At 51.0% G+C, this 143,262-nt stretch overlaps 1 protein-coding gene across 1 annotated transcript; it reads left to right on the top strand.

Annotated features, from left to right (window-relative positions):
- The first annotated feature begins 23,208 nt into the window (after nucleotides 1-23,208).
- Nucleotides 23,209-142,762, top strand: GALNT9 (polypeptide N-acetylgalactosaminyltransferase 9). The gene is made up of 11 exons (XM_061140867.1): nucleotides 23,209-23,449; nucleotides 56,078-56,258; nucleotides 74,261-74,427; nucleotides 76,652-76,826; nucleotides 81,290-81,487; nucleotides 94,836-94,953; nucleotides 130,786-130,971; nucleotides 132,877-133,014; nucleotides 134,511-134,606; nucleotides 140,562-140,729; nucleotides 141,868-142,762. The coding sequence occupies exons 1-11, from the start codon at nucleotides 23,209-23,211 to the stop codon at nucleotides 142,012-142,014; spliced, it is 1,815 nt and encodes a 604-aa protein (XP_060996850.1). The 3' UTR covers nucleotides 142,015-142,762.
- The last annotated feature ends 500 nt before the right edge of the window (nucleotides 142,763-143,262 follow it).

Raw genomic sequence — 143,262 nt, 5'->3', positions numbered from 1 at the left:
GTGATGGTGGTGATGATGATGGTGGGGGTGATGGTGGTGGTGATGATGGTGATGGTGGTGATGATGATGGTGATGGTGGTGATGATGATGGTGGGGGTGATGGTGATGGTGGTGATGATGATGGTGGGGGTGATGGTGGTGGTGGTGATGATGATGGTGAAGGTGGTGGTGATGGTGGTGATGATGATGGTGATGGTGGTGATGATGATGCTGAAGGTGGTGGTGATGGTGCTGCTGATGGTGGTGGTGGTGGTGATGTTGGTGATGATGATGGTGATGGTGGTGATGGTGATGGTGGTGATGATAATGGTGATGGTGGTGGTGATGATGGTGAAGGTGGTGGTGATGGTGGTGATGATGATGGTGATGGTGGTGGCAATGATGGTGAAGGTGGTGGTGATGGTGGTGGTGATGATGGTGATGGTGGTGGTGATGATGGTGAAAGTGGTGGTGATGGTGGTGATGATGATGGTGATGGTAGTGATGGTGGTGATGATGATGGTGGTGGTCATGGTGGTAATGGTGATGGTGGTGGCAACAATTTTGCTCTTGGTATAACAGATTTGAAGAGGGGTAAATGTTCTATAAAGGTGATCCAAAACTTAAAAGGTAAAGTAACAGACTTCCCTGGTGGTGCAGTGGATAAGAATCCTCCTGTCATATGGCAGTTCTATTTCCAGTTTTTTAAGAAATCTCCACACTGTTTTCCATAGTGGCTGTACTAGTTTGCATTCCCACCAACAGTGTAAGAGGGTTCCCTTTTCTCCACACCCTCTCCAGCATTTATTGCTTGCAGACTTTTGGATAGCAGCCAATATACAGGGGACATGGAGGTTCAAACCCTTCTCTGGGAAGATTCCACATGCCTCAGAGCAACTAAGCCTGTGCACCACAACTACTGAAGCCCATGAACCTAGAGCTTATGCTCCACAGCAGAAGAAGCCACCACAATGAGAAGCCCGTGCACCGCAGTGAAGATTAGCCCCTGCTCTGTGCAGCTAGAAAAAGCGCGCACAAAGCAGTGAAGAACCATTGCAACCAAAAAAAACAAAAACAAAACAAAAAAAAAAACCAAAACACAGGTAAACTAACTGACTGAAGTGGGCCAGATGGGAATTGTGGCGAACTGGACTTTGCACATTCTTCTAAAAGGAGCAGTCCTTTCTCAGGCCCATCTACTTTCTCCATGAGGAAATAGGAGCCCTATGTGGCGATGTCTTTCAGTACTTCTAGAGACACCAGAAATCCTGATTAATGTGAAATACTCTGATTTGCAAATATTGGCAAAATAATTCAAATTCTTGAAGAAATGTTAGTGGACAAGAGAAAACAGATCTGCTGAGAACACTTGTAAGCACTCTTTGAAATGAAGCTGTAGTGATGGAGGCAGAGTAATATCAGCAGGGCTTTGGGGGCAAGAAGACCCTTAACCTCTACTGCCCCAGTCCGGGGAGGTGGGGCAAGGTCCTTTCCAGGGCTCCAGCCTCCAGGGACTCCATGTTCCCCCGAGTCCATCTCCCCCTCATTTCCAAGGCCTGGGAGTCTAGACCCCAGGGTCCCCAGGGCACCCTCTTCTCCCTGGCTCTGTGGGAATCAGGGCAGTATGCTGTGTGGAGAATCTGGTGTTCACCCTGAAATGGAGCATGTTTGGGAAAACTTAGTTCCACAGAAGCCTGTAATTGGAGCCGGTAGGAACACTCACACTTATGGAGCAATAACGGAAAGCTCTCTTGCTGTTTTCGGGAGAAATTTTGGGAGTTTCACTACAGAGCTCTCTGAGAGCACCCGGTCCCCATTTCAGCCCCTTGAGAGAATAAGGAGGACATAGAGCCCTAAGAGAGGCTTCCCAGGTAGCCCAGTGGTAAAGAATCTGCCTGCCAAAGTAGGAGACACAAGAGATATGGGTTCAATCCCTGGGTCAGGGAGATTCCCTGGAAGAGGAAAGGGCAACCCACTCCAGTATTCTTGCCTGGTGAATCCCATGGACAGTGGACCCTGGTGGGCTACAGTCCATAGGGCTGCAAAGAGTTGGACACAACTGAGTGACTTAGCACACACCCACAGAGCCCTAAAAGGTGAGCTTCGCTGGGCTGGGCTGAGAGGAATGCCCCTTCCCTGGGCCATGGCCAATAAAAAAAGGAACTCTGGGTCAGGGAGATGGCAACAGATGAGCTGGAGTTTATCTGGAGGTGGCAGATAAAACAGGCCGGGAGCTGGGGGCTCCATTTTCATCCGGATTAGTAATCAGTGATGGCTGATGTATTAATATTAACACACTGGGTTCCTCCAAAGGGCCCGGCCCTGTTATTTACCTTTTACACTCATTCATTCTTTTTTTTTTTTTTTGCAGCCCCAGACTTTAATTAGGGGAGGAAGGATCTACTAGAATAAGAAAAGTTACACTGATAGTGGGAGCAGAGAAGCCTTAGCAGGTGGGAGGCCTTGGCTGGGGCATTCTGGAGGACTCACCTGTCCACCCCTAGCGCGGGTACTGCACTGACAGACAAGGAGAAACAGTGGCCACTCTCTGCTCACATCGTCATGAAGCACATGCTGCCGCTGTTGCTAAGTCGCTTCAGTCGTGTCCGATTCTGTGCGACCCCATAGACGGCGGCCCACCAGGCTCCTCCGTCGCTGGGATTCTCCAGGCAAGAACACTGGAGTGGGTTGCCATTTCCTTCTCCAATCATGAAGCACATGAACTTGTGGCATAAAATCTTCTCCACCTCATCAGCCTGTTCCACAGCAATGCTGACCCAGGTGGAGCTGATGGAGCCCTCAGTCAGAACGTTTCCTTCTTCCAATGGTCATGGGTGATAGCAGGAGCTCTTGGCTACTCCTGACTTCTGCTTCCGGCTTGCTGTGTCCTTCCGTGACTTGGGAGGAGCGATTCCCCAGGGAGAGGGCAGCCTGCAGTGTGGCCCACACGACCCTCAACTATGAGTGGAGAGTGTCGGTCTTTGCAGGTGCTGGCTAGGCTGAAAGCCTACATGTGTTCAAATCTCACAACCTGGGCTTCCCTGGTGGTCCAGTGGATAAGAATTGGCCTGCCAGGTTAGATCCCTAATCCAGGAAGATTCCACATGCCCCAGAGCAACTAAGCCCGTGGGCAACAACTACTGAAACCCTAGAGTCCGTGCTCTGCAACAAGAGAAGCCACTGCAATAAGAAGCTCATGCACCACAGTCAGTAGTAGCCCCTATTCACCGCAACTAGAGAAAGCCCGTGCAGAGCAACAAAGACCTAGCTTGACCAAAAACAAGTAAATAAATAAAAATGCATTGTTTCTTTTCTATTAAAAAAAACCTCACATTGTTAGGTAGAAAGCAAGCTCCATTTCTCAGTCCCAGAAAGGGAGTCAAGAGAGCTGAAATGCTCTGCTCAAGTCCATGAGCTCCTCATTGGCTATCGGGGGTCACACTGTGTGTGTACCTATGAGTGCTAAGTCCCTTAAGTCGTGTCTGACTCTGTGAGACCCTACGGACTGTAGCCTGTCAGGCTCCTCTATCCACGGGATTCTCCAGGCAAGAGTACTGGAGTGGGCTGCCATGCCCTCCTCCAGGGGATCTTTCCAACCAGGGATTGAATCCATGTCTCTTATGTCTCCTATATTGGCAGGCAGGTTCTTTACCACTAGAACCACCTGGGAAGCCTGCATCATACCTGTATTCCCCCCCAAAGTGCACACATTGACAGCCCAAAACCCAGTGGCTCAGAATGTGACCCCACTAGGAAATAGGGTCCTTGCGATGTAATTAGTCAGGTTAAGATGAGGTCATACTGGAGCGGGGTGGGCCCTAGTCCACGGGACTGGTGTCTAAAGAAAAGGGAGAGGTTTGGACACAGACATGCATCAGGGAGAGGGCCACATGAAGACAGGTGCAGAGGAGGTGAGGCGCCAAGCCAAGGACACCAAGGACTGCCAGCAGCCCCTGGGGGAGACTCAGAGAACCAGCCCTGAGACTCTGGATCCAGGAAGCTACCTCCTCCAGTGTGGGGGCCGTGGGCCATTCCGTCAGCAAGCTCTGAGCACTGGCTGTTCCCCAAAGCTGCGTGGGTCTCCGAGTTGTGGGGATGACGGTTTCCACATGCAGAGCAAGTCCCAGTGAGCAATTTCCTTTGATAAAGTCGTTAAGAAAATTATATGTAGTACTGAAATTATATAACTGTTATTACAGCTTGTTTAAAAATTATTTGGATTTAATTGATCAATTAGATTAAATTATATAGTAGTGAAAGCTGGCAAAGCCCCAGGCCGGAGCTCGCAGAATCGAGAAGCCCACGCTCCTGGCTCTGGAAGCCTTGAAGCAGCACAGATTTTTTTTTGTCCTAATGAGATTGTTACAGGTTATTTTAGATGGCTTGTGTAGAATGACATGCAGGGGGCATTCCTGCTTCTGAATGGCCTCAGGACGTCCGGGTGGGGGTGGTCATATGACGAGGCTCACGATAATGTGTGCACACTGTAACCACAGCGTTGGCGGTCACTGTATGATGCACACCCAGCAGAAGGCGTCCAGGGACAACCCCCCCTGTTTTTCTGTCTTCCTATTTTCCCACTTTCTCAGGACACCCTTGCAGATGGCTGAGCCCTTAGAGATCCAGAGACCACAGTGGGGAACACTGGATGGTCAGCTTTCGGACAACAGGTAACTTTGTATACAGGTGGCCCCAGTCGCCCCCACCGCTGTGATCTCCTTCAGCAAAGTCTCAGACCTGGGGCTCACATTGCCGGTTCCAGTGACCATTGCCTCGAGCATCATGGGTGAGCCCGTGGGGGACACATATGTGCAGGTGTGTGGGGCCATGTCTGCAGCTGCTGCTGTGGGCAGAGGACAAGTGAGGTCTGGGAGTGCCCTCTTGTCCATCTGCTGCCCTCCTAGGTACCTCTTTGGCCAAATATGATCCCATTGGGTGGGCGATGGGAAGAACTGCACAACTGTTTTCTTTTCCAGAGCAAGAAAGCATTGATTGACCCTAAAAATTAACTCATAGAGCAATGACAATGTGGGAAGCCTGGTGTCCTTCAAGGCTTGGAACAATTCAGCCACCCACACTCTCTGCTGTCTGCTCCAGCGCCCCCTTCTCTGTTAACTCAGTGAGTAATTGAGGGTTTGGTTAGAGCTCACTGCCAGTTCGCCTTCAGCAGCATCCCAAGCTGGCCCCTTCCCCTCCTTTCTGGATCTGTATTTGCAAACACCCCGAAACTCCAGCAGGGCGACTTCTCATGAGTAAGCCCCCTGCCTCAGGACTAGGTCCCTACTCTGACAGGAGCTTGTTAGGGTCCCCTAGAGACCCTCGGATCCTCAGCAGGGGTGCTGGTCCGGGGTCAGTTCTACACTGGCCACCCCGCATGTGTGTGTCCGCTGGCTTCTCTGAGGAACTGTGCAGTTCACCTCTCCTCTGTCCCAGGAGACAAGTGCCAGGCACTGTCCCCACCCTCAGGAAGCCCAGAGTCTGAGCTGGAGGCAAAGCCCAGACACACACCCAGGACCCCTGAGATCCTTCTTCTCTGTGACAAGAACAGTGAAAGACAGTGAGAGAGACAGACTGTGGGGGCTCAGATGGGAGGTCAGGGCATGCTTGGGGTTGATGACACTGGAGTTGGGGCCGACAGGAGAGTCAGACAAACACTGTGCCCAGTGGTCAGCAGATCAAGGACACCTGGAGCTAGGACTCTGAGACAAACAAGACAAATAGCTTATGGGGATGTGGCTGCCCACTCAAATGTTCTTCCTCCCTTTATGCGCCACAGAGGGTGCACTGACACCCACCTCTGCACTTTGGAAGTGTTCTCCCCATCCATCGGTTCTTGGGACTGTTCCTGTTGGCGCGAAGAAAGCCAGAAGCAGGGCAGTGAAACTGACAGCATCTTCCCAGAGCCGGCCCGGAAGGCTCTCAGAGATGTCTGATTTATGAGCAATGCATTCATGCACTTGGGACTAGGTCACTCCTTCACACTAAATGAAATGAAAGGCAGTGGCTGGGGCACTGTGTCCAAGAGCACACACATGGACAGATGACTGTCGTAAATCCTCCAGCTGGTGGCTCTGTTCTGTGGCCTATCTTAGGGAAAACAGAGTTGGGGAGACTGCCCGGAGGGGAGAGGAAAGGCAGAGCTTGCAGGGGAGCCCACTTCCTCCCCTGACTCCCACTGCATGGCTTCTCAATGTCACCAAAAGTGCTGAGCCTTCCTGCCACCAGCTTGGACAAAGTGCTTGGAAAGTAAAGGTCCTTTTGTGATTCCTAGGGAGACTCTCTCTTAGAACTAAGAAATCACCTCTTGGAACCACAATACAGCTGGGTTTGTATAAGAAAAATTTTGTTAACAAGTCCCAGTCCCAGTCCAACAAACTTAATCAAAACAGGAAAGGTACTGATTTATATAACCAGGGGTTGTATGATGGAACCAGGGCTTCAGGAATAGCTGGATCCAGGGGCTTAAGTGATGTTGTTACAATTTACACGTGTGTGTGTGTGTGTGTGTGTGTGTGTGTGTGTGTAGTCTATTATCAGTATACTCAGTAGTTATATTCTATAAAGTCACTGCAAATACTGAATTAGTAGATACTGAACTATTGTTCTTAGGGGTAAAACAGAGTTAGTTTCCTGTGAACTTCTGGTCATAGCATTTTCATCAACTAATCAACATATAACCTTACTTATGTATGTTTCTGTTTGTGCACTAAGTCACTTCAGTTGTGTCCAACTCTTTGTGACGCTATGGTCTGTAGCCCACCAGGCTCCTCTGTCCATGGGATTCTCCAGGCAAGAACACTGGAGTGGGTTGCCCTGCCCTCCTCCAGGGGATCTTCCCAACCCAGGGATCTTTTACATCTGCATCTCTTACATCTCCTGCATTGGCAGGCAGCTTCTTTACCACCGTGTTGTTTATTTGGGAACATGGGCCTGGTGCCCACAGGCTGTAATCACTCCAGAGCAAAATCCATCTAATATGCATTTTCTCAGTGGCACATCACAGCCTTTTTATCCTTAAGACACCAGATGACACTTCGACTCTGTGCTTGGGGCTGTTTTAAACAGTGAACTCACCCACAAAAATGGAAAAAACATGGCCATAAAGACACAAAATAGCTGCGTCACCTGGGTTCACCCCTGCCAGGAACATGCATGTCGGGGCCAGTCACATCTCTCCTGCTCTGTCACGTTCTGAGTGACCAGCAAGAACCATGAGTATTGATTGTGGATTGATAGATGGTATTGATAGATGGATTCTACTGGGCAGGCACATTTGCAAGTACAGAATCCTTCAACTGTGGAGAGTGAATGCATGCATGTGGATGAAGGCATGATACATGGATTACCTACACTCTGTGTTGTTTGTTTGTGTTTATTTCCCTCCTCCTCCCCCTCCCTCTAGCCCTCCATTCTGCTGCCCTGGGTGCTGACTATATTCTCAGGCAGGCTCCCTTCTGGAATTGCTGGCAGGACCTCCAGATGGACATCTCATCATCTTAGTGACCCCAGGAGAGACAGAAAGTGCAGGCATCCTGCCGCACCCCAGACAGAGAGTGAGTCAGCCCGTGTGACCTGGGTTCTGGTTTCTGGGCCCACAGATTAGAGGTGGGGAGACTCTGACATTAGCCTACCTTCCTGTGGTCATTACATGGAAAAGGGTCCTGTTTGTAGGGAAGAAAGGGCCATGCTGGCCACAGTGGGGAGGGCATCTGGGGCCTGAATGCCGGTGTGATGGGAAGCAAGGCGTTAACAAGGGGCCAGGGTTGTGGGGTTGAGGTATCGGGGCAGCTGGATCCGTGGCCTCTGCCAGTGTCTGTGGTGTGAAAACTCCCGCCATGACCAGTTTCAAGCCCCCCATTGTGATGTCAACCAGCTCCCAGAGTCCTGAGAACTGAGCAATTGGCTCCTGGCCTGACTGTGTTCCCACTTACTGGGCAGCCGCTCCGGGTGAAGAGCAGGCATGAGCCTCGTGGGGTCTCCGGAGAAGCTGCCATGGGTGTCTCAGACACAATGTCAACCCCCAGCATTTAAACACATGCTGCTTCTTCCTGACACTAAACATTGAGAAATTCCACATGGAATTTGAAACTTCTGGTTTTCTTGAAAACTTTGGAAGCTCTGACAATATTGGGGCCACAATTGACCAGCCATGAGATTTGTGAATCCCTGGCACCAGCGAGGACCATATAAACACCAAGTGAGGGATTTTCCTGGTGGTATAGTGGATGAGAATCCACTCGCCAGTGCAGGGGATATGAGTTCGATCCCTGCTCTGGGAGGATTCGATGTGCTCTGGAGCAATTAAGCCCCTGTGCCACAGCTACTAAAGCCCGAGTGCCTAGAGCCTGTGCTCTGCAACTAGAGAAGCCACTGCAATAAGCCCGCACAGCATAACTAGAGAGCAGCTCCTGCTTGCTACAAGTAGAGAAAGCCCTCATGCAGCAAGGAAGACCCAGCACAACAACAACAACAACAACAACAAAAAATCAAATGAAATAGTCACTCCCCTCCTCCCACCCCTGAAGACATTCCCTGTCTAATCTCATGATGGCAGGGACCACCATAGCCTATACAGGAAAACAAGACTTCCTTCATTTATTCTGATGTCAATTGTTACTGTTTATATTAGAAGCTTGTTTTAAAGTCTGCATATGTGTTTCCTGAGGGCTGAAAACCACCGGAGTTTATCCTCTCATCTTCAAAGCCAGAAGCCCGAGACCTGGGTGTCAGAAGACTGGTTCCTTCTGGGGCTCTGAGTGTTTCTGGAGTGGAGGTGGTCCCGGGTCTGTGCACCACGCACTCCAGTCTCTGCTCTGGACTCTCCTGGCCTCCCTCCTGTGGGCCCCTGCTCACTTTCTCTCCTCTCTTAGTGAGCTGCCGCAGCTGCAAAGTTCACCCTAAGCCAAGATGATTCATCTCAAGATCCTCACTCCATGGAGAAGGAAATGGCAACCCACTCCAGTATTCTTGTCTGGAAAAGTCCATGGACAGAGGAGCCTGGCGGGCTGCAGTCCATGGGTTTACATGACTGAGCATGTGTGCCCGAGGGTGGAGGGAGATGGGTTGGTAGCAATAAACTGGTAGAACTAAAAAAAAAAAAAAAAAGATCCTCACTCCAATTCCATCTGCAAAGACCCCATCTCCAAAAGTTGTCACCACAGGTCCCTGGGGTTGGCACATGGACATGTTTTTGGGGGGCTGCCATTCAACCCACGGCAGTCAGAGGCCACTGGGCCTCAGGCTGCCCCCCACCCTGTTCTCCTGCTTCAGGGAGGCCCCTGGAAGGCAGTGCAGAGGCTTCAGAGGAGAAGCCATGTCTGTCCCCTACCCCTGCTCCTGGTCTAGGCTTGGGGTCACCCGAATCCCCAGGAGAACAACAAGGCCCCCCTCCACCCCTTCTTCCTGGACATCACTGTGCACCTCTTCCGGGGAGAAGCCTGAAGAACAACCTCCCCGCAGTTCCTGCCACCAAACCCCAACCCTGCCCTTGCCTCCTTTCTCTATTGGGGAGCCCCCCCCCCAGTGTCCCCCACTGGGGAGCCTCCTCCTGGCTTCGGAAGCCGTACCCTCTGGCAGCACCTCCTTAGCTCTCTCAGCTCTCCTGCAAGTCCAACCTCTCTGTGGAACACTCCCCAGCCACACAGAAAACGCCCAGGTTTCTCCTCCTTTGATGAGCTCTCACTCTGCTCCCCACCCCCTGGACTACCTGCCACACCGCAGAAAGCCTGACCTTTTCTAATACAGTGTGAGGATGCCCTCCGTGATTAGAACGTGGCCCTCCCATCCGGGACACATTCAAACCCTGCCATGGGCCACACACATCTGGCTTCCCGGCCTCATCCCGTACACCCCTTACCCCTTTCTTGCGGGTACCAGAAGGTTCCCTGACCCCACATAGAGCCCGTCCTCACTGAGCCCTCTTGGGATGACCCTTACCTTCTTCACCTGTCAGGGCCCCCTGTTCTGCCTCTTCCTCCAAGGAGCTGGGGGCCCCCGCCATCTACTCAGATCCCCTCTGCTGTGCACAGTCGGAGGCTCTTCCCTCCGTGCGGGATCCGATGTTCTGTATGAGTGAGGCTGGGTCTCCAGCTTCTGAGGGTCAAGCAGTGGCGGGGGTGGGGGGATGGGGAGTCAGTGTCTGGTTCAGTGAAGGGTCTGGGCCCCCTCTGCTGGTGCTGGGGGCCCCCTGTCTCCTCAGGCAGGGCTAGGGCTTCTGCACCCAGATGGCCTGTGTGGGGGACGGTCACAGCCACCCTGGGATAGACGTAGACTGCAGGATGGTAGCATAGGGAGAGTGGGGTGGGCAGATGCTCGTGTCAAGGGGCCCTTGAGAGGCGCTGGGCAGCCTGAGCCCAGGATTATGGAGACGTGAGCAATGCGCCTGAACACAGGCTGCCTGAGAGGTGAGTCCACTTTCAGACCAGGCTTCACGTCTCCACGGCCTGACGACTCTTCCAGGCTGTCAAGGTCGGACCCTGGCTCCCGCTCTCCAGCTGTACCTACTCAGGGCATGGGAGGCTTTAGATGCGGTCACTTCCACACAGCCCAGGCATGGCGCCCATCCTTTGTGCTCAGAAGAACCCAGATCCACCCAAACATCAGGCTTTCATCCCGAGATGGTGTACTGGGGCCTCATGGCCTCTGACTCTGGCCTTCGTTTCTGCAAAGCAGACCTGGTAAGCTGTGCAAACCAGCATTTCCCCTGCCCGCCTGGCAGCGCTGCCCACTCCTGCTGAATCAGTCAGACCCTCACCATGAGAGGGAGGCACACAGGAATGCGCGTGCACAATCACACACACCACATGAATGTGCGAGCACATACAACACACCTCCACCCGCAATACGCCCCCTACATACACACACCGCCCACTCAAACACATATACACATATCTGATAAAAAAGGGGTCCCCACCCCATCCTGAAACAACACTACAATCTCCTTGCCTACCTGTCTCTGTTCATGTTTTGGAAGGACAAATTGCTAGGCACAGTTTTACTGTCAAAGGTGAGATGTAATTGGAGGGACCTGGGTCGGCGTTGCTAAGTCACCCCCAGAAAGTGCCCACTTACTCTCCCTGCAGGGGAGACGCAGTTCCCACCCCGCACCCTTCCCACCACCTAACGCTGTTCTTTTAGCCCCAGTCAGATTAGTGGTTGCAGAGATATTTTATGGATATTTTATTTTGGATTTCTTTGCCAGCGAGGCTGACTGTATCCCCATAAATGTGTTGGCCATTTGTCCTTCTTCCTTTGTGCACTCTAGGATGGGTGCAGACCTTCCTGTAGGATACAGGGCAATGCTGACTCAAGGACACAGTCAGCTTGGCTGAGACTTTCCAGCTACACCGCAGACAGGGCTCCTCGACCCTGGGGCTCCTTCCTCCGTTGTCCCGCAGGTGCCAGCCTGGTCTGAAGGCATCCCTGCCCACTTTGGCTTTCTCCCTCCCTCCCTCTGCAGGTACTTCTTCCAGTAGATTTGCTCTACCTGTCATCTTGGCACTGAACTGTTCTTAGTCTCATACTGGCTTCAGGTATAGATTGATCCAGGTGCTCAATTACTGCCTCAGGGTCTTAGCTCTTCCCAACCCAAGGTTCTGGTTTCCCTGGAGCTTGGCTGCCTTGTCCTTTAGGTTATTTCCCTGCAATGGCACGGTTTGCTCCAGGGTCACAGCTCACAGCCCCCCAGATCTGTCTTTCCTGGTCACTCAAGCAGAAGTCTCGGGTTAGCTCTGATCAGATCTGACAGCTCAGCCAGTGTCCATCTGTGAGTTGACCATAGTTGCCAGCACAGTGTACCATCTGATCCACCCACCTGATGCCTGCCTGGTACAAGGGTTGACCCAAGACTTCTTGCATTATGCAGTCATGCAAGTCCCTGGATGAGGCTGAATGAGGGGAGATCCTCTCAAACAGACACCATTTCCAGGAGAAGGGGTGATAGGTGAGTAGTGAAATCAATGAGTCTCCAGAAATCACTCTCCAATCAATCTCCAGTTGCCCCCATCAAAGCTGCCTTGCTGAGCATCCAGGGGGCCTTTTAAGATAGTTTCTGTTTTCACATGTAGTTTAAAAAGAAGACTGTGTTAAGAAAATGTGTAGCGTGGGTGCGTGTGCGTGCAAGTACAAAGGAATATGATTCAGCCTTAAAAAAGGAAATCCTGCCATTTACAACATCAGTTCAGTTCAGTTCAGTCATGTCTGACACTTTGCGACCCCATGGACTTCAGCACGCAAGGATTCCCTGTCCATCCCCAACTCCCGGATCTTGCTCAAACTCATGTCCATCGAGTTGGTGATGCCATCCAACTATCTCATCCTGTCAACAACATGGACAGACTTCAGTAGCTAAGCTAGATCCAAAAGGACAAACACTGTAAGATCTCGCTTACAGGTGGAATCTGTAAAAAGCTGAAAACATACAAGCCAAGAGTTGGACGATTGTTGTCAGGGGCTTAGGTGGGGGAAATGGGGAGATGCTGGTCACAGTTTCAGCTGCAAGATGGGATCTGATGTACAGCATGGGGACTACGGTTAACAATACTGTATTGTGTACTTGGGAGAAGGCAATGGCACCCCACTCCAGTACTCTTGCCTGGGAAATCCCATGGACGGAGGAGCCTGGTAGGCTACAGTCCATGGGGTCACTAAGAGTCGGACACGACTGAGTGACTTCACTTTCACTCTTCACTTTCATGCACTGGAGAAGGAAATGGCAACCCACTCCAGTGTTCTTGCCTGGAGAATCCCAGGGATGGGAGCCTGGTGGGCTGCCATCTATGGGGTCGCACAGAGTCAGACACGACTGACATGACTTAGCAGCAGTAGCAGCAGCATTATGTACTTGAAATTTGCTCAAAGTAAATATTAATTATTCTCATGGCACGTGCAGAATGATACCGACGTGGGGTGATGGATATGCTAATTAGCTTAACTGTGGGGATTGGTTCATAGTGCTTACGCATATCAAATTACCATACTGCATACCTTAAGTGTCTACAATTTATATTTGTCAATTATATCCCAATAAGCTGCAAAAGGAGCTTCCCCAGAGGCTCAGTGGTGAAGAATCCACCTGCCAATGCAGGAGGTACAAGAGACATGGGTTCAGTCCCTGGGTTGGGAAGATCCCCTGGAGGAGTGCATGGCAACCCTCCTCCACTCCAGTATTCTTGCCTGGGAAATCCCATGGAGAGAGGAGCCTGGCGGGCTTCAGTCCACAGGGGTTGCAAAGAGTCAGACATTACTGAAGCGACTGAGCATGCACAGCACGCAAGCTGGGAAAAAACCTTAGCTTATTGTGTGAGTGTTCTGTTTCTATGTCCTTCAACTCTGCCCTGATGTTGGAGCTGCAGGGCATGCCCCCAGGAGAGGGACCCTTTCCCGCAGGCCTGCTGTTCACTCCCGTGCCACTGTGTGCTCTTGAGCTTTCAGGCCATGAATGTCCAGGCTGAACAATACCAGCCTCTCAGGGCTGTGGGTGGTGTGAGGCTACTGTCACTCACCCACCTGAGCCCCGTGGTGCTCTGGGAGCCTCGGCCCATGACGGCCGGCCTTGGCAACTGCATGGGTAACATACTGAGGCCATCAGTGACCAACTGGTTTGCACTGGGGTGGCCCCCACAAAGGCTTTTCGCCTCCCTCTGCTTGGACAGGACCTCACAAAGGCTGGGTAGTGAAGCCATTGGGAGCCGTGGGTCCCTGCAAACCAAGAAGTGTATTTTCAAGTCAGCCTGGGTTATTAGAACCTTTCGAAGAACCCAGTAAGGGTGGGCTGGCCAGCTTACAGGTCTACTCCAGGCCTGAAAGTCAATGAGAATGAAAACCGTTTGATGAATATTTCTTCCTCTAACACAAAGAACAGCATCCAGTAACAGCCTTTTCCAGCTGAAATGTTCTCTGTAAGCTTTGAGCTAATTCTACCTATAGCAGGAGGGAAATCAAAGATCTCCCTCTGGGGACGACGGTAATTTCATGTTCCTAATGCAAAGATGTCTGGTTCTCTTTGATGATGCGCAGACCCAGGTCACAGCACTTCCCAGCATGACAGCAGCAGGAACCCAGGACAAAGACCCTTTGTCGTGGTCCTCCCTGGGCCGGAGGGACTGGCTGGAGCCCCCACCTCCTTTATCCTGTCCTGGCAGAAGAGCAGCACCTCAAAATGTGCCCTCCAGGTAAGGGGGAGGTGGCAACCCTGGGTCTGCATAACCAAAACCCCTCACTCAAGATGTCTTGAGATTCAAGTTTGCTTCCAATGAGGCAGAGCCTGCTGGTGGGGGTGCAGACGTTGGTACACATATAACTGGGGGTATAACTGTCCTCATGCCAATCTTGGCTGTGTGGCTCCCCCATCGTGTGGCCTGGCTGATCATTTCATGTCTCTGAGCTTCAGTTTCCTTGTTTGCAAATTGAGAGTGACAACACCCTTGCCAGCCTGGTTCCCAGGAGTTCCTGGGAAAGGACAGTTGAGCTGGAGCATGGGGGCACAGGGCAGGGTGTTGAGGAAATGGTGCCACTTTCCTTCTTATTGAAGGCGGTGATGGGGAGAAGCAAGAGGATGCTGGGAACGTAGAGGAGGGCAAGTGTGCAGAAGGCCTGGGGCTGGGGGCAGACTGTATCCTGGAGGCACTAGGGAGCCATGGAGGTGTGTGAGGAAGAGAGGCACCCTGGATGGAACTGTGCTTTAGAGGGAATTCTCATGCCACTACTGCTGATGGATGGCAGGAGGGACTGGGGTCAAGGGAACCGACTTGAAAAGGTGATGGAGACCTGTGCTGTGTGGTCTGGTTGGGAAGGAAAGCAGGGTGTGGTGGGAATAAGGAATGACAAAGTGGGGACCCCCGAACCACAGGGAGGACGGAGACTGGGATGGACCACTTGCCTGGATGGACACAGGAAGCTGGGCATCTCCATCTTGCAGAGGTCTCGTCTCTTCTGGTTTTGTATCTGCAGGCCTCTCTCCTAAGCTCCACAATATGGGAAGAAGATGCTATCTTGGGACATTCGGACAGAAATGGAAGTGAGTGTGGATACGGTGGGTGGAGGGTGTTGAAGAAAGATCTGAAAACAAGGCCAGACAGGTGCAACCTTGCAGAGCAGAGCAGAGAGACCAGTCCCCAGAGGAGACGGGGAAGGTGGGGCCATGGGGGACGGGAGGGAATGCAAGGAAGGTTGGTTCTCCAGCCGGAGAAGAGAGCTGCCGAGAAAGGCGAGCACCCTGGTGTCGGTGCTGCCGAGATGGGCCGGGCCAGAGTGGCTCTGACCAGCGCACCAGCCAGGCTGGACATTTCCCCAGCTATATGTGCAGTGGCGTCACATGGCCAGCTTGAAACCAGCCATGATGGGAGAATTGACAGCGTGGAAACTGGCAAACCCTGCACTTGGTCCTCCCCTCTATGAGGACCCTCAGATCCCTGAGTCTGGTGAGTCTCTTCGAGAAAGGCCTTCTGGTGGAAACGTGGGGGCACCACCAAAGGGAGAGCCAAGGATGTGCATCCAAGCAGGAAGTGAAGGCAGCCGCACCAAGAAGCTCAGCTGCAGAGGGCAGAAGAGAGGGACAGGGATGCAGGAGGCCCTGGGGTCTCTACTTCGCAGGGGCAAGACTCCAGGTCAGCATGGACCACGGGGCGGGGGGGTCCCGGCAGACAGAAGCAGGTGTGGGCAGAGCCAGGCCCAGGCAAGGTGGGCATAGGTAGGAGGGGGGTGGTGCCTTGTGGGCCCTGGCAGAGCCTGAAGCAGTGTTCCCACCTAAGTGAAGTTTACCCTCCTCACCCAACAGGACACTCAACTTGCTCCGAGGGCAAGGCCAACCAAGTTTATGGGGAGCTCCCTTGCTGCCTCTCTCACAACAAGGGCACCAAGTTGCCTGCAGCTTCTGGCCTTGGACTGCTCTGGGTATCCTGGGCAAAGTGAAGATGCTGGCTGCATGTAGCTCTGGGCAGAGGCCATGAGTGTTCAGGGCAGATCCAGGTCAGAAGTGTTGGGTTTGCAAGTGACAGTCACTAAAAGCTCCTTGCTCACAAGAATGGGAAGATGCATCACCCTTGTTCTCCAGTGAGGATGATAGATGCTCATGGGGGTTAATGAGTCAGGCAACCACAGAAGCTGTGCTTGTGGTGGATGATTGAGTGGTTCAGCCGGCCCCAAACTGTGAAGCAGCTTGTTAGGTATGTCAACTAGGAATGTGGGGCGGAAAGCCTGGCTAATAGTGGCTCAAGTCACAGCAGTTCATTTGTCTCACATAATAAGATTCCACAGACAAGCAGCCCAGGTCTGGGGAGTTGCTTGGTGATGCTGTCCAGGACTGTCCTCCTTCATTTTTTCTGTTCTGCCTTCTTTAATGGGTGTTGACCTTCATCCATATGCTTGTAGATTCATGGTCACCAAATGGCTGCTGTTCCTCCAGGCATCACATTTGAGCTCCAGAAAGGATAGCAGAAGGGGCAAGGGGAATATTGGTCAGATCAGTAGAATCAGTGCCTTTTAACTGAGAAGGAAATACTTTCTACAAGCCACAGCCTGCAGACTTCTGTCTACACTCTTGGCCACAATTGGCTAATATGACCACCTGTCTTAGTGCATTCTTTCTATAACAAGATATCATCGACTGAGTAGCTTATAAGCAGCAGACTCTTATTTCTTATAGTTCTGGGGACTGGAGGTCTAAGATCGAGGCACTAGCATGGCTGGGTGAGGGACCTCTCATGGGCCACAGACTGCTGACTTCTGGCTGTGCCCTCACCTGGTGGAAGGGGCAAGAGAACTGTCTGGGGCCTCTTTAATAAGGGCACTAACCTCAACCATGAGGGCTCCATCCTCATGACCTAAGCACCTCCCAAAGGCCAAATCTAATAATACTGTGATCTTTATGGGTTAGGATTTCAACACATGAACTTTTTGGGAGACACAAGCATTCAGACCACAGCACCATCACAGACCTATCAAGGGTTGGTTTCAAGTAATCAAGATTTACTTCTTGATCTGAAATAGATGCTTGTGGCCAAGAGGCATTTGCTGTTGCTCTTACATCAGGGAAGGAAAGGAGGTTGGGTAGCAACTGACAGCATCTGCCCCGCTGAGACACCAGCCCAGGGTTTATGATGTTAGACTCACCTACTCAGGTGGTATAGTTCCTAAAACCTAAAAGCAATCAAGAATCGTTCCCATTCAAATGAGACTCTTGGCCCCACCAGAGGTCAGTCCGCCAAGCAGCTGACCTTGAGCCACATCCTCCCAACAACGGGGAGGTGTGCAGCAAGAGACATTTCATCAGACTGGTTAGGGAAAGGCCCCCTCCAGATGTCTACAAAGAAATATTGTCTGTGTCCCCCCCCTTGAACCTGGGTGGCAGAGGCAACACAATGTGACTTCTGAGGCTAGTTCACAAAGACGGTGTCTTAAAAGTATTGGTCAATGTTGTGAGGAAGCCCAGGCCAGACAGAGGGGCCATTGTGAGAGGAGGGGCCAGCATGGGCGCTTAGGCAGTCCAGCCCAGATCCAGCCAACCACTGGCCACAACTACAGACACCTGAGCAAGTGAACCTTCAGATGATCCCATTCCACTGCTTGATCCCCAGTAGGGGTCTCAGAGATGAGCCTGTCCTGAGAGTCCTGCCTTGGTTGTAGACACACCTGCGGAGAGACTGAATGCTGTTGATTTAAGTTGATGTTTGGTGGTGCTTTGAATACCCTGATGGAGTAATGATTCAACAGCCCAAGCCTCTGTGACGAAGGGACATCATGAAGTTAGCATCATGGGCCAGTAGGAAACAGGAGAGATCAACCTTCAATATGGCAAAAGAAAGAATATATTTTAGGGTACTTTACAGGCAGAAGAGGCACCTGAGCATAGAGTTTAAAAGTTGAAGCCAGATGGCCTGGGTTGAATCCCACCTCCATCTCTAATATTTATGTGACTTTAGGCAGTTATGAAACCTCTCTGTGCCTCTATTTCCACATCTACAAAATGGGCATAATTGCACCTTCCTTTGAGGGTTGCTATGAGAGTTAAGTGAGTGCCTTTTGTACAGTACTTGGACCAGCATCTGGCATGTGGTCAAACACTCTTTACGTGTTTGGTAAATATATTGAGAGTCAGATACTGAACGTCTCCCAGATGAGGTTTTTATTCTGTGTGAGACCAGCGAGGAATAGACATTTGAACCTGCTGACAATTACTGTTGGGAAACAGACAATGCTCTTGTGCCAGAGCAGTTGTGAAGCTGGGTCAGCTTCGGGACCCAAGAGATAGAGGTGATTCAGCTGTGAGGACACTCACAAATTCTATCACTCTTTTAGAATGTCTTGGGGAGAAAAGGTAGCAGAAAACAGTACCCAACATCTTTCATTCGGATTAACGCTTCCTTGTTCCCCATCTCCCAGCAAAATCTTTCTCCACCTCCTTCCCTCTCTTTCTCTCCCTCTCCATCTCTCTGATACATCCCTCTGACCTCTCTCCCTTCCCGTTACATGCACCTTCCTGTCATCCTGTGCTTCTTTCTTCTCTTAACCCAGTGAAACGTGGCCATTCTGCCCAGAGAAGGCAGGTGCTGGCCTGGCCTGCAGATCTCAAATCTCCCTGCCTCTCCTGCCCACTGGGAGCCTGTATCACCTGCCCGAGGACTGATGTGTCCATCTGTGTAGCTAATGGGCTGTGGGCCTACCAGCTGTCATGGGGAGGGCATCCAAGACGGGATCTGTGCTAATGAACAGACTGCCAACATCTCTGTTGATTTTTTTTTTTTAAGATTTTTTTGATGCAGACCATTTAAAAAAATAACTTTATTTATTTATAGCTGTGCTGGGTCTTTGTTGCTGCACAGGTTACTCTCTAGTGGCAGTGCGCTGGCTTCTCAGTGCGGTGGCTTCTCTCTTTGCAGAGCATGGGCTCTGGGGCACACAGGCTTCAGTAGTTGCGGCACACGAGCTCAGTAGTGGCTCCCAGGCTCCAGAGCACAGGCTCAGCAGTTGTGGTGCGCAGGCTTAGCTGCCCATGGCACGTGGGATCTTCTTGGATCAGGGATCGAATCCATGTCTCTTGCATTAGCAGGTGGATTCTTTACCACTGAGCCCCCTGGGAAGCCTTCTGCTGACTCTTTTAAGCTTCCTAGAGTCAAATCTAGTCAAGTCTCAGTCGGGAAGGCAGGACTGGAGTTGGAATCCTGGGGTGTCATTAGCTCCCCACTTCATCTCTGGGCATGAACTGGAGCTGTCAGGGTGTTTCTGCAGCTCAGAGTTTGGAGGTCAATCACTCAGGGAGAATTTAGCCCGCACAACCTCTGCCCCCACCTCAGGCCACTGCCAGCTGAGAATCTCCACTGGGAGGAGCCACGATGATTCAGAAGCTCAAATTTCAATTCTCAGAGGATCTTGGCTCAGGAGCAGATGCCTGAGATCCAACCTCATCCATGAATCTGGTCTTAACCAAAATTCACCACATATTTTTTTTTTCATCTTCATCTTCTCTTCTATAAAATGGTTGCTTTAAATTTTAATTTGACAACAGTCATGCATTGCTACCCTGGGGAGCCTGGTGATTGGGAGTGTGGCTGAGGGGCAGTTTGGAATAAAATCCCGATTTTTTGGAAGGTTGCTCTGTGGATCGTGAGCGCCCTTCACCCAAATATTTCCAGACTGCCCTCTTCCAAGTGCACAGTAGAATTTCACTTCTATCCCAGCTGTTGGTGCTGGGTGGTCCACATGATGCTTTCTGGATGACACATTTTGAGTGGAAATAGCAGGCGTCACTTTTAGACTGGGTGTTTAATGACCTCGTGAGGCCCTCCTGAGCCATCTTCTCCCCTCCGTACAGCCGTGGCCAACACTCAAGGCGGCTACTTTCTGAAGACTGGGTCCTGAAGTGAGTGATTAGAAGAACTCCCCTGTTGATACCCATTAATGTAGAGTAAGTTTGAGAAATAGCCCTCCATTGTATGAGCTGTTGAGATTTGGGCATTTGTTTCTACATCACCCAGCCTCTCCTGACTGATACCTTTAGATAATAAAACACAGCATGCCATATACTCAGGCTGAATCCTGAATAGGACCTGTCCTCTCCATGAGCCAGGAAAGAATCATCAGTGAGTATCGACTTTCAGTTAGTGGTCCATGAAGGGGCAAGACCCAACTCACAGTGAATTCTGTTCAGAGCCTAGTGTCATCTCAAGGTGGACCTTGCAATGGAGGGTGACTTCAATGACATTAGAGGACCCACCACAACCCTCTGGGGGTTTCCATGTTTCCACCCTCTCGTGGTCTGCACCAGCACGACGTCCACGCTCCTCAACGTCGCGACCACAAAACTCTCTTAGTCCCACGCATACCTTCCAACGTGGTATCTGAATACCAGTGAGGGTTTTCCCAGGCCAGCAAACCAGCACTCAGGCCTTGCAGCTTCTGAAGGGCTGGCATCTGAGGGAACCCCAGGAGGCCAGAGCTTTGTCTGAGGGAAGACAGTGGTGGTGGAAAGGGGGTGGGGTGCTTCTCCTTCCATGGTCCTGCCTCAGATCCACATTATTGGTAGCACAGCTCATAGTTAAAATATATTCAGTATATTTTACAAAATCAAGTGAATACCAGCTTGCTAGCCTACTAGATGCATTCCCCTCCCTGCAAAGCGGCCCCCCCAACTTTCCCAAGTCAGTGTGGTTATATTTCAAATGAAATGTCACCAAATATTAATGCATATTGGATGCATCATATCCTACTAAACCTTAGAATGCAGAACGTACTTACATGGACAAAATTCCTCCAGCAAAACCACTTTAACATTGCATTCAATAGACATGCAATGAAAAGTGCTTGATTTTTTTTTTTTTTTTCTTGAGTGACAGTAGCTAATAAATTTGATTCTGGAGTCCAAATGTCTGGCCTTGAAGCCCGGATCCATGCTTTGCCCTTGATGTGACCTTGAGCAAGGCATTTGCCCTCTCAATGCCTCAGTTTCCTCATAGTTTAATTAGATCATGCCAGCTTGTACTGTAGTGCTATTGGTCTTAATCAGTTAATGGCCATAAAGGACCTAGAACAGGGCCTGACAAAATCTTACCACTGCAGAAATGTTATCTGTTTGTATTATTATTCCAAAAGTCATCCTTGTGAAATAGGGAAGCATCCTAGATCTTGGCATTTTATAAACAGGAAAAATGCAATATTTCTTAAGGAGAGACAGGGGAATGGCTATTTATCAAAAACAGACCAGTGTTTATCTAACTTGCTGCATTGTGAGACTCTCCTGGAATGATGATGAAAACAGAATCCAGCTTCCTCTCAAAGGAAGTGATTTATCTGGAGAGCACCCTGTGGACAGCTGGCCTCAAGTCCCAGTGGCTATGTCCTTCCTGGTGATGGTCCTCTGAATTTCTTGGACAGATGTCCTGAGAAAGAAAAGAGGGTTTTGATGAGGGAGAGGAGCAAGGAATCTTTCAGCTCTCAAGAGAATCTACCCAGAGGCACAAAACCTCCAAGCTGGATAGACCGGTATGACTGAAGTCTAGAAATGCATGTTTGCAGAAAGAACACTGAACTAAGAGCCGGAAGACCCCTAAAGTCCCCCTATACACTCATACATGGACACACACACACACGGACACACACAGAGACACATGCCCATGGACATACACACAAATGCATACGCAGACACACACATAAATGCACACACAGACAAATACACACATGTACACATATGGATGCACACAAATGCAGTAATGAACACATAAATGTACATCTTGGACACACACAGGAGCACACACTCAAGTGCACACACAGAGACACACATACATACATGTATACACACATGTGCACATGCACACACTTGCACGCACAACATGAGCTCCCTGAAGCCCAAAGGTCCTTATTCATCTCTTTGTAGTGAGCGACCAACACAAATCAGCTTTTAATGAATGTTCCTGCATTTATTCACTGAACAAATATTTACTGAGCACCAAGCATCAAGCACTGGGGAGAAAATGTGAAGTAGATAGAGCCTCCTGCCTTCTCGGGGCTCAGGGTCCAAAGCTGGGTCTTGACTCTCTTGAACCCCGGCTGTCTCACCTATAGAACGCGGGTTTGAGGCTGTATTAGAGATTGACGTGGAGGCGGGGTCAGCCAGGTTTGCTCCTCCCTGAGGTCTGAGGACCACGTCCTGCAGCACCCGACGCCCAAGAGCCTGCGCGTCCCCCGTCCCCCCGGTGGGTTTTGCGGTTCTGCCTGGGTGTCCCTGGGTACCACGGACTCTCAAGCCCGGTGCACCAGTCCTTGGACTCAGCTTTTCCCAGCCCTCTGCCCTGCAGAGAGGGAAGGGGAGGGAGGCCGGGGGTTGATTCAATTTGAATGAGGGGAGGGAGAGACAAACCACCAAGGAGGCTTTGACCCTACTGTCCCCCTTCCTTCTCACAAAGACCCTCCCCTCCCACCCCTGCTCATCCACGCAGACTACACCGCTTTGACCAGACACTCACTCCCCAAGATCCTGCTTCCGGAGGTCAAGTTTGGGGAGGGGGCGTGTGGAGAAATTGTTCGCCCGCTCCGCCCCGCCGCACCCGCCGGGACGCCCTTGGTCTGGGTCCCCGGAACGCGAGGCCCCGCCCCGCCCCACCCTGTTCGGGCGCCAAGAGCGCGCGCCAGACCTTGCACCCCACCAGGTGGGGTGGGGTGGGGTGGGGGTGGTCCCCGAGGGGGCGGTCCCGAAGGGGCGGGCCTGCGGGGGCGGGCACGGGGCCCCGCGTGCATGCTGATGAGCTGGGCGGCCGCGTCACTCCGCACCGGCGCCGTGACTGCGGGGTGGGCAGGAGCCGCACACCAGCCGAGCGCCTGCCGGCCCGCGCCTCCCTCTCTTCTCCGGGCCCCGAGGCCCTCCCCGCCGCCCCTGAGAGGGGGCCGCGCCCTTCTGAGGAGGATGCCGAGTGCCCCCTGCGCCCACGGCCCCGGGCAGCCCCTGCGCGTGGGGAACCCGGGAGGCAGAGGGGCGCGCTGAGAGGGCGCGGGTGGTGCTGAAGGGACAGCTCCCGGGCACGGGCGGCAGAGCGCGCAGCCCTCCCGCAGCATCCGCCTGCAGCCCCTGCCAGCGGCTCCCGGCCCGCAGTCCCGCTCCTTCAGCACCCCCAGCCCGCAGCCCGCGGTGAGCTGGGCTGGCTCATGGTCCCCGAAGCAGCGGGCCAGGCGGAGGCTCCTGTGGCCACCGGGCCCACGGGGATGCCCCGCGGGTGAGGCAGCCCCCAGCTTCCAACCGCGTTCATGGCGGTGGCCAGGAAGATCAAAACTTTGCTGACGGTCAACATCCTGGTGTTCGTGGGCATCATCCTCTTCTCCGTGTACTGCCGCCTGCAGGACCGCTCAGAGGGGCTGGTGCAGATCGTTCGCAGCGCCGACCGCCGGGTGCGCAGCCGGCACGCCAAGGTGGGCGCGCTGGCGGAGCGCGAAGCCATCCTGCAGCGCCTCGACCACCTGGAGGAGGTAGTCTACAACCAGCTGAATGGTGAGCTGAGCCAGCGCCCCGCTCGGGACAAAGAGGCTGGGCAGAGTGGGTTGTGGAAAAATTGTTCCCGGGTTTGGGACGCTTAACTGTGTCCCTGGCGCTACAACCTGTGAGGACCCCAGGGATCTGGTGGCCAACCAGGGCTAGGATCGATTTCCTGTTACTTGGGGAGTGAGTCAGGTAGAAGGCAGATGGGAATACAGGCTCTGTGTAGCTGAGGGTGCTGGCCTGAGTGACTACACAGACACTTAGGTGCCCAGAGGACACTTGAGTACCCCAACCCACCAGTACGCATGAAGGGACTCCACCTTGTTCCCCGAGGAACTGAGGGAACTTCTAGAGACTGTAGGACCTGTGTTAAGAGCAGGCAGTGCTCAGATCCAAAAGCAAGGGAGTCTGCCGTGCTGCTTCAGGAGCTGTGGGCACCAGGACTGAGCCCAGACTCACTCCCCTCTCTTAGGGAAGAAGTGGAGAGAGGCAGAATGGCCATGCTGCCTTTCAGAGGTGTTCTTTAGATGTTGCTGGAGAAAAGTGGGCTTCCCTGGTAGCTCAGACAGTAAAGAATCTGCCTGCAGTGTAGGAGACCTGGGTTCAATCCCTGGGTCAGGAAGATCCCCTGGAGAAGGGAATGGCAACCCACTCCAGTATTCTTGCCAAGAGAACGCCATGGACAGAGGAGCCTGGTGGGCTACAATCCACGGGGGTTGCAAAGAGTTATGCCCCAACCACTGGAGCTGTTCAGTTCCCTATCCTGGGGATGCTCAGGACTCAATCAACCAAGTGCTATGGGCTGAGTATGAGGCTGTGAACCTGTGACTCATGGACAAATAGAGTCTAGGTCCTGGCAGGGGCTTGGTAGATATTAATTACCTAAATGGGCCCTGGGCCGTGGTGCCTGGGAACCTGGAGTCCTTGGAAGCTTCTACAGGAAATGGCTCCTGGAGGTGGGTTCCTTGTTTCATCCCAAGCGGGTGTGAGTCACCCTGAGGGTCAGTGTGGGAGTCAAGGAGGGTCAGGGCCAATGTGGAGCCAGGTGGAGGGGGAGGAGGGGTACTTTTCCACGTTGGGTTGCAGCAGAGCAAAGAAAAGCAACTGCTGCTCCCTGGGCTTACTCTGTGCCAGTGTGCAAGGAGGAAAGAGGAAAGTTTATGTTTACCTCATTAGTAGGCTTTCCCCTTCTGTCCTGTGCTATTCTGGTTTCTGCATCAGCAGCCCCTGGCAATGCTCTTTAGGAAGCGTCAGTAACAGGCTCCAGCAGGAGCTGTCTGGGAGCCACCTTGCATAGACGGGGCCTGTTCCACACGTCACTCAGTCCGATGTGAAGGTCCTCTTGGGATTTCCTTCTGGATGCCCAGCCGGCCTTGGAACAGCAGCTCTGAACCCAAGGCTTGGTGATGCCCAGGATATGGGAGCTGTCTGCAGCCATGCCCGCCCTCTAGCACATCCTCTGACTTCCCAATTGCCTTCTCGCCACCCCTAAACTCCTGGATATTTGTCTGGAGGTAGTTCTGGTGGGCTGCTCAGCTTTTCTGATCTTCCCTATTCAGCTGAAACCAAGAGGGGAGAAAAGTTTAGTTCAGCTGTCACTTGACCATTCCGGTGGTGATTCATCTCCAGGAAGGCGGTGTGCCCCGGTAATAGCACACAGCTTTATTGAAGTGTGTTTGCCAGGGTGTTATGGTCTGTTTTATGGGGAGAAGTAGAGGATTATATAAAAACATTGGCAGCACGTCGGGTTGTGTAACATCCTGACGGCCAGCTCAGCGCTGAGAGCCATTCTCCCCCCTCCCGCACATCAAGGTGAGAAGGAGCTGGGATTCTTGGAGGCAGAAAAAGCCAGTACCTTTGACCGACTTTCTCGACCCTGATGGGAGATGATGAAGTGTTTCGGGAAAGTGTCATTCCCAGGCCCACCCCAGCCTCTCTCCTTCCCTTCTCCTGGCTTCTTTCTCCTCCCTCCCCCCTTCTCTCTTCCTACTCCTCTTCCCACCCCTTTCTCCTTTTAAAAATATTTTTTCCCTCATCCCTTTACCAAATCTCTTCCTCCTATCAATATTGCTCTCTTCTATCTTTACCCTCCCTTACCCCAACTGTTCTGTCTCTTTCCAATCTCTGTTCTGTCTCTCCCGCCACTCCCACTCTTTATCTTGCATCCCCATCTCAGACCATGTGCCCAGCATAGCGTCTTACCCAGGGGTCATTCACTATTTGTTTCTGGATATGACAAGAGAGCCCCAATCTAGCACTCAGCCCAGGTCGGTCCCTAAGGAGAGGACAATGTAGGAATGGGGTTGACCTTTGTTCACAAGAAGCCCTTTGAGGCCAGTGCTCACCCTTCAAACTGGCACAGATTCCTCTGTTAAAGGATTTTGAAGAACATCAAGGACAGTGCTTCCCGGAGGAGGCAAGCAAGCCACAGCCCTTTACATTAGTGTCTGTTGTGTTTTAGATCCAAGAAATAGGATATGGATTCCTAGGAGCTTCTATTCAATACTAATTCAGCTGAGTTTAGAAAGGAGAGGGAGAAACCCCAACAAAATTGATTTAATGCTTATATTGATTTATTCCTTTGCCTTGACTGCTTCCTAGAAACACTTCTCCTGGCTTGAAGGAGCTGGTGGGGAGGAAAGATTGTCCCTGGGGAGCAGGGCCTAGAAGCAGAGCATCCTCCTCAACACCCCACACAGCCTCTCTTTAGCTGGTCCAGTGCCCTTTACTTGAAATGTCTTGTTGACTCAGCAAAGACTTATTAATGGTGTGTGTAGATTCAAATTCACAGGACCTGGCTGGGGGTGGGGGTCAGATTTTCTTTAAGGAAATGCAGTGTAGTCATATGTTGTAGGTACATGAGAGTTTGCTTCTAAGTTTAGTGCTCAAGGCAAGAAAAAATGTTTATAGGCAAAAATCATCCTTCCAAATATCCTAAACTGGATATCAAGTACAGCATCCCTGGTGTCATGTGTGCAACTGGCACAGACAGTCTTATGAAGGTGGAATTGGAGAGCCTCTAAGCTCAGTGAGCTTCCCCGGTGGCCCAGGCAGCAAAGAGTCTGCTTGCAATACAGAAGGCCTGGATTCAATCCCTGGGTTGAGAAGATCCCTGGAAAAAGGAATGGCTACCCACTCCAGTATTCTTGCCTGGAGAATTCTATGGACAGTGGAGCCTGGTGGGCTACAGTCCATGGGGTGGCAAAGAGTCAGACAGGACTGAGCAACCAACTTTCAATTTCACTTTAAGCTCAGTGAGGAGGGAGAGGGAATCCCATTCAGTTGGTCATATGTTCAAACCCTTCTGCCTTCTATGATCCCTTAGGAGCAGAGGCTGAATTCGAACTGGGGATGGGAGGGGGAGGTTTCCATTTGGGTTGGTTGGCTGCTTTTTAAAATTCAGACACATGTGTGTTAATTCCCCCTAACTTGACCCGCTAACCAGCCCAACTCTCTCACAATCAGAGGTCAAAGCCATGTGTCCATTGTACAGATGGAAAAGCTGAGGGCCAGTGAGACAGCAGGGCTTACTCAAGGTTGTTTAGGAAGTTAGTTGTGGAAGCTGCTAGAAGCATACTTGCTTTAGAATGATCTACACTTCTGCACTTATCAAAAGTTCAAGTTAAAAGAACAGAAGGTCCAGTTGTGGTCTATTGGGTGATGGCCTTGTACCTCTCGGGTGTGGACTGCCTCCCACCAGCTCTGCCAGCACCACTTCCCCTCCACTGGGAAGAGGTACTTGCTGGCCCTGCTCTCTCAAACTGAAGAAATTCACATAAGACTGGTACCAGGTTTTGCCATAATTGTGCACCACACCTGTTCCATTGTTCATCTGAGGGTGGGGATTTTTGTCTGTTTTATTCACAGTTCTAATGCCAAGGGTCTTGGGTGGTACCTTGCACACAGCTCATGCTCCAGAAATATTTTTTGGATGAGAGAGTGAGTGGATCTTTCTCTAAACGATTGATTGTTTTTGTTTAGAATAAATTTATTTTAAAAGACATTTGCAAATCACCACCGTACCCGTAAGCAGGAGGGGACTAGGTGAATGAATGTAATGAAAACAAAATCATGCTCTTTAATTCCAGTGTGATAGGGCTGTCAGCAGAGGCTTTGAGCCAGAAACCTGCCCTCTCTTTGTTAAAAGGGAGATTCTCAAGTGTGGGGGATATATTGGCATGAAACCAAGACTTTCTCCTTGAAGAAATCAGGGGATTGAGACAGCCTTTAAGAGGGGATAAGTCTTACAGTGTGAGTCAATGTTATTTAAGGCTGTGTTTGTTTTCTGCCAACAATCCTGTCCCCCTCCCAGGATTTTGACTGTACACTTTGGGAAGCCCAGGTCTGTAGCAGAGTATTGCTTAAGGGGATGTGATCGGGGGATGAATTGGGTGGGAAGAGTGGTGAAGTGGCTGTCAGGTTGCTAAGGGGCACTTGTCCCTGAGGCTGCATCCACTGCAGGGAGCCCAGATCAGGAAGCTGAAATCCTAATAATAGTCTGAGCACCATGAGTGGTTATTGGTTTTTTTTTTTAAGTCTTCATTGAATTTGTTACAATATTGCTTCTGTTTTACCTTCTGCTTTTTTGGCCATGAGGAGTGGAGGGGGGTGTTTGACTTGAATCTCTTTTTCTGTTCTCCTCCATTGGATCTCAGCTCCCTGGCCAGGGATTGAACCCACACCCCCTGCATTGGAAGGCAAAGTCTTCACTACTGAACTGACAGGGAAGTCCCCACCCTGAGTTTTAGTAATCGAAGAATTTTGGAGTTGAGACCAGGAGGTGCCTGGGGAGGGGCGAGAAGGAGGATGGAGAGAATGCCAGGTGGTCACCCTGTGTTTGCCTTGGCCCCTCGGGCTGCAGGGGGAACAAACCCCTCTGTGTGGAGCTGTCTTTTCTGCACTGTGGTGCTTGCTTTGGCGGTGGGCAGGTGTCACAGCTGGGAAGCTGAATTTGGGGAGGTGTCCAAACAGTCCCCACCTGGTGTGGGAATTCAAATATCACATGAGAGCCCAAGCCACGTGAGGACAGCAAGTGCCTCAAACCCTGGCATGGGGTGGATGCCCGATCAGTGCCCTTCAAGTGACCAAAGGATGAATGCCGCAGGTCGGTGGAGCCTGAAGGAGAGTGTGGTGGAGGAGGGGCGGGCATGGGTGTCTGAGAGGGGCCTGGAAGGTTCCTGGGGACACCGAGGGGCTGGTTGCCCCTCTGGACCACTCCTCACCTCTATGGTATGCCTGGCCCAGTCCGTACACTCCTGAGAGCCTGTGTGCGTAGAAGGTGCTGACTTCTCAAGAGGGGTTTTCAAGCCCTTCTTATTCACAAGCAGCTCCATTTTGAAGATGCCTAAGATATTCCGCTTGCAGGGCATGTGTGTTTCATCAGAAAGATTTCCCTAGTCATTGTGAATTTTAATTCTAGAAGTAGCTCCCCGCTGGTTCCCGGGCCCTTCCAGCTCGAGTTCATCAATCTCCTCCATCTTCCTCGAATCTGCTTTATGAGTTAAAACGTCCTGCATTGCTGATCCCAGCAGTCAAAGCCACCGTGGCCAGAGAAATAGTTGCCATTCGTTCAGGATTTAATCACGGGTCCTGGCAGGTCTTGCTTCAGAATGGCAGCAATTAATTGGTTGGCCATTTCTGCCCCCACCCCCGCCCCAGCCCAAGGTCATTAATTGGCTGGCCTCTCCCCCTGCATCTGTCTCACATCCCCCACTGTTGTTGATTTACTACAGAAAGTGAAAACATAGTTGGTGCTCCCAACCAGAGCTCAGGTTTTTACACAACCACGGGCAGCGGGGGGAGCTTTTGACATGAATGGCTTTTCCCGTTCTCCTACATGGGAGCTGCCTGCAATTACATTTCACTCACCCTGAGAAGATTAACAGCATGTTGGTTTTGCTTTTTTCCCCCTTCTTTGCCAGTGCTACTCTGCCTGCTGGTCTAGCTGTGACCCCATCCAACTACCAACCACCCATGTCAGAACACCCGAAGCCACTTCCGGTCACCGAGGTTAGCGCTGTGCAGTCCTGGGCTTTGGCATCTTGGGTGATGAAAGGCAGGAGTGCTTCACCCTGAGATAAACACCCCTCATGCAATTCCCTTGGGAGGAGCAGACCTCATTCTGGAAGGGCTGGCTCTATCCAAAGACTCTGTAGATCCAGCAGGGGCCCCCGCTTCTAGGAATAACTCAGGCCGACCGTGGCCCCCACCTTGGGAGCCTGCTGGGGCTGAGTGATTGCATTTACAATTCAGCTCAGCAATTTGCATATTTCAGAGGTGCGGCACTATTTTCTAAAAAGACAGTTTATCCTTCGTTGACTGGTAACTCGACAAAAATAAGTCTCTAATCACTTCCATATCCCATGTCCCACTGGGGACATTCCCACCTGGGATCCAGCTCTTGGAACAGCTTTTCTGCTCTTTGGTCAGCTTTTCTATTCTGCACTCATAAAGCACAGGTACTCTCGAAGGGAGGATAGCCAGCTGTCATAGGAGGGATGGGGAGAGGCCGATTCATGGTGAGATGGGTCCTTGGAAACTGCGCTGCAGGCTGAAGCTCTCTTGTTCTCTGGAATGAAGGCAGTATCTCCTTATCCTTATCATTCACTCCTCATGTGTTCCTGATGCTGAGTCAGGGTGCGGGAGCAAAGGAGATGCAGGTCCCTGCCTCTCAGGGCTGATGTCCTAGGAGGGAGGCAGGTGAGCAACGAGTGGTGTGAACAGGGCAACTCCAGACAGAAAGAAAGGCCACCAAGAGAAAGAGTGATGGAGAGTGGGTGGGTGGGACGGGGTCCCACTTTAGATAGGGTGTGGCTTGAATAGCATTTCCCCAGATTCATGTCCTCCAGGAATCTCAGAATGTAACCCTGTTTGCAGATATATGTAGATGAGGTTGTACTGGAGTAGGGTGGGCCCTGGTCCAGTGATTTAGAAGAACAATAATGTCCTTCTGAGATGAAGAGGGACACAGATGTAGAACATAGAAGGCAGAGGTAGAGACTGGGGTGATGCGTCTATAAGCCAAGGACTCCGAGGATGCCAGCAACTCCGGAGGCTGGAATAGGCAGGAGGGACCCTTTCCTGGAGCCTCCAGAGGGAGTGTAACCATGATGCCCTGAGTTCTGACCACCAGAGGACTACAGTGGCCATGTGTGCTGGGACCCTGACACCGAGGGTGGGTGGGGAGCTTCTCTATGATGATTGAACTCAGATGTGAGTGAGCTGTGAGGGGATCGGGGAAGGGCATCTGGGCAGGGGCCAGCCCCACGTGATTGATTCTGTGCTTAATCGCTCAGTCTGACTCTCTGTGAACCCATGGACTGTAGCCCGCCAGGCTCCTCTGTCCATGGGGCTTCTCCAGGCAAGGATACTGGAGTGGGTTGCCATGCCCTCCTCCAGGGGATCTTCCCAACCTACGTGAGTGGAGAGTGCCATGAAGGAGGAGAGTGGTGTGTGACCATCAGGGAGGACATGGGACCGTGCTCTTAGGAAGGTATGCTCACACACCATAAATGTCCTGTGTGCCAGGAAGGCTTGGACTTCATCTGCGACCATGGACGTCTGTGCCTCCATCTAGCTGGTTGGATTTTTAAAGCACATTTATGATCTCACTCAGATCTCTGGGACCGAAATGAGACCCACAGGGGGTGACAGCACATGATCTCTCCAGCCACCCGAGGGTTGGGACAGTCTTGATTCTATGCCTGCTCAGCCTGTGACCTGCCTTGGGGTCCCCAGTCAGGGCTTCTCAACATATTGCTGTTGACATCTGGGCCAGGTAATCTTTGCACATGGTGATAGGGTGCTGGTAAGCTGTTGAGCAGCATCTCTGGCCTCCACCCACTAGATACAAGTAGTCCTCTCCACTCCCACCTGCAGCTGCGGCACAAGAAATGTCCAGGCATTGTCTAGTGTCCCCTGGGGTTAGGAAAACTCCCATGGAGATCCCTGCCTTCTGTATAGAACATAGGGGTTGACTGGCTGGGTTCATACCTGGCTCCACTTCTCAGGAAAGTCAGTCACCCCCTCTCGTCTCAATTTCGTTATCTATAAGGTGGGGATGATGGAAACACCAACCTCTGTAGAACCTTGTAGAGGCAAAAAGAGTTGGCTTGAGTGAAAGGGGTCATCCCTGTGTCCAGTGTGATGCTAAGCCCACACTGCTGAAAGCTCAGGATCCTGCTGGGCACAGGAAGAGTGCCATCCTGAGGGCCATCCCCCATCCATCCTCTGTTGACCTTGCTGACTGTACCAAGACAGTCTCAATTTAGTGGCAACATGCCTCTTGCATGCTCTGAACTTGCCTATATACCTTTAGACTCACCCTCAGGCTCAGCATCCTTGGCTGGCTGTGTATCCAGCTAGACTTTATTAGCCAAATGCTGTTTCATTTTCTATCGATTAACATTTTGGGCAAAGGATAGAGGTTTCCTATCTTGCGTATCAATACATCACTTATTTAAGAAGCAAATTCACTTAATTCAAACGTGCATCAGTTTAAAGGAAGCTATTAAGCAACATGAATTGAGTGGTCTACAGAGACATGGATACTGCAGGCAGGTTGGAGGAAAGACCAGTGTGGGGTTGCTGTCATGGATGATCCTTAAGACTCCGGGCTATAGCACCTGGTCTTGGAAAGTGGCCTCCCCTGGGGTTGTGGATTGATGGCCTCAGAACTGATGAAGGGAGATGCTAGACTCTGGATCCATGCTCTTGCCAAGGCTTTCCGAAGCTCTGAGTCTGATAAAACATAAATAAAAATAAAATAACCCACTTGTGCAGATGTGGCCCTGACTCCTGGGTCCTGAGAAGGAGGCAGCAGCATTGGCCACACCCCCAGGCCACTCCCCAGAACTCCCCACCCTTCCTCGCTTCACGGGGGTGATCCACCTTGGCAGGCAATCCTGCCATTCATGTCTGTCCTGGCTCAAGGCAGCGACCCTCTGGTCCTGCAGAGGGGCGTCCTGCTCAGAAACCTCAGCTGTTGGGTTTTATTTTTAAGTAAATGAGCCCAAGTACAATGGCTCTTAATATGCCACCCCAGGCCTGGCAGTGTGCCAGGGAGATAAGATCTACAGGTGCCCGGCCTGTGATGGATCCCGGCCCTGGTAGCCACTCCAGTAGCCTCCTGGCTGGCCCAGAGTAAACCCCTTCCTCCTCCTTGAATTTTCCACCCTGATTAGAAGTGAGGCTTGACTTCAAGGCTAGAGGGGCAGCGTGTGCCCAGAGCCAGACACAGGGCTGGTACGGGGGGAATAATGGCTGGGGAGAGGGGAGGTCCTGATGGTCCCACTTGTGTGTGGACTGATTTGCCAGATGGGACCTCCTGGAGGTTGAGAGGCTCAGGCCACAGTTGGTTCATGAGCTTCTAAGTATATTTCTTAAAAAATGGAAGAAATTTCAACAGGAAGTTACCAAAATAGTTATATATTTTAGACATTTATATGTAACGAGTTAATGCTTTTGATACTGGAGTGCAATGTGGTTGTACTGTTTACAGGAAGATCATGGAATTTGTAGGAGCGCTGGTTCTTGCAGACGTCCTGGTCCGAGAACATGGCATGTTTAGAGGTGTGTGCTGAATGCCTTCTTCTCAGGCTCCTGCAGGTCAAAGGCTGACATGGGTCTCCTGGGGAGGGTACCCTATGGAGGCTCTGAGAGAAGTCTTTTCTTGACTGTGTTCTTGCCTTTCCTGGGGGTTCAGCACCCATATCCTGCACCCGCATCTGGCCTCCATCTCTGAATCCAGTGGCGTTTCGCCTCTTTGTGCCATTCTCCCAAAGTCACATCCCAACCCCCACTCTCCTCTTCATCTCCCTCTTCCACCTTTAAGGGTCCTTATGATCACAGAGGCCCACCGGATAATCCAGTTCAAACTCAGCTGATGAACACATTTAATTCTCTCTGCCATGTAACCTAACATATTCCCAGGTTCTGGGGGCTGGGATGTGAACACCTTTGGGGTCCGTGATTCTGCCGATTGCAGTGAGCAAACTGAACAGACTACTGAACATGGAGACATGCTAGGGGGCAAAATAAGGCAGGAGGATAAAGTGTCAGGGGAGAGACACTGGCATCCATGAGGTGTCCAGAGAAGGCCTCAGGAAGGGAGTAACTCACAGTGGGAGCTGTATGAGTCTGCTCCGGCTGCTGTAACAAAGTACCACACCCAGAGGGCTTAAACCACAGAAATTTGTTGTCTCACAGTTCTGAAGGCTGGAAAACCAAGATCGAGGTGCTGGTATGGCTGGTTTCTGATGAGGCCTCCCTCCTGGCTTGTGGATGACTTCTCCTGTGTGCACGAGCATTTCTGGTGTCTATCCCTCTGTAAGGCCACAGTCCTATTGGTTTAGGGTCCCCCAGTGACCTCATTTAATCTTAATTACTCCCCTAAGGCCCCTCTCCAGGTACAGTCACATTGAAGTTAGGTCTTCAACATACAACTTTTTTTTTAAAAAAAAGTATTTATTTATTCGACTGCATGGGGTCTTAAATGTGGCATGCAGGATCTTTTTGTTGCAGTGCATGGACTCCCCAGACCAGGGAGTGAGTGCAGGGGAAGACATAGGTTGGCTGAGCTGGGACACTCCCAGGAGATGAGGAGTAGCCAGAAGAGAGGTGGACAGGCCAGCGTCTGATCCCGGGAGTCAAAGGGACAGCACTGCTGAGTGCTTTGATGGGTCACACTCCACGAGCCCTGAGGGCTGACTGCTGCTCCAAGGGTGGGGGTGACCTGGACAAAGTCAGCTTAGATGCAGGTTGGGGGTGAAGTTGGAAGTGGCAGACATGGGGCCCTTCTGCAAAACACTGTGGATGTTGGGGCTGGATGACTGTTGGCGGTGGGACCCCCATGCAATGTGAGACATGGAGAAGTACTGTCAAATTTCCCCTGGGGGCATCTCCTCCCCCAACTGAGAACCAGTCCTGTGAAGGAGGATGAGATGAGGGTTGGTCCTGGAGAGGGAGATGGGGCTGACAGAGGGTGTTATTTCCAAGATAAGAATTAGGTGAGAGAGAAGGAAGGGGTCCTGGAGCCCATCCTGGAGCCTGTGAGAGGGTGGCACCCCAGCTCAGGAGCTGGGGCCTGGCCAGCACCTCAGACAGCTCCTCTGCTCCTCCTTCTGAGGTAGAAGGGCAGTAGGTGAGCTAGCAGTGTGGGGTGGAAGCTGGGGTGTTCTCTTTTCTTCCTTTTCTCAGAGAGGCAGCAAATTAAGTTATCAGTTGAGGTTTCGATCCCTGGGTTGGGAAGATCCCCTGGAGAAGGGCAGGGCAACCCACTCCAGTATTCTTGCCTGGAGAATCCCATGGACAAAAGAGCCTGGCACACTATGATCCACAGGGTCGCAAAGAGTTGGACATGACTGGAGTGACTTAGCACGCAGGTACTATTAAATGGGTTTTTAAAAGAAAATATGTGTCTGGTTATGTATTATCTACATCCTATTTTAGAATAGGGGCCACTACAGATGTGTGTTGTGAACAGGAACACTGAGTCGGTGGGGTTGAGAACACCTCACAGGGCAGGTAGGAGCCTGGGAGAGGCCACTAAAGGCCTGGGGGCTGCAAGGGCCTGGGCAGAGAGGGGCCTTGTCACCTCCCAGCCAAGAGGGGAGCTGATCTCCTCCCCCCTGTTCCCCTCATGGGTGGTTCATCCCCAGGCCTTTTCTGGGGAGCAGGGGGAAAGTTTGGGAAAGATCCATCTGGCTCCAAGGGTGAGTGGGCACTGGCGGGGGGCTGCCCGGCCAGCTGTACCTCCTCTGGGATTCTCATCTTGGACACCCCTTCCTCTCTGGCACTGTCATCCCCACCATCCTTTGCCTCCACCCTGAAGATGTTGCCACCTCTTGGAGAGCATTCTCGGGTGAAGGGGTGTTCTCCTTCCCACACCCTGAAACCCCATTCCAAGGCTTCATGTTTCTGGGGGAGACCCCAGGACAGAGGTTGCTCACAGCTCTGGTGTTGAGTCCTAGCCACCGGTTGGCATCGTTCTGAGATGCTTTGCACTCACCTGGTGGTAACAATAACCAAGGTGGATGCACCATGCTGTGGGTTCGAGGTCTGTGACCATGCTTGGTACTCACAGCAGCCTGTGCAGGAGATAATTTCTCTCTGTCTTCAATTCGCTGATGAGACCATGGCCAAGCAAGGTCAGCCCCCACTGGCAGCAGAGGGACTGGGACCCAGGCACACTGGTGCCAAGGTCCCTGCCCTGCACCGTCTCCCCGACGATGACCTGGGAAGACATCAACTTAGCGAGCTCAGTGGTGAGGACTAATACCTCCTGCTCAAGCAAAAAGGACTACTTTTACTTTTAACAGAATAGTTAAGTCAAATCGGTTCTATGTGCAGCCCTCATCTGAAACCCAGCAAGCTTCAATTTTATTCCAGAGAAAGACAATAACAGAAAGTGCCTGGGACTATTTTCACACTATTTGAGCATATTGTGGAAAATGTATTAATATTCTGTGTGCTTGAGCACTTTGCAGTGGACACAGGGAAGCAAACAAGCTTATATCTTCCTTGATGGGGGCAGAGCCTTGCAGCCACAATGTGACTGCGGAGTCAAAACACCCAGGTGAGCAGCCCTGCTCCTTGCAGTCTTGTGCAGCTTCCTTCACAGCCTTGCTCCTCAGTTTCCTCACCTGTAAAATGGGATGAAGTAGTAATTATCTCTTGGTTTTATTGTGAGAAGTAAGTGGAGGAAGCAGGTAAGCTTGTGGGGGTAATGCCCGGCATGTGGTTCTGGCTCAGCACCAGCTCTGGTTTCTGCTTGTCCACAGTTTCTCTGACCTCCCCTCACCCAACTCCACCAGCCCTGTGGTTCTCTTTCTTATGCAGCCCCACCCCTGCAGAAAAACACAAGGCCCCATGATGTCCACGGGGAGTTGAAGAGGTGGGATCAGGGAGATGGCTTAATCCAATTAACACTTTATTCACAGAACATGATCTGTTGTGCAGAGCATAGGAGGGGGTGCCCAAAGCTTGGAGGTTGGGTGCCTTCCTCTGAGCATTTACAATGAGGTTGGAAAGAGGTAGCCAAGTGGCATTCTCTGGCCTCTAAGGCATTGAGTATCAGCAACAAAAGGGAGCACTGTGTTGATGGGTTGTGTTGAAGGTCAGGAGGGCTTCATGGATGAAGAGGAGTTGGGAGCTGCACATTGGAGTTGGATGGACCTGGGTCCAAACCTCAACTGGATAACCATGTCAGGCCAGTTCTCCTTGCTGAGCTGTGCTTTTCCCATCTGTGAAATGGGAAACATGATCACCCTTCCATAATAGGATTTTGAGGAGATTAGACAAGGCGATGCATGTGAAAGTGCCTGACACGTAGGAACTCCTCAGAAATGTCAGCAAAGACAATGGAAGGAAAAGAATTGAAATGGGGCAGAGTTTGAACAGATGGGGTAGCATGATGCCTGATACATAACATTTTCTCAATAAATATTTGTTCCCCGGATGGGTGAGTGAATTTATGGATGGGTGGAAGGAGGGAGGAAGGAAGGATGCTTGAATGGATGAGTGGATGAGTGGGGAGGTGGATGGATGATGGATGATGGACAGGTGGATCTTCATAAACCCACTTGACAGTGGGCCTATGACTTTCACATCTTGTTGGCTATTGGGATGGAGTGAGTGTATTTTCCATGAGAGAAGGATGTGACTTTGCAGAGCTGGGGTGAAATGTAATGGACTGAATGTCTGTGTCCCCCAAATTCTTATATTGGAACCCTAACCCCAGTGGGGCCTCTGGGATGTGATTAGGGTTAGATGAGGTCATGAGGGCAGCCCCCGTGGTGGGATCACTGGCCTCCTAAGAAGAGGAGGATGGGAATCTCATGCTCTGTGCATGCACACACCAAGGAAGGACCCTGAGGACGCAGCAGGAAGGCCGCCCTCTGCAAGCCAAGGAGAGGGTTCTCATAAGGAACCAAACTACTGCCTTGATCTGGACTTCTCACCTCCAGAGCCATGAGAAAGAAATGTCTGCTGTTTGGCTCCCTGTCGGTGGTTATGCAGCTTAAGCTGACTGAGTTGGGGGGCCACACTGGGAGGGGGGGCACTCTGCATTTTGAGGTCAACATAAGCTCCATGCTTATCCATTATTCTTTGTCTGGAAGGTCACTGTCTCCAGGACAGAGCTCGGGGCCAGTACTCCTGGTTCCCATTCTGTTTTCTTCCTTTGGGGGCCTGTGGTGGCCCATTTATTCATGCATTCATTCCTTCATTCATTCGTAAGCACCTGCTATGCACAAGGTCCTGGGGCTCCGGCCTGAGCATGGCAGGCAGCCCTGGAGGGCAGCAGGCAGACCAGGGCGGGGCCAGGACCTGGTCCCCAGTGGGGCTGGGGGCACTGAGTCAGCCTCACTCTCTGGGCCACCCAGGGTCTCGGCTCCCTAAAGACCCGAGTGTGGGCTCCGAGGTTTCCTTCTACCTGTGACCCTCAGAGCTGGGCTGGCTCAAGGGACAAGCATTTCCTGGGAGATTCTGCCATCAGGACTGGAGTCTGATGCCATGGGCATGGGGGCATCAGGCCCTGGCCACCCTGACGGTCTCGGGAAGCTTATACTCAGAGCCAGGTCACCTTGAAGTGACAGGACACCCAAACATCCCCCATCCCTGCTCCCCAGTAGCAACCAGACTCAAATTCGGGGACATATTCCTGCACAGAGCTGACAGAGGGACGTTCCATGGCCCCACGTGCTTAACAAAGTGAAAGAACCAGGAAATCCATTTTGCCAGATATTTCCAGTCATTCCTTATCTCCCTTGCTTTGGTCCCATAAATACTCATATTAGTTGAACACAAGTACTATGTGTGAAGATTTATCAAATACTATATTAGTCTCAGTGAGAATATATTTTACAGGTACTGCTGTGTCCTGCGAAATCTTCATGGCTTCATAGTTTCAGAAGGGCAGTCAGTCTTCCCGCTATTGACAATATGTTATTGGTTTGGGTCCCCAGGGAATCTTAAAAGACCTGTCTGTAATGAAATTACCCGTTGTGTTTGGAGAGAGTGGATAAAACGGAAGCTGGGAGGGACGTTATCTTCAAAGGCAAACCAGGGGCTCTTGCTTTTATCTCCGCTTTGTAATCATTAAAATTAATAGCCAAGCACGTAAAATCGGCCTAAATTCTCACCGGGGAAGAGAGAGGGAAGCTGGGGCAGTGGGATGTTTGGCTTGCCATCGTTGCCACCCCTCAACCCCCAAACCTATGCTCCGTGAAGTCACTGGTCAAGGTCATGGGCACGTGGAGGACTATCAGGAGCCTGGTGGGTGATGAGTGGGTCATGGGGGGTAGGGTGTGTTTCCCCACTGCAAACTGTGGAGTCCAACTTTCTGGGTGATGCTAGGAGAGGAGACTGATGGCATCTTTGTTTTGTTCTGGCTGCACTGGGTCTTTGCAACGTGTGGGCTTCTCTAGCTGTTGTGTGTGGGTTTAGTCACTCCACAGCATGGGGGATCTTAGTTCCCCAGCCAGGGATTTAATCTGCGTCCCCTGCAGAGGAAGGCTGATTCTTAACCGCTGGACCACCAGAGAAATCCCCTGATACCTCTTTGATCCCAGGGGAGTGTAAGGACCCACCATCCAGCACCACCCAACTGGAGTCTGTCTGTTCTCCTTGAGCGTCCCGGTATGGTTGCTGTGTGCTGATCACCTTCAGAAAACATAGATTTATGGTCTCATTGGAGGCCTGGAAGGGCAAGTTTTGCATCTCCTCCTCCAGGTTCATTGGGGGTGGGGGGCTGGGAGGAGGAAGCTCTACTGAAGTAGAGCCCCTCCCTCCCACACCTGTTCAAGGCCTGTGGGTCCCCAGGCCTCCCAGAGGCTATGTGCTCCACACACGGGTCCCTCTGGCCCTCTGACTTCCTCCCCTCTGCTTCCCTAAGTTCCCAGTGTTCAGAGCACCCTCAGGGAAAAAAGCAAGTCCTGGACTCAGTCACCTCTCAGATCCCTTCTGTTCTTCAGGTTTGTCCTAGTAATTTCTTCCCATCTTGTCAGATACTTACGGCTTTTTCACAATTGATGTTGCTACTTTGTTTTAAATCTAACATTCTTAGGTGGTTTTAGGGGGCAAGTTGGCCTGATTGGCCTGGCCTATCTCTATGGGTCCCCTACTGATGGAGTCCCCTTATCTGGGCTGCCAGCTGCTGTGTGTCCCCAGAGATGTCCTGCCTGACCTTCTGGTAAGGACAGCCTCTGGCTTCCTGAAGGTGTCTCCATCCTACCTCTTCCTCTCAGATTATCTTGTGACCAGCAGCCTCTTCATTTGGGCGGCTTCCTCTCTCAGAATATTGGCTTAAGTCGCCGTGACAGATGGAAATCAGTGACTCAAAGACAAGCTGGAAGCTTGAAAGCCACGCTTCCTTCCAAGTTGAAAAATCACAGCCACCCACATAGCCCAGGTTTCTGTGCTGGAAGGAGTGGGTTGGCCAAGTGTGAAATGACTTTGCTGGGGGAGAGGAAGTTTGGAGGCACTCCTCTGGAGCTGGTGGCTTCGTCTGCGTACGTGGAAGGCTCTTGGCCCGGGATGGGCAGCCAAGTCCTTCTTGGGTGGGAGTCCACTGGGGAAGGTGGCCTGGTCTTTCTTGTTGTGGTGTCCTCTTATTCCTAACATGGACCCCCTTACTTCTCTGGGAGAAGAATTCAGAGTTCTGACAAAACCCTGATTGATATGATGTAACTGCACTATGCTTTGTTTTTCTTATGGAACATGAAATCCAGAGGATGGTAGAGATCCTCAAGAGCCCAATCCCATCTAAGTTCCAGCCCCCACCTTCCTCTTGTGTGACAGTCCACCTCATGGTCACACAATGGCTGCTTGGACCCCAGGCATTGACTCCTCGTTCCAGGTAGGAGAAAGGGGGAAAGAATGTAGATAAAAGGCAAAAAACAAAAGCAAACCCCACATATACTAGCTGAGTCTGTGCTGTTTAGACACGTTTCCCAGAAATTCCACCCTGAAAATTCCATTTAAATCTTATTGACCAGATCTTGGGCACATGCCACTTCTAGCTGCAAGGTCAGCCCAGGGAGGCGAGCGCTTTAGCATTTTTTTTCCTATCCAAAACAAATTGTGGTTCTACTAATAAAAAGGATGGAGAGAGTAGATGCTAGCTGAGCAACCATGGGGTCTGCCGCTGGCCTTTTTCTTACAATTCCCCCCTCCTCCCCCTCCCCCTTCCCTCTTGTTTGAGTTTCCTGGGGCTGCTACATAACAAATGAGCACAAACAGGGTAGCTGTAAACATCCAGAATTTATCCTTTCCCTGTCCTAGAGGCCAGAAGTCTGAAATCAAAGTGTTGGCAGGTTGAATCCTCCTGGAGGCGCTGAGGCAGAGTCTGTTCCAGGCCTCTCTCCAGCTTATCTCGGCTCCTGGCAGTCCTGGCTCCCTGGCGATCCTTGGCTTGTGGGCACTTCACTCAGATCTCTGGCTCCCTCCTCATGTGGCTTCTCCCTCTGTAAGTGTCTCTCTGAACTGTAAGGACGCTCTTCATTGGATTTAGGACCCACCTCATCCAGATGACCTCACCCAAAGTTCTTACCTTAGTTTCATCTGCAAAAACCCTGTTTCTGTATTAGGCCACGGTCACAGGTTCCCTCTGGATAGGGCTTTGGGGCCACCATTCAACCCACCACCCATATCCATCCACCTAAACTGAGGCCACAGGCTCTTGACCCTCCAGGGCACTGAGCAGAACCTGCAGCGAGGGTGGGGCCGCGGCCCTGCCTATGTCCAGGTGGGGCCCTCGGCTGCAGCCTGTGAAGAAGCAGACCTATGCAGCTATCCTGCCAGATCCTTCCAAAGGAGCGGGAGTCAGGCTTCCCACAAGACCTGCTTGCACTGATTTCTACGAACACCATGTGGGGACTTGGCGTGCCTCTGGGACTTGATCCCCATGCCGGTCCCCCTGGTTCTTCCTGTTGGCTGCTTCCCTGCCGGCTCTGGGCCGTCTGCTGAGGGTTAGTGCCCGAGTTTCCTGAGGTGCATCCAGCCTCTGGGCACCCCAGAACCCAGGCTCCTGCATTCTAGCTGGCTACCCTGAGTTCTGAGGTGCCCAGTGGCTGGAGCATCCCTCTGGACTCCAGGGTCAGGATACCCGGGACAGCTGGACTCTAGGCCTGGCCCTGCCTCCACCTGGCTCCTGTGGCTTTTCAGCAGATGCCTTCCCCCTCAACTCCCCGAACTTCTACATCTGACAGTCTGTGCCCCCACCATCCCTAGGGGGCTGTGGTTCACATGTGCTGACTGTAGACAAAAGCTGTTGGACTGTCCAGCCCAGGGCTCCTGGGAAGGACTGGTAAGAGCTGACCATCCCAAGATCCCAGTTCTGGGGGCCTCCCCACCCCCATGAGACTGCACTTTGGCAGGCAGGTCTCCACCCAGCTCTCTGCTTGGTCCCTTTCCCCATCTTGAGGATGTCAGGATGTCAGGCCTGGGGCAGAGGAGCAAGGAAGGGGCCACCCAGGATATGAATGCCTTTAGCTGTTACAGCAGCTTCTTCTGTCATATGCATTTTTCCACTGCTGCTGTGACAACTCATGGGCTGGGGGTTGCTTAAAACCACACAGATTTTTTTCTCTCACAGTTACAGAGATTGGGAGCCTAAGACGGGTTTCCCTGGGCTAAAATCGGGGAGTGGGCAGGGCCACACTCTCTGAAGGCTCCAGTGGGATACTTCCTGCCTCTCCCAGCTTCTTGGGGGCCCCCATGTCCCTTCCTTTGTGCCTTCGCTGATGGCTACGGCTCCATGCCACAGGCCTCCTCTCTGTGTCAGATTCCCCTCACCCTCTTCATTCAAGGACACTTGTGATGGCATTTGGGGCCCTCCTGGGTAACCCATCTATCTCTCATCTCAAGGGTCATAACTTAATCCCACCTGCATAGTCCCATATAAGGCAATGCATTCACACATTCTGGGGATTAGAACCTGATACCATTTAGGAGACTTTACTCAGCTCACCACACCTGTCCCAGCTAACTAACAGACATAGACCCTATTTGTTAACTTAATGTGATTTTTTCCAAAATATGAATGAGTTGCTGATATTTAGAGATACGAATATGTACTGCTGCCTTCTCTCGGAAGTCTAAAAGATCTAGTGTTTTTGGACCCATTAGATCTGGAACAGTGGCTGCTGCACGTGGGGTGTATGCACCCATTCACCCCATCCCCACCACTCCCTTTCGCCCCCTGACTCATGCCAAGTGACAGTCCTGTTTATCATTAACAGCCATTGTCACTTTTCTCAGGGCACAAGAGAAAGCATCTGGGAAACGGGATCCAAACTCCTCCCAGCCGCTCCCCCCTTCCCACCCCCACCCCCACTATCCTGCCTCCAGACCCAAGTCAGTACCCCCTCCCCCCACACTGCATGAATAGCATCTCACACCCATGCTCTGATAGAGCCGTCTCCTCCTCCCCGTGGTGTCTTCCAAATTATCTCTTCTAATTAGAAAAGTGCATTCCCTCAGGTCACGGGAAAGGAACTTCCAATGATTATTCCATAAAAGTAGAATTGCTGTGGGCCTTCGGCAGCCTTTCACATCCGTGGGCGATCTCTGCCAATTACAGCTGTGATGATGAATTTGAGAGGGGAGGGCCCTCTGGTCACCCCAGTCCTCAAACGGAAGCCACTTTTTCTCTGGAAAGTCCAATCTCTGCCTCAGAAACCAAATGCATTTTGCCAGAAGTGTCACCTCGGGCCTTGGACAAGAGCATCAGAGCAGAGAGAGTTCTGGACGGACACTCCATCTGCAGGGGCGCGGTGGGACTTTGGATTTGAAAAGGGCCCACGAGTTGTGCCTGCCCCCTCAGAGCCCAACCTTGACGACTTGCTTCCTTCAGCCCTGGGCCCACCTCTGTTCCCTGCACCTGGGCTCCCAGCCATCTGGGCTCCTAGGAGAGTCACCCACCCACCAGGCCTCTGTGTTGGGGCCTCAGGCACCTGTTTTGCCTTGGTGAGTCCAGCTTCTATCTACCTGGGCTGAGCTGGAGCACACCTGAGCAGGTTACCCACCTGGGTTAGAGCACAACTGAGTGGGCCACCTCCCTTTGTGTAGACAAAGATGGCCAGCACCCGGCACGGCTCTTGATATTTGAGACACATCATATATTTTTGATGAACGGATAAAGAAATAAATGGTACAACCACAAGATGAGATTTTATGTTTGCAGCCATATAAAGTTACACTTAGGTAGAATTTTTAGTGACATAAGAAAATGCTTAAGATGTAGTGATAAGAACAGAACATGGACTTATATATACATCACATGTATTTATTAAACTTGTTTGAAATTATTATACATAAACTTATAAAAATAATATAGGGCACTAAAATACTGATACTGGTTTTCCCGGTAGAGTGACATCCTGGGTGATCCTGTGTGTATATGTTTTCAGAATTTTCCATAATAAGTCTTTATGACCTTTTCAATCAGAAGAAATGCACCTTCTAATGAGAAAAGTAAAAACAGACATTGCTGGCCACAGTATAAAGCAAATCTAACCCTTCTGGAAAGTAATTTGGCACCAAGATCCAAAAAATATTTTATCCTTGACCCAGTGGTTCAATTTCTGAAATAAGAACATGATCCTAAATATGTAAAATAAGTATATGTATAAGCATAGAGGAACTGTTAAGTAAATGTTTGGCTATCATGGTGGTTTAAAAGATGGTTATTAATTATAATTATTATCGACTCACATATAACAGTGTGGGAGACACTGACAGTAACTTTATTCTTTTTCATATTTATTCATTCATGGGGTCTTAGTTGCGTTAATATGAGACCTTTCACGGTGGTGCACAGACTCTTCAGTTGTAGCACAAGTGCTCCAGAGTTCTCAGACTTCAGTAATTGCGGCATGTGGGCTTTGTTGCTCGAAGGCAACTAAGTTGCCTTGTGGGATCTTAGCTCCTGGACCAGGGATCCAACTCACGTCCCCTGCATTAGCAGACCGATTCTTAACCAGTGGACCAACAGGGAAGTCCTGACAGTAACTTGAAGTGGCAGCAAAAGCGGGATGCAGCTTTGCCCCTTGTGCTCCCCTGACCCCTGTGCTCCCCTGACCCCTCTGCAGGGGTCGTGCAGAAGCTGGGAGCCAGTGGGTGCCCGGGAAGCCTTGTTCATCCTGGCGTTCCCGCTGAGCTGGAGAAGCTTCCTGATGGCCGGCTGGCAGCTCATTTTCTGAGATGTGATGCCCTACTGGGCGTGCAGAGAGCTTCTGCAGATCCCCTGACCAGGCTTGTATTCAATCTAGATGCTGAGACATGGCCACACTGGTTATCCACCGTCCCTTAGTTAGTCCTCAAGCTATGCTAACTGTGAGTGTTCCCACCACCATCCTTACCTCTAACCCCAACTGAGAGGGGAAAGAGCTGGCATCCACCCCATGGAGGGAGCCCTTTACCCTCCTGGGGTGGAATTACGCAGCCAGGAGCACCATGGACCAGCAGGTGCCCTTGAAGCCTTGTGTCACTCATCTGTAGTGAGGGCCTGGTGTTCACCCCCATGCTGTCCACCAGCCTGGGCCATGGGACAGCCAGAGGCCCTCCACTAGTATACTGTCATGAGGGTGAATTCTTCCTGCCCAGGGTGTAGTGTAGCCCCTTCTTTCTTGAGACAGTAGTGATAGTTGTTCCTTCGTTCAGTTGGGTCTGACTCTTTGAGACCCCATGGCCTGCAGCACATCAGGCTTCCCTGTCCTTCACCATCTCCCTGAGTTTGCTCAATTTCGTGTCCATTGAGTCGGTGATGCTATCCACCCATCGCGTCCTCTGTCGCTTCCTTCTCCTCCTGCCTTCAATCTTCCCCAGGATCAGGATCTTTTCTAGTGAGTCAGCTCTTTGCATCAGATGGCCAAAGTACTGGAGCTTCAGTTTCAACATCAGTCCTTCCAATGAATATTCAGGGTTGATTTCCTTTAGGATTGACTGGTTTGATCTCCTTGCAGTCTAAGGGACTCTCAAGAGTTTTCTCTAACACTACAGTTCAAAAGCATCAATTCTTCGGCGCTCGGCCTTCCTTATGGTCCAACTGTTACATCTATACATGACTACTGGAAAAACCACGGCTTTGACTATATGGACCTTTGTCGGCAAAGTAACATCTCTACTTTTTAATACGTTGTCTAGGTTTGTCATAGCTTTTCGTCCAAGGAGCAAGTGTCTTTTATTCTCATGGCTTCAGTCACCATCCGCAGTGATTTTGGAATAGTAATAATTGTAGTTAAAATGTCCCTGGTGTCAAAATGAAAAGCGGATGATCTTTATGAGTCCTCTCTAAGATGCTTCTTTGAGATACTCAGAAGTTTAGAGCATGTGGCTAAGAGGCTGGGTGGCCAGGGAGAGCCTTGGGGCGCTCTATGAACCAGGCAGAATGAAAGCATTCGGCACAGAAGGACCCATGGCGGGTAAAGGAGACAGATGTGGGCCACACCTGTCAAGGCCCAGCCACCGAAGCGACCTCCAGTCCCAGAAATGCGAAGATGATGGTGGTTGTTGTTTGTCCCCTTTGTCAGATTGTCTGAGAAGTTGTCCGACAGAAGTTTCAAAGGCTGAGCTAATGAATGCAAATTTCCCATTGTTCTCAAAAATCACATCTATTCAAGGATGAAATGAGAAGCTTGGGTCACCCTCCCCTGGAGGAGGAAGTAGAGGATTTCAAACAGGAAAAACCACCCCTCCGCTCTTGTTAAGGAAGCCCAGCGCCTCTGAATCTGCACCTGCATCATCGGCTGAGATCATCCAGACAACAGGCTGAGCGCCTGTGGGATGTGACTGTTGCTTCACCCCCGCACACCCAGTTCTTGGGATCCATGTCCCAGCGGGTGGGGTGAGGTTGCATCTGTGTGTAGGTTTCCTGGTGCCACTCTGACAAAGTGCTACAAACCTGATGGCTGAAGCAACCGACATTGCCCTCTCACGGTCCAGGAGGTCAGATATCTAAAACCAAGGTGTCAGCAGGGCTGAGACCCCTCTGAGCCTCTAGGGACAGATCTGCTGCAGAAAGGGGGACCCCGTCCGTGGCCTGAGAGTGGGCTTTTGTCTAACACTCGGATATGAATTGTCCAAGGAGACACATGTACTGGCAAAGCAAGAGACTTTATTGGGAAGGGGCGCTGGGGCAGAGAGCAGGAGGGTCAGGGAACCCAAGAGTACTGCTCTGCCATGTGGCTCCCTGTCTCGAGTTTTGTGGTGATGGGATTAGTTTTCAGGTTGTCTTTGGCCAATTATTCTGACTTAAGGTCTTTCCTGGTGGTGCACATGTCACTCAGCCAAGATAGATGTCAGTGAGAAGGCTCCTGGGAGGTGGTAGGACACGTGGTGTCCCCTTTTGACCTTTCCTGAACTCTTCTGATTCAGTACAGTTCAGTTCAGTTCAGTTCACTTCAGTCTCTCAGTTGTGTCCGACTCTTTGTGACCCCATGGACTGCAGCACGCCAGGCTTCCCTGTCCTTTGCCATCTCCCAGAGCTTGCTCGAACTCATGTCCATCGAGTCGGTGATGCCATCCAATCATCTCATCCTCTGTCATCTCCTTCTCCTCCTGCCTTCAATCTTTCCCTGCATCAGAGTCTTTCCCAATGAGTCAGCTCTGGTTGGTGGAGGCTTATTAGTTCCATGTTCCGTACCAGGACCTCCTGTCATAAGATAACTCACGCCAATGGTTGCTGTGATGCCTGGCCAGCATGGGCAGTTTCAGCCAGTGTTTCCCCTAACAGATCCTTCCTGCCTCTTTCAGCTCCTGGTGGTCCCAGGTGTCCTGGGCTCGTGGCCACATCACTGCTGTCACCACTTCTGCTGTCACATGGCCATAGTCTCTGTGTGTGTCCAAAATTCCATCTTATATAAGGGTCCTAGTCATTGGGGCCCCATTCAGGATGACCTCATTGTAACTACATCTGCAAAACACCCTCTATCCAAATAAGGTCTCACCTATGGGTCTGCAGGGTCAGGACCTCAGCGTATCTTTGAGGGCGGGGCGGGGGGGTGGGGGTGGGCACAGTTCAACCCACAGCTGTTTGCAGAATCTGGTCTTTTGCTTTTTCAGGAGCCTTTGAACCAAGGACAACTAACTGGAACAGGACCCCCAGAGGCAGGGCGGGAAGGAGGGCACCTGGCTGTCCTCCCACCCCCACCCCTATCCCCTGTGATGGTTACCTGGTGGAACTGGGAGTTGACAGATGTGAGGGCGGAAACCCGGTGCAGGGTGACTCCAGAAGGCCTTGGCAGGCCCTACCTGACCATAGGTTCAGGGAAATGTGGGCCTCAGATCCCGCAGTAACGGCCGAGCCATCTTTAATCATTACAATTTCCCTGTCTCTCCGTTTGCCCTCATTTCCTGGGGGGATCAATCAATCCTGCCTCTTTAGAAGGAATTCTTTGTGAGAAAAGATGTGAGTCAACCCTGGGATGTGAGAAAAAAGGGGAGATGAGAGCTCCGGGAGCCCTGCAGGGAAGCACCGATGTGCGTGACTTTCCTTCAAAGCGAAATCGGATCCGTGGGTTTTCAATCAGGGGAGCTGTGACAGATGTCTCCTGCTCCAGAGAACTGTGATGAGGACTATCAGAGACCAGAGGCTAGCGGGGCCTGCCTCCCTGAGGGGGTTCAGGGGTGCTCTGGAGGGCCAGCTTCTCAGAGCCCCTGAAGGCTCCCCCTGGGTCAGCCATCAGCAGGGCCAAGAGGGCCCAGGACAAAGCCCAGAAGTTACCCACCGAGGACCCTGCCCTGGCTCTCAGCCCCTCTAGAGCCCAGAAGCAGTGTCTGTACATTGTTTCCGTCAGCAATGCATCATGTACCCTTGAAAAGGTGAAAGGCCATGAGCCCCTGTTCCACGCGCGGCAGAGGTCCTCCATGTGGGGTCCCCAGCCAGCAGCATCAGCATCCCCTGGGGGCTTCTCAGAGATGCCAGCTCTCTGGCCCACCTGGATCTGCAGAGTCAGATACTTTGGGTAGATCCCTGCAGCCTGTGTCCTCCAGGGGGCGCTGCTCTAGATTGATAACCACTATTCTAAGGGCAACTGTTCCTCCCTCCCCCAGGGCTCAGTCTCAGGGGTGTGCACACACGGAGCTGGCTTGCTGGTTTGCTGCCCACCCTATCTGCCGGGCTCATTCATTCCTTCTCCATTCACTCTACCAGCTCATGTCCCCTCCAGGCTCCGTGGCTGTTGGGAGATGAGCAAAGAAGAACGCAAGCAAGGCTCCTGGGGCTCTGGTTCCAACCGTGACCATGTCCAGCTGGTCCGATCAGCATGCCCACAGTGGAGGCTAAAATATTGTCAACTAGAAAAAAATGCACAACATGAGAGTTGCGAATTAAGTTTTATTTGGGGACAAAATGAGGACTGCAGCCTGGGAGACAGCACCACTGATAGCTGTGAGAAAACTGTTCCAAAGGTAGGGGAGAAAGACTGTCTTTATATATAAAGACAGTATATATTAGAAAAGGCAGAGGAATCAGAGATCAAATCGCCAACATCCACTGGATCATCGAAAAAGCAAGAGAGTTCCAGAAAAACATCTATTTCTGCTTTATTGACTATGCCAAAGCCTTTGACTGTGTGGATCCAATAAACTGCAGAAAATTCTGAAAGACATGGGAATACCAGACCACCTGACCTGCCTTTTGAGAAACCTGTATGCAGGTCAGGAAGCAACAGTTAGAACTAGACATGGAAAAACACACTGGTTCCAAATAGGAAAAGGAATACGTCAAGGCTATATATTGTTACCCTGCTTATTTAACTTATATGCAGAGTACATCATGAGAAACGCTGGGCTGGAAGAAGCACAAGCTGGAATCAAGATTGCCAGGAGAAATGTCAATAACCTCATATATGCAGATGACACTACCCTTATGGCAGAACATGAAGAACTAAAGAGCCTCTTGATGAAAGTGAAAGAGGAGAGTGAAAAAGTTGGCTTAAAAGCTTAACATTCAGAAAACTAAGATCATGGCATCCAGTCCCATCACTTCATGGGAAATAGATGGGGAAACAGTGGAAACAGTGGCTGACTTTATTTTTTTGGGCTCCAAAACCACTGCAGATGGTGACTGCAGCCATGAAATTAAAAGACGCTTACTCCTTGGAAGGAAAGTTATGAGCAACCTAGATAGCATATTAAAAAGCAGAGACATTACTTTGTCAACAAAGGTTTGTCTAGTCAAGGCTATGGTTTTTCCAGTGGTCATGTATGGATGTGAGAGTTGGACTATAAAGAAAGCTGAGCACTGAAGAATGATGCATTTGAACTGTGGTGTTGGAGAAGACTCTTGAGAGTTCCTTGGTTTGCAAGGAGATCCAACCAGTCCATCCTAAGGGAGATCAGTCCAGGGTGTTCATTGGAGGGACTGATGCTGAAGCTGAAACTCCAATACTTTGGCCACCTGATGCAACGAGCTGACTCATTTGAAAAGACCCTGGTGCTGGGAAAGATTGAAGGTAGGAGGAGAAGGGGACGACAGAGGATGAGATGGTTGGATGGCATCACCGACTCAATGGACAAGAGTTTGGGTAAACTCCAGGGGTTGGTGATGGACAGGGAGACCTGCGTGCTGTGGTTCATGGGGTCACAAAGAATCGGACACAACCGAGCGACTGAATTGAAACTGAAATATATATATGATTTTGGTGAAGGGGGAATACATTCTATCAAGCACATATTTTTCCAAAAGGTTTCTGCTGGTCTCATGAAGCTTCTACTGGTCATGAGAAACAGTCACCATGAATGCTTTTCTAGATATGAGGAGATACAAGAATTTGGCTCATAAAATCAGCTTCTGAGAATATCTAAGTATCTGAAGACCTGTCCTCCCCGGTCTCCCCTCACTCAAGCACAGAGTGCCTCATCTCTGCTCTCCACCCTGAACTCCTTTCAGGGGTGTTGAAGGTCAGCAGCTGCAGCAGCACATGACTTAATCCTTGTAGAGGTAGCTGGCAAGTGCCCATGGCAAGTGCCAACTTGTAGCTGACAATATCAAAGGGCAGCCCTGCCCTGATATTCACAGATTCTGCATTTGTGAACCCACTTGCTAAGTAAACTTTATTTACCCCCAGATCAACATGCATGGTGCTTTTGTGGTCATTTGTGGATGTGGGCACCTGGCAGATGGCTGATTCAGGGAGTAAAGACGTGGAGGGTTTTCTGAGAAGGGGGACCCTCACAGCAGGGATTTCCTTGAATCCTGCACCCCAAGCACCTTGGTCTAGTCCCAGCCCTGCTGTGAGGAGAATCTGTGAGAGGAACCTGGACCCCATGCCATAGGCAGGGTTTCGGAAGCTCTTGAGAGGCAGCAGCACATGGCAGCAAACACCTTCCTATGGTGCCACATTGCCTGCCTGCAGATGCGGGTTCTGGTGGTTGCAAACTGTGTGACCTTGAGCGGGTCACTTGACCTCTCTGTGCCTCAGTTAACTTATCTGCAAAATGGGGTGAATTATAACCCTACCTCACAGGGGTGTTGTGGGAAATGAATGTGCTCGTATCTAAAAGATACATGCTACCTGACTGTTACTGTTATCGTCCTTAGGTTTGTTGTTGTTTAGTCACTAAACCATGTCCGACTCTTTTGCAGTCCCATGAACTGTAGCCCACCAGCCTCTTCTGTCTATGGGATTTCCCAAGCAAGAATATTGGACAAGTGTATGTTAGTTGCTCAGTCGTGTCCGACTCTTTGCAACCCCACAGACTGTAGCTCACTAGGCTCTTCTGTCCGTGGGATTCTCCAGGGAAGTTACTGGAGTGGGTTGCCATTCCCTTCTCCAGGGGATCTTCCCAACCCAGAGATCAAACTTGGGTGTTTTGCATAGCAGGCAGATTCTCTACCAACTGAGCCACCAGGGAAGCCCAAGAATATTGGAACGGGTTGCCATTTCCTTCTACTTTCACCCTATAATGCTGTACAGAAAGACAAGATGCAGGGACTTCCCTGGAGGACCAGCGGTTAAGACTCCAGCTTCCAATGCCAGTGACGTGGGTTCAATCTCTGGGCGGGGAACTAACATCCCAAGTGCCTTGTGGCAACTAAGCCCCTGCACCATGACTAGAGAGAAGCCCTCTAGATGAAATGAAAGATCCCATGTGCCACAACAAAGACACTGACACAGCCAAATAAACAAATATTCTTTTAAAAACGAAGTCAAGATGCAAACCAAAAAAAAAAAAAAAAAAAAAGATGCAAACCAAAATATGCATACTTGGGGGAAATTAACAGAATGTCAGAAAAAGCTATCAATATCATCTTGACATTTGATAATTCTTCACTAGCCACGAGGTGCACGGGTGCAGTTAGTGATAGAATTTCACTTTGGTCCTCATGGACCCACATTGCCTGGCTCCACAGAGAATAGTATTTACATCATCACCATGTGGCAAATGTGGCCTCTTCTCTCATTTTAGAATCAACACATGGACCAATCTGCGGAAAGCTTGATCGTAGTTACAGAGCAAAATGTAGATGTTACAAATGGTCTTTTTAAAAAAATATATTTATTTATTTGGCTGCACTGGGTCTTGGTTGCTGCATGGGGGATCTAGTTCCCTGACCAGGGACCAAACCCAGGCCCCCAGCATTGGAAGTGCGGAGTCTTAGCCACTGGGGCCACCAGGGAAGCCCTCAAATGATCTTTGACACCATAAAATTGATGGCAAAGCTAAATGGAAGATGCAGAGAGAAGTCTGTTAAGGTCTTTTCTGTTTTTTGCAATTCAACATTTAATGTTTTTATTTTTACTGTGGCCAGAACATCGAACATGAGATCTGCCTTCTTAACACATGAAAAACAATTTTTGTTAAGTGGAGTGTGGTTGAATACAAAGCTGTGTTGGTTTCAGGGGTAGAGCCAAGTGAATCACTAACACATTTTTAAGTGCACAATGCAGTATTGCTAACTAGGTACAGTGCTCTTCAGTAGACCTCCAAGTTTGTTCAGATATATGTGTGTGTGTGTGTATACATATATATATAGATCCCTGAAACAAATATATATACCGAAACTTCATACCATTGAACAGCAGCCCTGGGAGTATGCTAATTTCTCATCTAACCTGGTAGGGAGTCCATAGACAGCAGCTGAAGTTGATATTTCCTGAAATAGATCCTTAAGTGTTCCTTTTAAGGTCACAAAAGTAACCGTGAGAATAACTAAAAATAATAATATAGCTAAGAAAAATCAAGGGAGGGAGGAAGGGGGACAGGGTTGTAGGTGGTAGGACTAAATCCTCATCTTTCATGCCAGAAAGTCAAGGGAAATTGTCTCAGGCTGACAAAGCAAGCACTAGACCCATAAAATTATTATGTGTGTCTGCAGTGGACAAAATGAGAAAGCCTAAAATCAGAAGAAAATCATTTCCTTTGAAGAGAGGGAGACAGCACAGGAAACGTTAAGTCCTTGTTTTATAACTTTCTGGATGGTTTGAATTTTTCAGTGTGAGCTTTCTGCTTTTGTAAGCGGAAACTGGTGTGAGGGAGTCTGGTTGCCGCTGTCAGGGCCTGACTACAGCGGGTCAGGGTCAGCGGGGCCAGGCCCCACCCTGACCCCCCTACACACAATCTCTGGCACCCATGAGCCGTGAGACTTTCTCTTTAGGTCTGGAAGTACATGTGCCTGTGGGAGACATCTATTTACAGACCTTTCAAAGAAAATTGCAAGTACAGTACAGACATTTAAAAACAGCATGATTATATATATTTTGCAGTATTAAAATAACTGGAAGTGATTTGCGTCATGTGATTTTTCAGTTTTACATCCAACGAGTATCCTTCAGTTCAACATAGATACCAATGCTACACTTGTCATTTAAAATGGAATATTCTATATCATGGGAGGTCCCTGGAGCCTGTGGCCATGGCTCTGGTGAGCACAGGAGCCCCTTGGGTGTATGGAGGAGGGAGGTCAGCCCCCCACATTCCTGCCCTCGCTGGGAAGTGTTAAAAGATAAACTGAAGCAGATTACAAATCTTAAGATTATATTTGGGCTGGGAATTCCCTGTTGGTCCAGTGGTTAGGGCTCCATGCTTCCATTGCAAAGGGTGCCAGTTTGGTCCCTGGTTGGGGAACTAAGATCCTAAGTGCCACTGGATTGACTGGAATGGGGCAACCTCCAACAGGAAGCGGTAGAGTGCCCCACCCCCAGGAGCTGGAGAAAGTATAGAGAAAAAGTGTGAAACAAAGGAGGTTGTTGATTGGTGGGGCTTAAAGCCCCTAACCTTGACGCATTCACAGGCTTAGGTTTGGGTTTACTTGCATAGGCACCATGCATTAGACCCCCCAGCCAAGTGGACTTCTCACTTAATTAATTTAAAACCTTGAGGAGGGAGTGGGTATCACAAGGGAATAGCCTGATATTCAGTGTGGAGCAGCATATGACATCAGTGTTAGATATTTCTCAGAGCTTGTACTTCTAGTGGCCTGAACTAAGACCAGAAACTTCTCTGTGAAAGCTAATAAATGCATTTCCAGGATGGGAGTTCACTTCAACTCTTTCTGTCTTAAGCTTCTGCTCCCTGGACCTTACTCTTAAAGCCAAGATGCCCCATAGTCGTCCATCCCAGAGAGAGCAAGGTGTGTGGTCCTTGCCTGGTGGGCACTGCTCTGGTCCCTGATTCCCCCTGGATTGATGACTCCTCTCCTGGCACAAGAGACCAAATGGAACATTCCAGAAGACCACTCCCTGGCTTGTCCTTCTCAGGCACTCACAGGTCCTTGGCTCTGGTAAGCAGAGGAGACCCTCGGGCATGTGGAAGACGGAGGTCAGCCCTCTCCCAATCCCTGCCCTGGTCACCCCAGGAGGGTTCCTTTTCAGCAAGTGCCACCCTTATCCCAGAGGTCTCCTGGTGTCACCATAGAGAAGCTTCATCTGTTTTTGAACTTCTGTAATGTCAACTTTAAAAAAATGCACAGCATGAGAATTGCAAGTCAGGTTTTTATTTGAGGCAGAATGAGGACTGCGACCCAGATAGAGCACCTCAGATACTTCTGAGAAACTTCTCCAAGGAGGTAGTGGGGGGAGACAGTATATATGTGATTTTGGTGAAGGGGGAGTACAGGCAATCAAACATTTATTTTGTAGGAAGTTTCTGCTTATCTCATGAAGTTTCTGCTAGTCCCAAGAAACAGTCGCCACCATGAAGGATTCTAGTGCTTTTCTAGGTATGAGGAGATATAAGAGATCAGCTCCTGAGAATATCTAACTATCTGAAGACCTGTCCTGCCGGTTTTCCCAGAGCCCAGAGTGTTGAGGTGGTTTAAACACAGATTGGAAAAGAAATTCCAGACACAGAGCATTTCAGAAGGGAGTGAGTTTATTAAGAATAAAGAGCAGAGATAATGTGGGCACTGTGAGTGTAGTGGGCCAACCTCCTGACAGATCTGGGAGAGTCGACAGCTTTCATGAGTTAATAGCCAATTTTTATAGCCTCAAGACAAAGAAAATGCCTGCTGGAAGGTTGGCATCAGGTGATTGGCTAGGGTGCTGTAGGGTGGGTAACAGGATGGGCACTTTAGCCTAATTTGGAGTCAGGAAGCCTGCTGGTGTGATCAGAGGGGTTTTGGGCAAATTACAAAGAGAGTTCAGGCAGTTCCAGAGAGGACCTTGTTTCTGGGCTTTGCTTATATGGTCTTGGGGCAGGACTCAAAAGAGTGCCTTGTTTCTGCTCTCCACTCTGAACTCCTTCAGGGGGTGTGGAAGGTCAGCAGCTACAGCAGCACATGACTTAATCCTTGTAGAGGTAGATGGCAAGTGCCCATGGCAAGTGCCAACCTGTAGTTGATGGTAAACAGAATTGTATTTACCTTTTCCTCTGTGCCTTGGGAGGCTTCTTGCTCAACAATACTTTTGACACTCATCCAGGTTGTTGCATATTTGGTAGTTCCTTCCTTTCCATCCCAAAGTAGCGTTGCATTGTGTGGATGTACAATTAGTTGGAAGTACGAAGATCAACAGTATTAAGGATTGGGAGCAGCTGCTTTACATTTTTAAAGTTCACTTATTTTTATTTGACATTTAAAAAAAAAACAGTGGAGGAAAGCAAAAATAAATAAATAAATAAATAAATAAAAATAAAACCTAGATGGAAAGCAAAAAAAAAAAAACAAAAAAAAAAACCAGTGGAGTTTGCTTCTTCGAACAGTTTTGGGTTTGCAGAAACACTGAGTAGAGAGTACAGAGAGCTCCTGTGTAGCCCCTCCCCTGACCCCGTTTACCCTGTTATTCACACCTTGCATTAATGTGGTACATTCGTTATAATTAATGAAGCTACATTGACTCATCCTAATTGCTCAAAGTCCATAATTTACATGAGGGTTCACTCTTGGTGTCCCACTTGCTCTGGGTTTGAACAAATGTATGTTAACATGTATCCATCATCATAGAAAGTTTCACTGCCCTAAAAATTCTCTGTGCTCTGTCTGTTCATTACTACCCTGAAACCTTGGCACTGGTCCTTACACTGTTCCCATAGCTTTGCCTTCCTGCAATGTCTTATAGTTGGAATTCTGCAATATGTGAGGAATTGGCTGTGTTTGCCTCTGAAAGAAAGGGGCTGTCAGGGCGAGGCTGGGAGGATGGTAGGGGAGGGACACCACGGTAGGGCCTGGGACCTGCCTGACCCCCTCTTTTCTCCCACCAGGTCTTGCCAAGCCCATTGGTCTGGTGGAGGGGCCAGGAGGCCTGGGCCAGGGTGGCATGGCGGCCACCCTGCGGGATGACAGCCAGGAGACGGAAGGCAAATTCGAGGAATACGGGTACAACGCACAGCTCAGCGACCGCATCTCCCTGGACCGTACCATCCCGGACTACAGGCCCAAAAAGTGAGTAGGTGCCCCCCTCCCACAGGCACCTCCAGGCAGCACCCCCTCAGGCCCAGGCTCCTGGCACCCAGACACTCACAGGGCAGAGCGGAGGGAAGGGCGCCCAGGCCGGCAGGGCCCTCCCCATCTGCCTTCTGTGGGTTCTCTGCCCCTCGGCATCCTGCCCCCTGTGCCCGGGGTGTCCTCTGCAGGTGCCCACCACAGGACTGAGTCTGGACCTGCCCAGGGAGCAGGGCCTCACCAGCTGATGCTCCAGGGGCCACCTTAGATGACACAAGTGACAAGTGACACAAGCTTGAAGCGTCAGACTCTGCCAAGTGTATTTGTCCTCCCTGCTTTTGGTCCAGGAACTGTGATGGTGGGTGGAGAGTCTGCCTGAAATGAGCCTTGCCTGTGTCTAAAAGATATTCCCATGACTGTCAGTTGCCTCTAAACCCCAGGCCCACTGATCCCCAAAGTCACAGCAGTTGAGTCAGAAAAGTCAGACCCACGGATGGCTGTGGCCTTGCCTTCCGGCCCCTTGACTGATTCCTGGTCTCAGACCCCTGCATCCTGTACTGAAGCTCACTAGGGCCTTTGGCAGAGGCGGGATTGGAACAAAATGCCATACTGAGTGGACCTCACTGCTTTAATAAATCAGCCAAGCATGGTGCCTGCGCACTGGGCATGAATGAAGACTTTGGCCAGACTCCTTGCTGTGGCTCCAGCCACAGCTGGGAGCCTAGAACAAGCAAAACACTTTCAGCCACACCTTTCCAGCAGAGAACAGAGTTTAGGCCTAGGCTGGGCTGAGCAGCCGTGTAGTCATAGTTGATACTCCGGGTCCTGAGTTGGTGACAGGCGGTGCCTTGGCCTCTGAAGCAGTCTTTCAGGAAAGGCGGATGGGGGGTGGGAGTGTGTTTACTTTTAGCTCCTGTCTTGGTTTACCCCTCTTCCTGCTGTGGCCTCTGAGACAGGACACTGGTTTGTAAAGTGGTCCCAGAAGCTCTTTCCAGATGGCTCAGTGGTAAAGAGTCTGCCTGCTAATGACGGAAATGCAGGAGACATGAGTTTTATCTCTGGGTCAGGAAGATCCCCTGGAGAAGGAAATGACAATCCACTCCAGTATTCTTGCCTGGGAAATCCGATGGACAGAGGAGCCTAGCAGGCAACATTCCACCGGTTTGCAGAGTCTGATGACTTAGCAACTGAGCACAAAACCACACCCAGAAGCCCTGGGAGGGAATGGGAAGGCTGACACAGAAGGGCTGGACCCTGAGAGAGTGCATCATTGTTGTGGGTTCAGGTGGACGGTGGCAGATCCACTGGGGATGGGGGCAGCTATGGAGTTGGCCTCGGGGCTACCCCAGCCCAGGGAGGACCGGGGAGCAGTTCTCACAGACTCCTCATTCATCCAAACTTGAGGGCTTGCTGTAGGGGCAGTGAGGTGAGATGCCCAGAGACCAGTTTCCGGGGTGCGTGGAGCAGGGCTGGTGTGAGCACACAGCTGCAACAGGGAGTGCTGGGGCCTAGGACGTGGTAACCAGCCTGTCTGCCCCATTCTGATTCCATGTACTCGCCCCACCCTGTCCCTTAGATGTGCTGGTGTGTTCCCTGGACAGCTTGGAGCCACAGGGTGGGAGGTTAGGCTTCCTTGTGACTCCATCCCTAAGAAATTACCCTTCTGTCCCCGTTACAGTCAGAGAGCCTAGAGCGGGCAGCTGCCACCTGCTCCACCACGTGCTGCAGGTGGCGGTGCTATTTTATTTTCATCACATTTATTTTCATGGTTACTACTGAAATAGCACAAGTAGTGCCTCTTTCCATTTGCAGGGATGACATAAAGGTCCTCTTTTGAATAAAAAGTGCATTTAGGTGTAAAAAGACCAATTTGGAGAAACATCCTAAGTAAGTAATAAGGCAGGGGGTGCCGAGATTGACAGCAGACAGGCATGGACCTGAAGGAGTCAGGTTTGGGAAGCGCCAGTCTGTGCTCTGAGGGTGCGTGAGCGCGCGCATGTGCACGCGCAAGAACGTGTGTGAGTGCGCATGTGTTCCAGTGTGCGTCGATTTCTGAAAGCCACCCCCTCTCCGCCCTTCAACTGTGTCCTGACTTTTGGAGAATGACCCCAGTTATTCAGTCAGCAGAGTCAGCACAGCTGCTGGAATTTAGCACCATTCTTGGCCAGACTCCCTCCTGTGACCTCACCCCGTGCACGTGGTCCTAGTGGGGACACCTCAGCTGACTTGGCTCAGAGGTGGCGCCATGCTCCACCTCCCTGCGTCACATGGCACATCGGGTCACAGGACCCCGTCCCTGTGACTCCAGGGGACTTGCAGCCACTGGACGTGGGTCAGAGACAGTAGGAAAGTGTTCCTTCTCCTGCTGCATCTCTTACTTTAAATCATAGCATTCATTGTCATGACTGAAGAAAGCCCTTTCTTACCCTGTTTCCCAGTTACCACATCCTTCCTGTGGTTCTGTGGAACCTTCTAGAACCCTTCCACGCTGCCTTCCACGATGCCAATAGGCATCGGGCTTGTGTCCAGTCACAAAGAATTGACGGCGGTACTGAAGCCTCTGTGATCCCCGATTCCCCCAGGGCCTGCTTTCCAAGGGGTCCCCAGCCCTCAGGGCTCAGGGTGACTGGACCTCTGGCGTTCCAGACCCCCCAGCCCTGGGCCAAGGGCAGGGGTCTCCCAGTGGTCTTGCCACCTCTCCAAACACCAGAGCAGGGGCAGCTATAGAACAGATGAGAATCTGCCTGTAACAGACTTGTCCTTTGCCTCCTCCAAATCCACTTCTCTTTCTTTGGGTAGTAGCTCCCGGTTCAATGTGGGGACCAATGGAAACGTCCCACTCCTGCTGGAGTTGGTCACATGACCCAGGGCTAAGCCAATCAGAGCTTCTGGTCAACCGGCCACAGTGGTTGGATCAGGAAGATCCCACTGTCTAGACCGGTTGAGAGTGCGTCTTGGCCATGAGGGAAAAGTCAAGCTTCCCCCCACAAAGTAAAACTGCAAGTTTAGGAGCCTGGGGAGCTACACCATATTATCAACAGGAAGGAAGAGCTTGAGCTCCCAGGACTCACCTGTGAAACCCAAGAAAAAAATCCAGTGCAGAGCATGGCAGAGCTGGGAGGTGGGGAGGAACTGGGTCCTAGCGTCATACTGTGAGCACCTGGATCCAGCTGTCCCTGAATCCACTTGCAATAAATTACAAAAAAAAAAAAAAAAAAATCCTCTAGACTCTGCAGTAAATTCAAATATGCACACATTCATTGTTATTTCAGTTACTAAGTCATGCCCAAGTCTTTGCAACCCCAGGCTCCTCTGTCCCTGGGATTTCCCGGGCAAGAATACTGGAGTGGGTTGCCATTTCCCTCTCGAGGGTGGTCTTCCTGGCTCAGAGATCGAATGCACATCTCCTGCTTGGCAGATGGATTCTTTACACCTACACGTGTATATTTAAATTTTTTGCTTAAGCACATTTGCATTGGCCTTTCTGCTTTTTAAGCGGAAAGTGCTCCCCCTGATGTGTGTGGTGCGTCACTGCGCACCCTCCTGTCCTCGGAAGCACCTCCCGGGTCTTCCTGGGCCTGGGATTTGCGCGAGCAGCAGGAGCAATTCTGACTTTCCCTTTGAGGATTCAGACCCGCCCTCCCCTCACAGAGCAGGCGGGCCACCTGTGAGGAACCTCAGTCTGCCAAAATAAAAACTGACAGAGCGATCAATCCCAGTTGTCATTCTCACGTTACAAAAGAAGACATCAGGGCGAACTTTGAAAGAGCTGACATTTACAATCCACCTTAATTGATAGAAGCCTGATTTACAGAAACTCTGATCTGCAGGGGCAGAGCTCTCTGCCTCCCTGAATTAGAGAATGTGGATTTTATTTAGTTACCTGTTTGTTTATATACCAATTCTTTTCCCAGAAAAGAAATGAGAAGTCTTTGGCACCAGGTGCCCCTATCCCCCTGGGCAGTGTGGCTGGGGAAGTAGAAATAAAAAGAGGCCTCCCTATGCCCCTCTCTTATGTCCCTCCCCCATACCCTTCCCCCTCACCCCTCCTGCCCCGTACACTCTACCCTGGGCCTCTCTGGAGCTTATTGCTTCCAGTCACTCAGCCCAGAGCTTCCCTCTATGTTCAATAGACCACATCTAGGGGATTATTCAAGGCATCGTGAGAGCATTGCATAAAACATGAGTCCCAGTTTGCTGAGTTGGTAAGAGTTAAAACCCAATTTAAAATGACTTAAGGGGAAAAAAAGGAATTTATTGGCTCAAGCACTGAACGGTAGGCTTTCAGGTGTGGCTTGATCTAGGGGATGCTGCTGTTAGCCATCAGCTCTGCCTGCCTTCAAGTCAGCCCCAGGATCAGTCAGGATCCTGGAAGGAAACTGATGGCATCCTCAGGTGGGATGTAGGCAGAATCTAGGAAACCCACAAGGGGTGTTGAGGCATCAGAGAGGACAGCAATAAGTGCTCAATAAAATGCAGTATCCTTGTACCTTATGTTCTGCAGTGGGGTGGGGGAGTGTCAGAAAATCTTTTCTGAAAAAGGCCACGTGTTAAAAATAAACCCCTCAGTGTTTACTCTCACAATGATACCACACTGACAACAGTTCTGGTATCAGATGTGTAAGTTTTCCCCACACTGACTGATTCTCTGACACCAGCTGCTTGGCCTATAGTTTGACTCTGTTCTGACACCATCTGCTTGGAGTCAGCGTTAGACCCCACCGGTGAAACTCAGATGTCAATCTCAAATCTAGGCTGCCCCTGGCACTTCTGACCCCTCCTTGGCGTCAGACACTTGCTAGAACTGCTCACAGAACTCAGGGAAACACCGGTGTTTACTGGCTTTTTATGTAATAAAGATATGATAAAGGTCACAGAGGGACAGCCAGTGGGGAGTGCCCAGGGACATCTGGGAGGGTCCCAAGCACAGGAGATTTTCCAAGGAGTACCCACCCTCCTGGCTTCCCAGGAACTTGTCATAAAGAACCCGCCTGCCAATGCAGGTAGATGTAGGAGACGCAGGTTTGATCCTTGGGTCTGGAAGATTCCCTGGAAGAGGGCATGACAACCCACTACAGTATTCTTGCCTGGAGAAGCCCATGGACAGAGAAGTCTGGTGGGCTACAGTCCATGGGGTTACAAACAGTCAGACACAACTGAAGCAACTTAGCATGCAACCTCTTGGCACAGGTTATTTGGGAACCCAGAAACTCTGAATCACCTACTTTAGAGACTTTTATAAATGCTTCTTCATATAGGCACGGTCCATTTTTAGCTTCACTTTCAGCCCCTTCCTCTCTGGAGGGTGGAGATGGGGGTGAGTGTTCTAACTTCTAATCATGGTTTGGTCCTTCTGGTGACCAGTCCCCAAGCAGGACTCACCCAGAATCACCTCATTAGAACAAAACTTCTTCCCTAAACCCAGGAGCTTTCAAGGCACTCAGGAGCTCAGTGTAGGAACTCTGACTTTGCCCATCACCCTGGAGGTTCCAAGGGTGTTGCCCTGTGTCAGGAAATGGGGGCAGAGACCAGTATGTATTTCTCGTAATTTCATGAGGCAGAGAGTAAACGTTTCAGGCTTTTGGGCAGGGTTGAGAGCAGCCACAGTTGATATGTAAGTGAACGGGGTTGGCTGTGGCCCCACATAACTATTTACACCATCAGGAAGCAGCCTGTGCCTGGTGAGTTTTCCCCGTCTTACCTTCCTCACATCACCCTGTTGACAGATCACATTTTTCAAAGGTGGATGCAAAACGCTCCTCTGGAGCCCCGCCCCGCCCCCATCAGGAGGTGGAGAGAGTGTCCCCCCACTTGCAATCAGTGGGCTTATATGGCTGGTCATCCCACTGAGGTGGACAGAGGGGAGGCAGTAGGGCTTTGGGGGTCCCCACCCAGCCAGGCATGTCCCCTGGCCCATGAGCTGCCATGTTGTAAGGAAACCCCAGCGTGTTCTGTCAGAGTATCCACCTGGCCAGGCTCTGAGAGCCAGGCTCTGAGACACACCAACCAGCGTGGCTGCCCCAGACGCCATCCAACAGCCCAGCCCGCAGTACCTGACCTGATATCACCAGCCGAGGCTTCTAGGGGCCACGACAGGGAGTCAGAGGACGATGTGATGCGCTAAGGATGCCTGGCGCCCGAGGGAGGAGGTCTGAGCCTGGCCCTGCGGCAGGCTGACACGGGGCTTGCGAGGCTGACAGTGGCAGCTGACATATCATGGCCATGCCTGGTGCTTTCGAGGCCCTCAGCAAACATCCATGGAGGATTAAATGAACAAATGCAAGCTCAGTCTATGCCCGTTGGAAACTTTCAGAGTTTGGTTTCCTGAGCAACCTTTAGCTCCTGGAGCCCATCCATCCAATCAGAAACTGCCCTACTGACTGGTTCTGGCAGGTGTAGTCCTCAGAATCACACATGAAGGTAGAAGCATGTGCATGTGTGCACTGGGCCTGCACACGCATGTGTTCATGTGCTAATCCCAGCTGGCAACCCTTCCCACTCTCAAACCAAAGTTCTCTCTACCTTTCTCCATTAGGTACACTATCGATTTCCCTTTGTCTGGAGGTAGATAGGTTTTCTAATTAAGCAGCAGCTTTAATTATGCCACAAAGCACATAGCATAGATCTTGATTATTAAGACTGGGCCTCAGATAATGGAAGGAAGACTGGCAAACCCAAATTAAACAGCATCATAAAAATGAATGGGCTCATCTGAGACCCCATCCTGCCCCCCATTAGGTGCTGGCGAAGACTTAGTGCCTGTTAATCGTTTCTGCTGCGCACGACTTGGCTGTCAAGTGTAATAAGTGCAGATTTAGTGGATGGTGACTGCGAGGCACTGGAGGCAGGCCCCGCATGCCGATCCGGCTCCATGCAGTGGCTCCGACACTGCTGCTGGCGGGCTGAGGGTCTGTGAGTGGGGGCGTGTCCCAGACTGATGGGATGGGATGGAAAGTGTGGGGTTGTCATGGAAACATGCCGGTTTCTTTTCTCCTCGGGTGGAATGGTTGCAGCTAGCTGACCCTCTTCCCCTCCCACCAGCTCCCAGAGCCCCCGGAGCCTCCTCTGTGCTCAGGGAAAGAGTTGTCTAGGGACGGCAGAGACCCATCAGGTGAGCCTGCTTCTTAGCATGGGATGGTCACTACTGGGAACAGATCCCCACCTGCTTGCTCTCCTGCAGACTGGGCTCTTTCTTGGAGCCATCTGGTCCTCTGGCAGCGGGTCCAAGGCTTCATTAGCTTCAGGAGACGGAGAAGCAGGGGCCGCCTGACCCATGGCTCCATCTCAGTTGGGAATGTGCTGGATGGGGGAGCAGGGCCCAATGTGGGAGTGGATGAACAAACACCTGGGGTCCTGTTTCTCCCTTCCCTACCACTGTCCTCCCCATGGGCTCACCGAGCATCCTCAGAGGCCCTGCTGGGGCTGCTGGAGCAACAGAATGAAGACATCGGTGCTGAGCTGGACTCCTGCATGTGAAGGGTCATCAGCCTCTGGCCCAGCATCCCCAGAGACTGTCTGAGGGAGGGCCTGGAGGGCCTGGAGGGCCTGGAGGTCATAGGCCCTGAAGATCGCGCACTTGGGCCCTGATGGACCTTGCTGTCCATGTACAGGCATGCTAGGAGGCCCAGGGCTCCTCTGTAGCATTGCACCCAGGGATTTGCAGCCTGGGCACTCACTTTCCTGGGTGTGGGCAGTCCACTCACTTTCCTGGGTGTGGGCAGGCCTCAGGGCACCTGGATAGTGACCATGCCCTTCATCCTACAATCCCAGGTGTGACTATCCCACTGGGCCCCTTATGAAGGGGATTTGGGAGGGGTCTTTCTGTGCACGGCCCAATGTTCTATTTCTGACTGGCTTTTGCTCTGAGCTCTGAGGGTGGTGTGTGTGCTCAGATCTCCTCAAATATGTGGTGTCAAGATTCTCATGCATCACAGCCCATGTGTCTCTCCGAGGGTACATGCAAGTCAGCCTGAGCCTGCTTGCTGTGGGCAAGTGGGGGCTGCCCTTAGCTCCATGCATAGGTGCCTTCAATAAATGTGAGCCATTTGGCTTCCCTCAAATCTGCCTACTAATGCAGGGGACATGGGTTTGATCCCTGGTCCGGGAAGATCCCACATGCCTCAGAGCAACTAAGTCCTTATGCCACAGCTACTGAGCTGGTGCTTTAAAGCCGAGAGCCAAGAGAGGCCACAACCATGGGAAGCCTGGGCACCGCAACTAGAGATTAACCCCCGCTTGCCACAGCTAGAGAAAGCCCTCCATCAACAACAAAGACCCAGTACAGCCAAAAATCATTAAAAGTAAATAAAGTGTGAGCCGTTAACATCTCCACGGTGTGTGGCCGTGTGCAAGGTGCCCTATGTGTACACGCAGGAGAATGCACGCACGGGCATGTGTAATACATGTGTGTACATCTATGTTGTATGTGTATTTGCATAGTGTTTTACTTGTATGCAAGTGAAAGCGAAAGTTACTCAGTTGTGTCTGACTCTGTGTGTGGGCTTCCCTGGTAGCTCAGCTGGTAAAGAATCCGCCTGCCATGCAGGAGACCCCGGTTTGATTCCTGGGTTGAGAAGATCCGCTGGAAAAGGGATAGGCTACCCACTCCAGTATTCTTGGGCTTCCCTGGTGGCTCAGCTGATAAAGAATCCGCCTGCAATGTGGGAGACCTGGGTTCAATCCCTAGGTTGGGAAGATTCCCTGGAGAACGGAACCGCTACCCACTCCAGTATTCTGGCCTGGAGAATTCCATGGACATGGGGTCACAAAGAGTTGGACACGACTGAGCGACTTTCACTTCACTATTACTTGTGTGCATGTGTGCTTATACACCTGTGCGGTGTACGCACACAAGTGTGTGTTTGTGCACATACATATTGTTTCTGGGAGGTCTTGCAGCCAACTCCTTGGACAGAAGGATGGACTCAGTCTTGGAAAGACAGAACCCCCAAGCAGGAGGCTCTGGTGCTTCTCGTCCTGCTGGTCTCCAGTTCCTACCTTCCCAAGCAGCCTAATCTGTGCTGGTTTTCTGTGGGGGCTGCTCTGCCTCTATGCCCATCAGAATCCTGTCTTGGGCATTGTTGTGGCCCGAGCTAGTTGGGGATTCCAGGCTCACCTTGATGTCCCCAAGAGGGCAGGAGAGTGTTGACCCAGCAGACAGATGCCGCTGCCTTGGTGACAGGCTTTCTAGAACTACCTGCTGGCAGCTGTTCCCTGAAACATCAGTCTCAGCTCTCCCGGCCTGCGCTCAGCCCAGACCTGTCTCCTCCGCCCGGAGATGGATGTGTGTCCTGTTGTCACCAGGCGAGGCTTGCTGTCCTCCTGGGAGGCCGCCGCCACTTCATCCCCTCTCCATCCGGCGTTTATCTCTCCAGCGGCACAAAGGGCGTCCCCATAAATTTCCATTAGTGTCTCTGCCATGGCCCCGCTTCCCGTGAGGCCAGCCGGGACACCGCCTGCTGCGCATTCCAGCCACGACCTCGGAAGTGGCTTCGAGAGCTCGTAACCGCCTGCTGCTCTCTGGGTCTATAAATCCTCTGCCAAACGGCTTGGTGGTTGAGGAAGTCTGACTTCTCTGGCTCCAGGTGGGGCACGCAAAGGCTGCGTCAGAGCCTCTTGGGGGGTGCCCACAGCCCAGCCCCTCCTGTAGCTGTGATCTGGCGGGGCATGGGGGCGCGTGTGAAGCCCGCCAGCCTGCGGGAAGCCTCCACTGTGTGCCTAGCACTGTGCAGGACACCATGTGTCCAAGAGAAGGATGGAGCTCCCAGGCTTTGGGGAGCATACCTGTCGCGGTTACAGCTGCTACTCAGTCAGCTGTGTTAAACCATATTTTAATGGACTCAGAGGCAAGGGGTCAGACCGGGTGCAGGGGAAATTGACCCGCTGAGCGGTGCCTTCTGGGACTGCTCTGGGAAGGAGTGATGTTGGCGGGGGAGCTCAACGACGGGGGCTGGAATCACCTGGGGGTGCCATCATATACACGCCTGCCAGCAGATGTATAGTCCACTGAGCACCCACACATGGCCCCTTTGCATGGCCTGCACCTCCTCACAGCCTGGCAGCCAGGGCAGAGCCCGGTTCCCTCTGTGGTACCACTTGGCCGCAGAACAGAGTCCCAGCACGTGGAACCTTGTTGCTCTTCATGACTCAGCTCAGAAGCCATGTGGCATCCGTTCCCTGTGTTCCGTTGGCGAGAGGCTGCTGAGCCCCTGAGGTTCGAGGGGAGGGAGGCAAAGTGCCAGGAGGGTTGGGAGCTGATGTTGCAGCATCTTTGGAAAGCATAATCTGCCTGAACACCCATCTCAGACTGTCATGGGGTGACATTTGGGGGTACAGGGGCTAGATGACATTTCAAGGTAGAAGTGGGATTCCCCCTAAAAAGAATGGATGTTCCATGTCAGAAAGAATGCTTTCAGGTGAAAGACCCAGCAACTCAGGAGTGGCTGCAACTATAATGGAATTCCTAATCTCAGATAGCAAGAAGTCCACAGGCTTGAGGGGGCACAGAGCTGTGCATTGGAGGCTCAGTGACATCACCAGGAACCTGTACTCTTTCCAGCTTTCTGCTCTGTCACACTCATGCATTGGGCTTATGCTCCTCATGGTCACAACATGGCTGCTGCAGCTCTCAGCATCACAACTTCATAGGTCAGATTTCCAAAGGGCTAGAATAAATACGTTCCTACATCCCGTCGCTCTTTAAGAACAGAGGAAGCTTTCCCAGGGCCCCCAGCAGGCTTCCCCTCATGCGTCCTAGGTTGTTGTGGGTCTCACCTGTGAGCCAATAAAGGCAAGGATGCTTTCCTGCTCCTTCTCAGAGCCCCTGCAGAGTTTGGTTTGTTCAGTCTCTGCCTCACAGGATGATGGGGACACCCGAGTCTTGGAGACAGGAGTTTGCCGAGAATTTAACTGAGGGGGTTGGCAGTTGGCTCTCACCTCCTCTTGAGTCAACCAAGGTTCCAAGCTGGGACTGTCTGTGTCCCAGACAAGGACAGGGTTAGGGAGGTTCCAAGCTGGGACTGTCTGTGTCCCAGACAAGGACAGGGTTAGGATGAAGCAGCTGGTGTCATCTCCACCAACAATATGATAAAAAGCCCCTAGCTCACCTGGACAGGGACATCTTGAGATGGAATGTGAGCACTGAACCCACCAGCTCCCCTGTCTTCCCCTCTCTGCATTGTCAGGGGCTCCAGGATGCTGCAGCCAGGCAGACCCCTCCTGAGGGGCATCCTTGATTTCAGGCAAGTGCGTCCCTGCATCACGCACATTTTAGGACCTGTGCTGGATCAGGACTCCTTCCATCACAAGTGACAGAAAATCCATCTCAAACTGTCTTAGTCTGGAAAAAGAGAGAAAAAGGGAGAGACAGGGAGCGGATATATGATTCCTGCAACTACAAAGTCTGGAGGAAGCGCTGGCCTCATGTCAAGTTGGATTTGAGGTTCAGCTGATGTCATCTGGACCTGGCATCTCACCGTCTCTCTGCTCTGCACTTGCCTCATGGCTTCATCCTGACCACTGGAAGCAAAATGAATGCAGCTGCTCCAGCCTCACATCTTATCTCCCCAAGGCCTCAGACAAACTTTCTGTGACTCTGTGCATCTATTCCTGAGCTTATTGGTGAACTGCCTGGTTCAGACCTAGTCACATCCCTCACTGCATCCAGGGGCTGGGACTTAGAATGTGATGATGGGAAGTGGACTTCATGTGTTACTGGGTAAGAGGAAGGGGCTGAGCTGGACCACAGCAAATGTCCTCAGCCTGAGACAGGATGGACAGGACTCTGGCTGGCGTTCAATTTTCAGGGGGAGGAAGGGACCTCGAGAGGGTTGCACTCCAACAAGTGTCAATCACCAGGTGCACTGGGATGGGTGGCGAGAACCTGATGATGCTAGAATGGTTGCCAAATTCAAGCCCTCCAGGGTCAGACCTCAGATCCTGGACCAGGGCTCCTCACTGGGTAATGTCACCTCAGGGCACATTTAGAGACACCTGGAGGCACTCTGGATTGTCTCTACCTGGGTGGGGGCCAGGGATGCTGCTAAACACTATCGTGCACAGGACAGCCCCCACAACAGAGAATTACCGAATTATCCCGCCCCAAAAGTCCAGAGGGCTGAGACTGGGAAAACCTGGTCTGGATGGATTACACATAGCTCAGCAGGGACTGAAGAGTCCCCCAAATAAGGCGAATGCCCCTGATGGGGGTACACAATTCCTCTGTCAGGGGCTCATGGATGTGTGTGGCATGTGTGAGTGTGGGCATGTGTATGCCCATGTGAGGTGTACGTGCACATGTATCCTCAAATTCAGCTTGAGCCTCACTCATGTTTAGACTTCTAATGTTTCCTCCTTGCAGAATTATCCAGAGGCTTATCCACATGTGTCATAGCTTTAAACGTGCATCTCACACCCCACCTTTGAGTCCACCAGGAGCTATGATGATATGTGTTGAAGCCTTTGGAGCGTCTGCAGTCCTAGGTGCTGGTGAGGCAGTGACCAGACAAATAGGAAGCCCTGCCTGGGGCTCCCAGCCCGGAAGGCAGAGCAGAGGAGCAGTCAGTGATGTGGCCACGTAGGGGAGATATGTGCCAGGCAGGGAGGTCGTGCAAAGGCCCTGAGGCAGGAGCAGATTCTCATGTTCCTGGAAGCACTTGGGGCCACAAGGGGCCATCAGGTGAGCAAGAGGAATAATACAGAGGTCAGGTCAGAAGGGGCCCAGCTCACATCCTAGAGATCATGCCTTTCTTAGTGGGTGGTGAGGGGGGAGGTAGGGGAGACCAAAGTCAAGGCCAAGGCTTTGCCAGAGCAGGTGGGGCTGGAAAAGGACGGGTTCATTGCGAAGGGAGGGTAGTAGCAGGAGGGAGGGGGTCAGGGAGACAGGATCTCTTTGTCTCCTGACCTATGACTGTCTACAGAAGGGTGGGGACACCCCACTGCCGGTTTGAACATAAAAATGTTATGTTGATGTAACATTCAATGTCAAGTTGAAATCATTATAGTGTATCACCCGGTCTTCCCTCAGTTTTACAGTAAGCCAAGAGCGTGTGGGTGTGCCCTGCGTGATGGAGGTCCTTCTCCCTCTTTGCCCATGTGCCCCCCTCTGTCCCCTGCATCTGCCCCACTCCTGGGCCCATTCTGGGTCACTGTGATTACAAGCTTTCAGAGCTGCCCTCTTGCTGAACTCTGATTCTTTCCAAACTCCGTCAAACTTGGTTTATTTTCTGTCTGACAGAAATAGGGCTTTTAATTACAGAGAAGAGCCCTCCGGTTCTACTTAGACTTATTCCAGGACTGCCGTGTGGTCAGTTTTGTTTCCACCATCACATCCAGCCCCTCCCTGGCTCCGGTGCGGGGCAGGGAGGCCGCTGAGCCCTGAAACTGAGAGCTGATTCAGGCACAGAAAGAGATGAGGAAACACAGGGCCACTGCTGGGAGGAGAAGCAGGTGCATCATGGGACAGGCTGGCCCAGCGGCCTGTGGAGCTTGTGCTGGTACAAAGGCAGGACCAGAGGAGCTCAGCCTAAGGTCAAGTTCACGTGCACTACGGGCTGGGTACCTGGGATCAGAAACTGTAAAGAAAAGCATAGAGGAGGAGGCTACACTTTGGACGGTAACATTTCTGATCTCCAGTGGGGTATTAGCATGGTTTTCTTACTGCCTCATTGACATCTTACCTATTTGTGTGTGATAAACAAACCCTTCTATCTGCTCAATACTTATTTTTCTGATTTTTTATTTTGTGGCCGCTGCAAAGCTTGTGGAATCTTGGTTCCCTGATCAGGTGTTGAATTTGGGCCCTCAGCAGTAAAAGCAAAGAGTCCTAACCACCGAACCACCAGGGTTCGGTGCTCAATATTTAACACAAACAATTTTATGTTCCAACTGAGAAGGGGATTATATGCTAAGGAAAACAGATTATTTTTATGCAAATTTGTGCTGGAGAAAAATGAGCCACCTCTATTGCACGATTTCTAACTTAAACAACAATTTGTAAGCTGCAAATGTTTGCAACGGGTGTGATTTGTTAAGTGTAGATAAACAATAAAGTGAGACAGCTCATCGCCCAATGGGAAACATGCCCTACACACTCCCAGCCCATGGAACTGCCTGGTCCTTGCCTGGCTGGGTCCTACTTATCTTTTGGGTTTTGCTGTGGGCTGAGTTGTGTGTCCCCCCCAAATCCATATGTTAAAGTCCTAACCCCAGGAACCTCAGGATGTGACTGTATGTGGAGACGGGGCCTATAAATGGGTGACTGAAGTAAAGTGAGGCTGCAAAGTGGGGCTAATCCCACAGGACTGGTGTCCTTATGAGAGGAGATCTGGACACAGACATACAGGTGCAACTCTGTGGGGACGCAGGGAGGACATGGCTGTATACATGTCAAGGAGCGAGACCTCAGAGAGAACCAGCCCTGGGACACCTCGGCCTTGGACTTCCAGCCTCTGGACCTGGGACTATAAATTTCTGGGTGTGTGTTTCCAGGGCCCCAATGGACTGACTGTTCTGGGACCCCCACACCTCCTCCGCTGCCTCGTCCAAAGACACCTCCCTGTGACCACTCCTCACCCTGTCACCTCTATTCTCTGCAGCCAAAACCTTTGTCTCCGTGCTCGTCCCCCTCACCCCCGTGCCCTCACAAGTGGAAGCCGTGGTGGCGGGCACCTCGTCCCTTCTGGCCAGTATGGCCTCCAGCCCCCGGAAGGAGTCTCATGTGATGTGTGTCTCCAGGAGACGGCTGCAGACGCTGGTGGCTTCTCCACAGGCAGCGCCAGGTGGCTTGGGCTGGTTGAAATCTCTTTTAGAACAGAAGTTTGTGGCCCAGTGGCCAAGCCGGAGAGCTCCCCAGCCTCCTAACCTGGTCATGGAGGGAGAAGAAGGGGGACGAGAGCTCCCACATCCCCCAGACTCTGCCAGCTCCCTCCACACCCTGAACACAGTGGAGGCGCCTGCTGCACTGAGGTCGTTGTGCATTGAGATGGGGGCAGGGGAGCCCATGAGTATCAGGACTTGGCCATGCATGACCCATTTACTTGTTCTTTCTTCCCCTTGTCAACAAATGCTCATAAGCCCTACTGTGTGACCAGCTCTGGGGTCTTGAGGTACAGCAGTGAAGGAGCCTGCTCTTGGGGGGCCTGCAATGGGGAGCGAGAGACCCTAAAGAAGCCACGTGAGGATACCCAAGGACCGTGGGCTGGGAAGAAGACGCAGGACTGACAATGCCCAGGCCTTTGGGATGGGGAGGCAGTGGGGGTTGCTGCAGCCCCTACTCCACAGGCCCCCAAGAACCCCTCCTCCAAACCCGTCCTTCCTGTCTGCAACTGCAGCCGCAGTCACTCTCAAGATAAATTTCCTTTCTCAAGGTGTCTTTTTTTTTTTTTTCCTGTTTTACACATTTTGCAAGTTCATGAAAACCTTACATTCCAACTGTCTTCCTCTACAGAAAAATGGAGTGAAGTCTTCTTGTCAGAAGGCATTTTCCTGAGTGATGAACTCTCCCTGCAGCCCCGCAGCCCGTACCAGTGCGGCAGTGACGCGGGGCTCTCCTTAGTCAGAGTCAGGGGGGAGCTCCAGCCCCAGCTGCGAGCAGGCAGGCAGGGAGGGCCGCCCTCAAGGCAGCCAGCACCACCTCTGAGGGCAGCACTCACCACAGGAGCCGGGAGTTAACCGCCAGGATCCTCACTTTTCTGTTGGGGCTGCTGAGGCAGCTGCAGGGCCGAGATGCACAGAGCAAGTGCTGTGCGCTGGGGACCCTCAGCTGTTGCTATCATCCTGACTGGTTGTCATCATGGTTGATTATCCATTAGTATAAGTTATTATCACAATTGGTTATCATCAGTGTCAGTTATCCTCATTACTATTTATCATCATCATCAGTTATTCTCATGATTGATTATTACAGTTATCGGTTATCATCGTGGTTGGTTATGCCCTGTATTGGTCATCTTTCTCAAACAGCTCTACCTCATTCTCACCCTTAGCCCCCAACAACTACAATGACTCTCCATTTTTATTTGTATTCATTTTATTTTTGTTTGTTTGTTGACTGCACATGGTCTTAGTTGCAGCAGGTAGGATCTAGTGCCTTGACCAGGGATCAAACCCAGGATCCCTGTATTGGGAGTGTAGAGTCTTAGCCACAGGACCACCAGGGAAGTCCCCCACACACCACCATCTTTAAATAAAGCTCTTTCTCCAGTTATGGGATAGGCATGACTGATCATGGGCTAAGTGTGTCCCCCAAAAGATGTCCATATCTACCTGCCAGGACCTCAGAATGTTTCTGATTAGGAAATGGGGCTATTGAAGGTGTAATTAGTTAAGATGAGGTCATACTGGAGCAGTGTGATCCTTAACCTAATGACCGGTTAGCTGATGAGAATAAGAAGCACATGGATGGATGCAGAGCAGGCTGTGATGGGAGTGGGTTGCTCCCAGTGTGGGCCCCATGGGACTGCTGAGGTCACAGGCCCACAGACCCAGCCCAGCCTGTGAAATTCCTGCTTCATAAAAATCTAAAGTTCTCTGTTTTGCAAATACATGACCACTTTCTGTAAATGTCCTATGAGCCTAAGGAAAAAAAAATTTTCCCTGAAGGAAATAGGGGCTTCCTTATGTAAATTCCTCCATAGTCTTACTTTTTCAGTCTGCCCAGTCTGACAGTGATGCACACTTATGGTTTCATCAAACTCTCCTTACTTTTCCAGTAATTTTTCCTTTTATACCCAGCTGCCAGTTCATTTTGGGATAACGGTTTATAATTATTCTGTCTCTTTCTTAAAGAGCCTTCTCCATCCTATGTGATATCTGTGCCGAATGTCTGGCTTAGGGAGGCAGTATTTGTCTGGCATCTCTTTCTCACTTGTTTATATTTCCAATCTTTTTAAAAAAAACACTCTTTTTAAATTGTGTTTATTATAAACCATAAACAGCAGAGCTGTGTGTAAATGAATATGTGAGTGAATGTGTGCATGTGTGTGCAGTAGTGTGTATGTATCTAACTTCATTGAACAGCCTCTGCTATTTTAAAGAGAGAATTAGTTTATTTACATTTATTGTAGCAGCCAACATACTTGAGTTCCTTCTGTCTTACTTTATTACCTACTTCAATTTTTGTTTCTTTCCCCCCCACTTCTCTATTTTTCGTAATTCCCTATGTCCCCTTGTGAATTTATTCCACTGTATTATTTCATTAACAGGCACTCACCAGCCTCATCCCATGCTCAATTATGGAATAGTTTGCTTTTCCTGCTCCCTTCATTTCCCCTCCCACATCCCTACTTCCAAGATAAGAGATAGTTTATTATTTTGGAGAAGATACTTCATCATTCTATTTTATCTTGACACTGAGGTTAGGTGGAGGCCACGACCAGGCTGTCCCATATAGACACCTCTCCTAGTTCAACAGCCCTCATCTGACACTTGCCTACTTGTCATCACTGTTTACGCAGACCCCACTTCAGAGGACAGTGTCTATTGAGCATAGGATCTTCCCAGTAGATGCCCTCTGGCTAGCAGCTGCCAACACCCTGACCACCTGGGGCACAGATAGAGCTGGTCATGGGGGAGGGGCTGATGTGGGCTCCAGGCTGGGACTCTTCTGGACCCTCCACTGGACTGCACCATGAGATGATCACCTCCCCTTCACTTCTCTTTCATGCCTCCCAAGGGCATCAAAAAAATGTTCCATGTGAAAAAAAATGTTGCATGTGATCTCAGTGGGACATTAATCCCTTACAGGTGCAATTTCACCGTCTTTCTGCAAGGAGACAGCAGAGTCCAGGGTCAGAGTGTGGAAGTCAGGGTTTCTGAGAAGAACATCATCACCCTGTTTCTCTCACTGTGCTCATTCCTTTTCTAACCGTGGCATCCCTATTGCTCTTCCATTGGTAGCAGGATTTAGAAGTGGTCCCAGTGGGCCTCCTAGGGGAGCTCCAGGTTCCCACCTCCCCGTCCTGTCCTGACACTGACCTCTGCCCCTCGTGCCATCTCTCCTGCAGGTGCAGACAGATGACCTACTCGGACGACCTGCCCCAGATCTCTGTTGTGTTCATCTTTGTCAATGAAGCCCTCTCGGTCATCCTGCGCTCCGTCCACAGTGTGGTCAACCACACACCCTCCCAGCTCCTCAAGGAGGTGATCCTGGTGGATGACAACAGTGATAATGGTGAGTGGGGCCAGCTCAGCACCCCAGCGAGGGAAGCATGTTGGAGCTCTGGAGCCCAGGATCCTGAATTCAGGGTATGGACAGGGCCACGTTTCTTCCAGAGGCTCCAGGAGAGGGTCCCTCCTGCCTCTCCCAGCTTCTGCTGGCTGCTGGCATCCTTGGTGTCCTGGGCTTGTGGTCACACCCCTCCCGTCTCTGCCTCCATCTTCACAAGGCCTCTTCTGATGTGTTTGAGGTCTCTCCTCTTCTTTTAAGGACCTCTGTCCTTGAATTTAGGGCCCATCCTAACCCAGAAGGTTTTCATTTCAAGACCCTAACTGTTTACATCCACAAAACCCCTATTTCCAATTGAGGTCACATTCTGAGGTTCTGGGTGGGCCTGAGTTTGGGGGGGTGGCTATTCAACCCCTACAGCCATCATCCAGAAAGGCCCCCTGTGTGTTGAGTTTCCCTATGCTAATCACACCTTCACTTCTTGTTCGTGAACAAAACTCCAGTGGGAGGCTTGCTGATGGGGAAGGCGCTGGTGCTCACAGCTGGAGCATGGTCCCCAGGGTTCTCTTATCATGGCCCCACATCAGCCTCCACCCAGCCCAGGCATTAATCCACACCCACCAGGCACATGGGGCTCCAAGCCCCCAACAAGGGTCTGGAGGTTCCTGGCCTGTCCTCATCTGTTCCTCTGCAGAAGCAGAGAGGAGCATGGACCCCACTACGGGCAGCTCCCACACCGAGGTCCCGGCGCGGAGCTGTGACTGCTGGGTCTCTCCGTCATTGCAGTCTCTCCTTCTTATGTCTGGAGTCAAGGGAAGGGTGGAGGAGCGCGGGGAGAGGCCTCCCAGAGCCCTCCTGGCCTGAAGGAGCTCCAACCTTGCCTGTGATCTGTGTCTACGCCAGGAGAGCCCCGCCCGACACTGTCAAGGGAGCGAGAATGAGGCCTGGAGAGGGCAGGACGGAGCACGGGGATACGGCTCCGGGACCCACTGGCTATGCAGCTGGAGCCCCCGTGGGTCCAGGCTGCCCTCCCGGGGGTATCCACTAGAGCCTGGTGATGGGCATGTGGGGGGAAGGCCTGCGGGTGGTGGAGGTCTTCTGCAAGAAGTCCCCATAGCCAAGGCGTGAGAGTATTGACAAAGGCCCAGGAACAAGGATCCAGTTCAAACAGTCTCAGCTCCTCCTGCTCAGCCCTGAGTCCACTCCCAAGCCCTCTGCTCCTCTCTGCACCTCCTCCTCACCACCCCCCACCCCTGAGAGCAGCCAAGGGTGTCCCCACACTGCTCCTTTCCCATGCCTGTAACTTCCTCCTCTCCTCCCCGCCGGCTCCCCATCCTGTCACAGCCCACGTGTCACCTTCACAGGCCACCCCTGTCCCTGTCCCGCTGACCCGGAGAAGCCCCCGCCCCACTTGGACACCCACTCCCTTTCCCCTTTTTCTTTTTCATTTTGGCTAATGTTTGCCATGATTGTGACCTATTTTGTTGCTTGTACTTTTAGCCCTCGGGAGCTTCTTCACAAAGACTCCTGGGCCCTTATCTGTTTTTTCAAAGATCTATTGAGTTGAAATTCTCACAACATAAAATTAACCATTTGCAAAATAATTATAGAGTTCAGGGGTATCAAGGATGTTCACATGTTGTACAGTCATCGCCACCAGAACCTTTTCATCTTCCCCAAATGAAATGTCCCCATTAAACACTAACTCCCCATGCCTCTTCCATTTTGCCTTCTGTCCCTGTGGACATGTCTGCTCCAGGGACCTCATATAAGTGGAATCGCCCAGCACTTGCCCCTTGGGAACTGGATTATTTCACTGAGCATCATGTTCTCAAGTTTATCTACCTTGTAACATGTGTCAGAATTTCCTTTCTAAAGCCGGACCGTATTCCATTGTGTGGATGCACCACACTTTGTTTATCCATCCATCTGCCTGTCGACTGCATTCCTACAGTTGAGTAATTCAGCCCCGTTTCCTCTTATAACATAACACGTGTTTCTGTCTGAATCAATCTGGTTTGATTGCTCATGGTCTCTCCCACTGGAACACAGCTCCACGAGGTGGGGGTCTTATCTCTCCAAAGTCCCCCCAGTACCTTGAGCATGTCCAGCTGTGGTGTGTCCTCTGAAAGTTTATGAAGTATGGGTCTGGAGCATACATTGACCGTGGGTCTCAGTGGCCTCGGCCCTCCCAAAGGGTCATGCCTGAAACTTTTCTGTGTCCCCGCAGTGGAACTCAAGCTCAACCTGGACCAATATGTCAGCAAGAGATACCCAGGCCTGGTGAAGATCGTCCGCAACAGCAGGCGGGAAGGCCTGATCCGGGCACGGCTGCAGGGTTGGAAGGTCGCCACAGCCCCTGTCGTCGGCTTCTTCGATGCCCATGTGGAGTTCAGCACAGGCTGGTAAGGGTGAGGCCTGGGGCCAAGTGGAGCTGTGCCCTGGATGGGGTTTGTCTGGGCCTGTAGGAGCCGGGTGGGGGTGGGGGTGGGGATGGAACGCAGCTGAGTCCAGCCACGTGGTCACTCCATGTGCAGTTCCTAGAACCGAGAACCCTGTTTGTGATGCCTGTGTATGAGGACTGATCTGTCTCCCCACCTTCTGCCCACAGGAATTTGAATTGTCCAGTCATTCCAGCAGGTGACAGCTCAAATGAGGATGTTTATGTGACCTTAGGTCAGGGAGAGACACACAAAGTTGGGTCTTGTGTATGTGAAATGTGATCTATCAGGTCTCAGTTAATAGAAACCCAAGTCTAGTTGGAAGCAATTTCTCATCTTTATGAGAAAGTTCCTAGGTCACAGCATCTGCCCATTTTCTCCCACACATCCATTCAGGGGCGAGGTGGGCTTCTAATGAGAAACCTGGAGGGGGATCTGGCCAGGGGAGTGGCCGGGACACCGGGGAGTGGCCAGGATACAGGGAAGTGGCTGTGACGCGGTGGAAACACCCAAGCACGTGTGCAGGATGATCTAGAGGTGCCCCGGGGGGCAGGGACCCTGCAGGGCCTTGGTGCTCAGTGTGAACCCCAGACCAGCAGCATCTGACACCCCTGAGAGCTGGCAGGAAGTACAGGTCTGTGGGATACAGGGTCTCAGGGTGGGGCCCCGGACCTTTGCTCTCTCGCCTGGGGATGTTCATGAGGCTGTGCCCAAAGGTGGCCAGTGATACCTTAAGAACTGAGTCATTTGTCCAGCAAATTATCCACAAGGGGCTTCAGAGCTGCAGGTGGCCCTGGCGCCTCTATCCAGACCCTGCTGTCCCTAGGCAGGCGGTGAGCTGATGCTCTCACAGCAGGTGCCTGAGGATATGTTGCTAGAACAGAAGGATGTGCTTCAAAGTTTTCTGGAAAGCACCCGCTGGGCTCTTGGTATGTTTCCTAATTTCTTCTCTGGTGACTGCCTCTGGGAGTCGCCCCCTGACCCCTCACTCCCGCCAGGCCCTGCAGAGGACCCGAGAGGAATAAACGGCAGCTGGGTGGGGAGGGCAGAGTTTGGCGATCCCGCGGGAAGGATCGGGACAGGACGGTTGGGCCGCCAACGTGATGCGAGTGTTTGAGCCCCGGGCAAGCCTTGGTTTCTTCACGCGCTGACTGGTGATGTTAGAGAGCTGGATTGTTGCCAGGGTTACATGTGAGATGCTTGTGAACCGCCCCAGTCCCCAGCAGTGCCGGCTCCAGCACACGGGTGTCAGACAAGTGCCCAGCTGGGACTGAAGACTGAGACCCCAGGGGACCACCTGTGTTGGAGGGGCTGGGACATGAGCAGGTGGAGGGAGGGTCACCCAGTGCAGGGGTGTCCTGGGGCTGCCATAACAATGACCAAAAGCTGGTGGCTCCAAACGAGAGAAATTCATTCTCTCACAGCTCTGAGGACAGAAGTCAAAATCAAGGTGCAGGCAGGGCTGGGCTCCCCAGGAAGCCCTCGGGGAGGAGCCTCCCACCTCTTCCAGCTCTGATGGCTCCGGATGTCCAGGGCTGTGGCAGCATCCCTCCATCTCTGCCTCCGCCGTCATGTGGTTTCTCCTCTGTGTCCTGGCCTCACGTCTCCCTCTCCTTTCTCTTAGAAGGACACAACTTGGATTCAGGGCTCACCCAATCCAGGGTGATCTCATCTTGGGTTTTTTAACTGTATTACCTCTGCAAAGACTCTGTTTCCCAGTAAGGTCACATCCCGGGTTCCAAGTGGACCAATCTTTGTGGGAAGACACCATTCACCCCTTTTCCAGCTCCGGGGGCTCCAGGAGTCCCTGGGCTTGTGACCGCGTCCCTCCAATCTTTGTGTCCATCTTCACATGGCTTCTCCCCTCTGTGTGACTGTGCCTCTCCCCTTCTCTCTTCTAAGGACCCTTGTCTGTGGATTTAGGGCCCACCCAGGCTTCCCTGGTGGCTCAGATGGTAAAGAATCTGCCTGCAATGCAAGAGACCTGGGTTCGATCCCTGGGTCAGGATCTCCTGGAAAAGGAAACAGCAACCCACTCCAGCATTCTTGCCCAGAGAATCTCATGGACAGAGAAGCCTGGTGGGCTACAGTCCATGGGGTCACAAAGAATCGGACACACCTGAGCCATAACACACACACACACACACACACACACATACACACAGGTCACCCAGTGTGATGTCACCTGAAGATCCTTAAGTTAAACTCGTAGCGGTAGGGTATGCAAGGGGCCCACAGTGGGCAGGGAGCATGAACCCCTCCCCCAGGGGCAGCCGGCAGCCCCTACCAGCCGAGCAGCAGGGAAAAGTCAGCCCTGTGTAGCCAGCTTGCCCCATTTTGAGAGAAACTAAAACTCACTCTTATTTATATCAAATCTCCCAAGTCACATCTTTAAACTCTCTGAAGCCTAAACTAAGAGGTTCACCGAGATATTCCCTCGAGGGAGATGAGAGGGTTATAGGGAGGGGATTCGTGGTGGGCATGCTGATCAAGTCCCACAGTGCCTGGCCGGGTGTCCCCAGCTGGGGCCCCTGAGGGTCTGGCCTTCGGGACCTCTCAAAGTTCCCGGTTTTCCTAACTGCTGTTTTGGTTGGACCAGGGCTTTGGCGCCTGGTAGGCAGGTGAATGGAGCCCTTTCCTTCCACACTCCTGCACTCCCACCAGTACATCTCAGCCAGCCCAGGTCCACCAGTGTGTTCTCAGGGCTGGTTCTGACCCAGCGTGTGCCTGACCGAGATGTGACTTCTGACTTCCCCTGCTGGTCCCCATTTCCCTCTCCTCTGCCACCCTCATGAAGCGACTCTTCTTTTCCCATGACATCTGTCACCTTCTATCAGTAATGACATGGTATGGTCTGCCCTCCACCAGGGTCACTGCATACTGTTGTGTAGGTTGTGCACGGCACAGCAGTACTCGAAGGCCTTTCTGTCCCTCTCATGTATGTTAAACTCCCTGGAGCATTTGGAGAAGGTTTGGTAGAGTCACAAGTCTATCACATCAAAATGCCATTTGAAACTACTGTAACTTTAATTTTTACCACTGAAAACCCAGTTATCCATCTGCAAATAGCCCTCCCCTCCCAGAACTGCCTCCATAAAGATTCTGCCTTATTAGCACATGTGGCATTTGCAGAGAGCTTTTCATCTCTGAAGCACTTTGCTAACAGTAATTAATTAATCCTCCTCGTGAAGCTGAAAGGCAGGTAAATACCAAGCTCTCGCTTGGAAGGACGGGAAGGAAGGCTGGCTACAGGGTGAATCTGGCCAGGCAGGGTCAGAGAGCTCCAACCCTGACCCCAGCCCCTGCTGTCCCTAACTGAGCTCGGCCCCTGTTCCCCGTTCATCTCTCCGGTCCCCCAGTCAGCAGGCTGCTCATGACCATGTTGAACTCCACCCCCTCGGGCAGCATCTCATCCTTGCAAGAGACAAGGTCGTCTCCAGAGTGAAACTGTACCTGCTTGCCCCCGGGGACTCCTGCATTGGAAATTTATAACCCACGGCCTTTGTCCTCTGGTCTCTCTCCTCTCTGCCTTCATCGCCTGCACGGCCACCATCTCTCCACTCCAGCCTCCTGGCCTGCTTCCCAATCACACCAGCACATCCCAGGGGCTCAGCGCTGGCTGCTCCTTCTGTGTTCAGCGCCCTACCTGCCTCCCCTGACAACCAGCTGCTACATCTTACACCACCTCTGCTCATCACCCAGTGCAACTTACCCTGAACACCCTACTTAAAACTGCGATTCCAAATCACCCTTATTTTGCTCTCTTTTTCTGTCACAACACATATCACCTCCTAATATATCCTTTACTTACACATTTTTGTCTGTCCCCCCATACCCACTCAGTCAGGACCACCGCATACTGTTGCATAGGTTGTGCACTGTACAACAGCACTTGTTAGCCTTTCTGTCCCTTCAGTACATCCTACGCTCCCTGAGGCACGGATTTTATTTTTTCCTTTCTAGTTCCTGCTCCAGTGTGTTACAAGAGGGTGTGGCACATTCATGCCTCGATTCCTGCTTGTAAATGAATATACCTTCCAGCCCTGGAGGGGAGGCGGGCCAGGAAGCAGGATTCACTGGGGAGAAAAGCCAGGCTGTGAGGCAGACCAGCTGACAGACTGAGCTGACTCACTGGGCGCTCTGAAGCCAGGAGAGCCCATCAGAGATGTCAGAGATTGGGCCTGGATGGTGTTTATATCCCTAGTGACAATCGGTGGTTAGCCACGGGCTGCCTTGGGCAGGTGGGTGGGCAGCCCAGCAGACTTCCAGGGCTTCCAGAGGTGCAGCGCTTGGATCTACCCTCCGCAGGGGCGGTCTAGCCCAACATTAGATGTGAGTTTGGTCGTCTGGGTCCCGGCTCCCTACCTAGGGGGTAGGTAGGTCCCTGGCATCCGTGCCCTTCCTCACGGGTCTGCATCTCGTTTCAGGGCCGAGCCCGCCCTTACGCGGATCCGGGAGGACCGCCGGCGGATCGTCCTGCCAGCCATTGACAACATCAAGTACGACACGTTCGAGGTGCAGCAGTACGCCAGCGCGGCCCACGGCTACAACTGGGGCCTCTGGTGCATGTACATCGTCCCGCCCCAGGACTGGCTGGACCGCGGCGACGAGGCGGCGCCCATCAGGTGAGCCGGCCACCAGGGCCACTGGGGCGGGGCCTGCCCTGGAGGAGTCAGGTGGGCGGGGCCACTGGGGCGGGGCCTGCCCTGGAGGAGTCAGGTGGGCGGGGCCACTGGGGCGGGGCCTGGCCTGGAAAGAGCCAGGACGGTGAGGTGGGGCAGGGCTGCCCAGGGGCCTTGGGGACTGGAGGGACAGGTGGCATTCCTTTGCATAAAGCCAAGGCCTGGCACCAGGTGGGAGAGTAGAAACGGCGGGATGCAGGCGGTACAGGGTTTCCCTGGGTGTGCAGAGGGACATGGCGATGTGATGGGGAAACAGGAGGTGGCTCCAGATTGTGACCTGAATGATAACCAGGGATCAAGATGGCAGAGTATGAGGACATGTGCTCATCTTCTCCTGCGAGAACTCCAAAATTACAACTTGCTGCTGAACAACCATCGACAGGAGAATGTTGGATCCTACCAAAAAAAAAAAAGATACCCTACATCCAAGGGCAAAGGAGAAGTCCCAGCAAGATGGTAGGAGGGGCGAAGTCACACTTAGAATCAAACCCCATACCCACCAGAGATGCTTGAAGAGCTCAAAAAAAACCTTGTGTGTACCAGGAGACCCCACAGAGACTGAGCCAGACCTGACTTTGAGTGTTTGAGTGTCTCCTGCAGTGGCCTGCCACAGGGGTAGAGGCTCTGGGTGCAGCAGATTTGGGTGTGGCATAAGCCCTCTTGGAGGAAGTAGCCATTAACCCCACCATAGAGCCATCAGAACTTACACAGGACTAGGGAAACAGACTCTTGGAGGGCACAAACAAAACCTTGTGTGTACCAAGACCCAGGAGAAAGGAGCAATGTCCCCACAGAGACTGACCCAGACTAGCTTGTGAGTGTCCAGGAGTCTCCGGCAGAGGCGTGGGTCAACGGTGGCCTGCTGCAGGGTCAGGGGCACTGAATGCGGCAGTGCATGCACGGGACCTTTTGAAGGAGGTTGCCACTACCTCCACCATAATTTGGCCTCAGGTCAAACAACAGGAAGGGAACACAACCCTGCCCATCAACAGAAAATTGGATTAAAGATATACTGAGCATGGCCCTGCCCATCAGAACAAGACCCAGTTTCCCCCACAGTCAGTCTCTCCCATCAGGAAGCTTCCATAAGCCTCTTATCCTTATCCCTCAGAGGACAGACAGAATGAAAACCAGTCACAGAAAACTAATCAAACTGATCACATGGACCCCAGCTTTGTCTAAATCAATGAAACTATGAGCCATGCCGTGTAGGGCCACCCAAGATGAACAGGTCATGGTGGAGAGTTCTGACAAAATGTGGTCCACTTAGGAACCCGGAATGTTAGGTCCATGAATCAGGTAATTGGAAGTGGTCAAACAGGAGATGGCAAGAGTAAACATCGACATTTTAGGAATCAGTGAACTAAAATGGACTTGAATGGGCGAATTTAACTCAGATGACTGTTTTACCTACTACTGTGGGCAAGAATCCCTTAGAAGAAATGGAGTAGCCATCATAGTTAACAAAAGTCCAAAATTCAGTACTTGGGTGCAATCTCAAAAATGACAGAATGATCTCTGTTCACTTCTGAGGCAAACCATTCAATATAACAGTAAACCAAGTCTAGGCCCCAACCACTAATCCTGAAGAAGCTGAAGTTGAATGGTTCTATGAAGACCTACAGGACCTTCTAGAAATAACATTCAAAAAAGATGTCCTTTTCCCGATAGGGGATTGGAATGCAAAATAGAAATTCAAGAGACACCTGGAGTAACAGGCAAATTTGACCTTGGAGTACAAAATGAAGCAGGGCAAAGGCTGATAGAGTTTTGTCAAGAGAACGCACAGGTCACAGAAAACACCCTCTTCCAGCAACACAAGAGATGACTCTACACATGGACATCGCTAGATGGTCAATACTGAAATTAGATTGATTATATTCTTTGCCGCCAAAGATGGAGAAGCTCTATACAGTCAGCAAAAACAAGACTGGGAGCTGACTGTGGCTCATATCATGAATTCCTTATTTCCAAATTCAGACTTAAATTGAAGAAAGTAGGGAAAACCACTAGACCATTCAGGTATGACCTAAATCAAATCCCTAACAATTATACAGTGGAAGTGACAAATATATTCAAGGGATTAGATTTGATAGACAGAGTGCCTGATGAACTATGGTCAAAGGTTCATGTCATTGTACAGGAGGCAGTGATCAAGACCATCCCCAAGAAAAAGAAATACAAAAAGGCAAAATGGTTGTCTGAGGAGGCCTTACAAATAGCTGAGAAAAGAAGAGAAGCGAAAGGTAAAGGAGAACAGGAAAGATATACCCATTTGAATGCAGAGTTCCAAAGAATAGCAAGGAGAGATAAGAAAGCCTTCCTCAGTGATCAATGCAAAGAAGTAGAGGGAAACAATAGAATGGGAAAGACTAGAGATCTCTTCAAGAAAATTAGAGATACCAAAGGAACATTTCATGCAAAGATGGGCATAATAAAGGACAGAAATGGTATGGACCTAACAGACGCAGAAGATATTAAGAAGAGGTGGCAAGAATACAAAAAAGAACTGTACAAAAAAGATCTTCATGACCCAGATAACCATGATGGTGTGATTACTCACCTAGAGCCAAACATCCTGGAATGTAAAGTCAAGTGGGCCTTAGGAAGCATCACTACAAACAAGGCTGGTGGAGGTGATAGAATTCCAGTTGAGCTATTCAAATCCTGAAAGATGATGCTGTGAAAGTGCTGCAGTCAATATGCCAGCAAAGTTGGAAAACTCAGCAGTGGCTACAAGGCTGAAAAAGGTCAGTTTTCATTCCAATCCCAAAGAAAGGCAATGTCAAAGAATGTTCAAACTACTGCACAATTGCACTCATCTCACATACTAGCAAAGTAATGCTCAAAATTCTCCAAGCCAGGTTTCAGCAGTAAATGAACCATGAACTTCCAGATGTTCCAGCTGGATTTAGAAAAGGCAGAGGAACCAGAGATCAAATTGTCAACATCTATTGGATCATCGAGAAAATAAGAGAGTTGCAGAGAAACATCTATTTCTGCTTTATTGACTATGCCAAAGCCTTTGTGTGGATCACAACAAACTGTGGAAAATTCTTCAAGAGATAGGAATACCAGACCACCTGACCTGCCTCCTGAGAAATCTGTATGCAGGTCAAGAAGCAACAGTTAGAACTGGACATGAAACAACAGACTGGTTCCAAATCGGGTAAGGAGTACATCAAGGTTGTATATTGTCACCCTAGTTATTTAACTTATATGCAGAGTGAATCATGCAAAATGCTGGGTTGGATTAAGCACAAGTTGGAATCAAGATTGCCAGGAGAAATATAAATAACCTCAGATAGGCAGATGACACTACCCTTATGGCAGAAAGTGAAGAAGCACTAAAGAGCCTCTTGATGAAAGTGAAAAAGGAGAGTGAAAAAGTTGACTTAAAGCTCAACATTCAGAAAACTAAGATTATGGCATCTGGTCCCATCACTTCATGGCATATAGGTAGGGAAACAATGGAAACAGTGAGAGACTTTATTTTTGGGGGGCTTGAAAATCACTGCAGATGGTGATTGCAACCATGAAATTAAAAGATGCTTTCTCCTTGGAAGAAAAGCCATGACAAATTGAATAGCAGAGACAACATATTGAATAGCAGACAGATTGCTTTGCCAACAAAGGTCCATCCAGTCGAGGCTATGGTTTTTCCAGTGGTCATGTATGGATGTGAGAATTGGACTATAAAGAAAGCTGAGCACCGAAGAATTGATGCTTCTGAACTGTGGTGTTGGAGGAGACTCTTGAGAGTTCCTTGGACTGCAAGGAGATCAAACCTGTCAATCCTAAAGGAAATCAGTTCTGAATATTCATTGGAAGGACTGATGCTGAAGCTGAAGCTCCAATACTTTGGCTACCTGATGCAAAGAACTGACTAATTGGAAAAGACCCTGATGCTGGGAGAGATTTAAGGCAGGAGGAGAAGGCGGTGACAGGATGAGATGGTTGGATGGCATCACTGACTCGATGGACATGAGTTTGAGTAAGCTCTGGGAGTTAGTGATGGACAGGGAAGCCTGGCATGCTGCCGTCCATGGGGTCACAAAGAGTCGGACATGACTGAGTGACTGAACTGACTGATAACCAGGTCTGATGAAGGAGAGAGAAGGAGGGAGGAGGGAGACAGACAGACAGAGCGAACATCCAAAGAGAAAGAGCCAGTAAAAGAGACAGAGAAAAAGCACACAGACTTGGGAGAGCAGAAAAAGGGAGACACCAAGGAAAGAGAGAGGGGAACAAGAGAGATGAATCTCAGGAAAGCAGCAGTGAGCAGTGGTGTGAAGCAAGATCTTCATTCCCTACCCAGGAATTGGACCTGGGAAGTCTGGATGAGAAGCAAGAATTCTAGCCACCAGACCAGCAAGGGCTAGAGGCTAGAAGCTATTTTTCTCTGGATCTTTGCCCCCAGTGAAAAATGCATTTATCATGGAAGCAGAAACTATAAATGCAGGTACAAAGTTTATTATTACAGACACAGCACAACAACCGGTGAGATAGCACATAGAGAAAATGTTTGCTTAGTTAAGACAGAAGCAAGGCAGAGACAAACAACGGAGAGAAAGGGTGGGCCCCTCCTAGCGGTGAGCAGCACAGTAAAGAGGTGGTTAAGTCATTTATATAGGTCAGTTCTTCTGGGTCTTTGTCTTCCTTCAGGCTAATTGTCTGGTTCCTTTTTCCACACCTGACCTACCCTGGGACCCTCCCCTGGGTGCGCACACACCTCTCAGCCAAGATGGATCTCAAAGTAAAGGTTTCTGGGAAAAGCAAGACTCATTATGGCCTGGAGTTATCCCTTGACTTTCATTCCCATAAAGGAGCCTTTTGGGGGCATATGTAGTGTCTCCTTTGTCCCAAAAAGGGGGAAGCAGAGATCCCTTAATCTTTTACTCAAACAGGGTTTGCCCCTCTTTGTCCTTGCCATGACTATTACTTTGGGTGTTTACAAGAGACATACAATGGCTATTTACCCTGTTGCTGCTGTTACTTCCATCTCAGAGGGCAAAGAGGAGGCTGATTATAAATGCCTGATCTGGAGCCCACCTATCTCTTGTCTCAGGAATCCAGCCTGAAGCCCCCCTTCTTCCTGCCCCCTGAAATGCAAATTGGAAGCCCGTTGTAAATGTCTAACCTGGAGCCCATCTGTTGACTACTTCAGGATGAGCAGAGGAAGACAGAGAGTTGGGGGAGGGTGAAAAAAAAATGAGGAAGGTGTCAGGGAGCAGAAAGGAATAGGGATGCAAAGAGGGATTGAGAAGAAGACAGAGACCCAGACAGAACGAGGGAGAGACAACAGGCAGATAGAGGCAACACCACGAGAGTCATAAAGGAGCCGAGGACAAAGAAACCAGGAGACCCAGGATGGTGGGTGTGCTAGAGAGAACGTCCTCCAAAGCACTCATTTTATTTTGAATTGGTTCCCATACCTGAAAATGGAGAGTTTTTCCCATGTTAAAGATGCACCTTTATTAAAATGAGAAGGTGCACGTTCTCACAGGGCAGCCAGTCGCTGGAGCTGAGAAGTGACCCTCTGTCTAAACAGGCCTGAGGGCTCCAGTTTGCTGCAGTCCCCACCATTCCCTGATGTCTCTGTGTTGCTCTGCCCTCAGATTTGCACCGTCATTTTTCTTGCACCTGGCTTGCTTTGTTCGTTTCCATCACTGACTGACCTTCTGCAGTTTTCAGCCCCTCCCTTCTTTTCTGTGGTCTGTTGAACCCCTGGGAAATCTATGCTTCAAAATCAACTGGGACTGCCACTTTCTCCTGGGAGCCCAACAGACTGGAGGTATTTTTCTTGGAGTGAATGTTCATCTCCAGGGTCTGTTGATCCCCTGAAGCCTTGGCCAGTTCTCCCCATAGAGGTTTGGGATTTCAAGGCCTCAGGCAGGGATACCTCCTGCCTCATCTCTACAAGGTGGTGCATCCCTGCTAAAACAGGCCACTCTGCCCATGAGTGACCAGAACCGTCCATCATGGCGCCTTTACAAGTTGTTTCTTCCCCTAGGAGGGTCTTAGAGGGGCTTCTGGGCACCTACCCTCCATTAGCAAAGAGCTGTCCAGCAAGAAATTAAGTCTCAGAGCAGCCTGGATGCTCAAGCTAAAGAAAGAATGCTCTGGCCACACTGCAAGTTGTCTTAAACTTTGCTCCTGGTTAACACCACCTGGAAAGAATTAGAAAACCCTGATGCCAAAACCCCAAATGAAAAAAAATGGGCAAAGACCTTGAACAAATACTACATACAAGGAGGTAGACAGAACACTAACACAGCCATGGAAAGCTGCCCATGCAGAGTCACTAGGGAAGTAAGATGCAGTGTTGACCAGACAGACCGACGGCGACACGGAGCAGCCGCAGCTTTCAGCGTGGCCGGTGGGAGCAGACATTAGCAAGGCCACTTTGGAAGCCTGGCAGTTTCTCCTAGAGGTAAAAACACTTCCTACATGACCAGCCGTTCCACCCCAGGTGTTTGCCCAAAAGAAATGAAAACATATGTCTACACAAAGATGCGAATGTTTATAGCAGCCGCTTTATTCACAATAGTCCTGAATTGAACCCAAATGTCTATCAATACGTGAATAGATAAATGAAGCGTGATCTAGCCACATAACGGGATGCTTCTCAGAACTACAAAGGGACATATGGTGATGCCCATAACAATGAGGATGAAACTCAAAGTGTGGCCAAAACGTCAGACCCGGAAGAGCACACACTGTGTGACTGAGGCACAGAGAAGTCCAGAGGACACAGACACCTGGTGGAGCAGGCAGGGGCGGGGAGAGCTCCTGGAGGGCCCAGGAGGCCTGGGATTGGCACGTTCTCTGCCTGGACTGGGTCAGGGTTACCCAGTTCATGTGGTATGTATTTCACAGCTGCAAGAAATGAACATGCTGGGTAACCAAAAATGGCCGGTGTCCTGAAGAGGGCCCTCTGAAGAGCCTTGCTCCAAGGCTGGGCATCTCCCAGCAGGGTGACCCCACGGGGATGGAGCTGACACACAGCCATGCTGAGATGAGACCCTGAGGGCCCTTCACATCCAATAATGCATGTGACAGTCACAAACATTCCCCAGGTCCATATGGTGCTATTGTCACAGCCAGTCCCCGAGTTGTATCCTCCATGGGCATGAGGGCAGCCCTTTGGGGAAGCAGAGCCCTGACAGGGGCCTTTCAAGGCCACCTTCGGGGCTGATGGCCAGCTGGCCCGTGTGATCGCTTTAACCACAGCCAGCCAAGGCTTCCTGCAAATTGGAGAGGAAGCCAACCAGCCTCCCCCCAGACCTCGTCGGGCCCTCAGCAGGCTCCATGCTGGGACTCACTGCCCTCCTTGTGATGCCTCAGACAGCTCCCAGATGCCCAGCGATTCTTCTCGGGGGGAGAGCAAGGCGTTCTGAATCTCCTGCTGTTAGTGTACACCGTACTCGGGGAGCCTAGAGTGGCGTGACCTTGTCCTTCAAATTCTGGGGAAGTTGCCTGAGTCGCAGTATGTCACCTGACTTGTCATATATGTCTCAAACTTCGAACCAATGTTTATACTCAAGAGATTTCACATGAAATCAATATCTACTCTCTGAAAGGTAGAAGATTCTGGAAAAACCCAGGTCCCCATTCCTAGCTGGTGATATCCACTGGAGCTGAGTTGTTACTGAGCTCTCAGGGGAAGGGGGACACTGCCGCAGTCCCCACTGCTCCCAACAGCCTGCTTCACACGCCCTTCAGGCTGGAAGATCTGGAGTGACACGACTCCAAGGGCAGCCTTGAGGTCTTTGCTTCCAAGGTCATTATCCAGAGGATGGCCCTGCTCTCCACCTTCTCAGGGAAGGGTCTTCCCACAACCTCCTCTCACCGGCAGACCCATGAGAAGAAGCCCTGGTACCCCAGCGCCTGCAGCAAAGGCTCCTGGCAAAACTTGTGATGTTACCCCTTACTGCGTCATGAGACCTGCCTGACCCCAGACTGGGAAGCTGCATCCCTGGGGCCAGTCTGTGGGCCTGAGAGGGTCTTTCCTGAGAACTTCTCTGGGGTTTCTGGTCTCCTTTGGACCTGGGAGAGGGGCCAATGCCCTTCTCTGAAGGACACAGCTCCCACAACTGCTCTGAGGAAGTTGGCCTGGGAAAGGCTGGTGTGTGAAGATTTACCTAAGGAAATTTCCCTGCCAGTCATTATCCTGGAAGCTCAAGGAAGAAAAGGGTCAAAAGAAGGCCTGGATTTCTGTGGAAAAGTATCTCAGCCTTGACACATGGAGAAAGAGAGGGCAGTGAGGGGCTGGCAGGCCCTCGTGGCCCCAGGGGGACCCTGTGTGCTGGAGGTGGCTGCCTACGTGAACTGTATTATTGAAATGGAGCTGTTTCCTGAATTCTGAATGAGGTCAAAATGGGACCCATGACCAGTGGCGTGTTTGTCTCCGTGTGGCTCTGAGCTGCTAGCAGAGCGCAGGTATGGGGCATTGGCTGCACTGTGTGGGCCCCCCGCCTCCAGGAGAGCAGCTGCAGCCCCTCGGCCCACCTGGCTTGCATCTTCCCGGGGCCACAGGGCCCACGTGTGGGTTTGCACCCCTGTCCCCGGGGCAGTCCAGATTCATGCCAGTGTGACTGGTGGACACAGAGGGACCGTGGGTGTAAGCTGGCTTCCAGTGGGGCCAGATGAACCCAGAGGAAAAGAGGGGATGTTGTGGGGTCGGCAGAGGGGCCCACACCCAGCACCTGCCCCCCTCCACAAGCAGAGGAACATGAAATGAGGGTCTGAGTCACACCTGTACTCACACACAGATGCACACTCATGCACAGAGATGTATGAAGATACAAATGCAAGCACAGACATGTGTACATGCTCAGACACACAAAAACACACACATAGATCCACACACACAGACACACACATGCACAAGACCACACATAGATCCACACACAGACACATACACACACACAAGACCACACATAGATCCACACACATAGACATGCACACACACACAAGATCACATATAGATCTGCACACAGATGCATACACACACACGCACAATACCACACATAGATCCACACACATAGACATGCACACACACACAAGACCACACATAGATCTGCACACATACACACATATACACACACAAGACCACACATAGATCCGCACACAGATGCACATGCACACACACACAAGACCACACATAGATCTGCACACACACACACAAGACCACACATAGATCCGCACATAGATGCACACGCACACACACACAAGACCACACATAGATCTGCACACAGACGCACATACACACACACACAAGACCACACATAGATCCACAAACATAGACATGCACACACACACAAGATCACATATAGATCTGCACACAGACGCATACACACACACGCTCAAGACCACACATAGATCTGCACACACACGTACACACAAAACCAGACATAGATCCTCACACACAGACACACACACAAGACCACACATAGACCTGCACACACAGACACACATACATAAGACCACACATCTGCACACACAGACACACAGACACACACACAAGACCACACATAGACCTGCACACACACACACACACACACAAGGCCACACATAGATTCACACACAGACACACACACATAAGACCCACATAGATCCGCACACACAGAGGCACACACACACAAGACCACACATAGATCCACACACATAGACATGCACACACACAAGACCACACATAGATCCACACACATAGACACGCACACACACAAGACCACACATAGATCCGTGCGTGCATTATAGGTGTGCGTGCATGCATGCATGCTCAGTCGCTTCAGGCGTGTCCGGCTCTTTGTGACCCCATGGACTGTAGCCCACCAGGCTCCTCTGTCCATGGGAGTCTCCGGGCAAGAATACTGGAGTGGGTTGCCATTTCCTACTCAGGGAGTCTTCCCAACTCAGGGATCGAAACTGCATCTCCTGCGCCTCCTGCGTGGCAGACGGATTCTTTACCACTGAGCCACGGGGGAAGCCTGTGCATACAGGCACACTCACACATAATTGCTTCTCTGGTCACAGTGGTAGGTTGGTGACATTTTCCTTGCTGACTTATCGCTTACCCTCTCCCAAGCATCACTTCTTATGGCGCTGGGTGGTCTTGATAAGCACCTCGCCTGCTGGGTAGGTAACAATCCATCGAAAGAACGGCTCGAAACTCCTTCGACCATCGACACTGATGGACTCTACGTTGATTTCCCTTTCGCCACTGTAACTCACGCTGCAGTGCACCGCTTTGTGCAAATAGCTTTGGGATCAGCCTCCTGGGATAAATGCCAGCCATGGAGTTAGGGGATAAAATAGCAACAGTAAATGGTCCCCAGGCTCCAGACCCTCCTCCATACAGTTTTCATCTGCACAGCCGCCTTCGGAGGAGGCACCATTCTGCCTCTCGCGTTACTGGCGGGGACGCTGAGCACAGAGAAGCTGAGCAGCTTGCCCGAGGTCACACAGCTGGTGTGCAGGGAGCTGGGTCAGCATTGCATCACTGCACAAGTTTGCTGGCTCTGTAGTCATAGCTTCAGACTTCTCCAGGAGGGCTGAGCCAATCCACACCAGTCTCTCCACCACCTGTCACCAGTGCATGTGGCCCCTACACCCGGTCGGCTGTCTTCCCCTGTGATCACCTGGCAGTGCCCTGCCTGTGAGCCCATGGTCTTCCTTAAGACATCGAGAGCAGGCGCCTCTCTTATCCCTTGTTACTCTCCCAAAAGCAGAAGAGCCCATTTGTGACCTTCATTTTATCAGCTCCTATTCATCTAGAACTCCGAGGCTTCATGGACCTGGGGATGTGTATCTATGTGTGAATGCCTAGATGTGTGTCTGTGTCTATCTCTGTGTTTGCATGTGCTGTATGTATCTCTGTGTGTTTGCTGCAGGTGTGTATCTGTGTTTATGTGTGTGCACATGTGTGTTTCTCTGTGTAGTGTGTGCGTGCATGTTATGTGTGTCTGCATGTATCTGTGTGCGTTTGGGTGTGTATGTGTTTGTGAGTACATCTGTGGGACTATGTGTGTGTATTATGTGTGTCTGTGTATCTGTACATCTATTTATTGTGTGTGTGTGTCTGTCCCCATGGGGTATGTGTGTTGCGTGTGTGTCTCCATGTGTCCATGTATCCATGTGTGCCTGTGTCTGTTGTGCATGTATGCGTGTCCACGCATGTGTGTGTGGTGTGTGTGTGTCTGTGCACCTATGTGTCTGCATGTCTGTGGCCTCTGCAAGGCAGGAGCCCAGAGGAACACCCTCGTAGAGAGGCTGTATCCGGGCGTGCAGCACATCAGCCCAGATGCTGGACTGAGCTGTCGCCCAGCGCCCCAGGGCGACAAGGCTCCTCCTCTGCCTAACCTGAGAACCCTCAGCCTTTACTGTTTTCTGTAATCACAGCAAGAAGTTCTCATGCAAATAAATTCAGAGCCAGCTGACTCTGCTACCGTCGCCTTGTGAGGTTAAGTTTATTTTGGAACTCGGAGCAATAATAAAAAAATCGTTACAGCTGTAATAGACTTGGCAGGGACTTGGCAGTTCCATTCATCAGAGATCACCCTGAGATTTTTGTGTTGTCGTTAAGAAAATGAGAGAAATAGCTGTCGTCGTTGGTGAACTATAACTTAATCAGTTAAATGCTTGCTACACGTCACAGGTGACATTAAAATTTCGTTACTGTTAGATTTGAGGCCCAAATGTCATGACAGAACAAATTGGATCTTTACACAAATAAAAGGATAATTGCCTTTTAATGCCTCTGTTATTCTTGGACAACTCACGGGCACTTGCTTCTGATGTCCCAGTCACTAGGAGCAGAAATGCTTCTTTTAAACTGTGATTAAGAACAACTTTTTGTGTTGTTTTCACTAAGAGAGATTTCATACCTGTGAGAGCAGTGGGTGAGCACAAGTGGAAGCAAAGGAGAGGGGAGACTCAGCCCGCAGTCTTTCAGGGTCTTGGGGGGCCTTCGGGGACAATGGGAAGACTTTGCCAGTCCTCTAAGAGCTTGGAAGAAACTGAGCCCTTAGCCGACAAGGTGGTTGTCTTTGTTTTGAAGCAAATTCTTCCATCCAAAGCTTGGAAGGGGATTTCCCTGATGACTCAGTGGTAACAAATCTGCCTGTAAATGCAGGAGACATGGGTTCAATCCCTGATCCGGGAAGATCCCACATTCCTTGGAGCAACTAAGCCTGCACAGCTACTGAGCCTGGGCTGGGAGCCGCAACTACTGAAGTGTGCACATCCTACAGCCTGTGTTCGGCAACAAGGGAAGCCGTCCCAATGAGAAGCCCACACACTGCAACTAGAGAGTGGCCCCCGCTCTCTGCAACTAGAGAAAAAGCCTGTGCAGCAATGAAGACGCAGTACAGACAAAAATAAAAGTAAATAAATTAAAAAAAAAAAAAGCTTGGAAGGTCCTGCTTTCTTACAAAACAGAGATTGTGCCTATTGCTGGAAAGATATTTTTCCTTTATGTTTTTTTTTCTTCTCCAACTAATAGGTTCTCGGTATACCCTGCGTTTATGATGTGAATGTATCAGGAATGAATGAATGAGTCAGCAAGTGTGCAGGTCCATTCACAGTGACACCGCCCACTTTTCTCCGCCACTCTGTCTCATCACAACCTGCTTTGATCACCACTGCTCCATAAGTCCCGTGGAGGCCTTAACACTGATAAATTGCTAATACATCTTAGAAGAAAATATAACTAGCTCATTGACACATGATTTTACAGATACAATTGCTTGGGGCAAGGCAAGATTTACTGACATTTTTAAAATGTGTAGATGTAAATAGAATTATTACAGGAATATAGTACAGCTGGAAGTCTGTTGCATATAGCTGCAGAGGTTGTACACTGTACAGCTTCAAGGTCTGTCATCCAGAGGGAGCCTGATATTGAGGGGATTCCATGGAGTTGAGCAGTGCACAACCTGTGTGACTGCCAATTGCAGCCCTGATTCCTGATACACAGATAAAATAATGAAGGAGGTAGGTAAGTGACTGAAGCTTGGGAATTTATGATCAGGGCAACTAAATAACTCACTGGGTAATCAGATTTTTAAATTTTTAAAATCTACACTAAGTTGCCTGAATTGAATGCTGGTCATCTCTGATGGGTGCAAAGACAAGCCTGAGGCAAGCCCTGGGCATAGTGACCAGGGGAAGAGAAGGAGCTCAGGGATGACCTGTGAGGACTTGGAAAGAGGGTGGCAGGCCCCCCCAGGCTGCCGGGGTCTGGGCCACACACTGATGACCTGCTCACTCCCTGTCTGTTCCTCCCCAGGACCCCGGCCATGATCGGCTGCTCCTTCGTTGTGGACCGGGAGTACTTCGGGGACATTGGTCTGCTGGACCCAGGCATGGAAGTGTACGGTGGGGAGAACATAGAGCTAGGCATGAGGGTAAGTGTCGCTGCGCAGCTGCCGGGGCCACTCACGGGATGGTTTGCCGAGCAGACCTGTCGAAAGTTGTGCCTGGCTGGTCTGTGAGCTGCTTGTTACGGGTCAGGAGGAGGTAAAGCCCCCAAACTTAGGTCAATGTAAGAAACCTCGGTGGCAAGGGGACTGGGAAGCATTATGAATGTGCTAATAAGAGACTGTATTTCAGATCTTACTTTATTTCTCAAGCCATTCATTCTGTTGCTTTACACTGAAGTCGGGGCTGGTGGGAGCTTGGAAACTAAGAGCTGGTCCTGCGCATGGGGAGTTTGTGCATCAGTGGCGAGAAGACCCGGGAAGATCGTGGGCTTGTCTTGGTGGAGGTGAAAGGCAGAGTGCACATGGGCATTGTGGGCCGCAGAAGCCCCCATGGCTTCTGCTGGGGGTCAGTGTGTTGAGAAGGCTCCAGACAAGATGTTTTCTTCTAATTATTTTCTTTTTGAGTTCACTTTATTTTTGTTTTGTCATTGGAGGATAATTGCTTTAGAATGTTGTGTTGGTTTCTGCCATACAACAGTGCGAATCCGCCATATATCTCCTCCCTCTTGGACCTCCCTCCCTGCCAATTCACCCCCTAGGTCATCACAGAGCACCGAGCTGAACTCCCTGCACTACGCAGTAACTTCTCACTGGCTATCTATTTCACACATGGTAGCATGTATCAAGGCTACTCTCCCCATTGGTCCCACTCCCTCCTTCCCCTGCTGTGTCCACAAGACGGTCCTCTACATCTGTGTCTTCTAGGAATGTTATGGTCCCAGGTCTTATGCTCAAATCTTTAGTTCATTTTGAGTTAACTTTTGTGCATGGTGTAAGATAGTGGTCCAGCTTACTCTTTTGTGTATAGCTGCCCAGTCTTCCCTGGACTGCCCAGCACAATTTATTGAAGAGACTATCTTTTCCCTGTTATATATTCTTGGCTCCTTGGTCATAAATTCACTGGCAGTGTGTGCCTGGGTTTATTTCTGGGCTCTCTACTCTGTCCCACTGATCCATGTGTCTGTTTTTATGCCAGTGCCATATGTTTTGATTATCGTAGCCTTGTAATATAGTTTGAAATCAAGGCATGTGATGCCTCCAGCTTTGTTCTTCTTTCTCAAGATTGCTTTGGAGTCTTTTGTGATTACACAGAAATTATAGGAATTATTTGTTTGTTCTATTTCTGAGGGAAAATATCATTGGCATTTTGATAGGGATGCACTGAATCTATAGATAGCTGTGGGTAGTATGATCATTTTGGTAACACTTTTCCAATCCATGAGCAAGAATACTTTTCCATTTATTAGTGTCTTCTTCAATTTCTTTCATTGCTGTCTTGCAGTTTTCAGCGTGCAGGTCTTTCACCTCCTTGGTTCAGTGTACTCCTAGGATAAAATGGGATTGGGTTCTGAGCCAATGCCCAGTCGAAGGCTGGTACTCTGGGCTCCATTCTCAGCTCAGTGGGATGGTCACAGCATGATTGACAGGACACAACACAGCACATCCGAAGAGGGACGGGTGGGGCTTTCAAGGACCATGGACCTGGGCTGCCACAGGGCCCTGCTTCCAGGAGACTGTGGGTTTGAACACTCAGCCCCTGATCATGGGTCACCAAGTCCTTGCCTCACTCCTGCTAATACTCCTTCCTTTCCTGTTGCAACTGCAGTCCAGTGACCCTGCTCCACCCAGAGGGCACAGAGGCCCAGGATGGGGAAGCAGCTTAGCCAGGTGTAGCCAGGGCTGGAAAGCAGGCTCACACTAGCTCAAGGCTACCTAACCAGTGGTTAGCTGTCTCTACCCAGTGGCAACACTGGAGCTCCCAAATCAAAACATTTTTGACACAGGATCTATTAGCCTTGACAGAGCACCATCACTGGGAGGCTTAAACCCACAGACCAGTCCGAAGACCCAGCATGGCTGGGGGTTGCTGGGGAGGATCCCTCCTGCCTCTCCCAGCTCCTGGTATCTGCTGTCAACCCTGCTCTGATGCAGTGACTGATCAACGAGGACAGAAGAGTGGGCAAGATGCCAACAACTTCTTTTTAAATTTTTTAATTTATTTTCGGCTGTGCTGGGTCTTTGTTGCTGTGAGCGGGCTATCTGTAGTTGCAGTGAGTGGGGGCTACTCTCTAGTTGCAGTATACAGGCTTCTTATTGCAGTGGCTTCTCTTGGTGTGGAGCACTGGCTCTAGGGCTCATGGGTTTCAGTAGTTGTAGCACGTGGGCTCAGTCGTTGGCGGCATACGGGCTCTCTAGTTGTGGTACACAGACTTAGCTGCTCCAAGGTATGTGGGATTTTAGTTCCCTGATCAGGGATCAAACCCATGCCCCCTTCAGTGGAAGCATGGAGTCTTAACCACTGGACCACCAGGGAAGTCCCCTCTGGTCACACGTGCCCAAGAATCCGCCAACTATTCTTAATTATCAGGGTTGCCCCATCCAAGGGCAGAGTAACTTGGAGAGCTATGGATGACCCCGGTTGGTGATGCCCTCTCTTAGGGGAAGCTGAATGAGCTCGGTCATGGATCCAAATTGTGAAGCAGGGCAGCTCCCACGGCCTGTAGGTGACAGTTGGCCCACGGGCTCCGGCTGTGTGGGAGCAAGGCTGCCAGGGGCAGGAGAGCCAGAGCCTGACAGGCATGTAAACCCACACTGCCACCTCTGACCTCACTCCCGTGCCCTCCTGCCCCTCTTCAAAGAGGCCAAGGCTCAGGGTTTGGGGACAGCCAGTGAACTGACCAAGTCCTGCAGCAGTGGATGGGCCGGCCATGAGTCTCTCACCCACCAGCAACCAAGCCTGAGGTTCAGAGTTGTTTCTGATTTAAATAAGAGGAAGCCAGCATGGGCACTGACTTCCAATTTTTAGGACATAATTTGGGATAAGATTCATCATTAGCTGTGATGCTGCATCCTGATGATCTGACCAGGGTTCTCTGCCTCCCTAATCAATAAAAATTAATCAGTGGCCAAACAAAAAATTTAGGCAAAGCTTTGTTGGGGCTTCTGTGGCTACAGAAGGCAGTGAAAACAGCAACAGTTTCCCTAGCCTGCTCCCCGAGGTCCGGGCGAGCTGAGCTGGCTCCCTATATGCGGTGAGGGTAGGGGTGTGTCCAAAGGTTCAGGATGGAGGGGTGGCTTAGGTGGTCTGTCCACCCCATAGGTGATGCTGTGTGCAGGGGGGCCAAGCACAGTACCCTGCTTTTGCTCCTGGCTCTTCAGAAGTGGCAGTTGGGTTTTAGTCTTTTTGTATCTTTTGTCCAGAATTTGCCCCAACTGCGCATACTCACAGTTATTTTTAGTCCCTTAGAGTTTCTTTGTGTTTTGTTGCCTGAGCAGACCTTTATCCAGGCACAAGCACTGCAGCAAAGGGTCCCAGGTCCCAGCCGGTCTCACCGAGGCCCCAGGATGCTGACAGCCGCTCCACCACTCAGAGTGCCGAGCAGAGCAGGTTTGCAGGCAGAGCGGAGGGGCTGGGAGACCCACCATGAGGATGGGGCAGGTCCCTCAGCCTGCTTCTCAGACGCCAGCAGCATCAGAATCCCCTAGAGGCTCCTTCCAAATAGATCACTGAGCACCATCCCAGACATGTGGATTCAGTATGGCAGGGTGGAGCCCAGGAATCTTCATTTCCAACAAATTCCCAGGGGCCACTGACTCCACTGGAACCCACTTTGAGAACCAGCTGCCCACCCCCCCCAGCTGCCACTCTGGGGGCCGTGAACCAGCCAGGCTCGCATGCTGCTTGCTTTGCACAGGGCCTGGCGCATTACTGAGCTCACTCCATAAATACGGACAGAGAGGAAGGGGCCAGAGGCCAGGACTTGGGGACTCCTGTGGCCAGGCTGTGCTGAGGTGGGGCTGATCTGATTGATTTGGGGTCCTTGGGCTTTTATGTTTTGTTTCTGAGGTTCATTTAGGTGTTTATTTGTCTGTGGAGGCTTTATTTACAGAAAAGATTATTTAAGACTTATTTTTTAAAATTTGTAAACAGTTTATTGAAGTTACACTTTTCCAAACCTGTCTGTTTTAAGGTTTTAAAGTGAAACCTAGAGATCATATTATTATGGTTATAAATATAAAAAAAGAACACTCAACTTCCCCTTTTCTTTGATTAATGTTTGATTAACTCAGATTGAATAGGTTAAACACTATTAAACAATGATCAGTTCCATTTCTGCCTAGTTAAATTCCCTTGGACCTTTTGAAATGACACTTACAAATGTGGCATATTTTCTTTTCTCTTTAAGCACTTTGAAGGCCTGATGTCACTGCAGAAGCTCCCCTAAGTGCTTACAAAATTCTCCTGTGTCTGGTATATCAAACTTACACCACATCTCAAATTCTCTGAAGCCTTTCAGGATTGTTTGCAAATGTTTTAAATTCTCTGACAAGGTCCAATTTTAAACCACAAATTTAGAATCAACCCTCAATTATACATGTTAAAATGGAATCACAGGGTTAATCTGGTAGTCTTCAATATGCTGACTTTTCAGCATTAAAGATCAAACCTTTTCAAATGATTCTTGAACCTGACAGGTAGCGACAGTTCTCTGTTTTTGGTCTATTCCTCCTTCTCTACGTTGGATTCTAATCCGTCCTGGAGTTAGATGATGTTAGCTCAGGGAGCAAGGTCAGAGTCCCGAGGAAGCTACAGTGGTCCTGGGGGATGCGGGAGCCTGGCTGCTGCCCCTGACACTCGAACTGGGTCGGGGGAACATGAAGCTCAGTGGACAGGCACCTGGGCAGAGGGATCCCCTCCCAACAAGGATGAACCACCACTGGAGACACAAGGCATGCATGCGGGGCTGGGCAGAGGAGAAGCACCCCCACGACCTTTCACTTCCTGTCTCCTTCCAAACCAAACTCAGCTGGCAGCTAAGGGCAGGAAGGGACCCACCTGGAAGGGCAGTTGGGATTGGCTTGCCTGCCAAGTCAGGTGGGACCATCCAGGGATTGTGGGCCATGAGAGTCAGGAGGAGGAATTTGAGGGCAGGGACCACAAGGGGGCTTTGCAGTGGCTCAAGTCAGGGGCAGTGCAGGGTCAGGCAGAAGCCAGCCTGGGCGAGCCGACAGGGGAGGGAGAAACAGGGTGGATCCGGTCCAGGCGAGCAGGCACCAGGTGTCTGGGGGCCGGATGAGGGCGACAACTGTATCCTGCAACTGCAGAGAGAGAAGTCAGGCTGGACGCCACAACCTGAATCTAAGAAGCAGGCCGTGCAGTGGGTAAGGTAGGGGTGGGGTCTATCTATGACCCCTGAACAGTCCAAATGAGAACTGGGCAAGGGGGGTGGGGGAGGTACTGCCCTGGGTGCTGCCAGGTAGGCACCTGGGAGAGGTTGATGGAGAGACGGGCACGTCTCCATGTCTGGTGGTGCGTGGAGCACCAGGAAGACTGGTGGGAATATCCTCCTAGAGAACGGGAAAGGAGGTGAGCCTCCACAGTGGGGCGGGGGGACATCTCCTGAGGAGAGGCAGGAGCTGGAGGCCGGGGTACCTAACCGTGGGCACCAGACACCCTGCTGGGAAGAGAGGGCACAGGGCTGGGGAGACAGAGGGGACAGGCAGTGGAATGACCCGCACATAACACCAGCAGTGCCCATGCACACCACGGATAGTGTGCCTCCCACAGTAGGGGGGCTCCCAGAAGTGGGGTAGCTGTCCAGCACTCCTGGGGGACAGCTGAGGCTGTGTGGGGCACACGGGGTGCTGACAGGCTCAGGGGGAGGGCAGAGCACGGGAGTCCCCTGGTCCTGGCTGGTGAGGCAGGAGGGGGGTCCAGGTGTGGACACTCCCCTGCACCCACCATGCTTCATGAACACACAGTGACCACTGCAGGTTTGGCCGTTACACAGCAGGGGAGGGTCAGGACGATGCTCATGTGGGTGGCTCCTAGCAGGTGATTACAGTGACAAGGGATGGGGAGGCCAGGGGTTATCTTTGCAGGAAGGTAGGAACCTTTGGGGATATTGAAGAAGGGGCATCCAGCAAAAGGGGAGCAGCACCAGGCTCTGTCTGTCTCTGGTGCTTTGACCACAGGTAGGTCCCCAACGCCCCTGACTTGGGTCTCCACTTTGTAAAGGGGGCTCTGGGCTCTGCCCTGGGCATGTCCTCCTCGCTGTCGGGGAGGTGCTGGGGTTGGCGCTGCGGGTGGGACACCAGTGGCCAGTTCACTAACTGAGTTGAGGCAAGTGTAGGTGTAGGTATGGATTTGGTGTAGAGGTGAGTGTGGACTCACATGTAAATAAGGATGTAGCTATAGATATGGGTGTAGTTATTCCCTCCCATTCAGATATAGATCTGAATACAGATATAGATAACCTGGTATGCAGATACAAACCTAGCTGACAGAGCTAGACATACATATACAATATTTGTTTTTGTTGTTGTTTAGTTGCTAAGTTGTGACCAACTCTTTTGCAACCCCATGGACTGTAGCCCTCCAGGCTACTCTGTCCATGGGATTTCCCAGGCAAGAATACTGGAGTGGATTGCCATTTCCTTCTCCAGGGGATCTTCCCCACCCAGGGACCGAACCTGCATCTCCTGCATTAGCAGGCAGATTCTTACCACTGGCAGGTGGATTCTTCTACCATTTATGTAAAGTAATATGGTATGCTGTGCTTCTTCTGTGCTTAGTTACTCAGTCGTGTCTGACTCTTTGCGACCCCATGGACTGTAGCCCACCGGGCTCCTCTATCCATGGGGATTCTCCAGGCAAGAATACTGTAGTGGGTTGCCAAGCCCTCCTCCAGGGGATCTTCCCAACCTGGGGATCAAACCCAGGTCTCCTGTGTTGCAGGCAGATTTCTTTACCATCTGAGCCACCAGGAAAGCCCACAAGAAATTTAAGACCCTCTGATTAAAATCTGTCTGTACCCTCCTCCTGGGCTTCCTTGGTGACTCGTGAGTGCGTACTAAGTCGCTTCAGTTGTGTCTGACTCTTTGCAACCCCGTGGACTGTAGCCTGCCAAGCTCCTCTGTCCATGGGATTCTCCAGACAAGAATATTGGAGTGGCTTGCCATTCCCTTCTCCAGGGGATCTTCCCTGGGATCGAACCCAGGTCTCCTGCATTGCAGGCAGATTTTTTACCATCTGAGCCACTAGGGAAACCCATGAATACTGGAGTGGGTGGCCTATCCCTTCTTCAGGGGATCTTCCTGACCCAGGAATTGAACCGGGGTCTCCTGCATTGCAGGTGGATTCTTTCCCAGCTGAGCTACCATAAAATATTACTTTACGTAAATCACACATACTTGTGTATATTAAGTGTCCAGATGTGTGCATGTATGCATATATATTTTTAAATATTTTTTAGTTAGATATATTCTTTTTTATATTTTTTCCATTATGCTTTATCCCAAGACATTGAATATAGTTCTTTGTGCCCTACAATAGAACATTTTTATTTATCCACTCTGTATTTAATAGTTTGCTTCTGCTAATCCCAAACTCCCAACCCATCCTTCTTCCTCCCCCCACCCCCGTTGGCAACCACAAGCCTGTTCTCTATGTCTTTGAGTCTGTTTCTGCTTTGTAGATATGTTCATTTTATTGTATTTTAGATTCCACATATGTGTGTTTGTACTCAGTCGTGTCTGATTCTTTGCAACCCCATGGTCTGTAGCCCACCAGGCTTCTCTGTCCACGGGATTCTCCAGGCAAGAATACAGGAGTGGGTTGCCACTTCCTTTGCCAAGGGAGCTTCCCAACCCAGGAATCGAACCGGAGTCTCTTGAATCTCCTGCATAGGCAGGCAAATTCTTTACCACTGAGCCACCTGGGATGCCACATTCCACATATAAGTGCTGTTATATGCTATTTATCTTTTTCTGATTTACTTCATTTAGTATAATAATCTTCAGTTCCATCCATGTTGTTACAAATGGCATTACTTCATTCTTTTTATGGCTGAGTAATATTCCATTGTATATATATGCCACATCTTCTTTATCCATTCATCTGTCAATGGATATTTTGGTTGTTTCCATGTCTTGGCTATTATGAATAGTGCTGCTATGAACACAGGGGTGCATGTATCTTTTTGAATTATAGTTTTGTCCAGATATATGCCCAGGAGTGGGATTGCTGGATCATATGGTAGTTCTATTTTTATAAAGTTTTATTATTGACCAGATTTAAGGTAGCTTGCCAGGAAACAGAAAAATCCCAGCAAGATAAAGTAAATTATAAATAGCAAGAAGAAGAAAGAAAAAATCAGGCAGCGACATGAAAGAGAGGCAGGACCTCCAGGGGCCAGGCTGGTGGCTGGGATCAAGGACCCCAGGACAGTGACTCACCCCGGTCCAGGAGGAGCAGGCTGTCCTCACAGCAGACGGGGCCTGGGGGTGGGGAGGGCCAGCGAGAGGCCTGAGGGATGCCCACCCTGCAGTTTGCAGGCTGCCCTGTGCTGTTAACAGCCAGCGGCAGGATACCCGTGGGCCTGAGGGCAGCAGTTCTACTGTCTGTCACCGGCCCTGGGGGCTCCTGCCCAGTCCTGAGTTTTAGGGCGGGGTCTCCCTACAAACCCAGCAGCCCACGGACCACAGCAGGCTGCAGAGGAGCAAAGGGCAAGCCCAGGCCTTGGGGGGATCAGAATGAACAGGCGTGCCCCCCGCTCCCCCCCACTCCCCGCCCCGTTTAGGGCAGAGATCAGACTCATTTCAAGCGACCTTCCCTGAGTGCCATTCTCCGTGGAGCCGCTGTTGAACATCACACAGCAATGTGTCCCCATGGCCATCGCTGACCCGAAGCACTAGAGCAGTTCCACACACCGCCACTAGGGGGCGAGGTGGGCCTCTCTGTCCTCTTAGTCCCCAGTCTGGGGGCTGTGCCCGCCGGGTCCCCTGTAGGCTGCACGCCCAGCTCCCGGAGAGGCTCTGGTAGGGCCGGGCTGCGCATGCCTCCCCCTTACTTGGGGCTCCGGTTCCTGCCCCGATAGGCCCTCGGTGCTTCCAGAGGCTTCTGGGGAGAGGCCTGTGCCCTGTGCATGCCGTCCCCCATACACCTCGATTCTTGCTGGTGGCTGGCTGCCTCCTGAGCATTGTCTTCCTCACAGCCTGGCCCATCGGTGACCCCTCCAGTCTTGCACCCCGTGTTTGAAATGACTAGAGCAGTTTCTGTTCTGGTGGAGGGTGCCTCCCAGCCCTGGGCATCCACCTCCCAGAAAAGCCACGTCCCTGGAAGATGGGGCCCTCGGTAAAGGCACGAAGAGGGGCAGGAAGTGAATGGAAGGTGGGCCCGAAGCTCAGGAAGGAGGCTGGACCGAGAATCCACCCTGAGGGATGCCAGCATGGGAGTCAGGTCAGGGAAAGCGGCTGGTTCCTGTATTTTCTCTCCCCTCCGCCACCCCCGCCAGCTCAGGTCTGCAGCTCAGGGGCTTTGTCAAAAGTAAGCACTGGACCACCCTCTCCCACATTGATACATAAATTATCTGCCACCCTAAAGTGCCCCTTCTCTCTTTTAACTTGATTATTTCAAGTGGAAAAGTCTCAGATTGAATTCTAGATTCCATCTCCCATTTGAGTGGATCCAGGGCCCCTCCCACTGGACACCAGCTCCTCCCCTCACCCAGGGCCCACCTTGATGCCTCCACCCTGGTTTTGGCTAATTCATCTGTGAGATCCCGCTGACATCAGATCATCAGAGCCCAGGGAGGCTGAACTTGACCTCCAAACGAGGGAACCCAGCTGGCCCCATATGTTACCCATTGAGCCGATATTTAGAGGCTGTGGGTCAAAGAGGCATTTGCTTGCAACCTCCTGGGCTGTGATGTGTCCCATCTAGCACCGTGGGTGTTCAGCTGTGTGGCAAGGCCCTGGGGTGAAGGGTGTGAGCAGTTGGATGAGATAGCAGGGCTCCCCCAGGAGAAAACAAGGATAGGTAGGCACACGCTAACGAAGCTCTTTCTATGCCTGTCGACCTTTTGAAATGAACATAGGACACACAGACATGCGCCCCCAGCTACAGCTAGTCTATGTGTCAGTTACTCTTGCTGTGTAACAAACAGTCCACAATTTCAGTTCAGTTCAGTTGCTCAGTCATGTCCGACTCTGCGACCCCATGAACCTCAGCATGCCAGGCCTCCCTGCCCATTACCAACTCCTGGAGTCCACCCAAACTCATGTCCATTGAGTTGGTGATGCTATTCAACCATCTCTTCCTCTGTCCTCCCCTTCTCCTCCTGCCCTCAATCTTTCCCAGCATCAGGGTCTTTTCAAATAAGTCAGCTCTTCACATCAGATGGCCAAAGTATTGGAGTTTCAGCTTCAACATCAGTCCTTCCAGTGAACACCCAGGACTGATCTCCTTTAGGATGGACTGGTTGGATCGCCTTGCAGTCCAAGGGACTCTCAAGAGTCTTCTCCAACACCACAGTTCAAAAGCATCAATTTTTTGGTGCTCAGCTTTCAGAGGCTTAAAATTACCCTCTTATTTTGCTCACAGTTTGGTGGGTCAGGAGTTTGGGAAGGGCTCAGCTTATGATTTCTCACCTGCGTGTTATCAGAAGGTGGCCAGGCTGCATTCACCCAAAAGCCCAGCAGGACACGGCATCCGAGATAGATGCTGCCCGTCTTAGAGTTCAGCTGGGGCCATAGGCGACAGTGCTTCCCTGTGGCCTTGCCATAGCTGGACTTTCTCTCACGTGGTGGCCCCAGGCCCCAGCATCCATGTACCAACAGAAAAGGCAGACAGGAGTGGTGGAAGCACACACAAGCCAGACCAGATCCCAGGCTCAGAAGAGGGACTCAGGACAGTAAGAGAGTCCAGGGATTTTGCACTCTTCTTTAACTCCCGATGTCATGGTCTCCTCTTTGCTTGTTCAACAGGTTGAGGCTCTTCACACACACACCCCCCACCACCACCACCACCTTCCCTAGGTGTGACCTTGGGCACTTTTCTCCCTCTGCTTCAATCCACTCATCCAAAAGTGTGATTTTGAGAAAGCCTGGGGCCTGGGATGCTGCACCTGAACCATAGCATACAAAGAAACTATAAGGAACTAAAAATAACTGCACCCATGCTTCAGTTCAGTTCAGTTCAGTCGCTCAGTCGTGTCCGACTCTTTGTGACCCCATGAATCACAGCACACCAGGCCTCCCTGTCTATCACCAACTCCCAGAGTCTACCCAAACCCATGCCCATCTAGTCGGTGATGCCATCCAGCCATCTCATCCTCTGTCGACCCCTTCTCCTCCTGCCCCCAATCTCTCCCAGCATCAGGGTCTTTTCCAATGAGTTAACTCTTCGCATCAGATGGCCAAAGTATTGGGAGTTTCAGCTTCAACATCAGTCCTTCCAATGAACACCCAGGACTGATCTCCTTTAGGATGGACTGGTTGGATCCCCTTGCAGTCCAAGGGACTCTCAAGAGTCTTCTCCAACACCGTAGTTCAAAAGCATCAATTTTTCGGCGTTCAGCCTTCTTCACAGTCCAACTCTCATGCTTAGTTCGGGTCAAATTATGAACAGTAAGATACAAAAAGGCCACAAACCAACTGCCATTTCTGAGGCAGCAAAAGCAGTGTCCTGCCCACGATCCCTGCACATAACATCACCTTGGGGGTGGGCAGACCACCTAAGCCATCCCTCCAGCCCCACCCACCAATCCACCCCCACCCTCACCCTATCTATAGGAGCAGCAAGGGCACGGATCATTGGTTCTCACTCCCTGGTGCCTCAGCGCGAGTCCTAACAAAGCCTTGCCTGAATTTCTCATCTGGCCTCTTATCAATGTCTGATGATTAAAGAGTCCGAGGACCTAGGTCGGTATCAAGCCCACCTGGAGTTGGGCTCCTCCCCAGTCTGCACCCTTCTTGTTCACGCTACACAGAAGCCAAAAGAGGGAGCTCTTTCATCATCACCCTGAGGATCCCAAACTTCCTCCCGGTGTGTGACGCTCCCCATCCCGCTCCCTGTGTCCCAGTGCCCACCCTCTTACTATCCGCACCACCTTCGGGCCTCCACCTTCCCTGGTTCGAGCCGGAGCCTTCCCTTACTCAGCGCAAAGAGCCCCACCCCGCCTGATTGCCCCGCCCCGCCCCACTTCGCCCCCCAAAGCTAATCCTTGTCTTTTCATTCTTTGGCGCTACGTGGATCTATCCATCACTGTCTCATCTCGTTTATTAGCTTACGTTTTACTGCGGGTCTCCTCCCCTCCCTCACTGGTTGGGATGTAAGTCGATGTGCGCTGGGTTGGGTCCCATTCACTGCTGCATGCGACCGGCCTTCAGTGTTTGGTTTACTTACAGAATAAAAGATGAATCATCCGTTCTAAGTGCTGGGTTCCGGGGCATCAAAGGGAGGCGAGGTGTTCATTGGCTGAACAATCTCCTGTTGAGGAATAGAGTGTCGACCACCGTCCTAGGTGCTGGGGATTCAGCAGGGCACACGCGTCCAGTCGCTTCATTCCCAGTGTAATGATACCTGGGATCATGGAGGCTGTCATTTTAAATGGGATGATCGGGGAAGGGGGTACTGAGATGGTGACATCTTAGCAGATGTGAAAGAGGAGGGGAAGAAGTTATGCAACGATAGGGAAGTGTTCCCCGGAGGAGGAGAAAACCTCAAGTGCAAAGGCCCTGCGGCAGGAGTGTGCCCCCCGGCTGACACCCTGAGTGGCCCCGGGCCGTGTACTCCTCCGGCCTTCCCAGGACCCCTGGCTCCCACTCAGACAGGCCTGGCAGCCACACTTTCTGATCCGCCATTAACACAGGTGGCCACACAGCCCTTCTGATCGATTCAGTCCAATTAGAGGAGTAATTCTGCGGTCTCGGGGCCAATTTACATTTCTGTGATTGTAAAACTGCCAACTGCTCAGCCCCTAATGAGGAAAGTCCTAGAGCCAATTAGGTGGAAATGAATCCGTTGCGTCCATTAGGTTTAATAAAGGTCAGGACAGAATCAAACAGGGAGAGCCTGCTCAGGAAAGCTCTGCAGCGCAGAAATTGGAAATCGTTTGTGTCTCTATTTTAAAATGTTCCCAGTCACTGCCTCCCCCATAGTGTTACAGGCAAACCTTGAGGCACTGAGGGTAATTGCTGCACCTTCAACTCCAACCCTTTGAGGGGCTGCCTTAGCGCTACACCATCTGGGGCCGGGGGTGGTTTACCTGTTCTCCAGGAGTGGACCCAGAGCAGGGAAGTGGCCTGGTTATTGGTGGAGGGAGACACCGAGGCGGGGGTGGTGAGGGGCTGGTCCCTGATCTTTCTCAGTGAGGGCGGTGAACAGACTGTGAAGGCCCATTGCAGTTCTGCTTCAGGAAGGGCTTATTCTAGTCACGAGTGGGTCTATCTGCCTGCTAGGTGAGGATGAATGCACGCAGGGGAGGGAAAGTCTCGACCCACTGAATGTCCTGGGAGAAAACCCTTGACGACATGGGGTCTTCAAAAGGACCCTTGAGACTTGAGTTTGGAGGCAATCTCTGCCTGTTAGGCACCTGGGCCACCTCTGAACCTCGGTTCCCACATTCGTCCCTCAGGGGCACACAGGACGTGACTCCTGGGGCCATCTGGGGATTAAATGAAATGTAACCGGCCTGGGATAATGCTCATTGTTCGCGCAAGCATTTCTGCAATACTATTTTCTTCCCTGTATAAGAGCGACTTTCATTAGGAAAACTCAAGGTCAGCTAATGGGAACAAAATTAAGTCATCCAGGATTCTGTCTCTGCCTTTGCTGGACTGGACATCTTCCCAGAGGTCCCTTGTGTGTGTCTAAACGGTCTCCCCATCTGCACAGGTACACGTACACATGATGTGCACATGCTTGCTTGTTTTCTTTGTGTACATTTCTTGAAAGACTGATGCCATGCGTGTCCTTTGTTCACCTGCTGTAGCAGTTAGTTGATAGTGGGGCTCCGTGAACGGGCAGCCCCTACAGCCCACGCAGCCCTGAAATTGTGTTCTCTTGTCTGGATCTTTCTTCAGCTCTCAGTATCTCCTCGGGATAGAATTTCTAGAAGTAGAATTGCTAGGTCACCTGAAACACATGTTTTTATGGTCTTTGATACAATTTGCCAAATCCTCCTCTATGCGTGTGTGTATACATGTCTATGTGTGGTGTATGGGGGTCTATGTCTGTGTGGGGTGTGTGTGATGTGTGGTGTGAGGCATGTGTCTGTATATCTACATGTCTGTGATGTGTAGGGCTGAGTGGTGTGTGTCTGTGTATGTGGGTTGTGTGTGTGGGATGTATGTGTGTGATTTGTGGTGTGTAGGTGGTGTGAGCATGTGTGTGAGCGCTCAGTCCCGTCTGACTCTTTGCCACCCCGTGGACCGCAGCACACCAGGCTCTTCTGTTCATGGAATTTACCAGGCAACAACACTGGATTTGGCTACCATTTCCTCCTCCAGAGGTGGTATGTGTGTGTTCTCAAATGGTACATGATGAGATAGTTTCCTGGGCATATAACACACATGTGTGTGTGTGCTAAGTCACTTCAGTCAAGGCCGACTCTTTGTGACTCTGTGGACCATAGTAAGTCCATAAGTTCCTGAGGCTCCTCTGTCCACCTGATTCTCCAGGCAAGGATACTGGAGCCTTGATTAAATATTTGTTGTTGTTCAGTCGCTAAGTCATGTCCTACTCTTTGTGACCCAATAGACTGCAGCACGTCAGGCTTCTCTGTCCTTCACTATCTCCCGGAGTTTGCTCAAATTTCTGTCCACTGAGGTGGTGATGCTGTCTCACTGTCTCATCCTCTGCTGCCCTCTTCTCTCATTAAATATAATCATCCTTTTTTCACATATGAAAGACACACAGGGAATGTTTTGTTGGTTAACTTGCATTTCTTCAATTACTAATGAGCTTAAACATTTTTGGACATTTGTTGACCATATGTTTTTCTTTCTTTGCTAATATTTTCTTGTGGCATCCTGTGGTAGATTTTAAGAGCACTTTATACAGTAGGGATATTGATGCTTTATTGTGTGAGAGAAATGCTTTCCTTGTTCTTAATTTTATGATGTTGACTTTTTATATAGATAATTTTTAAATGCAAATATCTACTTTTTTTAATGACATGAATTTGCTCTCCTTCTTAGAAAGGCCTATCTGAAAGACTATTTAACCACATCTCCTTCTGACACTTTATAGTTCCTTTTTTACATTAAAAGCTTTAATCCATTTGGAATATGTTCATTATATAAGTAAGGTTATGATCTGCCTTTATATCATTTTTAAATGGTAGACTAACTCTTTTCATATTATCCATTAAATAGTCCACCCCTTCCCACTGATGGGAAAGGTGCTCTTTATATATTCTAAGTGCTTCTAGAAGTGTTTATATCTATTTTAAACTTTCTATTCTTAGCCTGCTGCTTTATAAAATATGCTGATGTCTAGCAGTTGAATGCATCCTCATTATTTTTATTTATTTTATTATTATTTTTGGTTGTGCTGGGTCTTCATAGCTGCACGCGGGCTTTCTCTAGTTGCAGAGAGCAGGGGCTACTCTCTTGTTGTGGAGCACAGGCTTTAGGGTGTCTGGGCTTCGGTAGTTGTAGCACGTGGGCTCAACAGTTGTGGCTCGCAGGCTATAGATTGCAGGCACAGTAGTTGTGGCACGTGAGCTAAGTTGTTCTGAGGCATGTGGGATCTTTCCAGATCAGGGATCGAACCCATGTTCCCTGCATTGTCAGATGGATTCTTATCCACTGTGTGTGTGTTCAGTTACCAAGTCATATCTGACTCTGAGATCCCCATGGACTGCAGCACACCAGGCCTCCCTATCCTTCACCATCTCCTGGAGTTTGTCCAAGTTCAGGTCCATTGAATCCATTGATGCCATCCAACCATCGCATCCTCTGTCACCCTCTTCTCCTTCTGCCTTCAATCTTTCCCAAGATCAGGGTCTTTTCCAGTGGGTCAGCTTATCCACTGTACCACCAGGGAAGTCCATGTAACCTCATTTTTATTTTAGAATCTTTCTGGCTGCTCTCTTGTTTTTCCTCTTTTGTATGAACTTTAGAAACATTTTATCAAACTCTGGTCCACCTGTACATCAGTTGAGTTTAGTATCACACAGGAATGGATGGGAAGATAGTCCTGGGCCCTGAATCCCTTGTGTTCTGTGACCCTTTGCCTTGTATTCTTCTTGAGTCCTGGTTTAGGTGATCAACCTGAGGCTTAGCTTACAGATCTAGAAAGTGCTTGGGTTCTTTTATGTGGCCTCACCTGATCTGGAAGTCCTGTTGGATACCTGGTGGGGCTGCTCATCAACCCTCCAGATCTCCTCAGATCTCAACCACTTTGCTGTATCTTCATCATCCTGCCTTGTGTTCTGGGTAATTTCCTCAGCTCCATATTCCAATAAATAAATTCTACCTTTAGCCATGTCCAGGTGACTATTTAAGCCACCTCTTTAGCTTTGGATTTTTATTTCAATTAATATGCTTTATGACATCTTCCATTAGTGCTTTTCATATCTGATTGTTCTTTTCTATAGCAGCCTGTTTCTGTTTTTTTTTTTTTTTTTAACTTTATTTTTATTAGTTGGAGGCTAATTACTTTACAATATTGTAGTGGTTTTGGCCATACATTGACATGAATCAGCCATGGATTTACATGTGTTCCCCATCCTGATCCCTCCTCCCGCCTCTCTCCCCATCCCTTCCCTCTGGGTCTTCCCAGTGCACCAGCCCTGAGCACTTGTCTCATGCATCCAACCTGGGCTGGTGATTTGTTTCACCCTTGATAGTATACTTGTTTCAATGCTATTCTCTCAGAACATCCCACCCTCGCCTTCTCCCACAGAGTCCAAAAGTCTGTTCTGTACATCTGTGTCTCTTTTTCTGTCCTGCATATAGGGTTATCATTACCATCTTTTAAAATTCCATATATATGCATTAGTATACTGTATTGGTGTTTATCTTTCTGGCTTACTTCACTCTGTATAATGGGCTCCAGTTTCATCCATCTCATTAGAACTGATTCAAATGAATTCTTTTTAATGGCTGAGTAATATTCCATGGTGTATATGTACCATAGCTTCCTTATCCATTCGTCGGCTGATGGGCATCTAGGTTGCTTCCACGTCCTGGCTATTATAAACAGTGCTGCGATGAACATTGGAGTGCACAAGTCTCTTTCAGATCTAGTTTCCTCGGTGTGTATGCCCAGGAGTGGGATTGCTGGGTCATATGGCAGTTCTATTTCCAGTTTTTTAAGGAATCTCCACACTGTTCTCCATAGTGGCTGTACTAGTTTGCATTCCTACTAACAGTGTAAGAGGGTTCCCTTTTCTCCACACCCTCTCCGGCATTTATTGCTTGTAGACTTTTGGATAGCAGCCATCCTGACTGGCGTGTAATGGTACCTCATTGTGGTTTTTGATTTGCATTTCTCTGATAATGAGTGGTGGTGAGCATCTTTTCATGTGTTTGTTAGCCATCTGTATGTCTTCTTTGGAGAAATGTCTGTTTAGTTCTTTGGCCTATTTTTTGATTGGGTCATTTACTTTTCTGGAATTGAGCTGCAGGAGTTGCTTGTGTATTTTTGAGATTAATCCTTTGTCTGTTGCTTCATTTGCTATTATTTTCTCCCATTCTGAAGGCTGTCTTTTCACCTTGCTTATAGTTTCCTTTGTTGTGCAAAAGCTTTTAAGTTTCATTAGGTCCCATTTGTTTATTTTTGCTTTTATTTCCAATATTCTGGGAGGTGGGTCATAGAGGATCCTGCTGTGATTTATGTCAGAGAGTGTTTTGTCTATGTTCTCCTCTAGGAGTTTGATAGTTTCTGATCTTGCATTAAGATCTTTAATCCATTTTGTGTATGATGTTAGAAAGCGTTCTAGTTTCATTCTTTTACAAGTGGTTGACCAGTTTTCCCAGCACCACTTGTTAAAGAGGTTGTCATTTTTCCGTTGTATATCCTTGCCTCTTTTGTCAAAGATAAGGTGTCAATAGGTTCGTGGATTTATCTCTGGGCTTTCAATTCTGTTCCATTGATCTATATTTCTGTCTTTGTGCCAGTACCATACTGTCTTGATGACTGTGGCTTTGTAGTAGAGCCTGAAGTCAGGCAGGTTGATTCCTCCAGTTCCATTCTTCTTTCTCAAGATTGCTTTGGTTATTCGAGATTTTTTGTATTTCCACACAAATTGTGAAATTATTTGTTCTGGTTTTGTGAAAAATACCATTGGTAGCTTGATAGGGAGTGCATTGAATCTATAGATTGCTTTGGGTAGTATAGTCATGTTCACAATATTGATTCTTCCAATCCATGAACACAGTATACTTCTCCATCTGTTTGTGTCCTCTTTGATTTCTTTCATCAGTGTTTTATAGTTTTCTATGTATAGGTCTTTTGTTTCTTTAGGTAGATATGCTCCTAAGTATTTTATTCTTTTTGTTGCAATGGTGAATGGTATTGTTTCCTTAATTTCTCTTTCTGTTTTCTCATTGTTAGTGAATAGGAATGCAAGGGATTTCTGTGTGTTAATTTTATATCCTGCAACATTACTGTATTCATTGATTAGCTTTAGTAATTTTCTGGTAGAGTCTTTAGGGTTTTCTATGTAGAGGATCATGTCATCTGCAAACAGTGAGAGTTTTACTTCTTCTTTTCCTACCTGGATTCCTTTTATTTCTTTTTCTGCTCTGATTGCTGTGGCCAACACTTCCAAAACTATGTTAAATAGTAGTGGTGAGAGTGGGCACCCTTTTCTTGTTCCTGACTTTAAGGGAAATGCTTTCAATTTTTCACCATTGAGGATAATGTTTGCTGTGGGTTTGTAATATATAGCTTTTATTATGTTGAGGTATATTCCTTCTATTCCTGCTTTCTGGAGAGTTTTTATCATAAATGGATGTTGAATTTTGTCAAAGGCTTTTTCTGCATCTATTGAGATAATCATATGGTTTTTATCTTTCAATTTGTTAATGTGGTGTATTACATTGATTTGTGGATATTAAAGAATCCTTGCATTCCTGGGATAAAGCCCACTTAGTCATGATGTATGATCTTTTTAATACGTTGTTGGATTCTGTTTGCTAGAATTTTGTTAAGGATTTTTGCATCTATGTTCATCAGTGATATTGGCCTGTAGTTTTCTTTTTTTGTGGCATCTTTGTCTGGTTTTGGTATTAGGGTGATGGTGGCCTCATAGAATGAGTTTGGAAGTTTGCCTTCTTCTGCAATTTTCTGGAAGAGTTTGAGTAAGATAGGTGTTAGCTCTTCTCTAAATTTTTGGTAGAATTCAGCTGTGAAGCCATCTGGTCCTGGGCTTTTGTTTGCTGGAAGATTTCTGATTACAGTTTCGATTTCTGTGCTTGTGATGGGTCTGTTAAGATCTTCTATTTCTTCCTGGTTCAGTTTTGGAAAGTTATACTTTTCTAAGAATTTGTCCATTTCTTCTAAGTTGTCCATTTTATTGGCATATAGCTGCTGGTGGTAGTCTCTTATGATCCTTTGTATTTCAGTGTTGTTTGTTGTGATCTCTCAATTTTCATTTCTAATTTTGTTAATTTGGTTCTTCTCCCTTTGTATAACTGCCTGTTTTGATTCCTAATCTCTTGTTCTTTATTGATGAATGCTTTCCCCTCATTCCTTCATCTCTGAAAATCTTAATAGTCTACTTAAGATCTTTTTAGTCACTCTTTTCTCTCTCTTTCCTTCGGTTTAAATTTACCCATCTTTGGATTTGTTGATGACTCTCTTAGAGTTGGATTTCCTTGTGTGCCTTGAAATTTTTTGACAGCTCATCTTTCACGGGAGTTGTATTTTCACATCACACTCGCTTGTTCTTGAAGTTTCAGGTTATCTTGTCCAAGCACTCCCCAGATCAGAATTTAGTGGCTTAGCTTTTCTTTTTTCTTCTTATTGAACTCTAGTTTTCACCCTGAGGTCTCCTGTTTCATTTCTTATTCAGAGAACCAGCCTGATTCCAGGTGTTGTGTACACCTTTGCTTCCTCTCTCAGTTGATTGTTTATGGCTGAAAACCAGGGAGCAATCAGAGCTGATCTGAGCTTCTACTCATAATCAGGGAGCCTAGTCTCAGCCCTGGTTTCCTGCAAGGATCCTGGCTACTCATTCAGCCCCTGTCTCCTCATAAGGCTTAGATGACTGTGCCTTAGAGTTTCAGCCTCACTACACCATCATGTTTTTGCTTTTTCTGAGCTAAGGGGAATTTCATCTTGTTTTCTAATATGTACTTTTAACTTTTAAAATCATTTTGCCTATCATTCCTATATGTTTTGGGGGGGAGGGCAAGTAGGAAAGATTTCCATATTCATGATACTAACTTTCTGTTGTTTAGTCGCTAAGTCATGTTTGACTCTTTTGCAGCCCCATGGTCTAGGACCCCTGCCAGGCTCCTCTGTCCACGGGATTTCCCAGGGAAGAATACTGGAGTGGGTTGCCATTTCTTTCTCCAGGGGATCTTCCCAACCCAGGTATCAAACCTGTGTCTCCTGCATTACAGGCAGATTCTTTACTGCCAAGCCACCTGGAAAGCCCCATATTAACTAAATATCTCCTTTGTCATTTCTTCCAACTACAGTGGGCTTGGGAATCATGACCTAAAAAGTACAGCCTCACTTATGTTTGAGGAGAGAAAACTCAAGAAGATGTGGTCCCACCTTCAGTTAGTGTTCAAGAGACAGAGCTACTGAAATAGACGATTATGCCAAGTGCTCGGAGTACTAATGAGAGGGGATAGGGGAGGGGTGAGAAGACTCAGCATTTAGCACATCTTTTCTCAAACGCCAGCAAACCTCTGAACTCCCCAAAGGGCTTGTTAAAACACTTGCAGAGTTTCTCCTTTTTAAAATAATTTTATTTATTTATTGACTGTGTTGATCTTCATTGCTGCACTGGGCTTTCTCTAGTTTCAGCAAGCAGGGACTCCTCTCTAGTTGTGGTATGCAGGCTTCTCATTGTGGTGGCTTCTCTTGTTACAGAGCACAGGCTTTAGGACTTGTGGGTTTTCAGTAGTTGCAGCACATGGGCTCAGTAGTTGTGGCTCACAGGCTCTAGAGCACAGGCTCAATAGTTGTAGTGCATGGGCTTAGTTGCTCCAAGGCTTATGGGATCTTCCCAGATAAGGGATCAAACCCATGTCCCTGCATTGGCAGGTGAATTCTTTACCACTGTGCCGCCAGGGAAGCCCCACTCGCAGAGCTTCTGATTCAGCAGGTCTTAAGTCCAACCTGAGAATCTGCATTTCTAAGGAGTGCAGGGTGATGCTGATGCTTGTGGTTCAAGGACCACACTTTTTTTTTTTTTTTTTTTTTGCTGCCTTACCCAACCAGGGATTGAACCTGGGCCCTGGCAGTGAGAATGCTAAGTCATAACCACTGGACCACCAGGGAATTCCTCCAGGATCACACTTTGAAAACCACTTGTTTAGAAGGAAAGAAACTAGTTTTTTCTTTTCTTTTGTTTGAGATGTTCAAAGTGTTCAGTGAAACAAGTGGGAGGAATTTGGAATGAAAACTCAGCTCGAAAGTTTATGTGCGTCTGGCATAAGAACAGAACACTGAAACAGCTGTTTTTTATAGCATATTTGTGTGTGTATATATATGGCCTGAGATAGTCCAAGAAGAGATGTTTTCTTGTCAAAAATTTACGAATTGAGCCCAACTGAGTCCGGGGAGCTGCGACTTGCTTTTCCAAAGCTAAATCCAGTCAAATTCTGCCCCTGGAGATGAATCGCTCCTGCAGTGTGAGGAGTTTGTGTGACAAGAGGGAGGCATTTCCTTGGCTGCACTCTAGGAATTATTTCCTGAAATAATTGGGCCTGGGCAGAGTGTGCGTGGAGGCGGGGCAGCGGGCAGTTGAACAGATTGTAAATCATTTTTAAAAATTAGGTTCAGATGTGAAATCTCTAAAAAAAATCATGCACACGTTTTTTTCCAGAGTGGATCTGAAGCCCAGTTTTTTTTGTTAAAGGGAGGAATTCTGTACTGCCAAAAGGAAGACGATGGCTGGTACCTTTTGGGTGTGTACCAGGTGAGACAGTGTGAGGCAGGATATCTAGGTTCCTTTCAGCCTCAGCCTATGTTATAGCCAAACTTTTCCCTAGAGGTCTGGGCTAGGAACACTGAACTTGCTTTGCCTCTCAATTTGTTCTTAATACACCTTTGCACAGTGCCTAGAGTTATGTTGATTTAAGAACGAATACAGATGAATGCATGAATGAATATATGGATGGATGAATGAGTGGGTGAGTGGATGGGTAGACAGATAGATGGATGGATGGTTGGACGGATGGCTAGATGGATGCATAGATGAGTGGGTGGTGGCTAGGCGTTCAATAAGTGGTGGATGGGTGGATGAATGGGTTTATTAATGAGTAAATGGGTGGATGGATGGACAGTTTGATTGGTTTTGGATCCATGGATTTTACAAAGGCAACAAAAAAAAAAAAAAAAAAAAAGAGAGAGAGAGAAAGAAGCTAATGTGAGTAGATGTTGGCCATAGCTTGCCAGGCAAAGTCCCATCCGCAGTATTTTCATGGTGAAAATCAACTCTTATCATGCTTAGTGGATTCCAACATCCAGAAGGAAACATACACAGTTTATCATATGTAAACCTTGGAATCAAGAATAAACTAAATTAGGCCCAAGTTTTCCTCACCATGTATAAGCGCAGGCTACTCTGAGGAAGACAAGCTGAGAAACCCAGGAAGACGCTCCTCATAGCTGGCCTGGACAAAGCCAGCTTTAACCTCAGAACAACACTCAGTAAAGCTTCAGTTTCCGCCCCTCGGGCTCTCTCCGGCCCTGCCAATGAGTTCCCTGCTCTTAGGTCCAAAAGGAAAGCATTTCCCCCACAGACTGTGGAGCCGCTTCCCAGAGTGATGACGAGGGCGCATGGCTCTCAGGAGGGAGATGGCCAGTGAAGGCCCGGGACACATCGGAGGGAAGCCAGGAGCCCGTGCTACAGCCCTGGGGACCCACCGACATCTGCCAGGAGCCTCGCTCTGCCAGAGAACATGCCGTTCAGGGCCGCAGGGTGGGACAGAGACAAGACGCCAGGCGGGCTCCCACACCCCACCTCTGGCTGCCCCACCCTGCCCGTCACCCTGCTGCGGTGCCTCTGGTGTGGATCCAAGCAATAAACAAGGCCACGCGGACCAGCCCTCCCGGGAGGAGCCGGCCCCGCCCCCGCTCCGGCACAGCTGCCGCCTCCGAAGAGACGCGCGGCGGCGGGCCGTCAGGGGCTTCTCGTTTGATCCTCCAGCCTTCACTCGGCGGCTACGCCTTCTTTTCCACCCGGCCGAGCGCGACTGAAGCGACTTAGCAGCAGCAGCAGAGCACTCGGGCCGGACGGTCCCGCTCCCTTTTGTTTCTCTCCCGTCTCTTTCCTCCTCGCCCTGTACCCTTCCCCCTCCTCTATCCCCACCCCTTTCTCTCCTCCTTCCTCCTCCCCTCCCCCATCTCCTCTATCGTCCCCCCTTCCTTTCCTCCCTCCCCCTCTCCTCTGCCGGCTGCAGGGCCGCATAGCCCCGCCTCCCTTCCCCGGAGCCAGGCACCGCCCAGCCCTGTGGGGTGTGGTCTCCCCCCCACCACCGCCCCTTGGCTCCCGGGATGGGGCACTGGGGCGAGGCGGCTGCGTGCTCCCCCGCTTCAGTCTGAGCCCTGAGTCCTCCAACGCCACCTTCCACACCCGCTCTCCCTCTCCATCCACAGACACCGGGAGGGCGCGGAGTCGCAGGGAGGTGCCCCTCGTTCGGTCCGAGTGGCTGCTTGAAGAAGCGCGCCCTGCCCCAGTTCAGTTCAGTTCAGTCGCTCAGTCGTTCTTTGCGACCCCATGAACCGCAGCATGCCAGGCCTCTCTGTCCATCACCAACTCCCGGAGTCCACTCAAACCCATGTCCATTGAGTCGGTGATGCCATCCAACCATCTCATCCTCTGTCCTCCCCTTCTCCTCCTGCCCTCAATCTTTCCCAGCATCAGGGTCTTTTCCAGTGAGTCAGCTCTTCGCATCAGGTGGCCAAAGTATTGGAGTTTCAGCTTCAACATCAGTCCTTCCAATGAACACCCAGGACTGATCTCCTTTAGGATGGACTGGTTGGATCGCCTTGCAGTCCAAGGGACTCTCAAGAGTCTTCTCCAACACCACACTTCAAAAGCATCAATTCTTCAGTGCTCAGCTTTCTTTATAGTCCAACTCTCACATCCATACATGACTACTGGAAAAACCATAGCCTTGACTAGATGGACCTTTGTTGGCGAAGTAATGTCTCTACTTTTTAATATACTGTCTAGGTTGGTCATAACTTTCCTTCCAAGGAGTAAGCGTCTTTTAATTTCATGGCTGAATCACCATCTGCAGTGATTTTGGAGCCCAGAAAAATAAAGTCAGCCACTGTTTCCACTGTTTCCCCATCTATTTCCCATGAAGTGATGGAACCGGATGCCATGATCTTAGTTTTCTTGAATGTTGAGCTTTAAGCCAACTTTTTCACTTTCCTCTTTCACTTTCATCAGGAGGCTCTTCACTTTCTGCCATAAGGGTGGTGTCATCTGCATATCTGAGGTTATTGATATTTCTCCCAGCAATCTTGATTCCAGCTTTGCTTCCTCCAACCCAGCGTTTCTCATGATGTACTCTGCCTATATGTTAAATAAACAGGGTGACAATATACAGCCTTGACCTACTCCTTTTCCTATTTGGAACCAGTCTGTTGTTCCATGTCCAGTTCTAACTGTTGCTTCCTGACCTACATACAGGTTTCTCAAGAGGCAGGTCAGGTGGTCTGGTATGCCCATCTCTTTCAGAATTTTTCACAGTTTATTGTGATCCACACAGTCAAAGGCTTTGGCATGGTCAATAAAGCAGAAATAGATGTTTTTCTGGAACTCTCTTGCTTTTTTGATGATCCAGTGGATGTTGGCAATTTGACCTCTGATTCCTCTGCCTTTTCTAAAACCAGCTTGAACATCTGGAAGTTCACAGTTCACGTATTGCTTAAGCCTGGCTTGGAGAATTTTAAGCACTACTTTACTAGCGTGTGAGATGAGTGCAGTTGTGCGGTAGTTAGAGCATTCTTTGGCATTGCCTTTCTTTGGGATTGGAATGAAAACTGACCTTTTCCAGTCCTGTGGCCACTGCTGAGTTTTCCAAATTTTCTAGCATATTGAGTGCAGCACTTTCACAGCATCATCTTTCAGGATTTGAAATAGCTCAACTGGAATTCCATCACCTCCACTAGCTTTGTCCATAGTGATGCTTCCTAAGGCCCACTTGACTTCACATTCCAGGATTTCTGGCTCTAGGTGAGTGATCACACCTTTGTGATTATCTGGGTCATGAGATCTTTTTTGTACAGTTCTTCTGTGTATTCTTGCCACCTCTTCTTAATATCTTCTGCTTCTGTTAGGGTCATACCATTTCTGTGCTTTATTGAGCCCATCTTTGCATGAAATGTTCCCTTGGTATCTCTAATTTTCTTGAAGAGATCTCTAGTCCTTCCCATTCTGTTGTTTTCCTCTATTTCTTTGCATTGATCACTGAGGAAGGCTTTCTTATCTCTCCTTGCTATTCTTTGGAACTCTGCATTCAAATGGGTATATTTTTCCTTTGCTCCTTTGCTTTTCACTTCCCTTCTTTTCACAGCTATTTGTAAGGCCTCCTCAGACAGCCATTTTGTCTTTCTTTTTCTTGGGGATAGTCTTGATTCCTGTCTCCTGTACAATGTCATGAACCTCCATCCATAGTTCATCAGGCACTCTGTCTATCAGATATAGTCCCTTAAATCTATTTCTCACTTCCACTGTATAGTCATAAGGGATTTGATTTAGGTCATATCTGAATGGTCTAGTGGTTTTCTCCACTTTCTTTCTTTTTTTTTTTTATTAGTTGGAGGCTAATTACTTCACAACATTTCAGTGGGTTTTGTCATACATTGATATGAATCAGCCATGGATTTACACGTATTCCCCATCCCGATCCCCGCTCCCACCTCCCTCTCCACCCGATTCCTCTGGGTCTTCCCAGTGCACCAGGCCCGAGCACTTGTCTCATGCATCCCACCTGGGCTGGTGATCTGTTTCACCATAGGTAGTATACATGCTGTTCTTTTGAAATATCCCATCCTCACATTCTCCCACAGGGTTCAAAAGTCTGTTCTGTATTTCTGTGTCTCTTTTTCTGTTCTGCATATAGGGTTATCGTTACCATCTTTCTAAATTCCATATACATGTGTTAGTATGCTGTAATGTTCTTTATCTTTCTGGCTTACTTCACTCTGTATAAGGGGCTCCAGCTTCATCCATCTCATTAGGACTGGTTCAAATGAATTCTTTTTAATGGCTGAGTAATATTCCATGGTGTATATGTACCACAGCTTCTTTATCCATTCATCTGCTGATGGGCATCTAGGTTGCTTCCATGACCTGGCTATTATAAACAGTGCTGCGATGAACATTGGGGTGCACGTGTCTCTTTCAGGACTGGTTTCCTCAGTGTGTATGCCCAGAAGTGGGATTGCTGGGTCATATGGCAGTTCTATTTCCAGTTTTTTAAGAAATCTCCACACTGTTTTCCATAGCGTTTCTCCACTTTCTTAAATTTCAGTCTGTATTTGGCAATAAGGAGTTCATGATATGAGCCACAGTCAACTCCTGGTCTTGTTTTTACTGACTGTATAGAGCTTCTCCATCTTTGGCTGCAAAGAATATAATCAGTCTGATTTTGGCATCGATCATCGGGTGATATCCATGTGTAGAGCCTTCTCTTGTGTTGTTGGAAAAGGGTGTTTGCTATGACCAATGCATTCTCTTGGCAGAACTCTATTAGCCTTTGCCCTGCTTCGTTCTGTACTCCAAGGCCAAATTTGCCGGTTACTCCAGGTGTTTCTTGACTTCCTACTTTTGCATTCCAGTCCCCGATAATGAAAAGGACATCTTTTTTGGGTGTTAGTTCTAGAAGGTCTTACAGGTCTTCATAGAACCATTCAACTTCAGCTTCTTCAGTGTTACTGGTCGGGGCATAGACTTGGATTACCGTGATATTGAATGGTTTGCCTTGGAAATGAACAGAGATCATTCTGTCACTTTTGAGATTGTATCCAAGTAGTGCATTTTGGACTCTTTTGTTGACTATGATGGCTACTCCATTTCTTCTAAGGGATTCCTGCCCATAGTAGTAGATAAAATGGTCATCTGAGTTAAATTCACCCATTCCAGTCCATCTTAGTTCACTGATTCCTAGAATGTCGATGTTCACTCTTACCATCTCCTGTTTGACCACTTCCAATTTGCCTTGATTCATGGACCTAACATTCCAGGTTCCTATGCAATATTGCTCTTTATAGCATTGAACCCTGCTTTTATCACCAGTCATATTCACAACTGGGTGTTGTTTTTGCTTTGGCTCTATCCCTTCATTCTTTCTGGAGTTATTTCTCCACTGATCTCCAGTAGCATATTGGGCACCTACTGACCTGGGGAGTTCATCTTTCAGTGTCCTATCTTTTCGCCTTTTCATACTGTTCATGGGGTTCTCAAGGCAAGAATACTGAAGTGGTTTGCTATTCCCTTCTCCAGTGGACCACATTCTGTCGCACCCCCCCAAAAAACCCCAAACTTCTGTGCACACAGACAGCAACCAGATGTGCACTCTTGCCCGGATCCAGTGAAATCCGGTTGCTGATTAAAGTGATCAGTCAATCCTGATACCGAAAAGGGTCGTTCTCATCATCCTCGGATCTCAGGCCTCAGAGACTAAACGGCCAGCTGGGGCCATCGGGGTGAACTGGGCTGTGTCACCCTCTGCGTGGCCCCTCAGAGACCCCAGAGGACCTGAGCTCCCTGGGAAATGGGGGAGGATGTCTCTGGTGGATGAACTTGTGAAGCAGCATCACCAGGAGGGTAGGGTCACACTCAGAAAACCCTTCCCACCTGGACTCAGAGCAGAGTCCTGGGGTGGGCCGTGGCTCAGATGCCAGCCAGAAGTCATCTTCAGGCACATAATTTCATAATTGATGCAGCCTGCAGGAGGGTGATACAGCTGCAGCTTGGGATGCGAAGCACTGTTTGTGTCACCGAAAGCCTCCCAGTGTCACCTGCAGATCATTTGAGAAAGACGAGGGTCCTGAGCAGGTCACTGGTGAAACTGATGACTTCTGTCCAAGTGGCTGGGGAGGCGCCACTGTGTCTGGGGTCTGCACCTCCACGAGCCAGCGTTTCTGTATAGTTTCCTCCACGTGGGCTTCAAACAGACTGGACCAGAGAGAGGTCATGAGGACGCTGGGACCAGCAGAAAGCTCTCAGAGGCCCTCACGTGAAAGTCGGCAGCTTCTGAACTCTCAAAGCAGGACATTCCAAGTTTGCCCAGCAGCTAAAATCCTCCTCCAATGCAGTCATAGGATAATAATAGGAATGGGCCTACATGGAGTGAGGTGTACCCTGCTCTGCAAGATGAAATCTAAGAGGGAATTGGGGTCTAAGACCCCTTGTCACCTGCTGTCCCAGCCCCCAGGTGGCTGCCATCCCTGGCCAGCTGTTTCATTATTGACTAATGGAGAGGCCAGCGGGTCTGGAGATGATGGCCACTGACAGGAGGGGGTTACTGCCAGCTCCCAGGAGGAGGGGCCACGGGGAGGTCAGGAGGCAGAGGGTGGGGTACACTGGCGTCAGAGCCTTTACTGGGGTTCCCAGGGAAGGGTGGGGGTGGCGGGGGAGCCCAGCAGTGGCTGGCGGCATCACTCCAGGGCTCTGGGGCCTGGGACTGGCATCACCCTGGGCAAGAGAGCCCACAGAGGGGGTTGGAGTGGAGCTCGGGCTGGTTGGTTTGCACATGATGGGGCGCTCACATGAACGGTTTACAGCCCCCTGGAATTGGGAACCTGGGAGAAGCAGTCCCTCCGAGTTGGCAAGGCCCCAGATGTCAAAGCATCAGGGTAAAGAGAAGGGACAAAGAATCGATACATGTATATGTATAAATGGATCCATGTGCTATACACTGGAAACTAACACAGCACTGGAGGTAAACTACACTCCAATAAAAATAAAAATTTAAAGTAAAAGAACAGTTAATACACAGGCCAGCCCTCCTCTCCCCTCTTCAGACCTGCCCTTCTGCAGAGCTCCCCTCTGGCCTCTCTTGAGTCCATGCAGCCACACCAGCCATCTCCGAGTGAGACAGCTGTTACAGGTCATGGACGTGCATTTGGGCATAGGCGTCAATGCCCTCTTTTCCAATGCTCTTTGGGGTAATTTCTTTTTGAATAATTCTGAAGGAGGTGGTGTCCCCAGGTCCTCTGAAAGTGCAAGAAGCATGGACAGACATTTGGGGAGGCACTCATGGCTCAGACTGTGCCTGTGTTCCCAGGCTGGTGTTTTATGGCCAGCATCTGTTTGGACAGTCATTGACCACCTGTGGGGAGATTGGATGCATAAAAAGGAGCTCAGCCATTACAGTGGCACCTCCCTCCAGGTCTCCCAAAGGCACTTCAGTTCTGATCAGGGAGGGCCAGCTGGGCCTGACTGTCCGCACTGCTGACCGGCTCCCAGACCACTCCCAGGAGTGAGGAGCTGCAGTACCCTTGGCCTCTCTCCAGCTTCCACCCTGGGGCCCCTGAGGCCTTGGGGCTCAACCCTGAGTCAAAGGGGAGCAGGCGTCTGGACCTTGCCTCCTCCTCCATCCTGGGAGGCGACCGGCGCTGCGTCTGTGAAAATCAGTTGAGCCTGTTGACTGGGCCACCAGCTCTGAAGGACCTGAGACTTGCTGGGTCTCTGCTCTGGGCCTGATGTGTCAGCACAGACCTGCCTTCTGTCCCAGTGGCCGGGACACTGGACCCTCGGACTCCACTGCTGCCGGGAGAGAGCAGAGGCCCCAGCAGGCCCCCAGGCGACCCTCCTGAGTGTCCCGGCCATGGGGCGGGGGTAGCTCCACAGAACACTGCATGTCCACAGGGCGAGCTATCCCAGCGGTAACTATGAGTTGGGTGTGTGAGCAGGTCTCACTGCAGGGCTGAACCTGCAGGCCTTGTCACTTCATCGCCTCTCTTGGGGGGTCCCAGTTGGAAACCCTGGTTGCAACAGCAGGGACGCCTGTGTTCAGCTTTATCCAAACAGAATCGCGGGGCTCGCTCCCTCCACCTCCCAGGAGGCCCAGAGACAGCACGGCCTTCTGCCTGAGTGCAGACTCCAGTCCCCAGGGAGTCGACCATCTGATCATCAGTTCTGATGTGGTCGCCAGGGGTGAAGCCCAGACCACAGGACTTTTAGCTCCCCCAGGAGATCCTACTATGGAGCAGATTGGGGTGCCCCTGTTTTGGCAGCGCTTGCAGGCCCCCCACCCCATCCGTGTTCCCCAGCCCAGGCTCAGCACCCTGAAGACAGACTGGCTCACAGAAAAGGGGGCTGGCAAGGGGCCGCGTGCCACGCTCTTGGCTGCGGGGAGGCTGTATGGTTAAGGAAATGAACTCAGAGTCCAGAGAAACGTCTCCATAAAAATGATGTATAGACCCATCGCCTCCCACCGCCACATGGATGAACGCCAAGGCCAAGCGGCCGGCACTGTTTTCCTTTTCCACTCAACTGCAGGAAGCACTGGCTTTTTGATAGCAGGGCTCTCCAAGAATGTTGTTGTGATCATTGTGGTGCAGGAGGAAGATGGACAAGAAACCACGAGAAATGGCAACTTGATTCATGATGAGCACCCTTAGAGGGAAGGCACCAGGCGCTGTCACCCACCCTGCCGTCCCCAGGCCACACTCAGCCCAGTCACCAGGGCACCGTCCCAGCCCCTTGGCTTCTACTGGGGCACAGGTCAGGCTTGTGCTGGGGCTGGAGGATAAATAAGCTTTCATTGGCATCCCTGTTGGCAGACCATTATTTCCAGACTTTTTAAGGAGAAGGGCTTATGTGTGAAAGCTGCAGCTCTGGAATTCCAGCCCTGAGGCTCCAGGAGCTGAGGAGACCTGCTGACTGAGGGACAGGGGTCCCTGCAGGCAGGGGGGTCCCTCGGGTGAGATGGGCAGGTGCCCTGAGCCTCCCCCCAAGCTGCTGCTTGCAGGTCTGGCCCCTGGCCCTCTGCCTCATGTCTGCTATTCTGTTTGGGTGGCAGTTAACCACCTTGGTTGAGATATTAATAATTAGCGATTGTGACACAGAGTGGGTGTGACCAGAACACTTAGATCGTGTGGATCAGCCCCGTGACACCTTCCACAGCCCTGGGTGAAGAGCAACTTCAGGGACTTCGTGTAACAGTTCTGAGTCCCTGCCCTACCACAAACTAGCTGTGTGACGCTGGATGTGCTTCTTAACACCTCTGAGCCTCAGTTCTCATTTTCATCTGCACTGAAGACAGGTTAATCCCCCACCCATCCCACGTGGCATTGTTGGGGTTTCTCTTCACCTCACTGTTCTCTCCTGGTCCAGCTTTATCAGTTGGGAACATAACAATGGAAAACCCCACTGACGAGGCTTACGTTTTAGTGGGCAGACAGACAAAATGAAATCAGCAGGCCAATGATGTCCCATGTGAGAAGGGGACAGAAGTCACAGAGGTAAATAAAGCTGGTCAGGGGAATGAGGCGGGAGAGGCTGCAGCTTTAAATGGGGTGCTCAGGTGGGAATCTCGGAGGAGGTGACATCTGAGGAGGTGAAGCTGGAGAGGCAGCCAGGCAGGCCCAGATCCGGGGAGGGGGAAGGGCGTTCCTGATGGAGGAAGCAGCCAGTGCAGAGGCCCGTGGCAGATTGTGGGGCGGGGTCTGAGATGATCAGAATGAGAGCAGGGTTGAGGGGTGGTGAGTCCTGGGAGGGTCAGAGGACTGGATGGCTGGACATGGGTTTTGAAGAACCTCTAGCCTGAGGTGGAGACTGGGCAGGGATGATGGACAGCAGGGAGGCCCCTCAGAAAACATCCAGTGACAGTGGCCACAGAAGATGGACAGATGCTTGCCCTGCAGGTCTGCAGAGCTTCTTTTGTTTGTTTCCATGTTTGGCCTCCTGGAAGATTCCTGGCTCACCAAGTGTCTACCTGCCTTCCCAGGCTGGTGGGCAGCTGGGCCTCGTGCTGGAACTTGATAGAGATGTGTGAGTCAAAGTCATGGCCGGGCTTCCCGGGTAGCTCAGCTGGTAAAGAATCCAGCTGCAATGCAGGAGACCCCGGTTCAATTCCTAGGTCCCGAAGTTTTCCTGGAGAAGGGATAGGCTACCCACTCCAAGATTCTTAGGCTTCCCTGATGGCTCAGACAATAGAGAATCTGCCTGTAATGCAGGAGACCTGGGTTCAATCCCTGGGTTGGGAAGATCCCCTGGAGGAGGGCATGGCAACCCACTCCAGTATTCTTGCCTGGAGAATCCCCATGGACAGAGGAGCCTGGCAGGCTACAGTCCATAGGGTCCCAGAGAGTTGGACATGACTGATTGACTAAGCATAGCACAGTGAGCCGAAGGGGTGGAGTGGCACATGGGCCTGGCCTTTCAAAGCTTCCACAGTGCCCCCCACCTGCCCCCTGCAGCTCCCCAGGGTCAGGCCAGGATGGGCAGCAGTCCCTCCTCCAGTGATGTGGAAGCAAGACAATGCAGGCATAAACCTCAGGCAGCATCTCTGACACAGAGCACACAGGGTTCTCACCATCCAGCAAGGGAGGCAGATGCTGCCCTCTGCCCTCTGCAGGGTGCAGAGCGGCGGTCCCAAGCAGCCGTGAGCTGGGCCAGGGGAGCTGGTGCCGGGCACAGGTTCAGTGAGCCATGAGGAGCAGGCAGCCTCCCTGACCCAGGATGTCTGACTTGCTCAGACATGATTTGTTATCCTGGCTGTGGGTGATGTGAGAAGGGGCCATCGACTGTCCACTGAGATTTTCCTGCCTTCTTCCTCTGTCTGGAGGCAGAGTGGGAACACAGGAGGAATAGGGCTAGGCTGTCTTCTTTCCTGAAATGAGAGCTTGGCAACTATGGTAGGTGAGTGGCAACCCCAATGATACATCCTCCCAGAATCTGTGAGGGGTCTTGAGACAGGATCCTCCTGGATTTAGGGTGTAGAGGGCTTCCTGGAGCCTGTTGGGCTACAGTCCATAGGATCTCAGAGTTGGACAGACTGAAGTGACTTAGCACCGCACAGCCCAACAGGGCTTTCCTGGTGGCTCAGTTGGTAAAGAATCTGTCTGCAATGCAGGTGACCCAGGTTTGATCCCTGGGTTGGGAAGATCCCCTGGAAAAGGAAATGACAACCCACTCTAGTATTCTTGCCTGGGAAATCCCAAGGACAGAGCAGCATGGTGAGCTGCAGTCCATGGGGTCGCAAGAGTTGGACATGACTTAACGACTAAACCAAACTACCGTAAATTTGACAGCTGGTGTCCTTACCAGAGAGAGGAGAGGAGAAGGCAAGACACAGACCCACAGAGAAGGAAGCCATGTGGTGGGAGGGACGGGGCCACCAGAAGCTGGGAGAGGCAGGTGGGGTCCTCCACTGGAGCCCCCGAGGGAGCAGGGCCCCTGGAGCTGTGGGGGAGTAAGTGTCTGTTGTTTAAACCTGGTCTGTGGTCCTTGTTTATGGTGGTCCCAGGAAACATGGGCGGCGTCTAACTGGTGTCAGGGTCAACTTTCCGCGCCTCTCCATAGGGGCCCCTGAGGTGGGCTCTGGATGCTTAGGCTGGAGCCCCGATGCGTCACAGCCACCCTTCACAGTCGCTGTGAGGGAGAAATAGGCTTTGAGGAAGCTGGTGCCACTTAAACTGGGCATAAGGAAGAACTTCTAGGCTGAAGAAGGCCAAACAAGAGGCCAGAGGGACCCACAGAGTGAAATCCATGCTCAAGGCTGAGAGACACCCTATTGTACTTGTCATCAAGACTTTAGCTTAAAGCACCCATGCCTGCCAAGTTATGGTGAAAGTTTGTTCCAAGAAAGCAATTTTAATGTAGATTGAAGCATTGTTTTGAATAGTGAAGGAACTATTGAAGGAGGAGGAGGAAGATTTAAATGTCTAATAACTGGGCAACAGGAAGTGAATTAAAACCCGTCTTCACTGTGATCAGAAACGACAACTCTTAGGTCTTTGGCTGACTGGACAAATGTTTGTGAATTGATGTTACATTTCAACTATAAAAGATGACAGTTTCCAGGAGACAGTGTCTGTGTGTGGGAGGTGTGGGCAGCACAACATAGACATTAGGAGGTTGTGGATCAATCAGGCCTGGTCATATCCCGTGATCTTGTGTGACTGGCTTAACCTCTCTGACCCTCAGTATCTTCTGTACAGTGGGGAGAATGTTGCCCATGGTACCCGTCCTTCTTGGGTAATGGTGGGGGTGAGTGAGATGAAGTGAGTAAGGTGCTGAGCACGTGCTTGGCAGCTCCAAAATGTCTAAATTAGAAGAGGCCTAGGGGTAACAATCTGATTGAAGAGAGCTTGGGCCAAGTTGTTCAGACTGATTTGTTCATGGTGACATCAACCTAGTGGATGGTACTAGCATTTTTCAGTAGGATGGGGTGGGATGTGATATGGTAGGATATTAGTCTGTGTTCTCCAGAGATAAGGACTTGGCCCACACAGTGATGGAGGCTGAGAGGCACAAGACCCAGAGCTGGCAAGCTGGAGGCCCAGGAGAGCCAAGGGTATGTTTCCAACTCAAGGCTGAAGGCAGGAGAAGACCAGCATCCCAGCTCGATGACTCAGGCAGAGAAAAAGAATCATGCCTCTCTCAGCCTTTTTGTACACTCAGGCCTTGAACTGATTGGTTGGGACCCACCCACACTGAGGAGGGCGATCTGCTTTACTCAGCCCACCTACCTAAGTGTTCATCTCACCTGGAGACATGCTCCTGGACACACTCAGAGTAATGTTGAACCAAATATCCGGGCACCCCACAGCACATAAAGTTAACCATCACACGGTAGTGGGGTTTGGGGGAGAATGGATCCCTATATCGGAAATGGATCCCTGGGCTGGAGTCAAACCCATGTCCCTTGCCTCTCCTACATTGGCATGTGGGTTCTTTACCATTAGGGCCCCCGGGGAAGCCCCAGTACCGTATATATATGGCTGAGTCCCTTTGCTGTTCACCTGAAACTATCAGAACATTGTTAATCATCTGTACCCCAATACAAAATAAAAAATTTCAAAAATAATTAACCATCACAGGCAGGATGGGATAGAATAGAATAGACTAATACAGCCCATGCCTAGTAAGGCTGAGTTTTGTTGAGGTGAAGCAGTGCAAGAAGTAAGCAGGCATAAAAGGAGATCATGATGCAGGTTGCATCAGTGAGGGACTTTAGGGAGCCCTATTTGCAGAGGAAGCAGTTGTTTCCTTAGACTTTTCTTTAGACTGAGATTGTGTCTGGGGTGCTTGAAGCCATGTTTGCGTAGCAAGTGCACCCTTGGATTGAAGTTACCTGGAGTGGTTTGGGTGGCGTTTGCACAGGAAGCTGCTCTTTTAAAATTAGACTGTAGGTTGGTTGTTCCAGCTCAGAGGTGGTGGAGGCAGCTGCTGGTGGGAGGTAAGCCTCTCGGGCCAGACTCCGGGCCTGGAGCAAATGCTGAGTGGGGGGGGGGGGGGGGGGGCACAGGATAGGGATAATAATGAAGTGTCAGGGTGTCAGGAAAAATCCTTCCATTGTTTAGATCATGGAATGTGCAAAAGAAATGAGATTTGGTAGGACATCCAGAAGGGGAGGCCTGCACCCAGGCTTTGGTGAACTTAGCCCAAGGCCTTAGCTTCTGGTTGGCCTCTTCCCCTGGAATAGCCCAGGTGGCCAGGCCTTCTCACGCTCGGGAGGGAAGACCTGTCCTGGGGACCGTGGGCAGGGGATGCATGGAGGGAGGGATGGTGGCCTCGGCCCCTGGCCCCGCTCCCTCCAGGTGGCTGTCGGGAGGGGCGGGGCCACTACCCAGGGCCCTCGGGTGCCCCGCAGGTGTGGCAGTGCGGCGGCAGCATGGAGGTGCTGCCCTGTTCCCGCGTGGCCCACATCGAGCGCACCAAGAAGCCCTACAACAACGACATCGACTACTACGCCAAACGCAACGCCCTGCGAGCGGCCGAGGTGTGGATGGACGGCTTCAAGTCCCACGTGTACATGGCCTGGAATATCCCCATGACCGTAAGCTGGCCAAGCTGGGCGGGGAGGGGCCGGGGATGGGGGCAACACCTGGGGACAGCCTCAGAGTCATCCAATGGCGCAGCCCATCCACGCAGTGTGGGGCCTCCTGGACAGCTCAATCTCAGAAACATCATTTCCTTCAGCAAGGAGAGCCTGTTTCCAACAGCTGTGACGCTCGTTGGCAGCCCTCTCCACCACCACAAGAGCTCCTTCACTAGAAGTTACGAGCCCCTGAGAGGCTGCAGAGGTGGCACTGAGGAGAGAGCTCCCCCAGGGTGACCACAGCCCCTCCTGGGATACACAAGCATCCCCCTTGCCCTGCGGAAGCCTCTCATGTCAGTTCTGCAGGAGTCCACAGTGATATGATGACCCCATGCCTTGCACACAAGAGTGTGCCCAGCTGATGAGTAGCAGAGTAGGCATGTAACTCGGTCCTCCACAGGACCCTGTCACGAGGGTCTCAGGGCCTGGGGATGGCGGCTTCTCTCATGCGTGGTGTCTGCAGCCGGATCTACCCACCCTGCGGGGAGTGGAGGCAGGAGGCCCATGCCAGGGGTCTGCATGCTGCTGCTGGCCAGAAGCAGAAACTGGGTCTGTGAGCCAGAGGGTCCTAACCAGTGCCTGGGGGGCAGGGCAGCCTGAGAAGGGGGCTTGGGCATACATGTGTGTGCGCATCATGTGCATGCATGTACATACATGGGCATGTGTGTGCTGAGGACAGGCTCTCCTTGTCCCTCAAGCCCCCAACTGATTCTGCAGTCCAACTGCAGAACCAAGCGTCACACACAGCTGCTTCCTTGGATGCAGGAGGATTTGAGTCTCTGGGGGTAGACTTGTCCTGGGAATGTTTTTTTTTTTCACATCCACCCACAGAAAGAGCTGGATCTTCTTTTAGGATCCACACACACATATAGGCTCACATGTGTGTGTGTGGATTTTTAGCTGTCAAAAGACAGAGCTTCGTGTGTATAACAAACAAGTTAAGAAGCAACAATTATCTTAATTATGTGCAAAATGTCCTGATATTTTAAACAGCTTCACTGGAACCTTCTGAATTGAGTCAAATCATAGCCCAACATCTGGTGACATCTCCCAGGGCTGCTTGCACCCGAGTCCAGCCAGAGTCTGCTCTTCTCTCCATGCCTGAGGGCAGTCCTTAGCTGGCATCAATGCCTTGGGGACCTGGGCTTAGGGAGGGGGCTTCCTCTGACCCACCCACATCCTCCACCTTTCACTGAGCGCCAGGGCCTCCGGGACCACCCTGAGCTTCAGTGTTTGGCTACAAGGACTCAGAACTCAGGAGAGCTGTCACATGGGGATTGGGGTTTGTTATGATGAAAGAACAGACAGTGCTGAATTCTCCCAGCAGCAGGGCATGTAGGGTGTCACCAACCAGGGAAGGTCACCGGAGTCTCAGCATCTGGAGTTTATGGGGCTCATGTGCATGTGGCTGATCTCCGTGTGCCCCGACTTGGTCTCAGGTCCCTGCAGAGGTCAAGCTAATGCCCACAGTAACCCCCATAAATCATCCTGTAACACAGACCTCCTGGCCCAGCCCCAGTAAACAACAGTACTCAGGATGTTCTAAGTTACCTCCCAGGTGAGTGTAGACAAGCAAGCCAGGCCCACACACGCCGCCAGTGGCCGACTGAAGGCCAGGCTGGTCTCCAGCGGGACCTGCTGCAAAGAGGCCAGAGACACCAGGCCTTTGCCATCAGCCCTGCTGCCCTGGACCTTGCAGGGTCCTGGGAGGACAGGAGGGTCCCAGACAAGGAAGCCTGAGGGCGGGGACACTCCTGGAGGGGTGCTTGTGGGTCCCACAGCTCCCCCACCCTGGGTCGTGGCCTGAGTTGTCGGGGCTCCGCACACCCCAGCGTCTGCCCTGCCTCACTTCCGGTCTCGCAGAACCCGGGCGTGGACTTCGGGGACGTGTCCGAGCGGCTGGCCCTGCGCCAGAGGCTGAAGTGCCGCAGCTTCAAGTGGTACCTGGACAACGTGTACCCGGAGATGAGGACATACAACGACACCCTCACGTACGGAGAGGTACCGCCTCCGCGGATGGCTGGCACCCCGCACCCCGCCTCCCAGCTCCCTGGCCTGTCCCTGTGTGAACGTCCATGGACAGCAGCCGGCAGAGCGCACAGGCACACTCACACGCCAGTGTAAGAGCTGCTTGGACACACATGCATGCCTGCCACCACGGATCACAAAGTAGATTTGGAGACACGTGTGTGTGTGTGTACATGTGCCGCATACATGTGTTTATACGTGCCCACATGCACGTGTGGATCCATGCAAACGCATATACATGTGTGAATCTGCAGGCTTCCCTGGTAGCTCAGCTGGTAAAGAATTCACCTGCAATGCAGGAGACCCTAGTGTGATTCCTGGGTTGGGAAAATTCCCTGGAGAAGAGATAGGCTACCCATACGAATATTCCTGGGCTTCCCTGGTGACTCAGATGGTAAAGAATCTGTCCACAATGTGGGAGATCTGGGTTCGATCCCTGGGTTGGGAAGATCCCCTGGAGGAAGATTTGGCAACCTACTCCAGTATTCTTGCCTGGAGAACCCCCATGGACAGAGGAGCCTGGTGGACTATAGTCCATGGGGTCGCAAAGAGTCGGACATGACTGAGCGACTAAGCAAGCACACATGTGTAAGTGTACACAGACACAAAAGTACACATTTGCACACAGTTTTGCTCACATACATGCACACAAAAAGCTACCCCATACATTTTCCCCTCTGTACACTGACCCCATCCATCGAACCTGCCCGGCGCGTTACAAATACTTGTTGCTGAGACAAAATGACATGTGAACACGAGCACACACGTGCAAAGGCCTGCAGGTGGAGGTGGTCACATGCACCACCTTGCTCGTGTGCCACCAGTGCCTGCATGTTGAGAGCACAATGGAAGGGCCCAGAGACACACCAGGAGAGGCACCAGCTGTGGGAAGACCCTCCTGTCTGCCCCAGCCCCCACACGCATGGCCTTACCCACCTCTCCTTAAAGCCGGGAAGAGCACTGTGTTCTTGCTCTGGTCTGTGCTGGGGGACAGGCCTCCTCTCCCCTGTCTGTCACCCCAGCAGGGCCCGGCTTGCTGTCAGGGTGGAGTCAGGGTTGGGCAGAGTGGGAGCTGCAGGAATTCCGAGGCTCAGAGCTGCACACAGGTATCTCTTGCATCTATCAGCCACACAAGCCTCTAGGCCAGCCCAGAAGGGGACCATGGGAATAGCAACAACCCCCACCCAACCCCACCGCTGTTAACAGGAGGAGCTGCAGTCATACAGCCAAAGGCCTGAACTCGGGGAGGCCATTCACAAGAGCCAGCCAGTCTTCTTCAGCCAGCCCACTGGCCAGAGCGCCATTCTCCCCTCCCCCTCCCCTTCTTCCTTTCCCCTCTCATCCTGGGAGGACTACCCCTTCCTGAGACCGCTGGCCCTGGGCAAGGTACAGGTGAGTAAAGCCCTTCTAGCCTGCTTTGGCCTTAGGGGTCCTTGTGATGGGGCTTCTCCTTTGGCTTCTGTTCGTAGGTGAGAAACAGCAAAGCCAGTGGCTACTGCTTAGACCAAGGAGCAGAGGACGATGACCGCGCCATCCTGTATCCCTGCCACGGGATGTCCTCCCAGGTAGGGAGGATGGTGATGTCTCTCAGGGACCACAGCCCAGACCACAGCCAGAGGTGGCACCCAGGGAGCGGGGTCAGGCTGGCTGGGGCGTCCTGACGCCACAGTGGCTGAGTTCAGGCCCCGGATAAATTAAGAGCAAGAGCTTTGGTGCCAAGTGGGCCTTGGGCAAATCACCTAACATCCATGCCTCAGTATCCCCATCCATCAGATGGGATGATCATGGTACCTACTTCTCAGGCTGCTGTGTGGACTGAAGTGGAAGATGAGGGTGGCCACAGGGTAGACAAAACCTAGGCAGTATCACATCAACCACCAGTTCTTATCGCTGAACACCTGCCAAACCATGCTGCAGCTCAGAGTCACCTGGAGGGCTTTAAAAGCATCCATGCCAGTGTCCAGAACCCAGGCCAGTGAAGTTGGTGGGTGCAGGTATGCAGACTCCAGGCTGGTGGAATCAGTGGATTCAGGGGTATAGGACAGCTTGTAGGAGAAATGCTTTTTCTCAATGGGTGTTGTGTCTTCTTTAAAATTAACCCCCAAAATGACACTTGGCCCCCTCGAAGCTCTCTGAATCTGTGCTCTAGGACATCCATGGATGCTGACGTGTCCATGCAGCTGCCCAGGGGTGCGTTGTGGATGGGAGGGACCCCTGAGCCTATAATGATGACAGAGCACACCTTCTCCCTCCCACCCTGCCACCTCCTCCCAGGACCCCTGATGACATCAAGATGCTAATGAGGCCTCCAGGAAGAAATCCACTTTGCTGGGCCCATCAGACATGGGAGGGGAGTCCTTTGGCCGGCATAGATCCTAAGTGAGGGGCCATGTTTTGTGGGGTGTCTTTGGACAGGCTCTGTTTGTCTGCTCCCTCGAGGGGAAGCAACACAAGGTGACAGGCTGACGTGGTCATTTCCCACTGAGCCCTGCTGTGGAGAGAAGCAGTGCAGGGCTGGCCTCGAGGTGTTTGGGGCAGGGACTCGCATGTCTGGGTGAGGTGTGGATGTTCCAGCGACCCCAATCAATTCCCTGGGGAAGCCCTCTCCACACAGGGACCCTGGGGCAGCCAGCAGAAGGGGCCTCGCTGCTGCTGGAAACAGTGAAGGTGGAGGCAGGTGGACGGGGGAGGCCAGCCCACGTGGCCGAGCCCCACGGAAACATCTGATGGACCTGTGTCCATAGCCAAGCCAGACACACCCACAGTGATTTCTTCTTTGCAAACAACTTCAGTCTGTTTGGTCTCCATGGAGGCTGTTGAAATATTAAGGGGGACAAGCTACGCCCCCAAACCCTAATCCCCAGCTGTGTTAGTGTCCTGGGGCCACCACGATGAAGTACAGCCAACTGGGCATTTGCTTAAATGACAAATGTTCATTATTCTCTCAGCTCTGAAGACCAGAAATCTGAAATTCAGGTATGAGCAGTGTTGTGCTCCCTCCTGAGGCTCTAGGGACATTCCCTTCTGCCTCTGGTGGCCCTTGGAGTTCTTTTCTTGTGGCCACTTCCCTCCAGTCTCTGCCTTCATCGGCACATGGGTTGTATGGCCTGTATCTTCATCTTCGCCTTCCTTTCTCCCGTGTCTCTGTCTTCTCTCCTTATCAGGACACCAGTCATGTTGGATTAGAGCCACCCTAACCCAGTATGGGGCTTCCCAGGTGGCTCAGTGGTAAAGAATCCACCTGCCAATGCAGCAGACCCAGGTTCGATCCCTGGGTCAGGAAGATCCCCTGGAGAAGGAAATGGCAACCCAGTCCAGTATTCTTGTCTGGGAAATCCCATGGACAGAGGAGCCTGATGGGATATAGTACACGGGGGTGAAAAGAGTCTGACAACACCTAGCAACTAACCCACAACAACAAGCCTAGTGTGACCTCATCTTCCCTAGAGTGCTTCGGCAATGACCATGTTTCCAAATGAGGTCATATCCACAGGTACTGGGGGGGTTAGGACTTCAACATGACTTTGGGGGGGGGGGCCACAGTTCAGACTATGACAATTGTTCAGTCACTCAGTCGTGTGCAACTCTTCGACCCCATGGATTGCAGCATGCCAGGCATCCCTGTCCTTCACCATCTCCCACAGCTTGCTCAAACTCATGTCCAGTGAGTTGATGATACCATCCAACCATCTTGTCCTTTGTCGTCCCCTTCTCTTCCTGCCTTCAATGTTCCCCAGCATCAGGATCTTTTCTAATGAGCCAGCTCTTTGCATCAGGTGGCCAAAGTATTGGAGCTTCAGCTTCAGCATCAGTCCTTCTAATGAATATTCAGGATTGATTTCCTTTAGGATTGGTTTAATCTCCTTGTAGTCCAAAGGACTATCAAGAGTCTTCTCCAACACCACAGTTCAAAAGCATCAATCCTTCAGCACTCAGTCTTTCTTATGGTCCAACTCTCACATCCATACATGACTACTGGAAAAACCATAGCTTTGACTAGATGGACCTTTGTCAGCAAAGTAGTGTCTCTAATTTTCTTTTTGTTTCTAATGTGTATTTATTTGGCTGCATCAGGTCTTAGATGAGACATGTGGGATCTAGTTCCCTGACCAGGGATCGAACCCAGGCCCCCTGCATTGGGAGCTCAGAGTCTTAGCCACTGGACCATCAGGGAAGTCCCTGTCTCTGCTTTTCAATATGCTATCTGGGTTTGTCATAGCTTTTCTTCCACGGAGCAAGTGTCTTTTAATTTCATGGCTGCAGTCACCATCTGAAGTGATTTTGGAACCCAAGAAAAAAAACAGTCTGTCACTGTTTCCATTCTTTCCCCATCTATTTGCTGTGAAGTGATGGGACTGAATGCCATGATCTTCGTTTTTTGAATGTTGAGTTTAAGCCAGCTTTTTCATTCTCCTCTTTCACTTCCATCAAGAGGCTCTTTAGTTCCTTTTTGTTTTCTGCCATAAAGGTGGTGTCATCTGCATATCTGAGGTTGTTGGTATTTCTCCTGGAAACCTTGATTCCAGCTTGTGCTTCACCCAGCCCAGCATTTTGCATGATGTACTCTGCCTATAAGTTAAATAAGCAGGATGACAATATACAACCTCTAACAATGGCCATAAAGAAATCCAGTCTTGGACCCAAATCTTCACACCTGTAGATGGTTAGTCAACAGTCTTCAGCTAGTGGACACAAATGAATGCATGGACCCTTCATGGTAGGGCCCAGCCCTCTGTCTTCTGTCCACCGTGCTGGTTTGACCACTGTGCCTGAGAAGGACACAGGGCAAGTGCGTCCACCTCCACATAGGCACGGGACCCCTCCCGGCTGGACTCGATAGATAGCCTTGGGGTTGTTTAGAGGCCCTTCCTTTAACTCGTCAGGTTTTATTCTGATAATTTTCAAACATCCAGAAAAGTAGAAAAGTCTTAAGATGACCAACCACACACTCATGGGATCAGCAAACAGCAGCCTGCCAGTCAAAGAATGTTTTTTAGCTTTTTAAAGGTTTATGGAGGGAAAAGAAGAGAAAGGACATGTGACAGTGTCCACAGAGCATGCTTGCTTTTTCCCTGCCCTTCACAGACACGGTTTTCCACCCCTGATCCGATGCGACGGTGTTCAGATTGGGCTGTGTTTGCATCATCTACTTTTTTCTGAGTCATTTTAAAGCACATTGCAGACATTGAATCCTTTCACCTCTGCAAACATCAGGTGCATGCTCAGTCACTCAGTTTTGTCTGATTCTTTGCAGTCCTATGGACTGTAGCCCACCAGGCTCCTCTGTCCATGGGATTTTCCAGGCCAGAATACTGGAGTGGGCTGCTATTTCCTCCTCTAGGGGATCTTCCTGACCCAGGAATCAAATCCATGTCTCCTGTGTCTCATGCACTGAGCTACCTGGGAAGCCCCTCTTCTCTTCTGAGTCTCCTTGTTTAGCAGCTAATTACCTGCCCATTTTCACACAGTCTGTTTACTATGCTGCTTCCTGGAATAACATATTTTTCTGCTCCGCATTTTCTCTTTGACTTTATTTCTTCAGTACTTTGTTTTATTACATTGCAGGGTTTGTTTTTTGTTGTTGTTTGTTTTTGTAAGTTGCCTTCCACCCTCTGTGGACCAAGACAAGTGCCTGTGACACTTTTGTTGTCCTGGACTGGACTCTGAGCTTTTGGACTCATGTCTGGCAACTTCAGTCACATTATAGCCAGCACCATATTGAGCACACAGTAGGTGCCTAATTCTTGCCTGACTGGCAGTTTGATAAACATCACTTAACCCACTCCCCGCCAGTGCTCAGTGACTGGCCCATTCACACACAAGCCTGGATTATTGAAATCCTCTCCCCCAATCCCTTCCACTGGGACATTGTGACCCACCAGCTCTGGAGAGCCCAAGGAATCTGAGGGTGATATCCCAGAGTCGATGCTTCCTGAGGATGCATCTCTAAAAAGTATGTGGCTTCCCCACAAGCCAGCAGCGATGGCCTACAGTAGCCCATGCCCTTCTCAGCCTGGTTTGCCCCACCCCCACCCCGGCTGGGTGTCTGAGGCAGGCCGGGGAGCCGCTGGCCAGAGGCACAGGAGCGGAGACTCCTCCTTGGTGCAGTGCAGCCTTCTGACTAGACCCTCCGACTGTCCAGTCCTCCACGGGCACAGGGATGGGCCACCATCCCTGTGCTTCATCCACCCTGCTGGTCCTCCTGCGCACTGACCATGCCCGGCTCCACTGAGTCCTTACCTGCAAGGCTGAAGCCACAGGCAGCCCACCTGGAGCTCATGCTGGACATTTCATGGGCTGCAGGTCCCAGATTCAACCCTCCTCGGAGTCAGAAAGTTAACAGAGAAGGGGCATGAGCATATCCGTGATCACCTGTCCCCAGGCAAAATGACCTGAAAGGACCACTTTGCTCATAAATCTGCAGCAGGGCCCGTCATCTGCACAGCATCACCCAGGCCACCCGGCAGGCTGGTGGGGTCCCCTCTGAGCTGCCGTCAGCTGGCTGCTCTGGGGTCTCTGGCCCTCCCCAGGTAGCCTCCACCCCCACCCGGCCAGGCTGCCCCAGGCTCCTCACTGCAGAGCAGCCATCCCATCAGCAGGGTACAAGGAGATGCGGGAGGTGTCCTGAGTCTTGACACCTTGCCCCAGAGTCGGTGGCAGGATTTCTGCGATGTTCACACGCCCCCCTCCATCCCCCGCAGGAGTACTCGGTAGAAAATGTGGGCCCCACGCTTGACGGGGGTGTCAGCGTCGCAGGGCCAAGTGAAGGTGCAGGGAAGGTGGTGTTCTATCAGATTGTACTGGAAAACACAGCAGTGTGTTTGTGTGTGTATGTGCGCGCGCGCTCTTATCCGAAAGCAAACAGGAGAAAGGCGAGAAGCACAGTGATCCCTGTGTGCTCAGCGAGCTCTGCGTGCGGTGCCCTAGGGTCCTCACGGCAGCCCCGCCAGGCAGGCACTGGCATTATCTGCTCACAAATCAGGAAACCGAGGCACAGAGAGGTGACGTGACTTGTCCAAAGCCACACAGCCCAGGCGCAGAGGAATCTGGAGCACTGGTTTCCTCATTAGAGCACAGATGTTGCTTACCTGGTATTTGGCAAATAACGTAACCTGGGATCGTAAACTTGGGGCTGCTTCTGGTTCAAAGAGAGACGGGTGGCCTGCGCACGCGTGGAACCCTCTTCCTCCGAGGCTGAGGCTCCGGTTCCCCGGAGGGTGGGGTCTGCGCGGAGCTCAGGGGAAGGGGTCGGAGGCGGTCCTCCTGGGGAGATTTGCAGAAGGAATAGGGCTGGGGGCTTGGGTCCACCAGATACAGCCTCCTCTGCATGCCAGGGCTAAGCGATCTCCTTGGAGGGCCAGTCCTTCCCCAGGAAGGTTGGCCCTGGTGACTGGGCTGGCCCCGCCCACAACGCCCCGCCCCGCCCACGATGCCCCGCCCACCCCCTTCAGGGCCTCAGGCCCAGCGCTGCGCACGGTCACCCTGTGCCCACGCACCCCGCTCTAATGGCCTCTCCTCAGCTGGTGCGGTACAGCGCCGAGGGCCTGCTGCAGCTGGGCCCCCTGGGCTCCACCGCCTTCCTGCCTGACTCCAAGTGCCTGGTGGATGACGGCAGGGGCCGCACGCCCGCCCTGAAGAAGTGCGAGGATGTGACCCGGCCCGCGCAGCGGCTGTGGGACTTCACCCAGGTCAGAGGGCTGCTGGGACCCCAGGGTCTCTGGGCCAGCCCGTGGGGGAAGCTGAGGGCAGCGGGGGCCGAACTTCAAGGCCCAGGGGCGCTGGATCAGCTGTTCCCACATGAACCCCCTCCACAGATGTTAGGGGATCTGCTCGCAGTCAAGGTCAAGGAAGGGCTGGGCTGGTCCCAGCGCCCTGGCTGCCTCCTCAGGGCCTCGCTGCCCCACACTGCCGACTCCTCCAGCCTCCTGGGGGTGGGGGAAGGGTTTAGACAGAAGGGGTGGGGTCTGACTGCCCCTGCTGCTGATTGAGCGGGACCACGCTGGATTTGCCCAGAGATTTGTTATGGACATGCATGCTAAGTTGCTTCAGTCCTATCAACTCTTTGCGACCCCATGGTCTATGTAGCCTGCCAGGCTCCCCTGTCCATGGGATTCTTCAGGCAAGAATACTGGAGTGGGTTGCCTTGCTCTCCTCCAGGGGATCTTCCCAACCCAGGGATCCAACCTGCTTCTGCTTCTCTTACATCTCTTGCATTGGCAGGCGGGTTTGTTACCACTACTGCTACCTGGGAAGCCCCAGAGATTTGTTGAGATTGACCCAACTCCTCCCAAGCAGGAGACCCTGGGACAGAAGTGTGCACAGTGCTGTCTGGGGGCTCCCAGGTACAGCAGGAACGAGCTGTCACCTTGTCATGTAGAGTCAACGAGATCAGAGTCCCCAGGAGGCTGGGTTTGGGGCCAGGACAGTGAGGTCCAGAGTGCATGGGAAGGAGGAAAGAGAACAGGATATGAGCCTGGGATCCTCAGGTTTGGGCCAGAGCCTTGATGTTCAAAGGATCAGAGGGCCTGCAGAGGTGACCAATGGGCAGATCGGACCTGCCAGGGGTCAGGGAGGCATATTGGGGGGAATGCCCATCTCAAGGCCCCTGTAGTCCATTGTCTTGGTCATTCCTGGGACCCCAGGAGAAGGGAGGTGGCTGTTGGGAGGCAGTGTTGGAGAGCAGATGGTCAGTGGGGACAGAGGGATGGGAGACAGAGGGCTGGGGAGAGGCAGGACCCAGACCCTCAGGTGGCCTTGGCATCACCCCACTCCCAGGAAGCTCTTAGGATGGGACCCGTGGGCTCACTGGGTCTCTCTCCCTCGCAGGGCGGCCCCATTGTGAGCAGAGACACGGGCCGGTGCCTGGAGGTGGAGATGTCCAAGGATGCCAACTTCGGGCTCCGCCTGGTGGTGCAGAGGTGCTCAGGACAGAAATGGACCATCAGAAACTGGATCAAGCCAGGGCGGCACTGACCCCCAGCCTCACCCTGCGCCCCCACCCCAATGAAGACTCCAAGGACCTGGGGCAGGTGTGGGGCCCCCCCACTCAATCCACCACTCGAACCCAGAGGGCCTTGGTCGGGCCTGCACCACCTTGGGTACTGACTTCTCCATGGCTGCTGGCGGGCCCTGTCACCTGGGACCCAGGGACCTCCCTATGCTCTGGAGGCTGATGCCGGGACCAGCCTCTCCTCCAGGAGCGCGGACCCCCCTCAGCTGGCGGCTCTGCCTGAGCGCGTCAGCTGACAGCCAACTCCAGCTCCAAATCACGTGCCTTTTCTACGGTATTCCTGTCCAGCCGCCCGCGGCCACTTCTTCTGCATGTGCTGAGCCCCTGTCCATCCCCCAGGCAGAAATAGCCCCCTGTGAACTCTGAGCTCCTGATGTCTCCAGCCCTGGGTGGGGCTGCCCCTGTGAGCATCTCCACCTAAACCCTGGCTGGTGAGGGGAGCGGGGCAGCAACGGCTGCGGTGACATCAAAGACAACCCCAAGGGCAGCGCCGGGTGAGGGGGCGGCTGTGACTGCTTTGGTCCAGGAAAGAGTGATTAAACATACAGACCTGACGTCTCATCCACAGGTGTTGGTCGGCAGTCCGGGGAGGGACCCCTGTTCTAGCTGCTAACCCAGGGCCAGGCGCCTTCTCGTGTTAGTCTAAGGCAGGGGTCAGCAAACGATAACCCAAGGCCCCTTGCCTATTTTTATAAATAAAGTTTTATTGGTACATGGCCACACCCCTCTGTTCATGTATTGTCCACGGCTTTCACGCTCCAAGGCTGGAGCTGAGAAGCAGCACACCCCCCACCAGGGCTCTCCTAGGGCCTCCAAGATGCTCTGTTGGGCAAGAGGATGCTTCATGATTGCACTTAGAACTGCAGGACACTGGGAGGGAAGCTGGACAAAAAGTTCTGGCTGTGTCTTTCCCCCATCAGGCCCAGTGCCAAGCAACAGTCCAATCCTAGCTGCTCCCTCCTTCCCAATGATGAAAGTCTTCAGCTATGCATTGGTGAGGGGCCCCAGGGCAGGTTTGGCTCACCCAGCCATGGAAATGAACAGCAGATGAGATGCCAAGCTGATGAAAGCCAACCAACTGTCTTTTCCCACACAGAGGGTCTCCTGGGGATGGAAGTTGTGGGCACCATCAGTAACTTCCTAATTTCTCCCCATTTTTTCTTTTGTTTTCATTTATTCATTTATTTTTGGCCATGCTGGGTCTTCATTGC

The sequence above is a fragment of the Dama dama genome, chromosome 5 (genome assembly GCF_033118175.1).
Source record: "Dama dama isolate Ldn47 chromosome 5, ASM3311817v1, whole genome shotgun sequence".
Taxonomy (NCBI): Eukaryota; Metazoa; Chordata; class Mammalia; order Artiodactyla; family Cervidae; genus Dama; species Dama dama.
This window is presented reverse-complemented; position numbering and strand designations above follow the sequence as displayed.

What these genes read in the sequence shown, in the direction of transcription:
- GALNT9 (XM_061140867.1), top strand. Translation starts at nt 23,209, where the DNA reads ATGGCGGTGGCCAGGAAGATCAAAACTTTGCTGACGGTCAACATCCTG. An exon ending in GTGGAGTTCAGCACAGGCTG is followed by an intron (nt 76,827 to 81,289) that starts GTAAGGGTGAGG and finishes ATCTCGTTTCAG; the next exon opens with GGCCGAGCCCGCCCTTACGC. An exon ending in CCTGGAATATCCCCATGACC is followed by an intron (nt 130,972 to 132,876) that starts GTAAGCTGGCCA and finishes CCGGTCTCGCAG; the next exon opens with AACCCGGGCGTGGACTTCGG.